General features: G+C 40.9%; 1 protein-coding gene across 1 annotated transcript; it reads right to left on the bottom strand.

Moving 5' to 3' along the window:
• Positions 1-320: 320 nt before the first annotated feature.
• On the bottom strand, positions 321-108,469 carry LOC140479360 (uncharacterized). Its single transcript, XM_072573270.1, has 23 exons — positions 108,377-108,469; positions 104,378-104,451; positions 98,030-98,148; positions 93,983-94,163; positions 93,088-93,216; positions 90,203-90,270; positions 84,088-84,170; positions 75,320-75,415; positions 72,478-72,592; positions 69,120-69,175; positions 65,337-65,416; positions 54,327-54,409; positions 44,552-44,643; positions 43,175-43,407; positions 39,224-39,300; positions 30,197-30,280; positions 29,043-29,157; positions 28,679-28,761; positions 21,124-21,218; positions 15,231-15,448; positions 12,609-12,731; positions 1,754-1,885; positions 321-566 (listed from the first exon to the last, which is right to left on the bottom strand). Exons 2-23 carry the CDS (start codon positions 104,399-104,401, stop codon positions 321-323), a joined length of 2,532 nt encoding a protein of 843 aa, XP_072429371.1. The 5' UTR covers positions 104,402-104,451; positions 108,377-108,469.
• Between the last annotated feature and the right edge of the window lie 35,710 nt (positions 108,470-144,179).

Consider the following 144,179-nt stretch of genomic DNA (forward strand, 5'->3'; position numbering starts at 1 on the left):
CTCAGACACTTTGGGCAGTAGATATTACTGGTGTGTATTCTCTCCCCCACCCACCTTAAACTAATTATCTCTGTTATGTGTAAATTTTGTGCTAGGATCCTCTTGGACTCAGGCAGTATCTGTGTATGCTTCACTGTACCTTTCTATGTAATAACTCAGCAGCCATCTTGTGTCTGTGTACCCCATGACAGCATGCCCCATGTCAACTTCCACTTCACTCCCCACTTTGTGGTCAAGGAGGTGACTTTGGAGATCTCCCGCAGACCACCCAACTCACATATAGAGGGAAGCCTTTTCTAAGGTCTCCCATCCTGAGGGGTTCAAGGAGTGCGAGCTTCTTTGGGGCTCTTCTGTGGTGACACTGCTCCTGGCACAGACTGCATCAGTAGCACCTTACAGCAAAGCTTTACACAGCCGAGGCCTAGGCAGAATACCAGTGTGAGTGAAATAAGGAGCACAATCCCATGTGCCAAATAGGATTTGCCTATCAGCCATCCTAGCCGGCTCTCTCCTCCTGTGGCTCCTTGTCTGATGTCATCTAGCTGGTCCTGAATGTTTTTGATCTCCTGTGTAATATTGTAAGAATCAACAATGACAGGGGTTATACACTTGTCACCGATGATTGTACATACTCCCCCTTGCTGGGCTAACCGATAATCCACTGTGTTTCATGTCCTCTGTGCATAATGTCTGAGTTCAGACAATTCACCGTTGATTGCTTTCAAAGCCTTTGATGTATCGTTCCCTAAGATTGTTAATCCACACACAATATAGTTTCAGTTTTTAGCACAGACAACCCCTGCTGCCCCCTCCGAAAGATAGAAATCCCAAAAACCCAAACCGCAAAGATGATCCCAGCATGGTGGGATCTGCCAGTTGGCGCAGAATCCTGGCTGTTGGAGCGGGTCACTATCCTTCTCCGAACATGTCGCCCACTGGGGCATCGTATAGTGAGGGGTCCTATCATTCCTACTGTGAAATGGTTCGGGAGATTTGGTGTGTCAGTAACATAAATCCCCTTAAATAAGCAAATGAACCCCTTTGCTGCCCGATAACATACAGTGTCCTGTTCCTGGGCCTGTTTTTCTACCCATCGCACCTCTGACTCCCTGTTTGTTCCCCCCCAACGGGTATGTCCGTGTGGCAGAGCTGACATGAGTGCCATTGCACTGTCTGCATATAAACTGCCTTCCCGCGGTCATGTACAAGCATGCCTGCTCACTGCAGGTGCAGGTAAATTGTCCCCGGGAGATCTTACAGTGCCGGGGAGTATATTATGTCTGCACGCATGAACTGTTTCTGGATACCAGGGCATAAACACATCCCCATCCCTGCCCCGTGAAACAGAGTGGGTAATCAGTGATGTTGAAATAGGTCTTTCCCTCCCTCTGTTGGGGCGCCCGACCCCATGGGCCTGTTGGCTTGACCAATTTCACACACCTACCCTGGGGTCCCCTTTTGTATTTTCCTAGCTGTCCCTTCCATGGCGCGCCCAAGGTATGTATTGTGTATAAATGACAAGGGGTCCACACAGGGGTGGCCACAAATAGGGATTCGACCGATCACACCAGTGGGTAACACTCCGTTTGGTTCCCATGTAAATTTAAGTGGGTTTTGTAAAATAGGTTATCCTTAAATCCCGACAGGCTTTCGGCTATCACAATGTTTAGAAACAGTAGTATGTACTCGAGTATGTACATGATTAAAGTTAAATGAGGTTAATAGTCAGTGTCCCTTTTTTTTACAATGGTACCCGGAAGTCAGCAACAGTAGGTGTTTTCTGTGTCTTGTCAGCAGTTTTATCCCTGTCTCTGGGTGCTTTGCTCGGTTGTGGTATCGGTGCTCTCCCCTTGGTCACTGTCTTGCTCACAGTTCCTGTCTGTGCCTGGGGGATGGTCAATCATATTAGTTTGTTCATAGGAGTCCTTATACGGTTTGAGTTGGGTGCAGTACTTCCACGGGCCTTTTCCCCTAATGTCTATATAGGCGCAGGTGTTCACCACTGATTATAACTTCGTACGGCCCATTCCATTTTGGGGCAAAGCCTGGTTTGTCAGGCAGAGTTCACACGAGCCCATGGTTCCCAGCTGCTGGGACATCAGGGAAGGTTTCGAATTCCCCTGCTTTGTCCTTTTGCTCTTGTCTCTCAGTTACCAATTTACATATCCCTTTTAGGTGGGTGCTTAATTCCACTCGATCTCTCCAAATTTTATCTTTTAGTGCTCCTACATCGGTCCCACTTGTTATAATGGTCTCTGGTAATTGCGTTTCTCTCCCAATTATTAATTTGTCGGGTGTTAGATCGATTGCCTGATTCGTGATGGCTCTTAATTTTATTAATATGGCTGGCAGCACTTCACCTATGTCCTCCCTGATGTCTGTATGACCTTGGCTAAAGAACTTTTAAGGGTTCTGTTCATTCTCTCAACCATCCCTGAGCTCTGGGGGTGATAGGGGATATGAAAGTTTTGTTTTATCCCAAGTAGCTGGCATACTGTTTCCATACATTTGCCTGTGCAATGTCTATAGGGATACCCCCACCTTGGGGTTACCTCCTCTGCTAAAATCCTGGCTACAGTGGTAGCGATGAGGTAAAAACAATGACTGCAGATGCTGGAAAGCAAATACTGGATTAGTAGTGCTGGAAGAGCACAGCAGTTCAGGCAGCATCCAACGAGCAGCGAAATCGACGTTTCGGGCAAAAGCCCTTCATCCGAAACGTCGATTTCGCTGCTCGTTGGATGCTGCCTGAACTGCTGTGCTCTTCCAGCACCACTTATCCAGTACAGTGGTAGCGATTACAGTTCTTGGTGGGGAATACCTCTACCCACCAGGTGAACTGGTCTGTGATGACCAGGCAATACGTTTTCCCACAGGAAGGTGATAGTGGCCCTTTGAATTCCATTTGGAGGTGTTCCTAGGATCCCCATGGCCTTGGCTGGGGTCCCATCCTAATTTTTATGGGTCTGTCTGGGTTGTGCTGTCTGCAAATCACACATCTGCAGCAGTATTTGACTATATCTCTTCCCATTCTCTTCCACCACCACACTCTCCCTAGACTTGCTATCATAGCTTCCCTGCCTGTATGTGAGAGCCCGTGGTGCAGCTCAAGCAAGGTGTTTTGTAAGCACACTGGTGCTACCACCTTGTCTGTTTGCCTTCAGACACTGTCCTCCCCTTTAAGTGTTCCCTGTATTTCCTACTCTCTCTGTCTTCCTATGGGGTGTCCTCCTGTAACTGCTGTGTGTGAATGGCATCTTCCGCTAGTTCAATTGTTGCTATTGGAACCTCATCAACAGTTTCCTGCTCTAAGGCTTGCTGGACTGCTTGGTCTGCGGCTTGGTTCCCTTTAAATTTCAGCCAGCCTGGACTATCTTTCCCTGGCTACTTTTGGTGTGTTTTGATTTTTATTACTGCAGCCTCTTTTGGCTGTTCACTGGCGCTCAGCAGTGCTTGGATTCTTAACTGATGTTTGATGGGGGTTCCTCCAGCAGTGGTGAACTCTCTTATCCCCATGTAACCATATAGTCTTGTCCAACTCTGAAGTTGGCTGTCTGTATAAATGTTCACAATTCTCCCCTTTGACAGTTCAAATGCTTTAGTTAGCGCTACTATCTCTGCTACTTGTGCGGACTGACCTCCGTCAATCCTTCCTGACATAATGGTCTCTAGTTTATTGTTTATCACAGCGGGGTGACCCCGCTATATATTTCCGTGACCCATCCATGAAGAAGGTCTCCTTGGCTGTGTCTAGGGGGATATTCTTTACCCTACACCTATCTTCATCCCCATCTATATCTCCGCAATTGTGTGGTTCCCCTGTGTCCAGAATTCCCTCGGCTGGATTTTCTCCCATATCCCTAACTATTACCACGGACTGACTTGGTGGGAGGAGAACTGTCTCCCACTTTGCCCATCTCATATTGGAGACGGCCCTCAGCTTCCCGGTGTTTAACATTTCTACTAGAGTGTGTTTGGTGTGGAGGGTGACATTCCCTGCCATTACTGACCCTCACGGCCCAAGCAGCACAGTCTAAGGCCACTATGCATCTGGGCAGCCCGGTGACTACTGACCCTTCCGTGGTAGAGTTATATCCCACGGGTCTTCTCCTGCCACCGTGCTCCTGTGTGACCACTGCGGAGTAAAATCCTCCCTCATTATTACAATGTATGTGGAAGTCTTTACAGGGATCTGGCAGCCTAGCCTGAGGGCCGATAGTAACCGAGTTTTTAGCTCACTGTAAGCCTCTTCCTGTTCTGGAGTCCAGGTCACAGGTTCCAAGGTGGGTTTGCCCTTTTTGATTAGTTTTTGAATTGGTTCAGCCAATTTTACAAACTCTGGTATAAAGCTCTAGTTATAATTAAATAGCCCCAAGACCTTTCTGACTTCCCTTACAATAACAGGTCGTGACATTCACTGAATTGCTTTCTTTCGGTCGCTTGTCATTTCCTTGAGTCCCTGAGATATAAGTTGTCCCAGGTATAGGACTGGTGATTGTCCAGTTTGTGCTTTTGTAGGGCTGACTTTTAACCCTGTGGCTGTCAGCTCATGCAACATGAGGTATAAAGCTTCCTGGTGTCCTGATTCGGATTCTGAAGCAATCAGGATATTGTCCCTGTACTGTAGGGCAGTGCTTCCTTCTGGTAAATATTTTGTTGAGTATGTCGCTCATCACTCAGTGAAAAATAGTGGGGCTGTTGTGGAGCCTCTGTGGCAGGCGAGTCCACATGTACTGCCTGTCCCTTACTGTGAAGGCGCATTTTTTCTGGGATCCAGGATGTAGTGGGATGGACCAGAATCTGTTGTCTATGTCTAATACTGTGAAAATCTTGTGTTCAGGGGTCAATCCGTTGAGAATTATGGAGGGGTCTGCTACAATGGGTTGCAATTTGGGGGTGACCTTGTTTAGCCCCATATAGTCAATGGTGAGTCTGTAGCTCTCATTAGGCTTTATACTGGGCCTGTTGGGAAACTGGTTGTTCTTGTGGTTTCTTTCAGGATTCCCTATTTTACTAGTCTTTAACTATCTCCATGACTGCTTTCTCTGCTTCAGGCTTGATTGGGTACTGCCAGTTGGGCTTATGCTCCCGTCCAGGCATCGTTATAGGGTCTATCTGTTATAGGGTAAATCTGTGTCCAACTTTGTCTTTGCCCATGCCTCGGGGATGGAGGCGCAGATGGCTCTGAATCCCCCTTTTTTGAGGTTCCAGTCCCTACTGATGGCTGTAACTACTTTAATAGCCTTGAGGTGACTTGCAAATTTCCCAATCTCTGTCTTTCCACCGTCCTGTTTTGGCCAGATCAATTTTCCTTTTGCACAGTCAATCAAGACTTTGTATTCCTTCATGAGATCATTACCCATTATGGTGCCTTCATTATTTTGGCACTCATAAAATATATAGGGATATATATGTTATTCATTTCCACGAGGGTAGTCTTGCTTAAGTAAGTGGGTGTCTCATCCCCTCCTACCCGATAAGGTGGATCATTTTATTTGTGTGGGGTAAAGGTAAGTTGGTGATAGATACAGCTGCTCCTGTGCCTACCAACATCTCACACTTTCTACCTCCAGCTACTGCGGGCATATAAATTCTCCCCGCTCCCTTACTCTTACGAATGGGGATAGCTGGTTGTCAGCTCTGCTGGCCTCTGGAGTCCTGCGGTTCCGCTGTGTTCTGGGTGTTGTTTGAGGGTTCCTCATGCTTTTCCCAGCACCCTGCCTTTGTATGCCATGCTCTATTGCAGCGGCTGCAGTATACTTTACACTGTTCCTTGTCCTATTCTCTGCCTGTGGGGCCCAACAGTCTCTGGCAAAGTGTCCCCGTCGGCCACAGTTGTGGCAGGATATATTGGTTCTGCCTTCACCTCTGTTCCGGTAGGCTGTTCTGTTGAGTTTTATTTTTATTGCGGGAGCTTCTGCCTCCTGCACCCCGCTAGCCTGCTCTACCAGGTTGTCATAATTTTGGGACATTATCACTCCCATTTTCAGGATGGATTGATGGGCACTAGAGGGCCTGTCTCTAAAAGCCTAAATGAATGCCCGGCCCTCACAATCTGGGTTTGCTTGTCCTGAGCACTCCTGGTATACCCTAAATAATCGTTCCCCATACTCAGAGGCTCCTTCCCCTTTAAGCTGTTTAGTGGTCGTGATTTTGCTTCAGTTCGTGGGAGCATTTCCTAATATCTGCTGGATCTCTTCTTTAAAATGGACGAAGGGAGCCTACTGAGCATCTATCTCAGCTGTGAGGGCAACGGGCACGTGTCCACCGTCCACCCGTATAGTGTCAGGCTGTTGTGGCTTCGGGTCCACCATCCACCTGTCTCCATTTGTCCGTTGGGCACGCTGTCTGGACTAGCTGGTGTATATCCCTCAAATGTCAGTCAGTGCCCTACTCATGTACTGTCCAACTTTTACCAGAACCTCGTGTTTGCACTTCTGGCTGTAATTTGCCCAGGGAAGCCATGATCTGTTGCCTTTCCCCCGGGGAAAAGGGTTTATTGTTTGCTTTTGGCTGCAATTCTGTCCCCCTTCTAGTGACTGGCGCTAGATTATATTCTTGCACCTCCTGCTCTGCTGAGGGAGCAGTTGGTGCCTATTGTACAGTTTCATAGGAGGGGAGAGAATCAGTCTCCCTTTCCTCCTGTTCTTTTTCTAATCTTTGCTCTAGCTCCTTTATCCTATCCTCGAGTTCCTTAATTCGTTCTTAGTCTTTTCTCCACCTGCTAGTGGAGGCACCTACTTGTTCAATTAGGCCTGCTAATTGGTACTAATATTACCCCTATCTTTTTAGTTTTATTTTGTTTTTCTTTGTCAATCTAATTTCCCTGCTGTACTAATGTCTCGGATGGATTCCAGCCACCTTTCTTCATCTGTTCTGTCAGTGCTAGTCTTGTATTTCTCAATAAGGCAACCTGCAGTATCCCCTTTAAAATCTTGATCTGCCATCTCACAGATTGTGTACCCCCCAGATACCACCAATAGTAAAGTGCCCTTAACCAGTGGAACTTCTCTACCCCCTGGCCACTAATACTGTCCCAACACCGTACGGCGTAGCAGTCTCCTAGCAAAGTATGCTCTCTACCGGTGGGACTTCTCTACCCTCCCGGCCAGCACCACTAGTTAGTACCTATCGGTCGGCTGGGAACGTTGGCTCAATAGGGTGTGCTCTCTCCCGGGATTCCTCTGCTCTCCTGGCCACCTCTACTGTTCCAACACTGCCCAATAAGCCCAGAACTTACCTCTAGCCCAGTGTGCTCTCTACTGGACAGACCTTTTACTCTCCTGGCCACTGCCACTATTTAAGCTCTGTCATTCTATTACAGACTGACAGAGTATCATGGTTACAGTGTCCACGCTTCCCACCTTGGCAACATGCTGCTTCACTGGAGTTTGGCTCTTGGTCAGAGTGATCAGCTCCTTTTCCTCACCGCTTCAATTTAAAACACAATAACAGACAGCACCCAACCTTTAACCAGGCTCTAACTAGACTCTGTGTTGTTCACCCCGACAGAGTCCAACATTAACTGACTTTGCCACTTGTGCTTCACAACTCCTAGTGCCCTAGGCACCTCAATTCCCACTTCAATTCTCAACCATCGCGGTGAGGGGGGTTACCCCTCTTAACAACCTGTTTTGTCAGGGTTTTTGAGGCTGGCACTGCCTTGTCCTCTGGTCGTTTCAGCACAAGCAGCTAGTTATCACACCAGTTAGTACACTTTCCCACTTACACTCCACAGGCACGCACTTATACTTAACCCAATACTATCGCACAAGTTACACTTTACAATGGTATGCCCTTTTAAATTATGTCTTTGGGCCAGTTTGATTCTTCCCATTTGCAGATTCTTACCCTGGCTCCCCAATCATGGCCTTTGACCAGAGCACCAGGAATAAGAGATCCTGCTGACTAAATCGATTGTTGTGGGGAAAATCACCAGTCTCAGAGTCAGAATTGAAATTCAACAACAGAGTTTACTGCACAAAGAGCTCCGGGGAGAAAGAGATGTCCAGCAGCACGGGTGTCAGCTGCCAGCCTTCTCTGACCCTCAGAGCACATGGCACAATATTTTATACATTTCATGGTATAATGGTCCAGATATTGAGTCTTTCTTGTGCAACATGGTTTGTTTACAGAAAACACTACAGAGTAATTGTCAGTTTCAGAGGAATGTTAGAGTCATTGTCAGTTTCAGCAGCTACACAGAAGTCCCTCGCTGCAGTAATTGGTCATGATCGTTCTTCCTGAGAAGGAAGAACATTTTCCTTTACTGCAAATCTAAGGTAACACTTGTATTCAAGCAGTTTCAGGTAGTTAACATATCTATTGAAGGTGGTGGCTGGACTCAGACACTTCAGTAGGCGTATTCCCTCCCCGACCCACCTTAAACTAATTATCTCTTCTGTATCTATTGTGCAGGTATCCTGTTGGTCTCAGGCAGTATCTGTGTATGCTTCACTGTACCTTTCTATGTAAGGGCTCAGCGGCCATCTTGTGTGCTAAGTGACCAGCTTATGGCTCAGCGGCCCTTGTGTGTCTCTGTGCCCTGTGTCAGCATGTCCCGTGTCAACTCCACTTCACTACACATCAGATTGCAGCATCATTCCCTGCAATGCAAAATATACTTGCCATTTTGGACACTCTCAATGTCACTAATATATACAGTCTCACATTGCAGCATTCATACTCATATTTCTATGATAATCCTATACTGTCACTAAATGTGCTACCACCAATACACCTTCAAAAGAAACTGTGTTCTATTTTCAGACAAAAACAGCTCATAATTTGAAACAGAATAGAAACAGGCTCGAAGGATTGATAAGCCAGGTTCGTGGATAAGGTTTGTTTATGTGCATTATTCTATAATTGTAGATAAATTGGATCTTTAAAGGTGGAACTCTTTGCAATTAATATAAGGCTGTATATGCAGAAATGTTGGGAATATGGTCACGTGAGTTCAATCAGTGACCCTCATGTTAGATTTCCTTTAGTTTTCCAATTGTTAACAGATGAGATGCTTCTTTCTTTCATTTGCTTAATAGTTTCAAGTTGTTAATTGCAGCTTTCTTGAATCGGAATTCAACGACAGAGTTTATTGTACAAAGAAACCGGAGATCCGGGGAGAGAGAGATGTCTGGCAGAATGGCTGTCAGCTGTGAGCCTTCTCTCACCCTCAGCGGATCATTTCAGATTTATTTTAGCATTTATAGACCAGAAAATACAGGAATAACATTCATAGTAAAAATGTATATGAGAACCATAAACACCTGGTGGAAATGAAAGCTAACCTGATGCAAAGTCTCTTATTACAACACAAGACACAAATGAGCAGGACACAGAGAGCAGCAACTTAGAGTCTCTTTAAAGTAGAAATATTAAAGATTTTAATCCACTGATTCTCAGGGTTCTGAGGATTAAGTGAACTCCAAAAGTAAGCAATATGTGACTAAGATATATCTTCAATACCTAGAAAGTACTTTTTTTTGCTCTTTCTAGGCTGACTCTTCAGTAATTAAAAATAAACAATAAGTTGGAAATACTCAAGTCAAAAGGTATCTGCGGAGTAAGGAACAAAATAGAAGTAGAGGAGGGTGAGTTGCAAACATTTTAAGTGAGTTCACAAGTAGGAAATTGTTGGAGTAAAGTAACCATAGTCTCACCAGACAATAGAGCTGCTTCTCTCTCAATACAGGAAGATGGCTGCTACTAGCGGTTATACCTCAGATGAGGGAAAGTTTGAGAAAAAGAAAATCAATCCCCTTGGTAAACTTAGCCAGTACAGGAATTGAACACACACTATTAGCATCAAATCTGCATTACAAACCAGTTATCCAACAAACTGAGCTAAACTGACACCTGCTGGAATAGTTAAGTACAAAAGTGAAAATCTGCAATAAGGTGAAAGGCATGTGAGGTCAAATAACAAAATAGATTACAGTGCTGGACAAGAGATGATGGCATTAGCACAAGAAAACAATCAAGTGAAAGAATCATGGTATATTTACTGCATAGAAAATGGCCACTTGACCCATCATGTCTGCACACTGAGAAAGGGTCACCCAGTCAAACTATAGCTATCCACCTCACGATTCATCATTCAGCCAACTTTTCTATCATCTACAAACTTCTTCATCATTTATATCCAAATCGTTAGTATGCATCATAAAGAACATTGGACACAGCACTGAGCATCTGACATGTTCAGAGGAGGTATAAATTGCTAAAGCATATCCAAATTCAACAATTGGGATTATCTTAGAAATGTGGGCAGTGGTTATTAGAAAAGTTGCTGAACTCTGCTGAGTCTGGAAGTTTGATGCAAATGTGAGATGTTGTTTCCTCAGCTTATAATGACCTTCTCTAGAACGGTGTAGGACAAAAGGTTCTTGAGAAAGTCGTGCGGTGAATTAAAATGAAAACTGTCCAAAAACTTGGAGTTACATATGCAAATTGAAACATGAGAGATTGTGAAATATCTCCACATCTGTGTTTTTCTCCACAATGTGCTAAATTTTAAAAACTACAATACCTTGATGTGCTTGCAGACCTGGGTGGTAAGATAGCAGGAGGTAAAAGATCAGGTGCTGCATCTCTCATGCTTGCATGACAAGGTGTCATGGAAATGGGAGGGAGTGTTTGAGGATTAATCCAAGGTGTCATGGGGAGTACAAACCCTTCAGTGTGCTGAAAGTTGAGAGTAAGGGAAGTTATATTTGGTGGAGACATCATGCTGGAAAAGGAAGAGGATTGCCGAGCGAATGTGAAGGCTAAGAGTAAGTCAGTTGGGGATATGCTGCTCCTGAAGAGAGAGAGAGAGAGATGAGTGTAGCTGCAAGCTATGATACCTGAGAATTCCTGGAGCTGGAGAAGTCTGGGAAGACTAATGAAGAGCTGGTCACCTGTGGATGTCACTTCTTGTGGGTCGCTTGGTGCATTGATTAGATTACTTACAGCATGGAAACAGGCCCTTCGGGCCAACAAGTCCACACCGACCCACCGAAGCTCACCCACCCACACATTTACCCTGCACCTAACACTATGGGCAATTTAGCATGGCCAATTCACCTAACCTGCACGTTTTTGGACTGTGGGAGGAAACCGGAGCAGCCGGAGGAAACCCACGCAGACACGGGGAGAATGTGCAAACTCCACACAGTCAGTCGCCTGAGGCGGGAATTGAACCCAGGTCTTTGGTGCTGTGAGGCAGCAGTGCTAACCACTGTGCCACCGTGCCGCCCACACTTCCTTATCTATTCCTTTCAGGCTTGCTCAGCTTGAAACATGGTAATTTTGCTCCCATTGTTAATACAGTTAGGAATACTCGCTGTACTAGAGCCATTCAATGATACTGAGAGACCCAGGGCACTGCCTTCCTGCTTGTTTTTTCCATTACTGTGGTTGCTGCAACCTCAAGAATCTCAATGATGTTAAGCCTTTCTAACTCATGTCATGATCTATTTAATTAGAAATCATTCTTTTGACAGCTTCAGTGCATCATCCCATCCACCCTTCCAAACTGGCAGGGAAATCTTGTGGTGAAATGCTTATGCCTTGACTCTGGGAGTGAATTGCTTTCATAGAATCACAGAATCCCTACAGTGTGAAAGCAAGCCATTCAGCCTATCCAACCCATTGCATCCCTCTGAGCATCCTATCCAGGGCAACCACCCTACCCTCTCCCTGCAACCCTGCATTTCCCGTAGCTAATCCACCTAGCCTGGACATAGCTGGACACTGTGGGCAATTTAGCATGGCCAATCCACCGAAAACCTTGAACTGCATACAGTTCTGCTGTTCAAGCAAGGACTATATTCAGAAGATTCTATCCTTTATTTCCCTCTTCACAAATACTTTCTGAAAATAGAGATTGATTATTTCTAGTAATTTCTGTTTTCGTTTCTTATTTCAAGAAAATGCAGTATTTTGCCTTTGTCTTCAACAGTTTGTAGATAAAAATGTAAATGTCAAACTTTAGGGAGGTGGGAGAATGAACCTTCAAGGTTGTCCAAATTATTAGCATTATCACTGTTAATAAACTATTAGCCTTTTGCTTAACCCAACTTCATCCAGATTAGTGTAGAGGCAAATATGAAAACAAGCGTGAATATGACCTTTATCCTCATCTCTCCTTCAGAAAATCTAGGCTTAAGCCCAAGTGTCACATCTGAACAAGTTGATTAGGATAACTACCTTTACCAGTTCTGTGGTGTAATGGTGTTTAATAATGTAAATGAATATATTTCACAAACATTATTTATGCTGAACACAATTGTAATGTTTCTGTAAATTCTTGGTGATTTCATTTTGCTTTGACAATATACAAACAAATACCAGCGAAATGTAAGTCACACAGGAACGTTTTGATGAAATCCTCATCATGACTCTGACTAATAATCAAAAGAGAAATATACTTTACATTTTTAGATAACATGCTAAAACAACAAGGTTCTATGTAGTGTAAAATTCTCAGTGAAGAATATATAATTGAAAAGAAGTTATTCACTGAACAGAAGGAAACATAAATTGAAATGCAAATAATTAAATACAACAGAAAATTAGATTGAATTAAACTTAATTATGTTCATTGCAGGTTGTTCACCCAATACTAAAAAGTGTCTTTTGGAGGATTCCAAACTTCTTTCATTGAGCTGCAGTGGATCCATTTTAAGATAAGCCAAAGCAATTCTCTTCTGACAAAGACAAGGCTTTTCTAATCTTCTAAACAACATCTGGGAAATAGACAAGAAAGTAGAGGTCAATGAAATTAAAATAAAATATAGATTTGCATCTATCTATCACATATCATAGCTTCAGGACTAGTCAAAGCAACCAATTAATTATTTTTTGAAATGTAATTATTATTGTAATGAAGGAAATACAGAAATTTGTATGCAGCCAAAATCCTATAAACAGCAATGAAATCATTGTCCAGATAATTTGTTCCATTGAAGTTAGCTGAGAGTAAATGTTGGCTAGGCCACTGATGATCTTCATTACAGTGTCATGGCATTGTTGATATTCATCTCCATGAACAGAGAGGACCTTGGTATAACAGATCATCTGAAAGATGTAAATAAGAATGAAAGCCCAATCCACTTATGGCTTTTGTTAATGTCATGAGTGGCAGAATCACAAATTTTGTTATAATTTATATTTATTTAGGCCTAATTTACAGTAAAGAACAAAACAGACTAGAAACTCATATGCTTTAGCTCTTGGGTGCAGGAGATGCGACTGTGTAACTGTTTAAATCCTGTTCTGAATTAGGTGGGTTGACATAAGTTTTATGCAGCCACCACATCTGCATGATTGTAGCATCTGGCCAAGCATGCCCTACATTGCTTTCTTTTCTTTTGCGCTGTTGTCTGCCTTTGTGCTCAGCATTGTGCAGAGAACCATGTGGTGCATTTAGCCAGCTCTTCTAAAAGACAGGTGCTCCCTCTTATAGGAAAGATGCAATGAATACCAATGACAGCATTTCAATTATGGAATTTTGAATGGGAGGGTAGGGAAGATATGCAGGGTGATGGATGGGAACATTGTTTAAGAATAAGAGATCGCCTATTAAAGTCAGAGATGATTTTTGTTTCCTGTCAGAGGGTCATTAGAATGTGGAATTCTCTTCACTAGAAGGCAGTGGAGGCTGCGTCTTTAGATTTATTCAAGGCTAAGTTAAAAAAAAATGTTGATGGGCAAGAGAGTATGCGTCAAGGTGAAGACAGGCAAATTAAGCTAATACCACAACCAATCAAACATGATTTTGATGAACAGTTAAACAGTCTTGAAAAGCCACATGGATGTACTCTTGCTCCAGAGTCCTATGTTCTTATGGATGTTCTTGGTGGAATAAAGTTGTTATCATTCTGTGGCATCATGGGGGTCAAGGACCACCCATAGAAAGGAATGAGAACAAGTTACCAGCAAAGTCACTTCCTACAGTCTTGAACTAAGAACCTGGCAATGGTTCCACAAGCATTCTAATTATCTCATATCTATGTTTATGATTAGTAAGTGCATTGTCACATAATATCTGCTCAACCAAAGTTGAGCAACCAGTCTTTTTGTACATTTATTTTCTCCAACCAATATCCAATTAACCTTTCCGAAAGCGCTAATAACTGTCTTAAAGTGGAGTGCAATAATGAGCACAGTATATTGAAGTATATAATTAAGGCTTTGTGTAGATTCAACAATCCTTCTTGGCATTCATATGTGTACCTCTCAGGATAAAGTTTAGGTGATTTGGCCATGCTAAATTGCCCATAGTGTTCAAGGATGCATAGGTTAGGTGTATTAGTCAGGGGTAAATATAAGATAATAGGGTAGGGTAATAGGTCTGGGTGGGTTACTCTTCAGTGGATCGGTATGGACTTGCTGGGCCGAAGGGTCTGTTTCAACACAGTTGGAATTCTAAATCTAAACATAAAAAAAACTAGAAATACTGTAGTTGTTCTTAAAAAAAAACAGATTTTCCAACTGTATCTCTAAATCCTTCTCCTCCTCCACAGCACCATACCTATTGGCATTCTAATTATTGCTTTTTTAAAAACCAAGTTGTACCTTGCATTTACTCATTTCATTTCACAACTCGTATTTAGACCTTTTTTTCCTATCTTTTGTTGAAACAAAAATATGCTTCTCAGATGTTTGAAATGACCAGCTAGTGGCTACATAGAAATAATGTACCAATTATAACAATTCACCTATTGATTCTTGAACACAGTAATTATTATTTGTGGTTTAATGAATGTTTAAAATGTAGTTGACCTAGAGTTAATGTGAATCATTGCATCATTGCACAGCAAAATATCAATGTAAAAAAAATGTTGAAGTTTTGATCTTTAAAAACAGCACAGACACTTCCAGTAACACTGCTCTGAGGAAGCAAGCCAAAATTGTCTAAAGTGTCCAGACACTGAATAATTGTCTCATGTCTTAACATCTACAAGGTAGCTCCAATTATACTATTGTTCAATATTTATTCTATTTTGCCCTTTCTGCCCTCACGTACCCTGAGAAAAAGGTGAGGCTGTGTTGCTCAGTTCTTCTGATATTCAAAATGGTGGCTACTGGTGGATGATCAGATTAATCAATGATGCAATAATTATTTTCAAAATGTTTAACTGATGGATTATTGGAGATAAAATTGTATTGTCAGTGATTCACAAAGAATTACTATGGTGATGTAATGTTCCTTAAAATAATTTTAGAGATTGAGTTAATTTCACCTCATTTTGCTTGCTGAGTGAATGAAGAGTAGAATTTCTCTTCCTGTCTTTTCTGTGCAGTTGAAGGTTTTGAGGGCCATAAATGTTGTCTGACTTGAATGGTAAAGACGTCTTTGATGCCACTGTGAAGCCATTAAGTGATATGATGGAAAGTGTTCTGCATGTCTCCCTTTTCAGTTGATTTTCCGGTATAAACTTCTCATGCAAGTCATTAGCACCTAAAAGCAAGTATTGGAATACATAATGTGCAAGTCAGTCTGCTTCACCTTCCCCAGCATCATTTAAACCTCTGTTATTTATTAATAGTATTTATCAAGTCATTATTATTTTTCTGAGAATCCTTCCACAGGCTATACAAGGGCAAGTTTGAACACTTCAATGTCCTGGAGTTGGACAAAGTACACTAAGGCACTGCTGGGCACTGCTGCCAGTTATGACATATCCACTGAATTTCTAAAGCACCTTAGCTCATGACTTCACTCCCAGTTGGCCTAAACATATACAGAAGTTATCTGAGAGAAGACTGTCAAAATCCTATGCATGTCTCATGTCATCAGCCATTCAGAGTCAGGCAAATTTTAAAGGAGATCCAAATCTATTTGTAAGAATGCACCTGAACTAGAACACTCTGGTGGAGACAACTGATTGTTTAACACAGTTTTAAACTTGAACCTTTTGGTCCACAAATCTGCCACAAGACTGTGCTGCTTGCAGTCTATCTGAAACAGAGATGTTGATATAGATTTCTAAAGAAAACCTGTTCTGAATTATTATGACACACTTCTAAAGAGGGTGGAACTCAAACTCAGGTCTCTTGGTTCAGAGTTAAAGACACTACCAGTGCACCACAACAGACCTCACAACATATTTTAGTAGATATTCTAATCATCTTGTTCAGATGTGTAATGACACATCCTTGGAACGGGGGGACATGAACCCAGGCTTCCTGGCTCAGACATAGGGATACGACCACTGCACCGTAAGAGCCCCAATGATGTATCTAAGTAGGGTTTTTTCTTGAAGATGACAGATGTGATTAAATATTCCCGAGTCTTTGTTTTCAGAGGTTAGTAAGAGCTGGTCTGACTTTGAATTCTGATATTTTCTAATCATCCTGTTCAGTGATGTTATGATGGTCCTCTGGAACAGATGGGTGTTAAAGTAGGGTTTCTCAATCAAAGTTAGGGGCACTATCAGTGTCACAAGAACCCCCAATGATGTGTCCAAGTAGATGTTTTTCTAACTGACCTGCTCAGACATGTTATTATACAGATCTAGAGCAGGTGAGGCTTGAACCCAGGCCTCCATACTCAGAACTAGGAACACTACCACTGCACCGCAAGACACCTTTGATGCATTTATGTATAATTAACTAATATATACAGACACCTTGTTACCCTATTACCTTCAGTCACTAGATATTTAACATTCATCATCGGAGCTTATTAGATACAACAGCAAAGATTCAAAATTACCATAAAACTTCCTAGCCAATATCCTTGTTATCAGTGTGCTTCAAAGTAGTAGAATGATTGGTCCTACAGCACATTAAGGCAGAAGTGGCAAAACATCCTGAGTACAGACTAGGCAGGCTTTTAACAAGGAAGAAGTGTATGTGAGCAAGTCGTCACATTTCTCACTTTCATTGAAAATATATTTCAAAGGAATCTCAAAACAGGATGATTTGCTGTGACCTTCCTACCATTTACTATAGTCTGACATATGGACATATTCATCAAAATATCAAGCGTTTCCCCTCCCTGGGTTAGTGAAACCGTTGAACTGCTAATCCAGGACAGACAGTTCAGGGTCAAGAGGCATATGGGTGACAACACTAGCGCCTGGAGGAAATAGATGAATGAGTTACCCCAGGAGACTGCCTTAGCCCCAACCTTATTCAACTCGTACATCAACAAACTGCCCCCCACCTGGTCCCGGTTTATCCATGCAGAAAACATCTGCTGTGTACTACAGGTTCAGACTTCATCTGAGCTGGAAGATGCATTACATAATGTTATGGCTGACTGATGACTGAAAGATGTGGAGCCTACAACCAAACACCAGTCAAACAGACTCTAGCACATTCCACCTTGTAATGACAGCAACGTGAGGGTCTTGTAAATCATCCCGGATGGTTAGTGACTGAAGCATGATCTCCACCTGTTTATCTAGGCATCACCCTTGACAGAACACTCACATAGAACAGCACTTTAACAGGAATCATAGAGTCATAGAGTCCTACAGCATGGACCCAAACTGGTCCAGGCCGAGCAAAAGGTCCATCAATGTTAACCCCATTTACCTGCACTTGGCCCATACGCTTCTAAACCTTTCCTATTCATGTATTTGTCTAAATGCCTTTTAAATGTTGTTAATGGACCTGCCTCAACCACTTCCACTGGCAGCTCATTCCATTTGAATACCACCCACTGTGTAAAAAAAAAGTTGTCCCTCAGGTTCTCTTTTATTCTTTTCCCTCTAATCTTAAACTGATGCCCTCTAGTTCTTGATTCCCCAACTGTGGGAAAAAGACCAATTGTATTCACCCTATCCATGCCTCTCATGATCTTATACACTTCTATAAGATCCTGCTTCAGTCTCCTACACTCTTAAGAAAAAAGTCCTAGTTTGTCCAACCTCTCCCTATAACTCAGACCCTATGAGCCCTGGCAACATTCTTGCAAGTTTCTACTGCACTCTTTCCAGTTTAATAACATCCTTCCTATAGTAAGAGAAAGTGAGGACTGCAGATGTTAGAGATCAGAGTCAAAAAAGAGTCAATGCCCTCACTGATGAAGGCCACTGTTTCAAAAGTGTTCTGCACTGCCCTATCTACCTGTAACTTCACTTTCAGAGAACTGTGCCCTGAACTCCAAGGTCCGTCTGTTTTACTACACTCCTTAAGGCTCTACCATTCACCATGAAACTCCTACCTTGATTTGACTTTCCAAAATGCAAGACCTCACACTTATCTATATTAAACTCCATTTGCTACTTCTTGGCCCACTTTCCCAGCTGATCAAAGTACTGCTGCAATTTTTGACAACCTTCCTCACTGTCCACGAAACCTCCTTTTTTAGTGTCACCTGTAAACTTACTAATCATGCCTTGCACATTCTCATCCAAATCATTGACACAAATGACAAACAGCAATGGGCCCAACACCGACTCCTAAGGCATTCCACGAGTCACAGACCTCAATCCGACAAGCATTCTTCCACTATTACCCTCTACTTCCTACCATCAAGCCAATTGTGTAACCAATTTGCCAGGTCCCCTTGAATTCCATGAGGTCTAACCTTTCAGAGCAGCCTACCATGTGGAACCTTATCAAAGGCCTTACTGAAATCAATACAGACCATGTCTACTGCCTTGCTCTTGTCAATCTTCCTGGTCACTTCATCAAAGAATTCCATCAAATTTGTGAGGCATGATCGCCCATGCACAAAGTCATGCTGATTATTCCTAATCAAACTCTGTCTTTCCAAATACATGTACATTTTATCTCTGAGAATCTTCTCAAGTAATTTACCTATCACTGATGTTAAGCTTCCTGGTCTTTAGCTCCCAGGTTTTTCTTTGCAGCCCTTTTTGAATAAGGGCACAACTTTTGCTATTCTCCAGTCCTCAGGACCTCCCCCATGGCTAACAATGGTGTAAAAGTCTCAGCCAGGGCCCCCACAATTTCTTTTCTAGCCTCTTGGATATATCTGGTCAGGACCAGGAAATGTATCCATCTTCATACATTCTAATACATCCAACACCTCCTCTACTGTGATCTGGACTATCCCCAAGGTATCACCACTAACTTCCCCAAATTCCCAAGTCTTCATGTCTTTCTCCATCGTAAACACAGGAGAAATATTCATTGAGGACCTCACTCATCTGCTGCAGTTCTACACATACGAGTCCACTTGAGGGGTCCTATTCGCTCTCTATTTATTCTTTTTCCTTTAATATACTTAAAGAACCTCTTTGGATTCATCATAATTTTCTCAGCCAAAGTTATCTTGTGCCCCTTTTTTGCCATCTTGATTTCCTTCTTCAGTAAACTCCTGTATCCCCTGTACAGTATACCTGTAAAAAAAAACCTTCAGCAACCTCCTCAATAAACTGACTGACATCTTAAGAGATCCTAAACCAAATCCTTAAGGACCTCTTTCCTTCACATTATGTTCTCATCTGCAGAATATTGCGTCCTAGCATAATACCAACCCAACTCAACTCAACACTGTGTATCATTACAGGTACTCTTTGATCAATGCACCCACCTATCTCCTCCCCATCTCCATCCCCATCCCCACAACTCCCAACTCCACACCCCCAGGTCCTTGTACAGAGAAACTACCCAACAGGCAAGCTACTGGAGAAGATCTACTCCAGTCCAAGCCTACTCTTATTCAATGACCTCCTCAATCTACTATCAGTCCCCCTTGCCTCACACCACTCTATATAGTTAAATGCACTATGACATGGAATTACGGATGAAGACCAATCTCAGGAGGATTAGATGGAAGATTGGCGTGAAAATCATCCACCAGAAATCACTCTTCCATAAAGCATTGATTTCAGAGCCAGGTTGAAGTGCAGTGATCTCCCATGAAACCATTGAATTCTTCGAAACCATTTTTGGTCTGACCATGGCTCCTGCAGCTGTCTAACATCTTTGGGATCGCCTGGACCAGCCAGGTTTCAGTTATGATACAATCCAAGCAACAAGTCACATTACTGAGGAGCGTCTGCTGATTAAAACTTGAATGTGGTCTTAGAGAACATCATTTAACCACAAACAGGACTATTGTCTGGCACTGTGACTATACATATGCTAAGGAAATAAGAAATTGGGGAACTGAGTTTGAGCTGCCAATCCACAACTCCGGAGCAACATCCAGACATAAACACTTTCCTTTGGTACTGAGTTATTTTCACGTTAAGAACAGAATTCCTTTATGTGTTATTTTTATGGTAAGTTCAAGGGCAATTAGGGATCAGCATTATGTGCTGGTCTTGGCAGCCACACCCACATTCCTTGAATGACATTTTTAAAATGTCACATTAGTGGCTTATTGTGTCTTGGATTTCTGCTCACAAGGCTCCTTTCCTATGCTTTTCTTTATTGATGAAAATGGACACTTCTTAGTGCACTGCTTTGGTTAAGGAATATTTTCCAGTTTGGGTGTATATGTGAGCTTATTTAAATTCAAAATCCGTTAGTTCTTACAAATGCACAGTTAGTACAATGTAAATCCCTGTTGTTGTAGGAGTGGGATTGAAGTGCCAGTGTGGGTTAGATATGGAACGTCATGTATAAAGTTGAAACATGCATTGAGCTATTGGTTAAAGTCTGGTTGGAGGAGTAGACTGTGAGGTGGTTTTCAAAGTGGCAGAAATATATGACAAGAAGAATAAAATTCGAAACTGAATTTCAGACTACATATTGGTGGGAGGCTCTGTTAATGTCTGTTATGCATCGTGATTGGAAAAGATAAGCAAGCTCGGATCAAAAGATCAAAACATGCAGATGGGGATGGTGAGAGACCGTGCAAGAAACTGCAGAAGTGTGCTTGCGTACGGTCATGGTGTGGTTTGTAAAGAAGAATGCAAATAAAAGTTTTTGAATCAAAGTGTTATGGTTACCAGAAGCTAGTCAACAAACAGTGGTGGGGAGGTAGGATATAGGATATAGGGATCGATGGATTGAAGGAGGGACAAAACTAAATCATATTTTTAACCTATAATGTGGGTTCAGACTCATAATAGGATCAAGGATGTGTTTTGACATGTTTACCTGAAGAAGCTGCGAGGAAGGGGAATGAATTGAGAGAATGGGTGCACACCTTTTTTGCAGAAGCATCAACAAAAAGAAATTCTTTAAAACCTTCTGATTTTGTACTTTTTACTGTATGTTCAGACGTCTCCGGGGAGGTGCTTTTCCATGCTTCGATACACTCCTCCTGATAGGACGACACACTGTCTGGCCGGTTGAAGCTAGTGTGGGAAGGCAAAGCATAATGGTCATTACACAGTTCTCTGTGATATACTTCAAAATGTTCCTATTCACAACACACACTAACCTATCAAAGAAATACCCTCCCCATTAGACCTTCCATATATAGCTCCAGTTTCAATGGGTGGAACCTTGCCAGGGTCTGACTGATGTGGACTATGGTAAAATGTGTGGCAGGATTGGATGAAATGTTCGGCAATGTCCATCTCAATTTCAAGATCAGCATGCCACATGTAGTTTGCTTTTCTCAAGCAGGGTGACAAGATTCTCATGAGGGAGTGTTAAGTTGTCAACTGACACTTATTATTGCTTGTTAAGTACCCTGTTAACAGAACAACTCACTACTTTAATTTTCCAGGGTGTTCTTACCAAAATCACCATGCTAACTAACCATTGGGATAACTCCATATGGAAACCAGAATAGCTTCTTGGAGACCTCCACTCACAGCTTGCTCCAAAGGACCTCTATATTGAACACCAGGCACCAACCTTTTTGGGGCACTCTTAGGGTACTCACTATATATCCACAATTATTGACATCTAACATGCGCAAACCTATAGGAGACCTCATGGTGTATCTCCAATCCACTTACTGGACTCTTCTGCACTTCAATGCTACACTTCTCAATGCACCACCAACTATCATTGTATGCTGCCGCAAGGATACTGTGCTCAGGGACATGCACCCAGCTCAAGGACAGGACCAGGCTGTATTTCCAGGCTCTTCATTCGCCCTCATTGCATTCACTCATTCTTGGTTTTTTTGGATGCTCACAACATATCTGCCTTGCATCCTCACAAACAGATGAGAAATACATGCATCTGAAAGCCGAGGACCATCAGGAACCTGCAGCAGGTGTGGAGTAGCCTGTTAATGTAAAGTCTTCAGCCATAAATGCCCTCACAATATAGTGAAGTAGCAGAACTGTGGCAGCTTGATTTCCATGGAATGCTATACAACTGAGCAAGGGACGGTACTGTTAGCCTTTGTTTAGAGATGTGCGATGGACCAGACCAACCTCCCTCAAAATATATTAGGAAGATAGTCTAGACTCTGACTTTTTCTTATTTTAAAGATAAGTGTAAGGCGTTGTGTTCCGGATGCAATTCAATTGGTCAAACTACTAAGCTTGAGACAAAACACTATTTATTCATATCCTTTAATTAAAACAAAGACAAAAATAAAAATGAAGGAAATTAATTGACTTAGAGTCATAGAGTCATAGAGATGTACAGCATGGAAACAGACCCTTTGGTCCAACCCGTCCATGCCGACCAGATATCCCAACCCAATCTAGTCCCACCTGCCAGCACCCGGCCCATATCCCTCCAAACCCTTCCTATCCATATACCCAACCAAATACCTCTTAAAAGTTGCAATTATATCAGCCTCCACCACATCCTCTGGCAGCTCATGCCATACACCATACACGTACCACCCTCTGCGTGAAAAAGTTGCCTCTTAGGTCTTTTTTATATCTTTCCCCTCTTACCCTAAACCTATGCCCTCTAGTTCTGGATTCCCCGACCCCAGGGAAAAGACTTTGTCTATTTACCCTATCCATGCCCCTCATAATTTTGTAAACCTCTACAAGGTCACCCCTCAGCCTCCGACGCTCCAGGGAAAACAGCCCCAGCCTGTTCAGCCTCTCCCTGTAGCTCAGATCCTCCAATCCTGGCAACATCCTTGTAAATCTTTTCTGAACCCTTTCAACTTTCACAACATCTTTGCGATAGGAAGGAGACCAGAATTGCACACAATATTCCAACAGTGGCCTAACCACACTTATCTGGAATTCTCTCAAAATACTTAACAAAGTAATATATATATATTAACTACTAATAATTAATTGTTCCAGAATAGTAATACTCCATAAATACAGCCTTGGCAAAGCAAAGTGTGTAAAATAGATTGTGTCACATGCTATTCTAGCAGCATGAAGAGAACTCTAGCTTTTACCTGTAACAGAGAGAGGAATAAGAGCTTCCAAATCCAGCTTCATGACCCAAGTAACTGCTACTGAAAGCAAAAGGTAGAATAAATCCTGGTTCTGTGGGAGTTTGATCCCAACCATTCAAGCTGCTTCTATTGTTTCAGGAAGGCACGGTGGCTCAATGGTTAGCACTGCTGCCTCACAGCACCAGGGCCCCAGATTTGATTCCAGCCTCGAGCGACTGTCTGTGTGGAGTTTGCACATTCTGCGTGGGTTTCCTTTGGGTGCTCCAATTTCTTCCCACAGTCCAAAGATGAGCTGGTCAGGTGAATTGGCCATGCTAAATTGCCCATAGTGTTAGGTGCATTAGTCAGAGGGAGATGGGTGGGTTGCTCTTCGAGAGTCAGTATGGACTTGTTGGGCCAAAGGGCCTGTTTCCACACTGTAAGGAATCTAATCTAATTTTTAAAAACCCAAGGCCTCACAAGCTGTTTACTTTATTGGCTTTGTAGCAGATCACATGGTACCTCTTTCTCAAACTTTCTTCATTTTAAAAAAAAAGGACAAAATACACCTCTTAAAGACATAGTATTGTCACCACTCCCCCCTTAAAAATGAGTCATCAATATACAAAGATGGCTTCATTTTAAAAACCTTAGGCTCTTAGAACATTACTATACATACATAACATTGACTCTAAGCATGCAAATATTCACTACTTCAGCCTGTTTTCCCTGGTACCAATTGCTTTTGAATTCCTTCATCAATTACATTCACTCGTCCTGCCACATGTGGGCGGCACGGTGGCACAGTGGTTAGCACTGCTGCCTCACAGCGCCGGAGACCCGGGTTCAATTCCCGCCTCAGGCGACTGACTGTGTGGAGTTTGCACATTCTCCCCGTGTCTGCGTGGGTTTCCTCCGGGTGCTCCGGTTTCCTCCCACAGTCCAAAGATGTGCAGGTCAGGTGAATTGGCCATGCTAAATTGCCCATAGTGTTAGGTCAGGGGTAGATGTAGATGTAGATGTAGGGGTATGGGTGGGTTACGCTTCGGCGGGGCGGTGTGGACTTGTTGGGCCGAAGGGCCTGTTTCCACACTGTAAGTAATCTAATCTATAATTTTCAAATTGAATGGCTGCAATAACATGCTCCATCTAAATTTTTCCAAAAGCTTTAAGGGGTTATGATCAGTATATACAATTGACTCTGACACATTACTGGCAACATAAATGTTGAAATGTTTCAACACCAACTCAAGGTCTTCTTCTCAATTGTGGATTGTTTCTGTTGATGCTCATTTAATTTTCTAAAAAAAAACCCCAATAGGTCTTTCTATCTTCTTGTCGTCTTGTTGCAAGAGTACAACACTGAAACCCACACTACTTGCATCGATAGCCATCTTGAATGTCTTTGAGTAATTATGTGTGGCTAACGCTGGGGCAATGGTTAACTCAGCTTCAGACAGTCTGCCATTCACTGAACTTTTCTGCACTACTTCAATGGAGCAACGCACTGCTAAAATTCCATATGAACTTCTGATAAAAATCACTTAGTCCCAGGAATCATAGTACTTCTCTCTTCACTGATATTCAAAACGCCCCAAAACCTTTGTTTTCACATCCCATGGTGCCATTTGTCCATGTCCAATGGCACGGCCGGGGAAACTGACTTGGGCTTTAAGCTACAGGAGCTCATTTCTTGGGCTGGTAAATTATTACAGAAGGTTCATACATAACCTGGCACCTTTGCATCAACACCTAAAAAAGGGGCAACATTGGAAATGGTCACATAGACAAGACCTAGCTTTCACTGAAGTAAAGACACAGCTATTATCCTCTAAGCCACTGGCATACTATGATCCTAAGCCAGATCTGGTATTGACTTGAAATGCCTCCCCATATGGCATTGGGTGGTATTAGCTCATAGGTGGCCCAGAAGCCCTGCATACAGGACTTTGGCTAATGCAGAGCATACAAATGCCCAGATAGAGAAGAAAGGTTTGGTGGTCATATTGGAGTCAGGAAGTTCCACCAATAACTTTATGGGCAATGGTGTATGCTGACAATGATACTGAATGTGAAAGCAGCATAGCAGTTACAATGGACTTTATCTGTGCTGGGTCATGGAGATCTTGGCATTACCGTCTCCTGCTAGGGTGAGAATTGGTCCCCTCATAGAGGAGGTGAATTTCAGGCACCTTGTCACTCATCTTGGCTCTCTCTGCCTTATTCTGGAATAATTTCTTGTGGAATGAGACAAAGGGAGGTATTGAGTGAGATGAAAGTGACTTGCACAGCTCTTAATGCTGGTGCAAATAGGAGCAAAATGGTGAGGTTGCAGAGTGAATAAGTATAAAACACAGAGGGCATGCAGGATAAGTAGTCTGAGTGGTTGGGTGGATCAGAGTGACTGAGGCTACATGCTGCATGCAATAGTGAACCAAGTAAGCTATAAGACTTGGTTGCACATGGCTGCAGTAGTAGAGATAGAGTGAAGTAGCAGAAAGAAGATGTTCTTCCTGCACTGCTGGGTGTTCTTCCAAATTGGGGACACCACACTGACTCTGAGAGTAGCTTTAGATTTGGCTGGCTGGGTCTCTTCACCAGGAATTCAAGGTCACCATTAGTAAAACCTGCCTCTGCTGGCCATCTCAGAAGCGATTCTTCCCTCATTGTAACTGGGAATGGCAGTTCCTGGTGAGCAGTGATTCACCTGGTGTACAGTTGGAGTTTAAATATGGCACCAACAGCAGAAATCCCACAAGATTCCAGCAGTGGCAAGTCCTTCAGCCACTCCTGACAGCAAGATAGCACAAGCATAGGGCCACTGAAACCTGGTGAGTTCATAAGGAGGTGAGCAATATAACATTGTGTGAGATAGCTTGTGAGAGCTCATGAGCGAAATCATGAAACTCCCTGAAACTGACACTTAGCTGACTTGGTAAACTCTGTCCATGGGTTTTCCTGTATTATTTTGTTTTTGGTCTTAAATATTACAGAATTATTCTCAGTGCTACACAGCACCTGACCCCATGTCCTTGAAAAACAAGACATATGTAGACATCTCAGGGCCCAAATTGTTGGGTAGAAAGCACGGTTACATCTTGTTCAAACATCACGCAAGTGAGCTATCTGTATTCCATTTTCTTGAAGATCTCTGGATTTATTAACAGCTAAACTAATATAGACATTGTAGAGTAATCTCCAGACACAGCCTGTGTCTTGAGTGCTACAGTGCAGAGAGTCTGTGGCCTATGATAACATTTGGGTATTTGGTTCTTAAACAGACACTAACCTGAAGGTGAAAACACAACACTCACCATATTTAGTAATGGTAACCATGTTCTTTACCCACATTTTGCAACTGGCGTTAAGTACTTGCATTTTCTACCAAGGTCTCCTTTCCAAAATTAGTTTGCTCTTTGACAGCCCACACCATTGCAGCAACACCAAAATGAGTGTGAGGAATTTCCTGCAACCAAGAACCAAACTAACTTCTGGAGTGGATTTGAGGAGGAATACTTCACATGGCTCCCACTTACTGGTCACCACTGTAACCCTCAGTCTCTTCATACCACACATGAATGCATGGGAAAAGGGTGAGACAAAGGTAACATTAAAAATAAACTTGCAAGTTAATGAATAACATTGAAAAATGCACCCTATTGTGATATTGACAACTTACTAGCCAGGAAATTTGCTGAATAAATGACATCTCATCAAATTGCATCATTAGACCTTTCTATCTCACACTTTAGCTGAACATAGGATTATGGGTGGCATGGTGGCACAATGGTTAGCACTGCTGCCTCACATCACCAGAGACCCGGGTTCAATTCCCACCTCAGGCATCTGTCTCTGTGGAGTTTGCACATTCTCCCCGTGTCTGCGTGGGTTTCCCCCACAGTCCAAAGATGTGCAGGTTAGGTGAATTGGCCATGCTAAATTGCCTGTAGTGTTAGGTGAAGGGGTAAATGTAGGGGAATGGGTCTGGGTGGGTTGCGCTTCGGTGGATCAGTGTGGACTTGTTGGGTCGAAGAGCATGTTTCCACACTGTAAGTAATCTAATCATAAATCATAGGGTTTGTGATTACACAGAAAACCATAGATTAGAATTAGTCAGCATGGTTTTGTGAGGAGCAGATCATGCTTCACAAACCTTATTGAATTCTTTGAGGATGTGACAAAACATGTTGACAAAGGTAGAGCAGTGCATGTGATGTACATGGAGTTTAGCAAGGTGTTTGATAAGGATCCCCATGGTAGACTCATTAGGAAAGTAAGGAGGCATGGGATACTTGGAAACCTGTCTGTCTGGATACAGAGTTGTCTGGTCCATAGAAGACAGAGGGTGGTGATAGATAGAAAGTATTCAGCCTGGAACTCTATGACCTGTGAGGCATAGAGAAAGTGGACAGCCAAAGACTTTTTCCCATGGCAGAAATGTGTATCACAAGAGAGCACAACTTTAAGATAATTGGAGGAAGGTTTAGGGGAGATGTTAGAGGTAGGTTCTTTACTCAGAGAATGGTGGGTGTGTGGAATGCACTGCCAGCAGTGGTAATAAACTCAGGTACATTAGGGACATTTGAGCAATTCAAAGATAGGCACATGGAAGTTAGTGCAATGAAGCATATGTAGATTAGTTTGATCTTAGAGTAGGATAAAAAGACTGGCACAACATTGAGGGCCAAGGGGCCTGTACTGTGCTGTACTGTTCCATGTTGCAAAAACTGCGCAAAGATTTCAGGAAGTGTGAGCTGTCAACAGTGAGATCAGTAAAATAACTTGGATGTTGGTGAATGGACGGACTCTTGGTCTGTTTCTTAATTCATGAAATTTAAGAATAGAACATTAAACAGCAGGACAAGTGGGAAGGAGTCAGAGTCAATTAGGTATAGTAAAAGGAAGGAAAAGAATAAACAGACTTGATTAAGAAAAAGACAAAATGTGGAAGAAATGAAAGCTAAATGCTTTTCAAAAAAACATTCTTTTTAATTTTTAATTGCCTTTAAGAATAACTGACAATCTGCAAGAATGATACTCCACAACTTCTATTTCCGTTTTTGTGCCAAGGAGATTGAATGATATCGCAGGAGTATACATCAGGCCATTAAGAGAATGTTTCAATACTAAGCACCAGTCTGTGGAGCAATGAATATGTTTCAATTTCATAAATGCAGTAATTCTATGAAACCTGTGGAGCAGTTGTCAATAAGCTCAGTTTTGTTTTGACAGGCTAAAGAGGTATCACAAATTATTCAGCATTTTGTGGTGATTTGCCATTAATAAGATGTCCGTTCCTCACCATAAATTGTTGACTTACTGACACACCAATAGCAGCGTGCACACTTAATTGTCTTTTCTTTTCCAGCAAATTTTGAGCCAATATTTTAATTCTCAATTCAGCTGATTCAAAGCTCAAGTCTAAACTTCCCACAGTATTGAACTGAGAACAGTTTTCATTCACACAATCAAGTCTATCATAAGGAGTAACTGTCATGTCACCTTTCTTTGTTCTTCACTTCTTCATTCTGTTTTTCAGAGGTTTGAGAATTTTCTATGCAGTCAGCAAATACAGTAGACATAACCTAAACAAGAAATATAACCTGATTAATTGCAATCATTGTTCTATTTACAAATATTTCCACAAGGCTTCTCTTGATTCCAGAATGGACACTAAAGGGACTCAGTGCCCTCTCCTGTGATGGGTTTGATGTGAGGGATTCAAGATGGATGGTGATGGCTGGGGACCAGGCTGCCTTTCCCCTGCTGGCCTGATTTAAACCGTGCTGAGAGTAACATCATGCCTCACGGATCCATTCAAATGGCATTTTATGTAGACCCAGGGCACATTGTGATTAACCCTTACCTTGGATTTACAATTAGCTTGTGATTCTGAACAGGCCTTCTCATTTTCATCCATTAGCTTTGTGCCGATATTTGGTGGAATCTTTTCTTTCTCCTCACATTGTAGTGATAAATAACTGAATGTAGAAAGATGGAAAATGTGTGAAGTTCTGTTTGAGAAAGCTGGTAAAATGTAACAGTTTGAGTACTTTTGGTATTCACACTTTCACCAGATCGGTACTGAACTTCTAAAATATGATTATCACTGTGGTCAGATGTGTTTTATCTTTTTAATTGTTTCTTCAGCTTCCTCCCTGGCTAGGAATTTCCATTTTCAAGGCTACGTGTGGGGCCGGGTGTCTTTCAGGTTGAGTAAGCCCTTGCCCATATTAGCATGGAAACCTGCCAGATCAAGTGGCTATCAGGTGCTTAAACATTGACTAGTGGGCATCTTGATCAACCAGGTCCCTAGACCAAAATTTTTTGCCCTGCTTGAAGTGGTCAATTGGTAATGAGCAGCCACTGTGAGCTGTAGCAATGCATCCAAGGCCTAGGCTAATGGGCAAACAACAGGACCAGGGTCAGTGAAAAGGCAAGTGATGTTTTTGAGACGGTGGGGTTATTGTGGGATAGAGGTCATGGGAGAGGGATTTCAGGGATGTTGGAGGCAAGAGGGTGATTTTCAGCAGCCAAATCCCTGCCTCATCTGCTCCCAGATTGAGGTAAATGGGGCTCTATCCCATCCAGCTGCCCAGTTTTCCCGGCCAAGAAAGCAGTAATTTTTTTTAAACCACCAGGAAGGTGGATAATCAAGTCAATGGTTGGTGAGGCTTTTAATTGGTTGTTCATTAACCACTTAAAGGCTTTAACTGGTGGTTTGTCAGAAAGGTTAACGATGTACTTCTCAGCTCAGAACTAAATTGTCAACTGGCGCCAATCCGACCAATTATTTTCACTTTCCTCCATCTTCCCTACTATATCTTGAGAGAGCAAAACTCCCCCCCATATGTCCTTTGTCAAACAATTAAGAGAAACCTGCTGCTCAGTCTCTTCTCTAATCACTAGGATATACTCAAGATCAGCCTTGTATTTTCCTGCCCACTGTTTTCCTGTTGAGAAGTTGTGCCAAATTGCATGCTAATACCGTACAGCACAATAGCATATCTATACACAAACCTCAACTTCCCCATTTCAGCAGATTGGAGGTTGTCCCGTTCGAGTGTTGACATGAGACTTTTTCCCTTAATCTGAATGGACTCCCTGGAAAACAGATCTCAGGGTCAGGCTGCATGTTGGCTGCATGTCAAAATGAAACATCTTCTTTAAAAGGAGTTGCTGCTGTCCATGATAATTACGCAAAGTAAAATGGCAGTAAGTGCACAGCACACGTTTTGAGATGGGAGCAACAACTGGCCATGGGAAAGACTCTGACTTTCACGTATGGTAAAAGAGAACAGTGCTGCATTTCGCAGTGGGTCATCCATCATGGTGCCTGGGAATAGTTTGAAGGGAGAATTAATACAATGTTCCAGATTTGCTGGCGATATTTTAAATCAACCTATTCAGACATATTACTACACATCTCTGCAGCAGGTGTCCTGGTTCTCATGAACCCAGGTACCCTGGCTCAGAATTGGGACACTACCACTGTGCCACAAGAGCACCCCGAGCTTTGGTGGACATGGGAGGAAGAAAAAAGGTTAAGGTGTCATCAAAGAAAGGATCCAATGAATGAAATTAATGGCATGTGCCCATTAAAGCTCTTTTTGAATCAAAAAATCAGCCCAGAGTATGGATTTTGACTGTAGCTGAGTCAGAAACTAAAAAGATGAAGCAGGGTCTATCATTTTGATTGACAGCTCTGTGGCAGGATATTTCTCCTGCAGATTTTTAATGTGTGGCTGGAGAATGTAAAAGTCAGTCAATATATGGCCAATTGAAACCAAGCTCATTTGGTTCTGGCAGTGATTCATCATGGAAGGACTGAACTTTTTGTTTCAGCAGACATTTATAGGGCATAGAAAAACACATTTTATTGTTTTGATATATGTTGTAGAAACCAATAAAATGGTAATTGCAGCAAGGAGTGACATTCAATACATTTTGTTTATTTGTAGGCTATGTCTTCTGATAAACTGTTGCTCACTGCCTTTATTCCTGATGAAGGGCTTTTGCCCGAAACGTCGATTTCGCTGCTCGTTGGATGCTGCCTGAACTGCTGTGCTCTTCCAGCACCACTAATCCAGAATCTGGTTTCCAGCATCTGCAGTCATTGTTTTTACCTTGTATACTAATCTGCCTATGGAATCATCTGGTGCATTCCAAAATGCTAACGTACATAGACGAGGGCCAGGATTGCATTATCATTATTGTTTAGCCAGGAATGGAGTAGCTGAGGGACTGCAGGAATGTGAAGTAAAATGAAGTTGCTACTGTGATGATACTGCTCCTTTATAAGGTTATGTTGTCCTTGGTTTTTGTTGCCTCCTCTGCTTTTAATCGTAATTCAAACTGTTTCATTTCTGTTGCCCTTTCCTTATCTTTTGCCTCGAACACAAGCTGCTTCATTTTCAATTGAATTGTAGCCATCTCCAAAGATTCTGATGGCATTTTCAGCAAATATAAATGCAGAGCTATTGCTGTAATTATCTCTCCTTTCCTTACGGAAGGAGGCAGCTCTAATGCCAACTTGTCTGCTAATTCCAGCATCTCGGCCTTAATCACCTTTTGTAAAACCATCAAAATCATTTCTTCCATCCCAAGAAATCTCTTAGAGACTGAAAGAGCCATTGATATCCCAAGCACGATTTAAACCAACCAAAATAAACACGCAGAACAAAATACACTAACACCTGATACTTGCTGCCTTTGAGTCCAACAACCCTAACCCCAATTTGGAACTGTAGAACAAAAGAAAAGAAAGGCTGGAAGGTGGAAGGAATGCTGGATGACTAAAGAAATTTAGGGTTTGGTTAAGAAAAAGAAGAAAGCATATGTTAGGTATAAGCAGGAGAGATAGAGTGAATTCTTAGATGAGTATAAAGGATTTTGGAGTATACTTAAGAAGGAAATCAGGATGAATAAAAGGGACATGAGATAGTTTTGGTGAATAGAATTAAGGAGAATCCAAAAGGTTTTTACAAATACATTAAGGACAAAAGGTAACTAGGTACAGAATAGGAACTCTCAAAGATCAGCAAGGTGGCCTTTCTGTGGAGCTGCAGGAGATGGGGGAGATACTAAATGAGTATTTTGCATCAATGTTTACTGTAGAAAAGGGCATGAAAGACTTAGAATGTAGAGAAATGCATGGTAACATCTAGAAAAATGTCCATACTACAGAGAAGGAAGTGCTGGATGTTTTGAAAATCATAAAAGTAGATAAATCCCCAGGATCTGATCAGGTGTACCCGAGAACTATGTGGGAAGCTAGCCAAGTGATTGCTGGGCCCCTTGCAGAGATATTTGTATCAGCGATAGTCACAGGTGAGGTGCCAGAAGACTGGGGGTTGGCTAACATGCTGCCACTATTTAGGAAAGATGTTAAGGACAAGCCAGGGAACTATAGACTGGTGAGTCTGATGTCGGTGGTGGGCAGGTTGTTGGAGGGAATCCTGAGGGACATGATGTACATGTATTTGGAAAGACAAGGATTGATTAGGGTTGGTCAGCATGGCTTTGTGCGTGGGGAATCATGTCTCACAAACTTGATTGAATTTTTTGAGGAAGTAACAAAGAGGATTGATGAGGGCAGAGTGGGTAGACATGATCTATATGGACTTCAGTAAGGCATTTGACAAGGTTCCCCATGGGAGACTGGTTAGCGAGGTTAGATCTCAGAGGTTAGCGAAGTTGGCTCAAAGGTAGAAGCAGTTCAGGCAGCATCCGAGGAGCAGTAAAATCAACGTTTCAGGCAATAGCCCTTCATTAGGAATCCTGATGAAGGGCTTTTGCCCGAAACGTCGATTTTACTGCTCCTCGGATGTTGCCTGAACTGCTGTGCTCTTCCAGCACAACTAATCCAGAATCTGGTTTCCAGCATCTGCAGTCATTGTTTTTACCTCAGAGGTCGAAGACAGAGGGTGCTGGTGGAGTGTTGTTTTTCAGACTGGAGGCTTGTGACCAGTGGAGTGCCACAAGGATTGTTGCTGGGTCCACTACTTTTCATCATTTATATAAATGATTTGGATATAAGCAGAGGAGGTGTAGTTAGTAATTTTGCAGATGACACCAAAATTGGACAGCGCAGTGGACAGCGAAGAAGGTTACCTCAGATTACAACAGGATCATGACCAGATGGGCCAATGGGCTGAGAAGTGGCAGATGGAGTTTAATTTTGATAAATGTGAAGTGTGCATTTTGGGAAAGCAAATCTTAGCAGGACTTATACACTTAATGGTAAGGTCCTAGGGAGTGTTGCTGAACAAAGAGACCTTGGAGTCCAGGTTCATAACTCCCTGAATGTAGAGTCACAGTTAAATAGGATAGTGAAGAAGGCCTTTGGTATGCTTTCCTTTATTGGTCAGAGTATTGTGTACAGGAGTTGGGAGGTCATTGCGTTACCCGAAACACTACTCGGGTAGTGTCTCCCACCCATCGTCCTCCCCGAACCAAAGAAAAGGTTCTGTGCGCCAGAATGGTAAGGTAATGAGTTTATTTTTTATTCCTTATTTTTCAACAATCTCTTTGAGAATTTAGAATAGTGGGAATGGAGGTTAGGGTTACCACTAGTGTCCCTGCTGACTACATCTGTGGGAAGTGCACCCAACTCCAGCTCCTCGAAAACCGCATTCGGGAACTAGAGCTGGGGTTGGATGAACTTCGGGTCATTTGGGAGGCAGGAGTGTTATTGAGAGGAGTTACAGGGAGGTAGTCACTCCTCAGGTACAAGAAGAAGGCAGATGGGTTATAGTCAGGGGCCGGAAAGGGAACCGGCAGGCAGTGCAGGGATCCCTTGTGGCCATTCCCCTGAACAATAAGTATACCGTTTTGCACACTGTTGGGTGGGGAATGACTTACCAGGGGAAAGCAGTGGGGCATAGGGCTCTGGCACACAGTCTGTCCCTGCTGCTCAGAAGGGAAGGGGGAAGAGGAGCAGAGCAGTAGTCATTGGGGACTCCATAGTTAGGAGGACAGATAGGAGGTTCTGTGGGGACCAGAGAGACTCACGGTTGGTGTGTTGCCTCCCAAGTGCCAGGTTCGTGATGTCTCTGATTGTATTTTTGGGATCCTTAAGGGAGAGGGGGAGCAGCCCCAAGTCGTGGTCCACATAGGCACCGATGACATAGGTAGGAAGAGAGATGGGGATTTAAGGCAGAAATTCAAGGAGCTAGGATGGAAGCTTAGAGCTAGGATGGAGTTGTTGTCTCTGGTTTGTTGCCCGTGCCACATGCTAGTGAGGCGAGGAATAGGAAGAGCGTGGAGTTGAACACATGGCTACAGGGATGGTGCAGGAGGGAGGGTTTTGGATTCTTGGATAATTGGGGCTCTTTCTGAGGTAGGTGGGACCTCTAAAAGCAAGATGGTCTTCATCTGAACCAGAGGGGTACCAATGTCCTGGAAGGGAAATTCACTAAGTCTATTGGCGTGGGTTTAAACTAATCCAGCAGGGGGATGGGAACCAAAATTGTAGATCAAGTATAGAAAAGGTTGAGAGGAGGAAGGTCCGAAATCAGGCTTCAGGGACGCAAGATGTCACCGGCAAGCAAGAAGTTGGTTTGAAGTGTGTCTACTTCAACGCCAGGAGCATCCGGAATAAGGTGGATGAACTTGCTGCATGGGTTGGTACCTGGGATTTCGATGTTGTGGCCATTTCGGAGACATGGGTAGAGCAGGGACAGGAATGGTTGTTGCAGGTTCCAGGATTTAGATGTTTCAGTAAAAACAGAGAAGATGGTAAAAGAGGGGGAGTTGTGGCATTGTTGGTCAAGGACGGTATTACAGTTGCAGAAAGGATGTTTGGGAACTTGTCAACTGAGGTAGTATGGCTGAGCTTAGAAACAGGAAAGGAGAGGTCACCCTGTTGGGAGTTTTCTATAGGCCTCTGAATAGTTCCAGAGATTTAGAGGAAAGGATAGCAAAAATGATTCTCAATAGGAGTGAGAGAGACAGGGTAGTTGTCATGAGGGACTTCAACTTTCCAAATATTGACTAGGATCACTATAGTGCGAGTACTATAGATGGGTCAGTTTTTGTCCAGTGTGTGCAGGAGGGCTTCCTGACACAGTATGTAGACAGGCCAACAAGGGGCGAAGCCACATTCGATTTGGTACTGGGTAATGAGCCCGGCCAGGTGTTAGACTTGAAAGTAGGTGAGCACTTTGGTGATAGCAATCACAATTCTGTTATGTTTTCTTTAGTGATAGAAAGGGATAGGTGTATACCACTGGGCAAGAGTTACAGCTGGGGGAAAGGCAATTACGATGCGATTAGGCAAGATTTAGGAAACATAGGATAGGGAAGGAAACTGCAGGGGATGGGCACATTAGAAATGTGGAGCTTATTCAAGGAAAAGCTCCTGTGTGTCCTAGATAAGTATGTATCTTTTGGGCAGGGAGGAAGCTGTAGAGCGCGGGAGCTGTGGTTTACGAAGGAAGTGGAATCTCTGGTCAAGAGGAAGAAGCAGGCTTATGTTAGGATGAGATGTGAAGGCTCACTTAGGGTGCTTGAGGATTACAAGGTAGCCAGGAAAGACCTAAAGAGAGAGCTCAGAAGAGCCAGGAGGAGACATGAGAAGTTGTTGGCGGATAGGATCAGGGTAAACCCTAAGGCTTTCTAAAGGTATTTAAGGAATAAAAGAATGACGAGAGTAAGATTAGGGCCAATCAAGGATGGTAGTGGGAAGTTGTGTGTGGAGCCAGAGGAGATACGGGAAGCACTAAATGAATATGTTTCGACAGTATTCACTCTAGAAAACGACAATGTTGTTGAGGAGAATACTGAGATACAGGCTACTAGACTAGGTGGGATTGAGGTTCACAAGGAAGAGGTATTAGAAATCCTGCAGAGTGTGAAAATAGATAAGTCCCCTGGGCTGGATGGGATTTACCTAGGATCCTCTGGGAAGCCAGGGAGGAGATTGCCGAGCCTTTGGAATTGATCTTTAAATCGTCATTGTCTACGGGAATATTGCCTGAAGACTGGAGGATAGCAAATATGGCTCCTCTGTTCAAGAAGGGGAGTAGAGACAACCATGGTATTTATAGAGCAGTGAGCTTTACTTCAGTTGTTGGTAAAGTGTTCGATAAAGTTATAAGAGATAGGATTTCTAATCATCTAGAAAAGAATAATTTGATTAGGGATAGTCAGCACGGTTTTATGAAGGATAATCGTGCCTCACAAACCTTATTGAGTTCTTTGAGAAGGTGACCAAACAGGTAGATGAGAATAAACTGGTTGATGTGGTGTATATGGATTTCAACAAGGTGTTCGATAAGGTTCCCCACAGTAAGCTATTGTACAAAATGCGGAGGAATGGGATTGTGGGAGATATAGCAGTTTGGATCAGTAATTGGCTTGCTGAAAGATGACAGAGGGTAGTGGTTGATGGGAAATGTTCATCCTGGAGTCCAGTTACTAGTGGTATACCGCAAGGGTCGGTGTTGGGTCCACTGCTGTTCATCATTTTTATAAACGACCTGGATGAGGGCGTAGAAGGGTGGGTTTGTAAATTTGCAGACGACACTAAGGTCGGTGGAGTTGTGGATAATGACGAAGGATGTTATAGGTTACAGAGAGACATAGGTAAGCTGCAGAGCTGGGCTGAGAGGTGGCAAATGGAGTTTAATGCGGACAAGTGTGAGGTAATTCACTTTGGTCGGAGTAACTGGAATGCAAAGTACTGGGCTAATGGTAAGATTCTTTGGAGTGTAGATGAGCAGAGAGATCTCGGTGTCCATGTACATAGATCCTTGAAAGTTGCCATCCAGGTTGACAGGGTTGTTAAGAAGGCATATAGTGTTTTAGCTTTTATTAATAGAGGGATCGAGTTCCAGAACCATGAGGTACAAGCTGTACAAAACTCTGGTGTGGCCGCACTTGGAGTATTGTGTACAGTTCTAGTCACCGCATTATAAGAAGGATGTGGAAGCTTTGGAAAGAGTGCAGAGGAGATTTACTAGGATGTTGCCTGGAATTGAGGGAAGATCTTAAGTGGAAAGGCTGAGGACCTTGAGGCTGTTTTCATTAGAGAGAAGAAGATTGAGAGGAGACTTAATAGAGACATATAAGATAATCTCAGAGGGTTAGATAGGGTGGACAGGGAGAGCCTTTTTCCAAGTATTGTGACGGCGACCACGAGGGGGCATAGCTTTAAATTGAGGAGTGATAGATATAGGAAAGATGTCAGAGGTAGTTTCTTTACTCAGAGAGTAGTAAGGGTATGGAATGCTTTGCCTGCAATGGTAGTAGATTTGCCAACTTTAAGGACATTTAAGTCATCCTTGGACAAGCATATGGATGTACATGGAATAGTGTAGGTTAGATGGGCTTCAGATTGGTAAGACAGGTCGGCGCAACATCTAGGGCTGAAGGGCCTGTACTGCGCAGTAATGTTCTATGTTCTATTTTGTGGCTGTACCCAACATTGGTTAGGCCACTGTTGGAATATTGCGTGCAATTCTGGTCTACGTCCTGTTGGAAGGATGTCGTGAAATGTGAAAGGGTTCAGAAAAGATTTACAAGCATGTTGCCAGGGTTGGAGGATTTGAGCTAAACAGCCTGAATGGGCGTCGCCAGCTCTCACAGATCCAGATTTCTGGGTTTTGTTTTTCCCAGTAGCATCAGAGGTTATTGGGATCTCAAAAGAGCTGGAAGCTTCAGTAATGTCTCCTGGCTGCTACACTATCTGAGTTTTCTCTTGATGTTTTTCCTCCTGGATTAGTTTGGAAAGATGTTGTGAAACTTGAAAGGGTTCAGAAAAGATTTACAAGGATGTTGCCAGGGTTGGAGGATTTGAGCTACAGGGAGAGGTTGAATAGGCTGGGGCTGTTTTCCCTGGAGTGTCGGAGGCTGAGGGGTGACCTTATAGAGGTTTACAAGTTCATGAGGGGCATGGATAGAATAAATAGACAAAGTCTTTTCCCTGAGGTGGGGGATGTCCAGAACTGGAGGGCATAGGTTTAGGGTCAGACAGTAGAGATATAAGAGCCCTAAAGGGCAACTTTTTCACGCAGAGAGTGGTACATGTATGGAATGAGCTGCCAGAGGAAGTGGTGGAGGCTGGTACAATTGCAACATTTAAAAGGCATCTTGATGGGTTTATGAATAAGAAGGGTTAAGACGGATATGGGCCGGGTGCTGGTAGGTGGAACTACATTAGGTTGGGATATCCGGTCAGCATGGACGAGTTGGACCCGAAGGGTCTCTTTCTCATATCTCTATGACTCTGACTCTAAATCCCGCAAAGTGCCCCAGTTATGGACCAGGCCAGACCCCCTCAAAACATTTCAAGAAAGTAGCGCAGACTCGAACTTTGCTAATTGCTTTAAGCAGGTGTATAGCAGATATTCCAGGAGTGATGCAGCTGGTCAAACCACTTAGTTTTAAACAAAACAGAATGTATTTACAAGAATACTGAATGAAGCCCAAACAAAAGAGTACAAAATATAGAATAACTTAACCTATCCCAAAACCCAATAGATTATCCCAACTTAATAATGCTGTTCCAAATACTGGCAACAATCCCCACAAACACCTCTTGACAAAACAAAGAAAAATCCAACACAGGTTCTTACAGGAGAGATGTCACAGAGAGGGAGGATCAAGATGGACCTGCTTCTTTGGGTCGACCTGCTTCTTTGGGTCGACCTGCTTCTTTGGGTCTAGCAGCTTCACAACGACTGACTGCTTTCAGTGAACAGCCAGACTGCTAAAACCAAACCAAACCAGAGTATAGCTGAGCTGGGAGAACTGGCCACTCCCCTTTCATTGTACAAGTGTTTTATTTTTATTTGAAAGCATTTTGTCTGAGGCAGTGTCTGTTAACTATAATCAAATTGGCCCTAAAACTCTTCAAACCTGGACCTCCCAGAGTCCCTGTATTAATGAACCTTCTGAAAAAAAAATCCAAGGACAACATAATCTTGTTAAAACAGCAGCATCATCACACCTACTAAACCACAACAGTTCACCATTTTTTAGAGTAATGAGATTGGAAGCCAACATGGGAGCAAGGAAAGGAAGAACAAGGAAAGGGTGTTTTACCATATTGCTGCCTTAGTTAGTTTATCTTTTTGTTCAGCATTGCAATTTGCATGTTGTACTTCCAGCTCTGTTTGTTCCTGTTGAACACAAACAGAAAGCTTGAAAAGCAAATGAAGACAATTCGAAGAATTCCAGTCATGTGCAGAATACGGCATGTGTTTACAAATAATGAGATGGTATTTAAAATGGATGATAGTTTCAAACAAAGGAACTTTCCAATTGATTTAGTTATTGCTCCATATCCTAAAAGAAAACAGGCCAAATATACTGGTTGCTACAAACCAAAACATCTTTTTCACCTTTTTTGCTTTTGCATTAGATCTCTGATTAAATTATAGAAGATTACTGTTAAAACGATCTATGAGAGAATTATACTATTGCTGACCATTGTCACATAGAGTCATAGAGATGAACAACATGGAAACAGACCCTTCAGTCCAACCCATCCATGCTGACCAAATATCCCAACCCAATCTAGTCCCATCATTAGTTTACATTGCATGATGCTGGGCACAAGACCTGCCAATGTTTCTAACTGGCTGCATGGTAGCCTACAAGGGTATGGGTGCATGCAGAACTGGTAGCATAACTAGCTAGTTTTATTTCTGGATATGTTTTGGTGACCTTTTTGATCTGTCAGAATTTTGCTGCATCAAATGACATAGGAAAAGGTGGCATATGTGACGAGAGGTTGCACAAAATCTGAGTGAGGACAGCAATAACAACTTCGCTGAGTATTCAGCATGGCAGAGAGTTAGAACAAAGGCTGGACAGGTGGCAAGCTCTCTATTAGCTTCTCTAATATATTGGAGTCAATCTCCTTGTTCCTTGACAGAAGAAGCTCTGGCCAGTCAGATACTGCACCCAGCATCTTGGTGTACATGCTTATTCAGTCCACTCCTGTATCCCACATCACTGAGGTCATTATCTGGGTCCACTACCGCAGTACAGCAGTGATGCTGGCAAAGCTTCATCCTTTTCAGGTACAGCCCACTCATCTCTAGTGACTCACTGTAAGGTCATACCAATTTGTTAAGAGTCTTTAAGGTATGTACATTGTCAGAGTTGATTGCAGTGAGTGTCAGATCAAGTGATAGGGTCTTTGCATTAGTATTGTAATGTCACTCTCTTTTCTACGCTTTGGATTATTGGGACTGGGCAAGTGACCGTTCTTAAGGTGTCTGAAAGCAGGAATTCAGAAGTTAAATGTTGAGATGAGGGACAGGGTGTGGGATGGCAACAAAGTCACACTGTAAGTAGTTCATCATTCCTTCTGACGATGGTGCTTGAATGTCTCTTGGCATTTCTCCTCCTGCTTCCCTCTCACCACTAATATCACTGCATTATTCACAATGGATCCTTCCTCTACTTTGGAACTAATTTTTTAAGAACTTACATTAAAATAATCCTGTTATGTAGCCTCCCTCTAAGATGCCACCTGCCTTGAAGAAGTGCACCCTGCTCTGGTGATTTAAATGGGTGCCATGCAGTCTCTGGCAGCAGCAGCACAATGCAAGGTAGTGTGCTCCAAAGTGAAGCATTGAAGTGGATAACTGTACTCTGAGTGAGTTGAAGATGAACCATAATGATGTGGTGAGGCTGGTTCATGTCCAATGCCATCTCGTATGGATGGGGGTGGGAGTGGGGTGTAGGGCAGAGTGGCAGGCAGTCTTTACCACATGGTGTGTGCCCTGAAAGGTTGGCAGAGATGGAGGCCTGGAGGAGCAAGTGGCGAGCTGGAAATGCCAGGTACCCAGTATAACTTCAAGTCAGGAGATGTTGACATTGAGTTTCTCTCCAGCACATGGGAGTACAGCAAGCTTCATATAAATGAGGTGGAACTAGGTAATAATGGGATGTTAAAGCATGCAAAATGGGCTTCTCACCACTCAGCAGCAAAGGTGCTCATCTTACTGTTCAAAGCTTGGGTGCAAAGTCAAATGTTTTTCATTGGCATCAAGAATTTTTTCAATCTCACCAAATTTTCCCAACTGAATTGTCATTGCCCATATTGTTCAGAGGCTGGAAAATTTCAGCCCCATGTCATCCTCAAGTAATATTGCCAAAGCACTTGATGTAAGCCAGGATTTACTACAGCTTTCAGGTGTAGAAAGCATTGGTGAAGGCATAACAGCAACTGCAGAAACCATTCTCAAAACTCGGTAAGGAACCATGTAGTTAAGGAAGGCACACAAATTCTATTTGTTATACCTTGACCTTCATTGACACGGGCAGGTTGTGAATAGTGATTCCTGTGCCCAATGATATCAAAATTCCTGCATGTTCTATTTAAACAACTTGTTAAAGGATTATTTATAGCTCAGTTGAGTAAGGCAGTGAATGACTGCAGGATCTTGAATAGCTAAGAACTCCATTGGTTTCCTGAGCCATATTGAGACAACTGAGCCAGTGTGGGGGCTGGAATGGAATAACTGTCCAGAGTACTTGCTGCTGGTGATGCACTTGGTTGAGCTGAGATGATGAGGTCAAAGAGCCACAGGTCAGCTTTAATCTGCTCAACAGAAACCAAGCAGACTTCCTGCGTAGGTCAAGCAAAACTCAGCCCGAGTGAGAAGCCCCCCCCCGACACACACACACACACACACGACGTTCTATATCAATTCCACTAATTTTGATTTTAACCTGCTCTGAGCAAAGGAGAGGAACCTATAAAACTAAACATTTGATGTTCTATACGTTTCATGTTTATAATCATAATTGTTTGCCATTGCAGTCATCTGTGTTTCATCTTCACTTTTCTCTCTGCTGTCATTTTATGATCACACTTTCCTGACAGACTTTGTTTAAATGGTGCTGACATGGGTCATACAAACGACTGAAAGGACTGGCAAAAACAAAAGGCTCACAGGTAATAGGATTTATGGCAGTAAAACACTTCACCTCTTCTGAAATCAAACATTCATAACTAAAGCAAAGTTATCAATATTCTTGCTAGAAAGTACAACATTCTGTGCCCACTCACTGTGAATGGTTGGTAAATGTTGCTTTACTATATATGGTATCATGAGGGGTGCATTAGTGTTAAGCTCTCCACTGGGGATAGTTTGGCAGACTGAGTACCACACACTCACAGAGTCAAACCTTTTAAAGAAAGCTATAGTTTATTTTGTCACCCTCTCATTTTCTCAATGCTATGTCCTGTATATTTGAAGTACATTTGAACTAAGATATTCTGATTGGTATTTCAAATGAATTGTGTTCTTTTAATTTATTCATGGGATGTAGACATTGATCACCAGGTTAAGCATGCAGTTAAGAATCAACCATATTGCTGACACTAAGAGTCACATGTGGATTAGATCAGGTAAGGAAGGGAACTTTTCTCACCTCTACATGATAGGTGAGTTTTCAAGACAACTGATACTGATTACACGATTGTTATTAGGCTAGTCTTTAATTCCAGATTTTTATCAAACTCAAGTTTCACCATCCGCCATAGTGGGGTTCAAATATATATCCCCAGACCTTTAGCCTGCAGTTCTGGATTACTAGTCCAGTGACATTAGTAGTACACCATCACCCATGACCACTGAAATATCTGACAAAGTTCAATGGCTCACTCATCCTGTATATGGTATCATTAACAACAGTACAACAGAATTGAGCTGGCAAACAGGAGAAATCAAGGTGATAAAACAACAATTTTTGAATCATTATCTCAAATAGTCCAATTACAAACAGCCAGAGATAAATAATCTTCCATCCGTGTCTGTACTTTGTGAAACATTGGAGGAGCCTGTACAGTCATTGTCTGATAAGCTCCGGCCATATTGAAAAAAGTTGTATTGTTGAACTTTTAGGTTAATTAGTAATATATCAATTTTAAAAACATTAACTGGTTATTGGAAGTACAATTGCACTATAAATGATTCTATTACTTTAAATATGACAATCCTTTGAAACCATTATGTAGATATGAATTAATTTCACCTGATTTTGGTTGCTGTGGGGCTGCACTGTGGAAAACCTCTTTCTGCCTACTCTATACTGTAGTGGATCCTGTGGAGCATAAATGTGGTGTGACTTGTAAGATGAAGAACTCTGTGAATCAACATTGCAAGTTCTTGTAATGCAATGTTGACCTGGCATGGTGGGAACTGATCTTCCAGTTTCTCTTCTTGGCTGTTTTTTAAGTGGAAGCTTCTCACGAGAGCCACAAACATCTGGAAGAAAGAATTGAAATACTTAAAGTTGAAGTTGGTGCCTTTTTCCACTCTCTCATAGCCTTTCTTCTACTGTTCCTCTTTAACTTTTCCTTTATCCTCGGAAGATTTTCACAACACCACTGAATCACAAAACACTTTTTCCCCCCCTAATTATATGGAGTACATTTTTGGTCAGAAGACCATTCTCTCCATACCAAGGTAAGACCAGAAACCTGCCTCATTATTGGCTTATTATGGTTGAGGTTGAAACTCATTAGAAACTGGGTTGAAACTACCCAAGCTCCTTTCATGTGGATTTCTTACCCTGGGGAAAGTGATGTTTCCTGGGTTGGAAAATGGTTTTCAACATTTTGGAATGTTCTTAATTCAAATTAAGCATGTTTGCAAATACTTAAGTATTCTAATTTCTCTATTTAACAAATAAAGTATTTAAAATATAGAAATAATTGCCACAATATGAAGTCATAGTGTTGGGAAGTTGTTTGGGATATTCACATACAAAGTGGGAAACTGGAAAATATGTTAGTGGAACTGGCTGAAATCGGAGAAGTACATTTTGAGATGATTTTGAAGATGGAAAGATGTAGAAAAAATGAGCAGCACAATTCCATCTGGAAAGCCCAGCCACCGTCAATGGAGAATATTGATAGGGGTTAAAATTGGCCACAGTCAAAAGACCAAAATGAGATTTGGGGAGAACTGAAAGATATTGTGGAGATTTTAAAGTGAAAATGAGAACAAAAATTATAAACTCTATCTGCTATGTGATGCAGAAGTGTACTAACCAATGCAAAGATGATAACCGATAAGCAATTGTGTTTGTCAAGTTTGAGCTTTTGAATCTAAACAAGCTAACAAGGAGGGCACAAAGAAAACAAACTCTAAAGGTAGCAAGATACAGTAAGAGTTTTAACACTGATATGGGTTAGAGTGGATTAACCTTAACTTAAATACTTAAGTTATCTTGATGATAGATCAGGTAATGGAGTTTATCTTACGATTAAGGGTGTGCATTGTCATATTTAACCTAAACAAGCAATTGGTAGGAGCATGGAATTGAAGGAAAAGATGTAAAATTTGAGGCATGAGACATCACCAAAACAATATAAATATTATATATATTGAACTTCTCTCTTCGTACTTTTCACCACCGCTCTTCTGTTCCTAAGTGTCTTTGGGGCACAGCGTTTCCATGCTTCAAAACAATTCTTTTCATAAGCACTATCTGGTTGACTGTTAGGGGAAAAATTACAGCAATTGTCAGTTCCCTATAGAATTATTATAAGACTGTTTATGACACACAGTGTACACAACAGAAATGTATGTTTGTCTTTTTTTGTATCATCTTTAGCCTTAAACATCATGTATTCTCCCGCCCACCTTCTCCATTTATAAAAAAAATTTCTAAAGTGACTGTCCCATGTTTAGCATCACAATTAGAGTCTTAACATTTATTAGAGTTTAGATCGTATCTTAAATATTATCAGCTGAAGTTGTTCTGTGTGCCACCTAACTTTACTCCATGTCTGAAGGTTACTGAAGTGGAGGCAATGTTGCACAAGAGGCATATAAGGAGGATATCCAATGTGCCACTCATTGAACCATAACTTGGTATTGGAGCCAAGGTTCATGTCACAGCTGACTGTTACTCTTAATGAAAATTTAGACCTATATCTATACCATTATTATGAGTATTTTTTTGGTAGACAGCACATGGTCCTCCATTTATCCGATAGAAAGAGTTCCACACGGGCATAATTAAGTAGGCTCACCAGGCCTGCAAGTTTCTTGGTGGCATTTTGGAAAGTGTAGTCATTCCAGGTAAGATTGAACAATGCAGCATGGCTTATTTTCTGGATTGTCGCTAAAAGCAACATTAACATCTTGTATTATATTATCCCAAGGCAATTCACAGGGAAATTATAGAACAAGTAGCTATTGTTGTTCCTCTGTCCAACAAGGGGAATAGGGGTAATCTAGGAAACTATAGACTGGTGAGTCTCACAATGGTGGTTGGAAAGCTATTGGAGAGAATTCTTAGGGATAGTATTTATGCACATTTGGAAAAATATGGCCTAATTAGGGACAGTTAGCCTGGCTTTGTACAGGGTAGGTCATGTATTACTAACTTGATTGAATTTTTTGAACAGGTGACAAGGTTGAGGTGGAGCAGTGGATGTTTAGATGGATTTTCGTGAGGCTTTTAACAAGGTCTGTCATGGTAGGCTCATTGAGAAGATTAAGATCCATGGGATCCATGGTGACATGGCCATATGGATTCAGAATTGGTTTGTCCATAGAAGACAGAGGGTAGTGGTGGAAGGGTGTTTTTCTGGCTGGAGGTCCATGATTAGTGGTGTTCTGCAGGGATCCATACTGGAATCTCTGCAGTTTGTGATCTATATAAGTGAATTAGATGAAAATATAGATGGATAGCTGAGTACGTTTGCAGCTGGTACAAAGATCAGTGGAGTTGTGGATAGTGTAGAAGGTTGTCAAAAAATGCAGCGGGATGTAGATCAATTGTAGATATAGGCGGAGAAATGGCAGATGGAGTTTAATCTAGTTAGGTGTGAGGTGCTGCACTTTGGGAGATCAAATATTAATTAAAAGTATACAGTTAATGACAAGCTTTGAACAGCATTGATGTACAGAAGGATTGTGGGGTTCAGGTTCATACTCCCTGAAAGTGACCATGCATGTAGCTAGGGCGGTAAGGAAGGTGTATGGCATGCTTGCCTTTTTTGGTCAGGGAATTGATTACAAGAGTCAGGTTATCATGTTGCAGCTTTGTAAGACATTGGTTAGGCCACACTTAAAGTATGACGGTCAATTCTGCTCGCCACATTACAGGAAGAATGTGGAGGCTTTGGAGAGGGTGCTGAAGGGGTTTACCAAAATGCTTACCAAGGGTATGAGGTATAAGAAGAGGTTAGAACAATCTGGGTGGTTTCTCTTGATCAATGGAAGCTGACGGGAGACCTGATAGAAGTTTATAAAGTTATGAGATGCATAGATAGGGTTGACAGTCAGAATCTTTTTTCCAGAGTTGGAATGTCTAATACTAGGGAGTATGCATTTAAGGTGAGAGGGAAAAAGTTCAAAGGAGATGTGAGGGGCAATTATTTTACACAGAGAGTGGTAGAAGTCTGGAACGCATTGTTCGGGGTGGGGTTGGAGACAGATACAATAGGGGCATTTAAGGGACTTTTAGATAAGCACATGAATATGCAAGAAATGGAGGAATATGGACCAAGGGCAGGAAGAAGAGATTAATTTCATTTGGCATCATGCATGGCATTCATACAGGCAAGGCAGTACAAATGGCCTGTTCTTGTACTCTACTATTCCATGTTCTAAAACATGATACTGAACTTCAAAATAAGATATGAGAGCATACAGCCACAGGTTGGTCAAACAGGTAAATTTGAAGAGTATATTAAAGAAAGAAAATGTAACATATAAGTAGGGATACAGGTGGCTAAAGGGTTGACACCGGTGGTGAAGCAATTAAAATTTGGGATGTTTGAGAGACTAGATTTGGAGATATCTCAGAGGATTGTAGGACTGGAACAGATGACAAGGATCTGGATGGACCAAAATGGAGCGATTTGAAAGCAAGGATGAGAACTGTAAAATCAAGCATTGTATGGTTATTTGTGATTAAGGTTCTTCCAAGGAAGGATCGAATATTATGCTCAAAGTGGCATCAAATTTTACATCCAGTTTGAAAGCGGAGAGAATGGGTATGAGAACTGGAGAAATTTACAAGAAGATAGATCAACAGAGAAGCAATGGCAGTTATTTAAATGGATATTCCAGACTACTCAGAATAAGTGTATTCCTACTATAAATAAGAATTCCAAGGAAAGCACGCAGCATTCATGGTCAGTGAATGAAGTTCAGGTAAATATCAAACTTAAGAAAATTTAATGTAATTGCACAAAGATCCTTGATCAGAATATAAAGAATAGCAAAGAGTGACTGAAAGGTTAATCAGGTGGAAAAATTAGAGTGAGAGAGAAAGCTATTTAGAATATTGGAACAGATAGCAAGAATATCTAAAAATATCTAAAAATGCAAAGAATAGACAGAGGGAGTGTTGGTCCTCTAGAAAATAAGAATAGGGAGTGAACATTTACTCATAAAAAAAGAGTGATGAAATATTTTGCTTCTATCTTCATTACAGAGGATACAAAATTTCTCAGTAACACCTGTAATTCAGGAATTGGAAGGAAAGGAAGAGTTTGGGGAAATTACAGTCAATGAGGAAGTGATATTGAGCAAACTAGGTGTGCTGCAGGTTATCAGATGTCTGAGTTTAATGGAAATCATTCTAGGGTTTTAAAAAAGATACCTAATTTTGTTGTAGATACATTGACATTAATTTTCCAAAATTCACAAGATTCTGGAAAGGTCCCTCTGGCCTAGAGGTAGAAAATATTAATCCTCTATTTAGGAAGAGAAGGAGGCACAAATAGAAAACTATAGGCCAGCAAGCTTGACATCTGTCATGGATAAGGTGTTAACATCAACCATTCAGAAGGGTATAGCTGGCCATTTCAAAAACTTCTATGTAATCAGGAACGCCAGAAGGTTTTGCAAAAAGGTAATTATGTCTAACCAATTCATTAGTATTCCTTGAAAAAATGACATGTGTTGTAGATAATGGGAGTCCAATGACATACAGTACTTAGATTTCCAAAAGGCATTCGACAAGATTCCAGGTAAAGGTTTATCTTACAATATAGAAGCTCATGCATCAGGCCAACATACTGGCACAATAGAAGATGGGTTAGTTGACAAAAAACAGAGTATGCCAATTTTTTTTCTGATTGCCAAGATGTGATGACTGGCACCCGCAGGGATCTGTGCTGGGCCTTCCACTTTTTCCAATTTGTATCAATAACTTAGATGAAGGAAGTGAAAAGATGGTAACTAAATTTACAAATGACACGATGATAGGTGGTACGATGTCAAGTAGACAGGAGGCTGCAGACCTGCATAGAGCAGTTTAACAAGTGGAGAAAAATATGGCAGATAGAATGTAATGTGGAAATTGTAAAATTGTTTTTCTTACTCTGTTCACTTTTGCAGAAAGAATGTTATCTAAATGGAGAACAACTGCAGAATTCTGAGATGCAGAAGGATAAGACTATAGGAGCAGAAGTAGATCCTTCAGACCACTAAGTCTGCTCAGTAAATCATGGCTGATCTCATAAAGCTCAACTCCACTTTCATGCCTTTTCCCTAGAACCCTGATTAAAAATCTGTCTATCTCAGCCTTGAATGTACTTAACAACCCAGCCTCAATAGCCCTTTGTGGTAAAGAATTACACAGATTCACTACCTTCTAAAATAATTCATAGTAATGGAGTCATAGAATCATACAGCATTGAAGCAGACCTTTCGGTCCAACCAGTCCATGCCAAACATAACATCAAACCAAACTAGTCCCATCTGCCCGTTTCTGGCCCATACCCTTCCAAATCTTTTTTATTCATGCACTTATCCAAACATATTTTAAGTGTTGTAATTGTACTCACATCCACCACTTCCTCAGGAAGTTCATTTCACATGTGAACCACCACCTATGTAAAAAAAATTGTCCCTCGTGTCTTTTTAAATCTCTCTCCTCTCACTTTAAAAATGTGCCCCCAGCCTTGTAATTCCCCATCCTAAGGAAAAAAAAAGAACTACCATTAACCCTATTTATGCCCCTCATTATTTTATGAACTTCTCTGTCTTAAATAGGTGAATGCATATTCAGAGGTCATGCTGCCTGGTCCTAACTGTGCAATTCTGGTCTCCTTCCTATCGGAAGAATGTTGTTAAACTTGAAAGGGTTCAGAAAAGATTTTCAAAGATATTGCCAGGGTTGGAGGATTGGAGCTATAAGGAGAGATTGAACAGGCTGGGACTGTTTTCCCTGGAGCGTCAAAGGCGGAGGGGTGACGTTACAGAGGCTTATAAAATCATGAGGGGAATGGATAGGATAGATAGACAAAGTGGTAAAAACAATGACTGCAGATGCTGGAAACCAGACTCTGGAGTAGAGTGATGCTGGAAAAGCACAGCAGTTCAGGCAGCATCCGAGGAGCAGGAAAATCCGATGGACTTTCGGGAAAAAGTCCTTCATCATAGACAAAGTCTTTTCCCTGGGGTGTGGGAGTTCAGAACAAGAGGGTATAAGTTTAGGGTGTGAGGGGAAAGATATAAAAGGGATCTCAGGGGCAACATTTTCACACAGAGAGTGGTGCATTTTTGGAATGAGCTGCCAGAGGAAGTGGTGGAAGCTGGTACAATTGCAGCATTTAAAAGCCATCTGGATGGGTATATGAATAGGAAGGGTATAGAGGGATATGGGCCAAGTGCTGACAAATGGGATGAGATTAGGTTAGGACATCTGGTTGGCATGGACGATCAAAGGATCAGTTTTTGTGCTGTACATCTCTATGACTCTATGATTCTATGACTTTCCCACAAGGGGAAACAACCATTTTCCAAGACCCCGAAGAATTTTGTATGTTTTAATAAGGTTGCATCTCTCTATTCTAAATTGCAACCAGTTCAGGCCTAATATACTCAACCTCTCTTCACTAAACAATTGCTCCATAAATGGTAACAGCACATTGAACCTTCTCTGGGTTGCCTCCAATGCTAGTGTATTATTCCTTGAGACTCATAACTATTCACAGTATTCCAGCTGTGGTCTAATTAGTGCCTTATATAGTTTTAGTAAGACCTCCCTATTTTCATACTTCATTCTTTTGAAATAAAAACCAAATTCTACATGCTTTCCCAATTATCTGCTGAACTTACTTGAAGATTTAAGATGTAAGTTTACATTAAATGTTGTTGGATATTTTAGTTCTAGATATTCTTGAATGGTTATGCATAAGATCAATCTGAATTCCATTACATTTGTATGACATTTTTGATAGGTTTTAGCATAGCAGTTTACTTATTCTTTAAAGTTTATTGCTTGATAATTTCAATCAACACAATTGTAACATTAGTAAGTTGTCTAGTTTCATATTTCCTATATAACACTTGAAATGAATCCCTACTCTCATATATTCCTTGAGTGGGCTGTATAACCCAGAGAAAGAAATCCCAGACCCTTCAAATATCTGCAATCTCTACAATATGATTCATGGATGTTTTGTAGCTTCCTGCAGTCTTTGCCAATTTAAATAATATTCAGCTTTTGTATTCTTCAAACCAAAGTGCATATTTCCCCATATTATATTCTGACTGTCAAGTTTTGTCCACACAAATAATCTACTTAAATCCTTCAGCAGACTCTTTGAGTCATACTTGCCTACCCATCAATTTTTGTGTCATCTGCAAATCTGACTTTAGTATATTCACTTTCCTCAAATTGTTAACACAGAAAATAATTGTGGTCCCAGCACTGATCCCTGCAGCACTCCACTAGTTACAGGTTGCCATCTTGAAAACTCCCTCCTTATTCTAAATCTCTGTTTTGTATTGGTTAGCCAATCTTCTAGCCAGATCAATATACTATTTTCAATATCATGAGCTCCTATCTTATTAAGCAGCCTAATGTAATGTACCTCATGAAATGCCTTTGGGTTGTCCTTCTAGAACAGAGATGACAATATTTTTGTTTTTCAGACTTTGGAACCCTCCGCTACAAAAAGTGGTTACGGTGAGGTCATTGTCTATATATAAGGTGGAGGTAGATAAATTTTCAATAGGAATTAAGGGTTATCGGAAGTAGATGGGAATGTTGAAGTGAAGCAGAACTAGATGAACCATGATCCTACTGAATGGCAAAAAGAAACTTAAGGGGCTGAATGGTCTACTTTTGCCTCTAATTCATATGCTGCAATGCTCATATGGTATTTTGATCTTTGGGGAATATAAAAATCTATATGAAGTAATCTATCAAAGTGTGGGCTAATGTGATTATGCAGATCCTAGTGGAAGAGGACAGAGAAACTTTTGTGCAGCTTGATCAGCTAAAAGTCCTCTTAATTTTTTAAACACTATGAATTCTGTTAGAAACTGGTGCCGGTAATAGTGCGAAGGGGCAGTATCTGCTCAAAGAATTGCTACAGGGGCTCACAAGAAGCTAAGTGCCAACCGGATTACAAAGAAATGAAATGAAAACAATCATGAATAATTTAAATATTATTAATACAAATTACTGATCTGGAACTTGAAATCAGCCACTATCATGGTTGACATTCTTTAAACTTGATGTTTTGTATGTCCATTTATTAGGAAATTAGAACAAGATGTTCATGTGTTAACAAAATGCCCAACTGTCTGGACACCACCCAACAGCAACAATGCTGTCAGACAAAGTAGGGAAAAGTTCTGATCATGGAATATCAGTTAGCTTTGTCATGTCAGCTGTCCTATTAACAACTCCACAACAAGGGGCCAGTGTATGTAGCAAATCAAAGGTTCATTTGTAACAAAATCTGGTTAGAAATATAACATTGATTGTGAAATAAGTATAAATAATTAGACATACAGATGTTTAAAACATAAAAACGATGAGTTATGTAAAATCAGAAATTAATCATTAAAGATTCCATCACAACTATCAGGAAAAACCCACAAAGGACCACTTGAAAATCTGGATATGCCGAGAGGGGAACATGGAGATGATATATATGCCTAAGATAATAGAATAACATTCAGCACAGACAACAAAGAGGTATAAGCAGTAATCTAGTCACTGGAAATAAGGCCTGGAAAGAAACATGGCACCATCACACCTAGGCATGCAAAATTAAGATACAAAAGCAGCAATTGCTGGAGAAACTCTTCAGGCCTGGCAGCATCAATGGAGAGAAAAACAGAGTTAATGTTTTGGGTCCAGTCGGATTTCCAGCATTTACACACAATTCTTTGTATTTTTTTCATGAAAATAAGACATTAATTACAGAAGAGAGAGAGATTGAAATACCTGAAGCATCTGACTGATGAGAGATGGCAAAGGTAATGAGATATCAAGATCCTAAAATACTCATAGACAGAGAAATGAAACATCCCTTTTTATTGATAAATATGTACCAGATTCCTTTAAGATTGAAAAGATATGGCAGAGTTGAAATAAATCTCATGAGAGTCAAAAATATCAGAAACAAATTAATTAGGTGGAAGCTCAAAACTTCATGAAGGAATCTTCATGATGGAATGGAGAATGGAGAAATAATATTAATTGATACGGTCGCGCATGAAAATAAGAGGACTATACATAGAGGATTAACACTAATTTGTGAGAAGCAGGAAGCATCTAAACAACATAGAAAACAAATCCTTTCACTGAAATTTCAGAAATATTATGATCCATTGGACAATCCTTCTGAAAAGACATTTTCTCCCATTAAGAGAAAATATCTTACTCACTTGAAGCTTTAAGATATAAGTTTATATTGAATGTTATTGGATATTTTAATTTTAGATATTCTTGAATAGTCATACATAAGATCAAACTGAATTCTATTACATTTTGTATGACATTTTTTGATAGATTTTGTCATAGCAATTTACTTATTCTTTTAAAGTTTATTGTCTGATAATTTCACTGGGCAGCTCCAGTGGCCGAATGCATGAGACTTTGCCTTCCAGAGCTAGGGATTGTGGATTTAGGTCCCACCCGTGACTTCAGGCTGTTGGGTTAGCATGCTGGCTCAGTGGTTAGCACTGTTGCCTCACGGTGCCAGGGACCTGGATTTGAGTCTTGCTTCAGGTGACTGTCTGGGTGGAATTTGCATATTCTCCCTGTGTCTGCATGGCTTTCCTCCCACAATCCAAAGATGTGCAGGTTAGGTGAACTGACCATGCTAAATTGCCTATAGTGTTAATTGCATTAGTCAGAGGGAATGGGTCTGGGTGAGTTACACTTCGGAGGCTCAGTGTAGACTTGTTGGGCCAAATGGCCTGTTTCCTCACTGTAGATGATCTAATCTAAAATTGTAACAGTAAGTTGTCGAATTACATTTTTTTTCTATAACAATTGAACCCCTACTTTCATATACTTCTTGAGTGGGCCGTATATCCTGGAGAAAGAAATCCCAGACCCTTGAAATATCTGCAATCTCTATAATGTAGCTAAAGCTTATTAAACTTAAGCAGGCTATTCGGAGAAAGGTAACATTCTCAGGCAGCTTCTTCCCCGTTGGAATGGTGATGTGAATTGTGTAGCCTCAAGACTCAGCACTTGACTGATTAGCTTGAACCCAATGGACAGAAGTTATCAGGGAAATATTTCTGCTCTAAATTAGTTCTAAATAAGGGTTAAAAGCAAAACGTCACATTACATTAATAAGACCCACATGTGTACAGTCATCAATTTGGTAAAATGTTGCTCATTGTGCAGCCAGAGCCAAGGACAGGAGGGAGGACAGGGCAATAACGGGGAGAAAATTGGCAACTAAGGAAACAGAAAATAAATTTTGCAATTTATTATTTATGAGAATATTATAATCCTGCTGTGAGGACCCTCCTGGCCTGGGAGTCCTGGGTTCATGCACCACCTGTTCCAAAGGTGTATAATAACATCGCTGAACAAGTTGATAAAGAAAATAGGTTAAATAAAAAATTATAACCCTGCTGTATTAGCAAATTAGTCTCAAAATTCTCTATTCTAGTTGATTCAAATCTTAGAAAATAATTCTGTTTTGAGCTGAGGACAGTTTTCATTCACATAGTCAAGCTTACCAGAAGAATTCCACAACTAAAATACAGATTGCTGGAAAAACTCAGCAGTTCTGGCTGCATCTGAGGAGAAAAATCAGAGTTAACGTTTCAGGTTCAGGGACCTTTCCTCAGAACCCTGACCTGCTGAGCTTTTCCAGCAATCCCTACTTTTGTTTCTGATTTACAGCATCTGCAGTTTTTTTGGTTTTTATAAGAAAACACCATCACTGTACCTTTCTTTATTTTTAGCCTGTTCTTTTTGTTCTTTAGATGTCCCAGAAATTTCTGTTAAATTCGAAGTTGCAGTCGGCACAATCTAAAAATAAAATTAAGCTGATTAAATGCACACATTCTCACACATACAAATATTCCTGTCTGTCTTCTCTCAGTCTGAGAATTGATTCTACATATGGTTTACACACAGGGAAAACAGTACGTTATTGAATTGATACACTTTTTAGAAATGCAAAAAGAATATGATACAATTTTGATTTTATGGCTTTTGCTGTGAAGTCATAGTGTCTCTACCTCTGAGCCTGGAGGTTTAGGTTCAAGTCCCAACTGCTCCAGATGACATCTCTGAACAAACTGATCAGAAAATATAACTTTGGTTTGTCCTCTGCTCATGCAAAATGCAGAAATGTTCAACCAGTTCAGGATTTTACACATATTATCACATTTCAACAAAAATAGTTCTTTCAAAATGAGCTATGTTTGTATTAACAAAAACAAGGATTAGATTCCCTACAGTATGGAAACAGGCCCTTGGCCCAGCAAGTCCACATCGACCCACCCCCCTACCCTATATTTATCCCTGATTAATGCACCTAACACAATGGGCAATTTAGCATGGCCAAGTTACCTGACCTGCACATCTTTGGATTGTGGGAGGAAACACATGCAGACACAAGGAGAATGTGCAAACTCCACACAGACAATCATCCAATGTGGGAATAGAACCCAGATCCCTGCCGCTGTGAGGCAGCAGTGCTAACCACTGAGCACCCTGCCACCCAGCTGTGTCACTGGACCCAAAACGTTAACTCTGATTTATTTTTATAGATGCTGGAGATCTGCTGAGCTTTTCCAGCAATTTCTATTTTATTTCTGATTTACAGCATCTGTAGTTCTTTTGGTTTTTATGTTTATATTAGACTGTATGGAAACAAGGAATAAAATAAGTTAATCAGTCCTTCTCTTCTACAAACCATATATAATCTAATTATGGTGGATTTTGTCTGTTGAATCTCCAGAAGTAAAATTCTTCATCAATATTCGTCAAACATCAATGGTACCCATGCAGAAAATAGTCAAAGAGCAAAGTGCTGGAAACGCACAGCAGGTTAGGCAGCATCCGAGGAGCGGGAGAATCAATGTTTCAGGCATAAGCCTTTCATCAGGAATGTCAGAAAATAGATCTGATTCACATAATACCTGTTCATGAAGAATCCTGAGTAGTAACAGAAGTGCTGAAAATGTGTTGCTGGAAAAGTGCAGCAGGTCAGGCAGCATCCAAGGAACAGGAGAATCGACATTTCGGGCATAAGCCCTTCTTCAGGACGAAACGTCGATTCTCCTGTTCCTTGGATGCTGCCTGACCTGCTGCGCTTTTCCAGCAACACATTTTCAGCTCTGATCTCCAGCATCTGCAGTCCTCACTTTCTCCTCGAAGATAGTAACAGAAGTGGTCTGTAATTGATCACTATCTAAGGTAAAGTGTGAATTCCTGCTGTAGCTAATTTACTTGAATAAGTCAAGATGAACTCCACCCAACTGGACTGTCAGTGAATAGAAACTTATTTATTGGGAATAGAATGGGAAGGTTTGTTATACCAAAATTTGCATTCGGTTGCGAGTTACATATTAGTGAAGTTAGTTACAAGTTAGTGAAGTGCCTATTCAATTGATGCTGGATGGGTTACTACAGAAGATCATTTTGGTACAGAGTGTTGCAGCATCCCAAGGAGTCTTGCTTAGCAGTTGTCAAAGGAAGAATCCAGTGCATTAACCAATGCAAATGCTCTGTGCATAACAACTCAATATCTGAAAAAGCTTAATAACCTTATTAGACTTGTCAAGGTATAACGACATATCTCATTAATGCATATCAATGGGGTTGTGGTGGGATAATGAATAATGAAAATCTGAAATAAAATGCCAATCTAAAGGCCAATATGGAACAGCTATCAATTGTTTTAAAAAGCCATCTGGTTTACTGATGTTTTTTAGGGAAGGGATTCTGGTGTCCTTACCTGGTCTGGCCTCCAGAACCACACATGTGGTTGATGCTCCACTGCTCTCTGGGCAATTAGAATTGGGTAATAATTACTGGCCTAGACAACAACACTTACATCCCATGAATGAATAAAAAATATTAAACGTGTATTACAATCATAGTCACTTGCTCTCATGCTTGCATTGCTATGCATCATTTACAACTTTCAGACTCCCCCGGGAGCATTCCTAAACTCAGCCTTTGTTTATGCAATCAGCAAACTGAAAAACACATTTTTGTTTATGTATGATTCTGTCAAGTCATGATCGGCTACATGCTAACAACTGGATTTTTACAAAGAGATGATAGCAGAGCCAAAACTGTAACAGATTTTACCAGGTCCTCAGTATGTTAATTCAACACCTGTCATTTAACATATGGGCTTTGTCACAGAATACTTTTTAGTGACTTCCTGTGTTTCCATTCCATCGATCCAAAGAGTGTCTTCTGGTAAATCCCACTCACGAAGGTTACTCCATATGGAGCGCAAAGATAGAAGGTGAGTAGTAGGTGGCTGGAACAGGTCAGCTTTGTGAATGAGGTGCAGCACAAGTAGTTTCAACTGGCTTGTGTGTCTTCATCAGTTGGTGAACATGTGGGGAACAACATTTGTGATGAAGTGGCGAGGTTCCAGGAAAAATGATCAGTTACTTTGTGAATATTTATATACTTCAATATCACCGCATGTACCCACTTACCATTGTGACTCACCCATAACCCTGAGGAAATTTGATGCTGCTGCCTCTGAGTCATGATCACATAATGCACTGCATTCATTCAGTGCATACCTGACCTTCAATCATTTACTGATCTGTTCTGTTACCTCCTGTTGGAGATAAAGCATAAAAGGGAAGAGAGAGAAAGAGAGGACTTGATGTGAACCACCACGTATGATTACTGGTGGGGAAGAGGAGACCTTGGAGAAAGTAAAACATCTGCTCCTCTTTCAGCCAGAGATGGAGAGATTAGGAGCTACCAGTTAGCTGTTGATAGAATTACAAAATACATTTTCTGCACTTCCATGTTTTTCATAAATTACAAATGCTGACTTCACTACATCAATACATAGCCAATGAGAGAATTGAGTAGTATGATGCCAAGATTGTGATTTTTCCCATGACGAAATCATATCTCTTTCCTTTGTCCCCCAGGTTTTTCACACATACAACAAATGTCTCAGGAATTTCATAAGGACAATTGCTCATTCATTCTGATGACTCACTGCCAAAGCACCTACAGCAACACACCAATGCAAACAATCATATTTTGATGGGTCCAACTGCAAAGTTAATTGGTTTTTCACTTATGGAGGCAGCCGTGGAGACTCTAGGATGGGAGAAAGGGGGAGTGGCAAGCTTTTCTGAGGAAGGGTCACTCGACCCAAAACGTTAAATCTGATTTCCCCACACAGATGGTGCTAGACCTGCTTTTCCAGCAATTTCTGTTTTTCTTTCAAAATGCTTCCCAGCTGGATATTGATACTGAACCTAGGGGACTATCATTAATAAGGAGAATGATAGAGATGAATCAATAACTTATCTAATAGACATATGTATTGAATGTTTCTTTTGCTATCTTTAGGATGTTGAGGTCAAACGATGAATTGGACTCGAAAATGAGAAGTATTGATTGTGAATTAACATTTTCTACTCCCCTTTGCTCATTGTATTGCTGTTGTATCTGGAGCAGACCTTTTTCTCGAGAGATATTCCACCTGTGCCAGCTTGTTTCATGTATGTAAGCTCTAATTGCTGTTTCTTCAAGCCATAGTGTTTGTCGGATAGGATAGTGACATTCATATCTGTACCAAGCTTAAAGTTAATAAAATTTACATTAATCTACAGCAGTTCTGTCAAATTTAAATCAGTTAGAGCACGGATGTACCCAAGGAATGCCATGGCTACTTTTTCTAACGTAGGTATATTGGCTAATTTTGGTGTTTTTATATTGGCCGATTGGCATATTTTCTATAGGAGAGAGTTCTACAACATTAATCTCTTTAAATGGTTAAGTATTAGGTTTTTGCTGCTCTGAAACCATCTTTTATGTCTGCCCATCTTTTGAAAGTGACTAACAGTTTCACTGATGTTGCATTATTTAGCTGAAGCACTGTTTGTGGCAATGAGACTTTTTTGTCGCACAGTGCTGACTCTTAGTATTTGCTATTGGGTCCATTGCTTGTGTTGGCTTGTAATTTGTTTCTGAAGAGTGTTTGCATCTGATAAAGTGGACAGATTCTGTTGGTCTCTGTTTTCTGCTCCTCTCAGGATTTGTCTGTGATTCTTCCTGGTTTCTCCATCCAGCACAATTTGAACAGCTTTCTTTAAAATCAAATTCTTTTTGGACTGTAAAAATTCTGACACTGACTCATCAACAATACCAACACTGTTTCTTCTGAATTCTGCTTTCAAAGCTCCACAGTTAAAGTTTGTTAAAGAGTTAAAGAGTCATCAATGAAATTATATAGATGCTAACCTCTTTTGGTAAATCTTGCTCTTTCAATGATTTATTTGATCTCAGATTGAAATTAATTATCAAACACTGTTTTCATTTCTTGAAAAGTAGCTATGCCTTCGTTTGTATTTACCAACTGCTGATGTCATCAGCTGTTGGACCTACTGAATACAAAAGTATATTTACTTAATCAGTTTGGTATTTAGCATTTAAGCTAAAGCAATTCTGTATCTGGGAACATTTTTCCTCAAAGATTTCTAATCCTGTGTGTTATTTGACCAGTCTCTAACATTCAATCTTGCTGACAATATTATTTCTCCTGCTATTACTTCTTCAAGTGACTATTCTTATTAACTTAAAGCTGTTTTAAATGTTGCAAAATCTAAATGTTCCTCTGTTCTGTTTGCTTCAAAGACTTGCCATGAATGGTGCTGGTCTTCCTCCACTGACATTTGGTTGAACACGTCTAATGTGCCACCCATCCTGATCTTGTCAGTTTCAAAGCCCTTATTGTTGAAAAAAATCTGCAAAACCTTCATCAGTGCATACTGAGGCAGCAGCTGCAATAAATAAGGCTTTATTCAATTAGCACAATGAAAAGTTTAAATGCCACTTAAACTGCTGCTCAAACTTGCCTTTGTTTTCCTGTCAATTTCTCAAAGTCCAGTAAACCTGTACTGCACATGTTACATTTTGAATGGAGTTAAATGCAATTTGAAAAGACCCCATTGATGATTTTAAGGATAGTAATTGCATTTATAACTACCTGCCTGCCTGTAGCAATTAAATCCCTTACTACATCACATAGGTTCCTTATTAATATTTAAATACGCTTCTACTAAAACTGAAAGTAAGTTGTTGGAACCACATTGTGATCCTGACTGAAAATTGAAAAATCTTCCTCACCCATCTATTCCCAACTGATCTCGTCTTATGGATTAAAATGTTCCAGTTAAGTGCTCTACATAGCTTCCATTCTTGTTGGAAATATTACTATTTCTGAATAGAAATATCTGACAGCATTAAAGTCCAGTTATTACAAATTCCTATAAAATATGTTAAATGTAATTCTACCACACAGTGTGATGCAGGTCTCTACTGTGTTTTGATTCCAGACAAGGCATTAAGCTAGGCTATTGGAAGATGTCATTTATTAGGCCAAATAATTGACACAAAGAAGGGAATAATGAAGTGTGAGAATGAATATGAAATACAAATAGAAATATGTAACATGTGCTTTCCCTGGTAAACATTAATAGTGAAAATGGAACACTTAATTTTCATTGGTACAAGTAGAAAGACTTAAGAGTAGAATAATAGAAGTGTGGATGCTACATAAGTAAATTTCCTTAGATTCAATGTTTTCATTTTAGAGCAGTTTCTGATGTAGCTCAGCGAGTTTCAAATTTGCTATGTTGGCAACTTTGAACGTTGTTTTGGAGCATATGTGACATGCACAGAAATAATTATTGAAGACACTTGTAAATTTCAGCAGTACCAGGAATAGATGTGATTGGAGATGTCGCTAATTTTACAGGACAATTGATTCTCTTCAAGAAGGAATAAAGATATTGCATTTGAGCTCCAAGTTGAAGAACTTTCAGATCAATTCAGTAGTTGCTCCATGTTCCACTCGGGCCTCCCAATTCAAAATGAATAAGTTAAACTTTAGAAGCACACAGGTCATGAAACAACCAGACAATAAACCTCACCATTTTTGGTTCTGTAAAATCATTTGTTACTATAGAGGTTCATGGTTCCATCTCTAACTTTTTCCTTCCTTTTGCCATAGAAACCCATTCTTTCAATAAAGTTTTCCTATAAGTTGTTGTGAATGGTTGTAGGTGTGACTGAGAAGATGGTGAAAAACAGAAAACGTACAGATAATGAAAGATGTAGCAATTACACATTTAACCTTTAATAAGTTCATTTCTAGTAAAGATTGCCATAAATCATACTTACCTACATACAGATACTAATAGATTAAATACCATAAGACATAGGAGTGGAAGTAAGGCCACTTGGCCCATCGAGTCCACTCTCCCATTTAATCATATGTGATGACATCCCAGAGCCTATTCACCATGAATGGATTGTGAGTGTTGCTCTAGTTTATATAGTATAGTGAAGTGTGCATTAGTGTGGAACTTACCATGGATGCAATGGACCCTTCCCGATGAAGGGGTCTTGCCCAAAACATCGATTATCCTGCTCCTCAGATGCTGCATGACCTGCTGTGCTTTTCCAGCAGCCCACTCTCAACTCTGATCTCCAGCAGTTGCAGTCCTCAATTTCTCCCTAACACAATAATTGACAAGACTGGACATCTGCTCCAGTCTGTTGTGGACCAGACCAGATCCCTTCAAAATATTTTAGGAAGGTAGCCTAGACCTAATTTTTAAAGGCAGACATAAAGTGCCCTATTCCAGATGTGATGTGACTGGTCAAACTACTCGATGTTAAGCAAAGCACAAATTATTTAAACACTACAGTTAAAATACAAAGAAAAGAAAGAGGAATGTAGAATAACTTTACTATTGGAAAACATAGCCAAATAATACATACTGGACCTATTACTAATTAACTGTTCCAATATAATGACAGACCACAAACAAACCCCTTGGCGAAAAGGAAAATTCAGACACAGATTCCCACAGATTCTCATAGAGTCTTAGAGTCATAGAGATGTACAACGCGGAAACAAACCCTTCGGTCCAACTTGTCCATGTCGACCAGATATCCCAACCCAATCTAGTCCCATCTGCCAGCACTGGCCCATATCCCTCCAAACCCTTCTTATTCATATACCTATCCACGTGCCTTTCAAATGTTGCATTTGTACCAGCCTCCACCACTTCCTCTGGCAGCTCATTCCATACACGTACCACCCTCTGCGTGAAAAAGTTGCCCCTTGTATATCTTTCCCCTCTCACCCCAAATCTATGCTCTCTAGTTCTGGACTCCCCCACCCCAGGGAAAAGACTTGTCTATTTATCCTATCCATACCTCTCATAATTTTGTAAACATCTATAAGGTCACCCCTCAGCCTCCGACACTCCAGGGAAAACAGCCCCAGCCTGTTCAGCCTCTCCCTGTAGCTCAAATCCTCCAATCCTGGCAACATCCTTGTAAATCTTTTCTGAACCCTTTCAAGTTTCACAACATCTTTCCAAACTAATCCAGGTGGAAAAGGATCAAGAGAAAACGCAGAGAGTGTAGCAGCAGGAGACATTACTGAAGCTTCCAAGTCTTTTGAGATCCCAATAACCTCTGATGCTACTGGGAAAAACAAAACCCAGAAATCTGGATCTGTGAGAGGTGTTGATGCCCATTCAGGCTGTTTAAAAAAAAGGTCTAGGTTGCTCACACAAATTGTCTCAGTAGCCAGTGTAACACTTCTGCCTTACAACTTCTCTTCAAATAAAAACAGGACAAAATAACCTTTTAAAGTGACAGCATCGTCACAAGTCCCATATTCACTACTTGGTCCACAGCCTTGTGTGCTATTATATTTCAAGTATTCATCTCAGTAATTCTTAAATATTGCAATGGTTCTCACCTCTAACAACATTTCAGGCAGTGAGTTCCAGATACCCACCACCCTCAAGGTGAAAGAAGTTCTTCTTAAACCTCCTATAAACCTCCTCCCTCTTATCTTAAATCTATGCTTCCTAGTAACTGACCCCTCCACTAAGAGGAGAGATTTATTCTTTTCAACAAATACAGAAATTTCTGGAGAAACTCAGTAGGTCTGGCAGCATCTGTGGAGAGAGAGAGAGAGAGAGCAGAGTTTACATTTTTGGTCCAGTGACTCTTCTTCACAACTGAAGAACTTGGATTCTGATGACGTGCCTCTGGTCACAAAAAGTTAACTCTGCTTACTCTTCACAGATGCTGCCAGACCTCCACCTATTTCTGGTTTTGTTTCAGATTTCCACATTCACAGTTTTTTCTGTTTTTTATTATTCCTACCTATGTCACCCATAATTTTGTACACGTCAGTTAGGCTCCCCCTCAACACCTCTGATCCAAAGAGAACAACACTAACTTATGTAGTCTTTCTTCATAGCTGAAATGCTCCATCTCAGGTAGCATCCTGGTGAATCTCCTCTGCACCTGCTTGACAGCAATCATGTCCTACCGAAAATGAAGTGGCCAAAACGGCACACATTACTGCAGCTGTGGTCAAATCAATGTCTTATGCAGCTCCATAATAACTTCCTAACTCATGTATTCTATACTGTGCCTAATAAAGACAAGTATCCCATTTGCCCTGTTAACCACCCTATCCATCTGTCCTGTTGCCTTCAAGGATCTATGTATATACTTACCAAGGTCAAGTTGATCTTCAGTACTATCTAGGGTCCTACCATTCATTGCACACTCTCTTGCTTTGTTAGCATTCCTAAATGCATCTCCTCTCACTTTTCAGGATTAAAATCCACCTGCCATTGTTCTGCCATCTGACCAGCCTGTCTATATCTTCCTGCTGTCTAAAGCTTTCCTCCTCACTATTTACCACACGGCCAATTTTTGTATCATCTGCCAACTTACTGATAAAACCTCCTATTTTTGTGTCTAAATCATTAATGCAAGGTAAAGGTAAATGCATCATAGTGCTCTTCTCTCATCAGAGAGATGACTGGTGGTGGTTTAAGCTGACAGTCACCATACCTCACGTGAGGGGAGAGGTTGAGAAAGAGGAATCCTTCATTGGTAACATCAGCCAGAGTGGGAATTGAACTCATGCTTTTGGTATTATTCTACATCACAAACTGACCATCCAGTTAACTGAGCTAACTCGTCCCTTAACAAAACAAACACCAAGGACAGCCTTGAACCCTGTAATCTGTCACTCAGCACAGATAAAAAGAACTTTCATCCAGCACCCTCACCCTCCTATCACTCAGCCAATTTTGGATTCAATTTGCCAATTTGTCCTGGATCTTACCTCTTGACTAGTCTCTCATGCAACACTTTGTAAAACACTTATCAAAGTCCATGTGGACCACATCAGCTGTGCTACCTTCATCCACACACCTAGTCACCCCTCAAGAAAACTCAATCAAATTTGACAGACATGATCTTCCTCTGAAGAAGCCATACTGATTATTCTCAAGTAATGTTGTCTCTCCAAGTGGAATAAATTCCGTTCCTCAGAATTTTTTTCCATAAGCTTCCTATTTCTGATGTTAGACTCACAGGCCTGTAGTTGCCTGGTTTATTACTACCACTCTTCTTGAACAATGGTACCACATTAGTTGTCTTCTAATCACTTAGCATATTTCTAGAGTCCAGAGAGGATTTGAACATTTATGTCAATCTCCTTCCTTGCCTTCTACAGTAACCTATAGGATGCATAGCATCTGGGCCTTGGATGCAACCAACCTGCTAAAATGACTAATACCTCCCTCTTCTCAATGCTAATTTGTTTAAGTTTATCACAATCGCCCTCCAGGATTACTAAATCTACTTCGTTCTTCTCAACGATGAAGACAGATACAAAGTAATCATTTAAAACCTCATCGATATCTTTGGACTCCACAGATACATTGCCTCTTTATCCCTAATGGAGCCCCATTCTTTCCCTGGTTATACTCTTTCCTTTAATATACTTAAAAATGACTTTAGATTTTCATTTATTTTACCCACTAGTGTTTTTGCCATGCCCCTTTTCATGCTCGTAATTGCATTTTTAAGTAACCCTGTACACATCTGACACTCCTGTAGGATTTCTATTGTTTCAAGCCCTTGATATCCACCATAAACTTCCTCTTTTGACTTCTGGTGATATCATTCACCAACCAGCTGTCAGAAGTTTAACATTCTTTACTTTTGTACACAAATTCTTTTGTCATGGAGGCTAACATAGAATTTGCTTTCCTAATAGTATTCAGCATCAGCACATTTTTTGCGAACTGAGTACAAGATCTACCTGATTCCGCTCACCTGTATTTCTCAGTCACTCAGCATTTAAAATATTCTACCTTTCTATTCTTTCTAGCAAAATGGATAGCTTCATGTTTCTTCACATTATATTCCTTTGGCCATGTTCTTGTTGATTTATTTAACTTGTCTAAATCCCTTACTTGTCTCTTTGCATTGTCATCAAAACTAACTTTCCAATCAAAGTTTGCATGATGAACAAAGTTGGAAACAATTCTCTCTGTCCCCTCAGCAATGTCATTGATCTAGAGTGCATACACCTGAGACTGATTAATAAACAGAGTCACTGATAGTATTACGCATCTTATTCTGCATGACAAATATTTGTGCTATTAAGTAATCAAAAATGAAGGGTTACGTAGTTCAATTTTGAACAATTGAGGAACTTGTCAGCTTTTATACTGTGGAAAGTATTTTTTTAAGTCAATATGACTTCAAGTAGATCAGGTTGAACGGCACAGTGGATGAACTGAATTAGATAATGGAAGTGAAGTAGTTTAATTCCATTTCTCATTCCACCACCTCAACACCGCTCAATGGTTTGGTTTATGTTCCTATTTTTACCAACCTTTGTCCCAGAGTTAACAGCTGCTGAATACTTTTTGAGCTTCTTTTTAACCTTGAACTTTTCACATGCTTCTTGTGTATCTGAAAAAATAAATATCTTAAAGTTAACCGGCACGTATTTATTTGGCAGCAGCGATGCCACATATTAAGATGGGGTAGAGTACCAAGAGTAACACATGAGGCAAAAAATAGTGAAATGGAGGCAAATTCACTAGAAAAGTGAGCAGGGTCCCTTACAGGTGGATGCTCCAACCTGGCTGAATTTCCTATATTCATAATGCTGAGGAGAACCAATACACCTGTTTGTAGTGAGAAACAACTTCCCTAAAGATATTACGACAAAACTTTTAAGTGGGGATCATGTTCACCAAGTATGAATGCTTATTTTGGCAGAGGCTACATGCTCTGCTCAACACTGAAATTTCTAAAAAAAACTGATCTTGACTGTTCTGCTAAACTAAATTGTTCACATCTCCTCCTCTCTTTGTTTTTAATCTGAGAACATTCAATTCTTCATGAATCCCTTACTTAGGACGTCTCTTGATGATAATTGGAAAGAATGAAAACATTGAGAAACTTCCAGTGGAAGCTGAAAGGGGAATGTTTCGCAAAATCCTATAGAGCAAAGGTTCTTGTTTTGTGTTTATTATTGAAAGGTTAAGTTTCATAACACACCAACTCTCCTGTCAATCAAAATTCTGCACCACTATTCATACTATGTTGGCATAATAATTCACTTGTAATAGTGATAATCTGATTATGTTAATTCTATTAATTAAGCAAGTCCCATTCTCTGCCAGGTAGAACATAAGAAACATCAAACCAATGTATACAGGCAAATCAATGTCCAGATTTATTTACAGGTTGAATAATATGCTGAAGCAGTAAGACAACAGAATATTAAAACAGCAAAACTTAAAAATAATAACATTAGCATAATTCTTTGTGATGCCAATATATAGAACATGTTTCAACCAGCCTGGTGAAAAACAGGGCTCTGGGACACAATCGGGTTTAGAAGAAACTACAACAGTATACATTTACTGTTGCAAATTCTAATACATTAATGGAGTTCACGTATCTTTCCAGAATGAAAAATTGTAGAAAAATCCCACAAAATTTGGGATTGCTTTGAAGACATAGAACATTTTTAGATTACTTACAGTATAGAAATAGGCCCTTCGGCCCAACAAGTCCACACCGACCCATTCCCCTACACCTAACACTACGGGCAATTTAGCATAGCCAATTCACCTAACCTGCACATTTTTGGACTGTGGGAGGAAACCGGAGCAAACCCACACAGACACAGGGAGAATGTGCAAACTCCACATAGACAGTCACCTGAAGCGGGAATTGAACCCGGGTCTCTGGCGCTGTGAGGCAGCAGTGCTAACCACTGTGCCACCGTGCCGCCACAACAAAGAACGATACAGCGCAGAACAGGCCCTTCGGCCCTCGATGTTGCGCCGACCTGTGAACTACTCTCAGCTCGTTCCCCCTACACTATCCCAAAATCTCCCATGTACTTATCTAAGGATTGTTTACATCTCCCTAATGTGGCTGAGACAGTGCTAACAATCTCTGTAATGAAGGATACAAACAGTAGAGCAACTGTAGTGAAGGTTAATGGCTCTTACCACATCTCATCTGAAGATGTTATGATGAAGCAGTCCTTGCAAGCTGAACTACCTTCACAATAACAATAACTTTGTAAGCACTGAAAAGATTTTCTGTTCATCTCAATAAATTTATTGTGGTTAATTACTCGATTTATAAAGACTCTTCTCATTCGTTTCATGATTTGTATTGCATTCTCCAGCACTTGTGAAGTACTTCATGTTTTGTATCCTTATTTATTTACAAATAAATGTGTTAGTTATTATGGTCAATGTAATATCTACCAATTAAAGGCACAATTCAAACACAAGGGACTTGATCTGATTCACTAAACTAATTACTAGAACTAAGGTTAGCCTTCAGGCCATGAAACCTCCTGAAAGGAAGATTACCATCAAAAATATAGCTTCCAGATCACAGGGGGCAGTTCTGCTTACAGAAACTGATGTGAGCCTGTTGAGAGGGAAAATAGTTCTCTGAAAAACAGAATTAGAACACTGGCTGAGTTGAAATAACACAACTCAAGTCAGCCTGAGTCGATTCACATCCTTAAGGATTTAAGAAATTACAGCAAAGCAAATCCATATGTGTCCATCCCACTAGAAGCACATATGTTGTTGCAGTGTTAGGACTACTGCAAATTGTGGCTAATTTCTAAATGTATTCCTTATACTGCACAGTAAGTGAAAGGTGATAATAGAAACTACAGCACTGAAATAGTTATTCAGTCCATCACTCCTGTAAAAATCATTGTTTCTTTCAACTGGAATTACCCGTCAAATCTCTTTTTTTTTGTCCCTTGCCTTTTTTTCTTTATTTTCTTATGGCATGTGTATGGTGTGTGGCAAGGCCAGCATATACTGCTGATTCCTAATCGACCTTGAACTGAACAGCTTGCTAGAACACTTGAGAAGGCAGACCACAATCAATCTAATTGTTGAGGTCTGCAGTTGTATGTAGGTCATATAGGTGGCATATTTCCATCTCCAAAAAACCAGTTATTGTGGTTTGGTAGTACAGAACCTGAGTACTGCTGAAGAAAGACACAGTTTGTCAAAGATTTGCATTCTTGTATTCAGGACAGTTCACAAGAAATACCAAAATAAAGAAAAATCCACATTTAAATATGAGACCTGATTGGTTGACCAGTGGACTCTGATTAGTAAAGCTATGGCCATAAAGAATCTGTCAGTTAATGGTGAATGACAGTTAACTGCCAAACTTTGGTTAAATTTAATATTAGACAGGTTGACTGTAATTAGTCAAAGCACTGCCCTGAGAAATGATCCAGTCCTCACCTATTTTGTTGTGTTGAAATAGATGTAGTGTGCACACATGTTCCATCCATCTGCAAAGAATGGGTTCCTGTGTATATGTACCTTGTAATACATACAAGTGCATCACAAAGTGAGCCCAAGTGAAAATCTTTAATTTATTGTCAGCATAGTTCTTCACAGACTTAGGATTATTTAACAAGTGCTGTCCAATCACAGAATCATATTGAATGTTGGGCATTGTTGTGAGGTTTGCAAGTGCAACCTGATTGGGGTCAGTCAGTATTTTGCTTAATGCATGATGCACGTGTTTCAAAACTGAACAAAATTGTTGGCAGCCATTTTTTAGTTTATTTCTCAGGGCAAAGATGAAACAGAGCAGACATAATATTCATTTAAAATTTAAACAAAACTTGGCTTTGGCTGACAGTTAACGCTCAATCTTCAGTAACTGTTATAGCTAGGTTTCAACGCTGAAAATGTGTTGCTGGAAAAGCGCAGCAGGTCAGGCAGCATCCAAGGAACAGGAGAATCGACGTTTCGGGCATCCTGAAGAAGGGCTGATGCCCGAAACGTCGATTCTCCCTTTCCTTGGATGCTGCCTGACCTGCTGCGCTTTTCCAGCAACACATTTTCAGCTCTGATCTCCAGCATCTGCAGTCCTCACTTTCTCCTCCTAGCTAGGTTTCAAGCCTAGCGCCTGCTACTATTCATATTTCTCAGTGAGAATGAGGACCTGCATTGCCAGGTTTTAAATATTACCAGTCAGCTCTTCAATGGACCATCGTATTGCTGCTGGGATCATTGGCGAGTGAAGCACTTGCTGCACGGCTGACTATGTTAAATTATTGACTAGTTGCATTTGCAGGTTATATTGTTATCAGTTGTACCTTCATTTGTGAATTTCAAGTCAACACCTTCTTCTCCAGGTGCCCATGATGTGAATCTGCATTAATAAGTATGATTATTGTCATTATTACACAGAATTTCAATGCATAAAATGTATGGTCATGAAACAATCGTCACATCTAAGAAACTGTATCCAACATTTAAGCAAGTATGGCAATAAGGAGTTCTAGCAAAATTGAGTTATATGAAGAAGCCCACAGCAGGATCTGAACAACTACAAGGCTTCAGATAACAAAGGACAGTGGTCACAGAGGTCGGATAATGGTCATTTAAATCGAAAGCTCAACCAGTTTTAGATTAGATTAGATTAGATTACTCATCTAATCTTGCTTTATCCTTTAATTGCACAACTCCCCAGGAAGAGTAACCAAAAGCGTGTCCAAATAAATAGGCGTTAAGAAGGGTCTTGCAGAGGGAGAATGAGGTGAAAAGATGGAGAAAGAGGGAATTCCATAACATAGAGCTGAGATGGTGGAAGGTATAGGAACCAAGAATTGGCAAAGGGGCTGAAACATTCAAGGAACTGTACTTCACATAGTGAGCTCAAGTGAAAATCTTTAATTTATTGTCAGCATAGTTCTTCACAGACTTAGGATTATTTAACAAATGTTGTCCAATCACAGAATCATATTGAATGTTGGGCATTGTTGTGAGGTTTGCAAGTGCAACCTGATTGGGGTCAGTCAGTATTTTGCTTAATGCATGATGCACGTGTTTCAAAACTGAACAAAATTGGTGGCAGCCATTTTTTAGTTTATTTCTCAGGGCAAAGATGAAACAGAGCAGACATATTCATTTAAAATTTAAACAAAACTTGGCTTTGGCTAACAGTTAACGCTCAATCTTCAGTAACTGTTATAGCGAGGTTTCAACGCTGAAAATGTGTTGCTGGAAAAGCGCAGCAGGTCAGGCAGCATCCAAGGAACAGGAGGGTGGATGGGTTGTAAAAGTGGAGAAGATGGTGAAGAATTTAGGTTATTCAGAGTCTTAAGCTCAAGCTTGGAAATATAAAGTCCAATGGTTTGGAGATTGGAAACTAATGTCAGTCAATAAGGGTGAACAGGATAGTAGCAGCAGAGTTTTAAACTTGCTACTTTTATGAATGGTGAAGAATAGCCAACTAGAAGATCTATTAAATAATTAAGGGTTTCATTGACTGGTGAATTGGGTTGGGACAGAAACCAGCAAATTACAGATGGAAATGGACAGTCTTCATTAAGAATATCATAGAAGTGTTATGGCACAGAAGGAGGCAATTTGGCCCATTGTGCCTGCATCAGGCTATGGAATTGAACATTTGGAATAGACTCGAAAGAAGGTGTTCAATTTTCAGAAAAGCTGATTCAACCTGAGGCAATTGGCAAGGAGGGAGATGGAGTCATTAGTAAGGGAAAGGGGACTATGGTTAAACTGAAGACAATTGCCTGAAAACTATCAATGTCCACTGAGTTAAGGTTAAAAATTATACAACACCAGGTTATAGTCCAATAGGTTTATTTGGAAGCACTAACTTTCAAAGCACTGCTCATCAGATGATTGTGGACACTGAAACTGACATCAACTTCGGGCTACACACATGTACAGTAATCTCGAAACTACGAATTAGCTAGCTGTGATTATATGCTTCTCTGGACGGTGAGCCCTAACTGCACAGCACATTTAAAGGAAATCAGTTGAATTGAAATTTGACTCATACACTGTTACACTTGTGGCAAAAACGTGCCTTGTTGAATGAAGTGTGAATGGGTTTTTAAATGGGATGCGAGTTTCGTAATTTCTGCTAAATATTCTCACTGGCCCTGAAAAACTAGTTTTGTAGTTGTGGAATGTCAATTTTTACCAAAATTATACAAAATTTCACAATTTAATTTGCTATCATTTTTAATAGCTTTTTCACTTTAGAAATTAATGCATAATCTTTATTTTAATTTACTTGCAGTGGATTATCTTATTACTGAAAATTTACATTGAATTTAGTGATACTTACTACTTATAAATTGATTGATTGGCTGGTTTGCTGAAATATTTCAGCATGTTTCGTTACCAATATACCTGCCTGCTGGATTCACTGCTGCTGTACACCAAGAGATCCCAGATCATAGCATCTGATTTAAACTAGCATCGGGTAAGGACAAAATCCATGCCAAAGCTATCACTCAATCTTTAAAGGCAACATTCTTTGAGGCCAGCTACAAACACTCTTGCTTCAATGCTGATTGCAAATGTTGGGTTAATAGCTTTAATTGTTCCAATATTCAGCTGGAGGAAAATGCGGCTCATCTATTACTGGATATCAGACAAGCAGTTTGATAGAGGCAATGCATGGGTCATGCTAGATGGTCCAAAGATATTTGTAGAAATCATTTGTGCATGTGTAGAAGCTGTGTATGCAGATAAGGTCATCTAGAAGCAGCATAAGGAAGAGGTTGGGTCAAAGGTCAACACTTAAATATGATTTGTACTCATTTTGTTTCTCAAAAGTATTTGAAGAAAAGTTAGAGATTAAATTTGGCCCTGATTTCTTCAAGGAAAGCTTATTCAGTCTTTTAATTCAGAACAGACCAAAGAGAGTAAAGATAACAGAGAAAGAGACAAAGAACTAGATAGAGAGGTCCAGACAAATAGATTTACAATCATCTAAATTTGCCGATATTTAAATGTTTAAGTTGAATTTTGAAAGCAAGTGATTCATCCTGGAAGTTAAACTCAATAGGTTGACAGTAATAATGAGGAGGCTGCATAAAAGGGAAGTCTTTGGAGGGTGAAGTTGTATAAATGACAGTGATAGAAGGACACAGGTATTGGGTACTGCATGTGGATCAGTGGGGAATAGCAATGAAACTTAAGTAGCGTCAGCAATGGTAATGAATGTTAGGAAGGGGTGAGGAAGTACAATGATAAGATCAAACAGAGAGAATCAGCATGACTGATGAGGAAAATGGTTTTTGAAGGAAACCCTTTTGGAAATGGAGAATTTCACTCTGCAACTCTTGACATCATCTTTGACCTAAACTGCTGACATGAAAGAAGTAGAAAGTGAAAATAAAGCAGCACAGGAAAGCTAAAGAAACAAAAAAAACACTGACAGAGAACGTGCAAAAGCAAAAATAACAAAAAAAAATTAGAGATACAGCAACATGAATGCAACAAAGATAAATAAGAGAGATCAAATTCTCTGATGTATCGCAGAATTGCAGTAATGTTAGAATAAATCACACATAAAAGCACAGAGGGCAAAATCTGCTTGGCTAGAAATTGTGAAAATGATTGAAGTACTTTCTTCTTGACATGTTTTTTATATTGCAAACATTATAAATAATAAGCTATGGTTAGATTTACCGGTGTTTCATTGCAATTTTTGGTTTCCAGTAGCTTTGTGTTTCATTCCATTCTAGCTGTCGTAGATCCATGTAGATATAATGTTTGTGATCGTTAAATTCGGAACTGGTGTTAGCTATTTCAATAAATGTTCCATAATAAAAATTTTGCCAAATGCAAAGAAAAATAATATGTATTTACATAGCACTTCTCACAACTTTAAGTAGTATGAAAATGCTTCATGGTCAATACTGTTTGAAGTATAATAATTCTTGTTTTTTGATCAAATTTGTTCTAATTATCAATGCAAGAATGATCCAATTAGTTAGTTTCAGCAATGTTAGTTTACACCCATATAAAATAAAGTATTTAACAACAAGGTGATTAGTTTAAACAGATGGAAAGATCACACTTTTTATAAATCTGAAGTTGTTGATGGAAGATGCAAGTGCCAGGGTAGACTCTTGGCTAGGAATCATGAAGACTCAACGTGTTTATTGAACATGGTCATAAAAATTTCCACATTTGCAATTAGAGTCATAGAGTCATAGAGATGTGGAGCATGGAAACAGACCCTTTGGTCCAACTCATCCATGTCGACCAGATATCACAACCCAGTCTAGTCTCATTTGCCAGCACTTGGCCCAAATCCCTCTGAACCCTTCCTATTCATATACCCATCCAGATGCCTTTTAAATTTAGTAATCATACTAGCCTCTACCACTTCCTCTGGCAGTGCATTCCATACAAGTATCAGCCTCTGCATGAAAAAGTTGCCCAAGGTTCATTTTAAATTTTTCCCCTCTCACCCTAAACCTAGGCCCTCTAGTTCTGGACTCGCCCACCTCAGGGAGAAGACCTTGTCTATTTATCCTATCCAAGCCCCTTGTGATTTTACAAACCTCTCTAAGGTCACTCCTCAGCCTCTGACGCTCCATGGAAAACAGCCCCAGTCCATTCACCCTCTCCCTGTAGCTCAAATCCTCCAACCCTGGAAACATCCTTGTAAATCTTTTCTGAACCCTTTCAAGTTTCATAACATCCTTTTAGCAGGTGGGAAACCAGAATTACACACAATATTCCAAAAGTTGTGAAGTTATATTGGCGGATGTGAGGACCATAATCACATATATATTAGGTTAGGCTCTAGTAATTCAAGGAAAGGAAGGGCGGATTTTAAAAATTTATAAACATTTACTCTTCCTTATTGTGGCCTTAACTAGCTTCATGCGTCTCTTTCCAAATAGCACTTAACTGATATCTTAGCAGGTGAACTATAAAATTCACAAGGCTGCCTTCAACCGTGACTAAATCAGCTGGTGAAAATATTTGTTTCTGACTATGGAAAGACAAAAAAGTAAATGAGAATGTGTTGCCAAAATGGATATTTGATATTTTGAAAATTGATGAAAAGTAACATGTCTTATGAATTGGAGCAACAAAATTTAAGGGGGGCTAAAATTTCAGGTTAGACATGGAGGCAGGCAAGGCATGGATGAAAATCTCAGTCCCAGACAGCGTGTCAGTTTCCTGACAGCTATGTCAGTGCGCTTTGAGGGAGGGAAGGTGGCCGGAGCACGGGTGAAGGCAACCCTGAGGGAATCCTACCTAATCCATTCAGAATTGGCCATGCTAAATTGCCCGTAGTGGTAGATGTAGATGTAGATGTAGGGGTATGGGTGGGTTACGCTTCGGCGGGGCGGTGTGGACTTGTTGGGCCGAAGGGCCTGTTTCCACACTGTAACTAATCTAATCTAATCTAATCTAAAGACAAATCTACGTTATTAAAGAGTTCAAAATGAACTTGTCTGGGGGAGCCTTCAGCTATTGATATTATTCACAGACTACATGTGCTGTTTAAGCAGATGACCATGAATACAAAGAAAAAGGAGGCAATCAGTGTTGCCCCAGGAAATTAGCTGGGCACCATTAACGGGTGAAAAATGGGCCTGCAGCCTTTGGAAAACCAGTGCCATTGAGTAAGTGCAAGTTGTGGGGTGTGTGGGCAAAACTACCAAACCAAATTGGCGGCTATCTTAGTATGAAAGGCTGCAGCTGGCAACTGGGAGACCTTGACATCAGCAACTGTGGGAAACAGAAAGAGTTCCTGAGAACTAGCCTTGGAGAGGAGCGAGAGAGAGAGAGAGAGAGAGAGAGACCTTTGCACTGCTGAGCTCAGTGTTCAATCAGTGATTTGAAAGTTCCAACTAAAATAATACAGTTAGTTGTGCCAAATTCAGTGAAAGTGAAATTTCCACGGGGATCAGTTGTTTCTGTGAGAATCTGTTTCATTGAAGCTTATAGTACAGGAGGAGGCCATTCAGCTCATTATGCCTGGCTGGGCTTTTTGAAGGACCGATTAATACCATTCTTCCCCCACAGTCCTGCAAATCCTGTTTCTTTCAATGCACAGTGAGAGTTATTGCGAATCTACTGCCAATGCATTTCAGGCACTGACTTCCAAATCATAGCTATTTGCTGTCCAAAAAATAAGTCATCTTTCCTCAGATTCTTTTGCTGATTATCTCAAACTAGTTTATCTTAATTTATGGAAGTAGAAATTATTTTTTTTCATCAATGGTGATGATTTAAAAGTTGCTGGCATAGATCTAAATAAGGCAGCTTAATGATGTGACCTAATGCTCATTAGGTCAAGGCTGTCCAAAGTCATTTCCTACAGCAACATGGACAGAAATCCTTTATCCCATCAGCATCAACTGATTCAAATCTGGATCCCAGAGGCTAATGTGTAAATAATACAACTCTATTCAGAATGCTAGGTCTTCAGTAATGATGAGATCGCTATATTCAATCCAATTCTATTTTTATACTGATCTTGGTAAAAGTCTAATCAGTTGCTTACCGACGACATCCATTCTGACCTCTGCAACAAATGGATCTGGGAGACTTACAATATAGCCCATCATGTGTGGCGTAGTGAGAATATAATCTCCTACAGCTTTGAGTTTGTTAAAAAGAAAATGAACAAATTAATGCCATTTCACCACAGACTGATGTCAATCAAACTGAAACAAATAAGTGCTTCGCAATCTTTTAAAAGTTTCTTGAAGATAAGTCTAGTTACCAACTGGATTGGGTTGAAGTGGGAGCAGAGATATGGGATTGAACTTGATGATTTCAATACAAAGAAACTTCAATACAAATAAGTACTTCTTGCAAACAAAAGATATTTACAGCTCGGTGATGCTAATCAGGGTCAGCGATATCACTGAGACCTCAGTCACTGGAGGCACTAGCAGAAGCATCCAAGGCACTGTCCTGACATTGAAGGAGCTGGTGTTGAATTGAAAGGTTAGGAATGGATGTTCGTAACAAACTAGGCAGCATGAATAGTCATGTTATTCAGAAGCTAAAATGATTTTGTGTGACATACTATAATAAATGAAGATGAAAATTGTCAGCTAAAGTGTGTATTTGTGCATTATGATGATGAATAAAGTGGTCCCTTGTTCTTTATGGTAATACAGTAAAGAGTACATTTATCTCTGAAAGGGTCAAAGATTTTTTTTCCATACAGCTCCTTCAATATCTCATGGTATGGTATGAAAGCCCTGATTGTTCTTCATTAAGAATAATTGTGGATTATTTCCTGCCATTTTGACTCTAACAATTGACAACAGATTTCTCAGAAACTCTGTTTCACTTTCCTGGTCAACATTTATATGATTTGGTGACAAAAAGTCTTTTTCTTCACCTACTTCCTCATTCGCTTCCTAAGCTATACAAAAGGTATACAGTTGTACATGATGCAACAGGTAAGGATCGTTTGTGAAATCCTTTCTACATTGTGCTACAAAGATCCACCAGATCTAGCAAAACAAGCAAAATGGGGTTTCAGCATTTTAATTGTTTTCGCTCTAGTGATTTCACTGGATCCTGGGGAATTCCACATACAGCAGTTTCAAGAGTCAGGGGGCAGATGTGAGTGCAGTGGCCATCACTAAGGAGAAGGTGCTGGGGAAGCTGGAAGGTTTGAAGGTGGATAATTGCCCAGACCAGGTGAACTGCACCCCAGAGGTCAGAAGGACATAGCTAAGGAGATTGTAAGAGTATTGGTGGTGATCTTTCAGGAATCATTGGAGTCAGGAAGGGTTCCAGAAGACTGGAAAGTGGCTAATGTAACACTTCTATTTAAGAAGGGAGAGATAAGAAACTATATGCCGGTTAGCCTGATCTTAGCCTTTGGTAAGATTTTAGAGTCCATTATTAAGGTGGTGTATTTGGAAGTGCATGCTAACACAGGTCTGAGTAGGCACAGTTTTATCAACGGAAAGTCAATCTGTTAATATTAAGAAATGAGGTGCTGGAAAAGCATAGCCAATCGGGCAGCATCCGAGGAGCAGGAGAGTTGACGTTTCGAGCGTAAGCTCTGACGAAAAGCTTGTGCTCAAAATGTTGACTCTCTTACTCCTCGGATGCTGCCTGACTGGCTGTGCTCTTCCAGTGCCACACATTTTGAATCTGATCGCCAGCATTTGCAGTCCTCACTTTCTCCAAATCTGTTAGAATTCTTTGTGGAGGTAATGAGCAAGTTGGACAATGGACGGCCATTGGACATGATCTATTTGGGTTTCCAGAAGGGCTATGACAAGTTGCCACACAGGAGGCAACAAAACAAGACAAGAACAAAGAACAATATAGCACAGCAACAGGCCCTTCAACCCTCCAATCCTGTGCCAACACATTTTGCCCTTCCATTCTAAAACTGTCCTCATTTACAGGATCCGTATCCGTCCTGTCCCTTCCTATTCATGTTTTTATCCAGGTGCTTCTTGAATGCTGCTATTGTGTCTGCTTCCACCATCCCCTCTGGCAGCACATTCCAGGCACTGACCACCCTTTGTGTGAAAAACCTGCCTTGCACACCTTATTCAAACTTGCCCCCTCACATCTTGAAACTGTGTCCCCTAGTAATTGACCCCTCCATCCTGGGAAAAAGCCTCATACTTTCCACTCTATCCATCACATTCACAATCTTATAAATTTCTATCAGGTCACCCCTCACTCTCCTACATTCCAGTGAAAACAAACCTAGTCTATCCAACCTTTATTTATTCTAAAATCCCCCATATCAGGAAAACCTTTTCTGTACCCCCTCCAAAGCATCCACATCCTTCTGGTAGTGTGGTGACCAGAACTGTATGCAATATTCCAAGTTTGGCCGAACTATAGTTCTGCAAAGCTGCAGCATAACTTGTCTATCCTTATACTCAATGCACCTTCCAATGAAGGCAAGCATGCCATAAGCCTTTTATCCCACCTTCTCTTTCTGCGCTTCCACATTCAGTGATCTGTGGCCCTACACATCCAAATCCCTCTGCATATCAATACTCCTAAGAGTTCTGCCATTCACTGTATAATTTCCCCCTGTACTTGACCTTCTAAAATGCACCACCTTATATTTGTCTGGATTACACTCCATGTGCCACTTTTCTGCCCATGTCTCCAACTGATTTATATCCTGCTACATCCTCTGACAATCCTCCTCATGATCTGCAACTCCACCAATCTTTGTATCATCTGCAAACGTACTAATTAGACCTGCTATTTTTTTTCTCCCAACACTTATGTAGATGATGAACAGCAGAGGTCCCAGCACTGATCCCTGTGGAACACCACTAGTCACAGCCCTCCATTCCGAAAAGCATCAGCTCACCGCTGATATCATGGAACTTCACCTTTTGTACCAGTTTGCCATGAGGGACCTTATCAAAGGCTTTACTGAAGTCCATGCAGACAACATCAACGTGTTTCCCTCATCAACCATCTTTGTTACTACTTCAATAAACTACGAAGTTAGTGAGCCATGACGTTCCCCGCACAAAACCATTTTGTCTATTGCTAATAAGTCCATTTGCTTCTAAATGCATATAGATCCTATCCCTGAGAATCTTTTCCAATAATTTCCCTACCATAAATGTGAGACATTTCTAGGATTATCTTTTTTACCTTTCTGAAACAATGGGACAACATCCTCTGGGACCTCACCTGTGGCCAAAGAGGAAACAAATATGTCTGTCATTGCTCCAGCAATTTGTTCTTTTGCCTCCCTCAATATTCCGGCAGAAATCCCATCAGAACCTGGGGATTTATCTATTTTATTACTTTTTGAGATGCACATCACCTATTCCTATTAATAGCAACTCAACACTCCCTTCCCTGAAATCTTCCTCACCAACCTCTTCTTTTTGTTGAATTCTGATGCAAAGCTTTGTTTAGGACCTCACCTATCACTTCTGGCTCCACATATAGGCTCCCTCCTTTGTTGTTGAGTGGGCCATCCTTTTCCCTGGCTACCCTCTTGCTTTTTATGTCTGTATAAAAAGCCTTGGGATTCTCCTTAATCAGTTTGCTAATGACTTTTCATGACCCTCTTTTAGCCCTTCTAATTCCTTGTTTAAGTTCTTTCCCACTTGCCTTATATACTTCAAGGGTTTCCTCAGTTCCCATTTTCCAAGAACACGTATGCTTCCTTTATCTTTTTGATCAAGATCATCCAAGTTTCACAAAGTTTGCCATATCTATCCTTCATTCCCACAGGAACTTGCCGCTCCTGAACTTGTATCAATTGCTATTTGAAATACTCCCACACATCTGACGTGGATTTGCCCTCAAATAGCCACCTTCAATCAGCAGTCTCCAGTCCCTTCCTAATATTGTTGTAGTTCACCTTCCTCCAATTTAACACCTTCACCAAAGGACTGCTTATTCCTATTGATGAGTATCTTAAAACTCATGGTATTATGGTCCTGAAATGCTCCCCCAGTGAAACTTCACTCACCTGGCCAGGCTCACTTTCCAAAACCAGGTCCAGTATAAACCCTTCCCTGGTTGAACTGTTTACATATTGTGTCAAGAAACCCTCCTAAATGGTCCTCACAAATTCTGCTCCATCCAGGCTCCTAGCAGGGAGTGAATCCCAGTCAATATAGGGAAGTTAAAATCACCCACCACAACAACCCTGCTGTTTTTTACATCTTTCCAATATCTGTCTACATTTTCTCTCCTCTATCTCCTGCCCATGGAATTAGGGACAAGGTACTGGCATGGATAGAAGATTAGATTAGATTACTTACAGTGTGGAAACAGGCCCTTCGGCCCAACAAGTCCACACCGCCCCGCCGAAGCACAATCCACCCATACCCCTACATTTACCCCTTACCTAACACTACGGGCAATTTAGCATGGCCAATTCACCTGACCTGCACATCTTTGGACTGTGAGAGGAAACCGGAGCACCCAGAGGAAACCCACGCAGACACGGGGAGAACATGCAAACTTCACACAGTCAGTCGCCTGAGGTGGGAATTGAACCCAGGTCTCTGGTACTGTGGGGCAGCAGTGCTAACCACTGTGCCACCGTGCTGCCCATTAGCTGACTGACAGAAGAGATAATGGGGTATTTTTTAAGATGGCAGCAGGTGACTAGTGGAGTTCCACAGTGGTCAGTGTTGGGGCCACAACTATTCACATTATATTAATGATCTGGACAAATGAGGTAAGGGCTAAGTTTGCAGATGACACAAAGAAAGGAGGAGGGACAAGTAATGCTGAGAAACAGGGAGACTGCAGAAAGACTTGGACAGACGCTAGGAGAGTGGACAAAGAAGTGGCAGATGGAGTACAATGTGGGAAGAGAGGCATGGACTATTTTCTAAATGGGGAAAGGCTTTGGAAATCTGATGTACGAAGGGACAGAAGATCTTGTTCAGGATTATCTTAACATTAACATGCAGGATCTATAGTTAGTTGGGAAGGCAAATGAGAGGGCTAAGATACAACAGCAGAGGTGTACTGCTGAGGCAATATAAGGCTCTAGTCAGATTGCATTTGGAATATTAGGAGCAGTTTTGGGCCCAATATCTAAGGAAGGATGTGCTGGCTTTGGAGGGAGCCCAGAGGAGGTTTATACAAGAAAGATTTCAGGAATGAAGGACCTGTCATATGAGAATCAGTTGAGGACTCTGGGTCTGTCCTTGATGGAGCTTAGAAGGATGCAGGGGGATCTCATTGAATCTTACAGGATATTGAGACACCCGAATAGAGTGGACATGGAGGAGCTGTTTCCATTCTTAGGAGAGACTAAGAACTGTGGGCATAGCCTCAGAGTGAAGGGACAATTTTTTGGAACTGATATGAGGAGAAATGTCTTTAGCCAGAAATGGTGAGTCTATGGAACTCATTGCTGAAAAGGCTGTGGAGGCCAACTTACTGAGTGTATTTAAGACAAGAGATAGATCGGTTCTTGATTAGTAAGAAGATCAAGGGTTTTGGGAAGATCGCAGAAGAATGGGGTTGAGAAACATATTTGCTATGATCAAATAGTGGAGCAGACTCGATGGGCCAAATGGCCGAGTTCTTTCCCTATATTTAATTGTCTTATGGTCTCATGTATTATGCTGATGGATGCAGGTTAGGTCAGTGTTCTTAAGCAAGGTTTCCTGCAAAAGGTTAAGGGGATTGCCCTGTTTCCACTGCACAGACAATTTACTGTAAATTTAATTCCAGTTTCCAAAGGTTACAGTACCCCGGGCAGAGGTTTTCCTTTCTCCCGACAGGCACTGGCCAACATCAGTACAATATCACTTTCATCCTGATTGGAACTACTACTTGACTCCAGAGACCCATAGTCATCTGCCCAGGGCTGTTAAGGAGATATTGTCCACCTTCAGGTTATGAGTCGAGTTTGATTAATTAGTAGACTAAAGGAGAAATGATAGCTGTTATGGACATCATCCAATATCTTCCACCAGCCTCAGTGTGACAGATTACCACACAATGGCAGTTTACTAATCTTAATATGACAATCTATCAACTCACACTGACTGTCTACTAATCACACAGTGACAGTCTATCAACCATACAGTAGGACAGGTTACCAACCTCACAGTTACAGTCTATGAATTCACAGTGACAGTCTATCGCCCACAAAATGACAACCTATTCCTCTTTACGTTTAGACTTGCATGGAATGTGGTGTGGCTAGCTCGGTCAGCATTTGTTGCCTATCCCTAAGCACCCTTGAATTAAATGGATTGTTAAACTCTTTCAGAGGCAGTTGCTGTGGGTCTGGAGTCATATGTAGGTCAGACCAGGTGAGGATGGCAGGTTCCTTTCCCTGAAGGACATTAGTCAACCAAATGGGTTTCTACTACTGCTGCTTATAGTTTCATGTTCATTATTACTCAGACTAGCTTTCAATTCCAGATTTTTAAAAACTAACTTATGTTTAATTGCACTGGCTGCCAGGGTGGAATTTGTACTTATTAGCCTCAACCTTTAGATTATGAATCTGTTGATATTATCATGACATCACCATCTTCCACACTAGGGCCCCTCCCCTGACCTGGACAAGACTCTACAATCCTTAGTAACAATGTAATACTGTAATGGGTGTAAACATAACCTAGTCTGGATGAACAGCAAGCATAAGTGATTGTACTTGTTAAAGATAAAGAACAAACCTACATCCAGAACCTCAACCTAAACTACAAATCTTCTCAAAACCTGTTAAAGATACTGTTGCTACAGTTAAAGATGCATCAACAGAGTTGTTGTTCTGCACCAGAAGCAAGATTCATATTAAATAAGTCAAACAAAATTTTAAAATGTATGTATATTTCATTGTATAACTAAACATTGTAAAGTAAAACTATTTGTGTCATGTTACAGGGATGTGTGGATTTTTGTTTTGTGTTATTGGACAGGGGGATGGAGCTCAGAGTGAAGAAACGGTGAACCCCTGGGAACGGTGACATCCAGCAAGACTGCATGGGTATTCCACTGTTCAATCAACCCGTGCAAGTCAATGATCTGCTTCATCAAGGTATGCACAATTGGTTCATGAATAGTATGACAGTTTCTTAGTTAATAGTATCCACTTACAAAATCTGATGGTTGGTGGCACAGACTGACTGTGCATTAACAGAATAATGTCATTTTCTCAAGAATATGAGAGATATAGACAGAGTAGACTGTGAGAATCTCTTCCCCATGGCAGATTTGTCTAAGACTGGAGGGCATAAGTTTAAGGTGAGACGTAACTCGTTTAGAGGAGATCTAAGAAAGAATGTTTTCACCCAGAGGGTGGTAGAAATATGGAACGTTCTGCTTGACAGAATGGTGGAGATAGATATTCTCCATTTAAGGATCATCTGGGTGAACACTTAAAATGCCAGGGTACAGCAGGCTATGGACCAAGTGCAGGTAAATGGGATTAGTGTAGTTTGATGTTTGTTGGTTGGTATTGACATGGTGGGCCAAAGGGCCTGTTTCTATGTTGTATGACCCTATAAATATGATAAGATTTGGTGGGAGCTCATTCAGGCATTCAACACAAGTCTCAGAACTTCCATTCTGTATCTGAGTAATCGCGCTCCTTGAGGAAAACTTACTCTTTGTTTTTGATGCTTGGCAGGCTCCATAAAGGAAAACACAGTGTGAGGTCCACCTAAGTAGAACACCTACCACTTGAATTTGTTGGTTGATTTCTGTGATTGCAGTTTCCACAGGACTACCTGGAATCACCCAGTGATATAAAATTTCAAAACAGTTAATCACTTTAACAGCTATTATCAAGACTTTGGTCCTTTTTAAGATGGGCTGCAAATCTGTAGACACAGATATAAGTCCCCAGGAGTGTATGTGGAAGGGAAGGGAAAGTGAGTGGGAAGGGAAGCATAATTTTAATACACTAGCTCATGAAACAACACAGTTAGGGCCACATGGAGAATTATATAGGATGGCATTAACCTTGCAGATCAACTGTCTTCTCATTTCCTCAATCTATATTCTTCCATTTCCTTGTTCACCTTATTTTTGTAGCATAGGAAGTGAAGAACTCATACCGAAAATTATTCATCCACTCTACAATTTACATTTTCTGAGATAAACTGGAGGACTATCCTTCAGTGAAGCACCTGACCACAAACAATCAGGAAACCAGTGTCAGAGAAATTCTCCAGTTCTTCAATCTCCTTTTTCAAATATCTGTGCTAGGGATGATATAGTATTGCTTTCATCAATGCAACTACAGTAGCATTGTCCGATTAAGCCCCGACTGTAATTTACAGCGTAATTGACAAGACATTTTGATTATTCTGACCTACTCCTGTTTAAATGTACCATGTGGGTTGAGGTCAACTAGCAGAAGGTGAGGACTGCAGATGCCAAAATCAAGTTCTCGACCATGTGGGTTCAGGACAGATAGTAATAATTAATGACAATTTATTGTATCAATAGCATACTATGCTAGTTTTCTCTTATTAACAGTTTTGAGAAAGAAAATCCAGGCATCACTATTTTGAATGCATTTTACAATCCTAAAGAACTTTTACTTATGTTCATTAAAATCTGAAAACAGATAAGATAATGTCTTCGAATTTTGTACTGGTGAATATACATAGAATATGAATTTGTGTCTCCTTCCATGTATTTCTTTCAGGGTGAAAGATACTTAATTTTTACACAAAAAGACATTCGCTTTAATGGAATTTGATGATTCCTTTTAAACCCATTGAAGTGATTCCAAACAAAAAGATAGTTTAGTCTAGTGAGACTCCATACATTACAAGCTTCCGTAAAACTGAATCCAAGTACTGTCTTCCGTACCTGGGATCCTACAAGTCACCTCTGGTTCATCAGGACATTTTATTGATGTTTTGTTTTCAGTTTTGTCTGGTAAATTCCGAATACTGCAGAGGAGATAGAGGATATGTGTGTGACATCAAAAACAAAATTGTTGACAAATGATGCAATTATTAAATAATTTTTAAAAGTTTAATTTAGCAAGTTCTCTTAGTGACACTGATTTCTAGTCTTCTTGTTTCCAACACTTTTTAATCACATGCTAAGAGATGAGCATGTCAGGATGCATTTTCTTTTGACTCCCTCCTATCCTTCTGTATGAAGAGATTATTAGTGCCTCACTTGACCATTGGCTAAAATCCACAATGAAATAATAATGTGTTCTTGAAAATACTATTATAAGGGATTCTGAACTACCACCATCTAGCTGGCTGAGACAGCATTGTAACAACTGGTTACCAGACAATTCAAAACAGCAAAGACAATGGTCTTTAGACTGTATTTGTTTATTGATAGTCAGTAATGTGGTCTGTATGATCTTGCCTAAAGCTATAGACTTTTACCACTCTGTACCCCCTTGATATCTCCCATTGTTCTAAAATTTTGAGCAATTTCACTAGCTTCATTCACTTTGGAATAGAAAATCTCACTGTTTGTCTTATTTTTCACTGTCGGCTTTAATCTCTCTTAGGTAGATTCCAAGTTCGTATCACATTTTTAGCATTGAACTTCTACATGAAATTTGGTAAAGCAACACTTCTCTCTATTTAGTTCACTGCAATCTCCCTCAAATTTCACATCAGGCAAAACTCAATTTTGTGCTAAAATATTTCTTTATTATTCCATGCAATGTAGGTGTTGCAGGCAAGATGAGAATTTGTTGCACATCTCTAACATCCTTGAAATGAGTTGCATTACCATGCCAATTCAGAAGCCAGTTAAGAATCAACTACATTGCCAAACAAAGTAAGGATGGCAGATTTCCTTAAAGGACATTAATGAATCAGATGAGTTATTAAGACAATCAATTGTTATTCCAATTAGTGAGGCTAGCTTTCAAAGTTCAGATATATTAGCTGAATTTGAAATTCAGCTGCTGCGGTGGGATTAAAGCCCATGTTCCCAGCGTATTAGCCTGAGACTCTGAATTACTACTCCTGTGACATTACCACAATGCCACTCCACCCTTGTGAGCTTCAGGTCATAAACTATATAAAAGGTGAGCTAGTTATGATCCATGTTGACGGCCACAAAAAAGCAAAATAAGGCAGATACTAGAAATCGTAAATAAAGACAGAAACTGCTTGAAATATTCAGCAGGTCAAGAAATATCGGTGGAAAAAGAAACAGGGTTAACATTTCAGGTCAGCAAACTGTCACCGGAACCTATTCCGGGAAAGGGTTACAAGCATGAAGTGTTGATTTTGTTTCTATTTTCACAGATGATGTTGAATACTTCCAGCATTTTGTGCTTTTATGTTAAACATTGTAAGTTTTTTCTTATCATGGTGGACTAGATTCAAAAATTAGGTTCAAGAGCACATCACTCAAGTATCCACATTTTCCAAAATTCTCTCGCTGTGCTATCAACATTAGAAATAGAAATAGGAATAGGTCATATGAGGTCTCAATTCTAGATTAGAGTAGTGCTGGAAAAGCACAGCAGTTCAGGCAGCATCCGCGGTCTCAAGTCTTGCTGCACTGCTCATGGCTGGTATTTGACCTCAACTTTGTTTTTTCACTTAATCCCAACAATTCTTTGTTCCCTGACGTACAAAATTCTATCAATCTCAGTCCTGAATATGTATATCTGTAAATGAATATCCACAGTCACCTGCTGCAAAGCATTCTAAAGATTCATAGCCATAGTGTGTAAGGAGTATATTGTGTACGGCAGATGAACTTAGGGCTTGGATTGGTGCCTGGGAGTATAGCGTTATTGCAATCACAGAGACTTGGTTGAAGGAAGGGCATGATGATTGGCAACTAAATGTTCCAGGATATAGACGCTTCAGACAGGACAGGACAGGGAGGGAAGTAAAATGGGGGGTGGAGTTGCTTTGCTGGTCAGGGATGATACCACAGTTGTGCTAAAGGAGGACACTATGGAGGTCTTGGGTAGTGAGGCATTATGGGTGGAGCTGAGAAATAAGAAGGGTGCAGTTACATTGTTGGGCTGTATTACAGGCCTCCCAATAGTGAGCGTGAGGTAGAAGAACAAATAGGTAAACAGATTATGGAAAGATGTAGAGGCAATAGGAAAGTGGTAATGGGAGATTTTAATTTTCCCAACATTGACTGGAATACACTTAGCGTCAGAGGTATGGATGTGGTAGAATTTGTAAGAAGCGTCTAGGAGAGTTTTCTAGAGCAGTATGTCAATTGTCCAACAAGGGAAGGGGCCATATTGGACCTGGTGTTGGGGAATGAGCCAGGAAGGTGATAGAAGTTGCGGTGTGGGATTTCTTTGGGAATTGTGACCACAATTCTGTAAGTTTTAGAATACTCATAGATAAAGATGAGAGTGGTCCTAAGGGAAGAGTACTAAACTGGGCTAAGGCCAATTATATCACAGTTAGGCAGGAGCTTGGAAATGTGGATTGGACACAGCTATTTGAAGGGAAGTCCACATTTGATATGTGTGAGGCTTTCCAAGATAGGTTAAAGATAGTGCAGGATAGGCATGTCCCGTTGAAGGCACTGGATAGGAAAGGCAAGATTTGTGAACCGTAGATGACAGGAGAAATTGTATGACCAGCCAAGAGGAAAAGGGAAGCGTACATAAGGTCCAGGCAGCAAAGAACAGAACAGGCCCTGGAGGAATATCGGAAGAGTAGGACAGGTCTTAAACAAGGAATCAAGTGGGCTAAAAGGGGTCTTGAAATAGCTTTAGCGAGCAGAATTAAGGAGAATCCCAAAGCATTTTATTCTTATATAAGAAACAAGCAGGTAACTAGGGAAAGAATTGGTCCACTAAAGGATAATGAAGGAAGGCTGTGTGTCGAACCTGAGAAAATGGGTGAGATTCTGAATGATTACTTTGCATCAGTGTTCACTGAGGAGAGGAACATGATGAATCTTGAGATTAGAGATAGAAGTTTGTTTAAAGTTTGTGAGAAGATTTGTAGCTCGTGTGCTCATTGTTGTGGTTCTGTTCGCCGAGCTGGGAATTTGTGTTGCAGACGTTTCGTCCCCTGTCTAGGTGATATCCTCAGTGCTTGGGACCCTCCTGTGAAGCGCTTCTGTGATCTTTCCTCCGCCATTTGTAGTGGTTTGAATCTGCTGCTTCCAGTTGGCAGTTCCAGCTGTCTGTTGCAGTGGTCGGTTATATTGGGTCCAGGTCGATGTGCTTAATGATTGAATCTGTGGATGAGTGCCATGCCTCTAGGAATTCCCTGGCTGTTCTCTGTTTGGCTTGTCCTATAATAGTAGTGTTGTCCCAGTTGAATTCATGTTGCTTGTCATCTGCGTGTATGGCTACTAAGGATAGCTGGTCGTGTTGTTTCGTGGCTAGTTGGTGTTCGTGTATACGGATCGTTAGCTGTCTTCCTGTTTGTCCTATGTAGTGGTTTGTGCAGTCCTTGCATGGGATTTTGTATACTACATTGGTTTCGCTCATGCTGGGTATCGGGTCCTTTGTTCTGGTGAGTTGTTGTCTGAGAGTGGCTGTTGGTTTGTGTGCTGTTATGAGTCCTAGTGGTCGCAGTAGTCTGGCTGTCAGTTCGGAAATGCTCCTGATGTATGGTAGTGTGGCAAGTCCTCTGGGTTGCGGCATGTCCTCGTTCCGTTGTCTTTCCCTTAGGCATCTGTTGATGAAATTGCGCGGGTATCCGTTTTTGGCGAATACATTGTATAGGTGTTCTTCGCAAACCAACAGCCGCTCTCAGACAACAACTCACCAGAATGACCCGATACCCAGCATGAGTAAAACCAATGTAATGTACAAAATCCCATGCAAGGACTGCACAAAACACTACATAGGACAAACAGGAAGACAGCTAACGATCCGCATCCATGTACACCAACTAGCCACAAAACGACACGACCAGCTATCCTTAGTAGCCACACACGCAGATGACAAGCAACATGAATTCGACTGGGACAACACTACTATTATAGAACAAGCCAAATAGAGAACAGCCAGGGAATTCCTAAAGACATGGCACTCATCCACAAATTCAATCAATAAGCACATCGACTTTGACCCAATATAACCGACCACTGCAACGGACAGCTGGAACTGACAACCGGAAGCGGCAGATACAAATCACTATAAATGCCGGAGGAAAGATCACAGAAGCGCTTCCCAGGAGGCTCCCAAGCACTGAGGATGTCACCTAGACAGGGGACAAAACGTCTGCAACACAAATTCCCAGCTCGGCGAACAGAACCACAACAACAGAAGTTTGTTTAGTCTGGATCACGTTGATATAAGTAGGGAAGACGTGTTGGGTAGGTTATTAAGGTGATCAAATCCCCATGACTGGGTGATATCTATCCCAGATTGCTGAGGGAGGCAGTGAGGAAATAGCTGGGACCCTGACAGATATCTTTGTGGCATCCTTAAATACAGGTGAGGTGCTGGAGGACTGGAAGGTTGCTCATGTTGTCCCTCTGTACAAGAAGGGTAGTAGGGATATTCCGGGTAACTACAGACCAGTGAGCCTGACGTTGGTGGTGGGAAAGTTGCTGGAGAGGGTACTGAGGGATAGGATTTATTTACACTTCGAAAGGAATGGGCTTATCAGTGATCATGGTTTTGTGTGGGGGAGATCATGCCTTACCAACTTAATAGGGTTGTTCAAGTGATCAAGTTGATAGATGAAGGAAGGACTGTTGATGTAATATACATGGACTTTAGTAAGGCGGTTGATAAGGTTCCCCATGGTAGACTAATGGAGAAGGTGAAGTCACATGGTGCGCAGGGTGTTCTAGCTAGGTGGATAAAGAATTGGTTGAGCAACAGGAGACAGAGAGTAGTGGTTGAAGGGTGTTTCTTGAAATGGAGAAAGGTGACCAGTGGTGTTCCACAGGGGTCAGTGTTGGGGCCACTGTTGTTTGTAATATACATAATCTGGAATTATACATGATCTGGAAGAGGGCACTGTTGGTATGATCAGCAAGTTTGCAGGTGACATGAAGATTGGTGGAGTAGCAGAAAGCATAAGGGACTGTCAAAGAATCCAGGAGAATATAGATAGACTGGAGAGTTGAGTGCAAAAGTGGCAGATGGATTTCAATCCAGACAAATGTGAGGTGATGCATTTAGCAAGACTAATTCTAGAGCGAACTATACAATGAACGGAAGAGCCTTGGGAAAACTTGATGGACAGAGAGATCTGGGAGTGCAGGTCCATTGTATCCTGAAGGCTGCTGCACAGGTGGATAGAGTGGTCAAGAAGGCATATAGTATGCTTGCCTTCATTGGATGGGGTATTGAGTATAAGAGCTGGCAAGTCATGTTAAAATTGTACAAGACATTGGTTCGGCCGCATTTAGAATACTGTGTACAGTTCTGGTCGCCACATTACCAAAAGGATGTGGACGCTTTGGAGAGGGTGCAGAGAAGGTTTACGAGGATGTTGCCTGATAATGGAAGGTGCTCGCTATGAAGAGAGGTTGACTAGGTTGGGTTTGTTTTCATTAGAAAAAAGGAGATTGAGGGGGGACCTGAAAGAGATTTACAAAGTCTTGAAGGGTATAGACAGGATGGATAGAGACAAGCTTTTTCCCAGGGTGAAGGATTCAATAACAAGAGATCATGCTTTCAAGGTGAGAGGTAGAAAGTTTAAGGGGGATACACACGGCAACTACTTCACACACAGGGTGGTGGGCGTCTGGAACGCATTGCCAGCAGAGGTGGTGGAGGCAGGCATGGTAGATTCATTTAAGTTGCGTCTGGACAGATGCATGAGTAGATGGGGAGCAGAGGGATACGACAGATTGACCGTCAGGTTTAGACAGTACATTTGGATCGGCTCAGGCTTGGAGGGCTGAAGGGCTTGTTCCTGGGCTGTAAATTTTCTTTTTTCTAGCTATATGACATTGCATGGGCATATACAAACCTGGGCAAATACAGTCAGTCATTAATCTCACAAAATATATTCTCAGCAAAAGATATTAATTATACTACACACACCCTTGATGCAGATTTTCACTTGTTTGAAAGAATTCCACAACTGACTTATTGGGCACGATCTTGTTGGCCTAGGGTAAAGGAAAAGATTATATTCTTGTGACAAATCACCTTTGAAAAGTGAATACTTTTAGAATCACTCCATTTGTAATCATAATGTCATCTACAGAGAAATTATTGAGAAAGTCAGTTTTATTTTTCCAGTTCTCCTCTTTAACGATACTACCTCCTGGAACAGGCAGATGAATGGTCGGATCTGTATGCATCTTCACATAAATATAACACTAATCTTTATCAGATCTGCTATCACTTAAAGAAAAGATCTCACCTTTGAAACTGAATAGAGAAGACTGTTGAGCTCAGTTGGTTTTTATAACATGAATTCCCATGTGAGATGTGAGACAAATTTGTTGAAGAGGTCAATGTGACAATGTCCGCAGGATAAAGCAAAATGATGCTCTCCTTTCTGGAGGGATGGATTTGCCTAAGGGAAAGTATTTATGAAGTATGATAATTTGGTTTCAAAGTGTATACCTTTTGGACTGCCTCTAGCTGGAGCAGAGATCCACTCACAGTTTCTCAGGAAGGAGTTTTGAAATTGATTTTCTTGGCTGTGACATCAGATCCATAAAGGATGAAGCTAGACATTTTATTGCCAAGAAAACAGAAGCTATTTGGGAAGGATAAACAGGGTAGGAAATTGGTCAGTCGTCAGAATAAGTGGGAAAAAGGTTAAGTTTTGCTTTTCAAGCAGAGACAGTAGAAAGAGTGTGGGTGTAACTTAGCCAAAGTGAAAGGTTATGGTAGAAATGAAGATGAAAAAGACTGCTTCCAGGAGAAACACTGATAAGGATCCAGAAAGATATGTCTTTTGAAAGATATTGTACCAATGATACTCAGGGGTGAGGTGGCAATGCTGGACAAGATCTGTCAAATGCTCAGGATGGTCAGAGTCAAGATTCTCTCCACATAACAAGCGCGGAGCCAAAAAATGAGCACCACCCACCTTGGCTCTTTCTGCAGCACTTGTGGCTATTTTTGACCTGGAAATTAAGTATTGGGTTTTAAGGGAGATTAAAGTGAATGTTATTTTTGGTGCAGGTGGGGAAGTGTCCCGAGCGAGTTTAATGGCAGCACAGCAAGTAAGCAGGGTTGGTGGTATTAGGGGTTGGGAGTGGTTATGGGTAAGTGCGAAAGATGTTGCAGGCATTAGTAAGAGCGATAGAGCTCGAGAGTTGCTGGGAGATTGGTTGAGTAGCGGAGAATGAGTAAGTGGAGGGTACCAGAGAGGCAATGCTGGCAGAGTGGAAAAGGACATTGACCTACTTCTTACATTGCTCCATTTTCTCCAGATGGCTGAGACTGCACTAACCTAGGTAGCAGACCAGAAGGCATTGTCTGGTGTCATGGGCTCCTCTGCTAGTCCTAGAGGATAAGAAGGCCTGCTTGTGCACCACTGTATTGAACTTCCAGGTCTCGGCCTGCAAAGTAGGGCAACAAAATTCCCTTTGTCTGCCATGTCCAGGGCCAATTCCCATGCATGGCAACTCTAACCCACAGTTAAAAATCACGCAACACCAGGTTATAGTTAATTGGAAGCACACTAGCTTTCGGAGCGACGCTCCTTCATCAGCTGATTGTGGAGGGCTCGATTGTAACACAGAATTTATAGCAAAAATTTGCAGTGTGATGTAACTGAAATTATACATTGAAAAGTTGATTGTCTGTTAAGCCTTTCATCTGTTAGAATACAGTGATAGTTTCACTTCTTTCATGTGTAAATCACAAAACCCTTTTTTTAAAAGTTGCATTCTTGGGTTAGCTGTTAACAATGGTGATAGCTAGACAATATGTTCTAACAGATGAAAGGCTTAACAGACAATCAATTTTTCAATGTATAATTTCAGTTACATCACACTGCAAATTGTTGCTATAAATTCTGTGTTACGATCGAGCCCTCCACAATCAGCTGATGAAGGAGCGTCGCTCTGAAAGCTAGTGTGCTTCCAATTAAACCTGTTGGACTATAACCTGGTGTTTTGTGATTTTTAACTTTGTACATCCCAGTCCAACACCGGCATCTCCAAATCCTAACCCACAGTGCTTGTCTAGGTGCACAACAGCCTTTTAAAGATGGCACTAATGCCAGGGGTGTTAGTAAATTACAGAATGTGCTTGACTTGGTGAGTTGTTCTAGGAGAAGCACATACTAATTTGAGGAAACAATCAGATGAAAGAGTGCAGGAGAGCCAGGGTAAGCCATTAATGAGGTATGTTTGGTAAGACTCACTAGGTCTCATGGCTAAAACTGTTTAAAAATCTCAATGCAACTCGCATTTAGGCAAAAATAATTGAGATTCAGCCCTGGATTCTTCTTTCTTTATTCTTTTCTGCAATATTTCATGTATTTTCAATATATTCTAAAAGTTTTTTTTTAACTAGTTATGTCAACATACACCATTGAAATTGCCATTCATTACATTTTAGCTTATTGCTTCAGTGTCTAACACTATTCCACAAAGACCAAACAAAGCAAGGGCACATTCTTTTAGATTAGATTACCTATAGTGTGGAAACAGGCCCTTCGGCCCAACAAGTCTACACTGACCCACCCAGACCCATTTCCCTAACACAATGGGCAATTTTTTGAACTATGGGAGGAAACCAGACCACCGGGAGGAAACCCACGCAGACGCGGGGAGAATGTGCAAACTCCACACAGACAGTCACCCAAGGCTGGAATCGAACCTGGGTCCCTGGCACTGTGAGGCAGAAGTGCTAACCACTCTGCCACTGTGCTGCCCCAGCGTTCCTTTCAAACAATCAGAATGCTGCTTTTCAATGGCATTTTTTAACTGCACCTGTGGCATTAACCCCTTCTTACTTACCTGCAGTGTAAAAGAAAGTTGGCGTACCCATTTGTGCTTGCAACACTGGGTCCTCTTGTGATAGTGGAATTCATGGACTTTCTGAATGACAAACTCTGAAGCCTGTTCTAAGACTTTTTTCACACCTGTCTTGAAAATTAAAGCAAACTGAGATAGTCCATCAATACTTAAAGGATTAAGGTTTCATGAAATGTAGCTAACTATTACAGAAAGAAAGAATTAATAAATCAGAGTTCACATTGATATAACAATACACTAATTGCAAGTTAGGTTATGCTGGATTAAAAAAAGCACTGCGACCTCTCTCTTGAAAGAAGTGCAATTTACTTTTTCTTGTTAACTTATTTGGGTATTTGAAAAGATCTTTCATAATGGCTTCAAACATCTTGCTTGTCTTGAGATAATTTGAGCATCAGGAGGCAATTGTAAATAAATTGTATGCCACTGTACGATGTGTTACTTAGCAAGAAGGACCAAGTGCAAATGGACTCCGTGTGGCAACACTTCGCTGAGTAAGACCACCTGCAAAGAGGAATCAGATCAAAGGATGCACAAAGGGATCTGTGAGTAACCTCTTTCCAATGCTATGTCAATAGGATGTTTGATTTGACTATTAAAAGGTAGATTAGTTAGTCTCAGAGGGATTTACCCTCTAATTTCCCTTCATCCACGTTTGTCATGTAAATGAAAGACTAATCTAGCATAAACATTCGACTGATAGAAAAATAATATAATAGAAAAGATGTTTAACACAGAACACTGTGAAATAGTGGTGTTTAATTTGGATTGAGAAAGAAGGGGAAAATGCCAACATCTACAAGTTTACAGCTTTCAAAAGTTATGTCATCTAAACATTGGTTAATATAGTAACAGCGCCACTTAAACCAGCACCTACCTCTTGGCTATTTTTGCCCTGGAGAATCTCCAAAATCTTAATGACAAAGTCAGACTCTCCTGTGGCCAAATATAGTATATTATTTACTCTTGCATTTTTGCCAATGTAGTTGTAGAAGTAAGGCACAACTGCAAACAGCAACACAGTCTCTGAGGCCAGAAAATTGCAGCACTGTTTGTAACTGAAATCATTGAAAAAAAATAACAGTATTGTTAGTCACTAATCATTTTATAAAAGAGTCTGGAATTAAAAATAAGGCTTTTTACTTAGGATAAATGAAAATTATAACAGTCTATATTATGGAACTTAATGTGAACCATTTTAAAAGATCAAGCATTGTCAAGCTGCAGAAAATTTTCCAGCATATTTGATTAGATTTTTCTTAAAATTCAATTTAAATAAACTGTTGCATGTACTGTACTATCAGATATAATTACCAAACCTACAAACATTGTCTGCTCACAAACTTGATTAAATAATCAAGGACACTTTTCCAGGGGACAGGATCCTCATACAATTTGTCCAAATATGTAAATAGCAACCAGGCAGTGGCATATATTCCAGTGGTATTCTAAATTGAAGCATCAAGGTTTTTTTCCAAAAATATATAATTGCAATAAAGGGAAAGCAATCAGGCACTCAATATTTTCCTCATTTTCTCAGCACTGTAGGAGAATTTTTGTAGCTCTTTAAGTAGAGAAAAAAATCCTTTGTTTTTTTCAAAGCAAAATTGATGCTTAACCAAAGGAAATGTTAAAACTTTGTCAAAGAGTTAGATTTTAAGCAGGATCTTAAAGGATAAGAGAGTGGAAGAGAGGTCAGGTTGGGCGTGGTGGGATACAAAGTGGTGTTGCTTCAAAGACAACATTTCAGAGCTTAGCACCTAGGCAGTCAAAGAGTGATCGGGCAATGGAAATAGCATGTGCAAGTGGCGCTTTTTTATTCATATGTGGGATGTGGGCATTGCTGGCTGGCCAGCATTTATTGACTGTTCCTAGTTGCCTTTGAGAAGGTGGTGGTGAGATGCCTCCTTGAATTACCACAGTCCACCTGCAATGGGTTGACCTATAATGTCGTTAGGAAGGGAATTCCAGGATTTTTACCTAACGACAGTGAAGGAACAGTGATATATTTCCAAGTCAGGATGGTGAGTGGCTTGGAGGGGAACTTGAAGATGGTAGTATTCCTATATATCTATTGCCCTTGTCCTTTTGGATAGAAGTGGTCGTGGGCTTGGAAGGTGCTGTCTAAGGATATTTGGTGAATTTCTGCAGCTATAGTTAGACAGATTGACATTTGGAGGATTGTAAGGCTGGAAGGCATTACAGAGCCAATTTCTTACTTTACACAATGTAACATTTATTGAAGCCAAGAAAAGCACTATTCAAATGTAACATAACTCTGAAAGAAAAGAGTCAATTTTAAATGTGATAAGAGGAAAGTTTTGGATGAGCACAAGTTTACGGAGAATGGAGGTTAAGAAGTTGGTCAGGAAAGGTTTGGAATAGTTCTGTTTGTGAATGAATGAGTGTTTCCATTTCAAACAGATTATATTAGAGATAAAGGTGAGAAAAGTCAACTAAAATGGAACAAGAAAGATGCTGTGATTGAGAGAATATGTGGTCAGAAGCTCAACTCAGGGATGAGTCATTGAACTGCTGAAAACCACAGTTTAACCTAAGAAACTGGTTGGAAAGTGAAATGGAATTGGTGGTAAGCAGACAGCATTTCTTGTGAAGCTAAAGATGATAGTTTTGGTTTTCCTCATGTTTATCTGGAACATTGTGGCTCATTCAACATTGGGAGAAGCAGTCTGACACTGGAGGAATTGAGGGGTGATGGGGTGCTAGAACTGAATGGTACGTTACTGGAGAAACAAACCCCATGACGGCATCAAGAGACAACATCTGGTAAGAAGGAGGACTAGGTGGATTCCGGAGGTAGCACTGGGGACAGGAACAGAAACTGTGCTGGTGATCAATAATCTCTTGAAATTGTTCTTGTTGTGCATTGCCTGTTTACTTCAAGGTGTGACAGATTTACATCTTTTGTGCAAAGTATCTTAAAGTATCTTTGTGGGTGGCACGGTTGCACAGTGGTTAGCACTGCTGCCTCACAGCGCCAGAGACCCGGGTTCAATTCCCACCTCAGGCGACTGTCTGTATGGAGTTTGCACATTCTCCCCGTGTCTGCGTGGGTTTCCTCCGGGTGCTCCGGTTTCCTCCCACACTCCAAAGATGTGCAGGTCAGGTGAATTGGCCAGGCTAAATTGCCCGTAGTGTTAGGTAAGGGATAGATGTAGGGGTATGGGTGGGTTGCGCTTCGGCGGGTCGGTGTGGATTTGTTGGGCCGAAGGGCCTGTTTCCACACTGTAAGTAATCTAATCTAATCTAAAAGGGGCAACTTGCTAGTGGCCTGCGGAGTTTCTCCACAATACCTGCTCAGCCATACACAGTTGAAGTTTTGAAAGTTTAAGGTCAGTTGTATAAATAATCAAGGAATGAGCTATCAAGCTCTCAGGAACAGGAACTGAAAGAAATGGTTAAGTTCAACATATGGATGTCATACAGATGAGAACACTTTGCTATTGTCAAGTGTTTTATAATCTTTTAAATTATATTATATGTAAATAGCTTAGGTTTATTTTCTTCATCTCTATTATTGTTAAAACTAAATCTTCAACATTAGGTGTTTATCTTCCAGTGAAAGGCCACCTTGTATATCAAGCATGGGATTGGACTTGTCCCGTAGTAACACCAACGAGGATCACAAAAGGAATATAGTTAATTCTTTTCTCCTTCTTTTGCTGAAATGTGTGATTACTATTTGCTATCTGTTCATTACTGATATTCCTGGAATCAAGAATTTCCAATAGAGTGGGTCATAAGCACAACCCTATGTCCTACGAGTCAACAACGAAACAGTGTGCTGTGCTGGTATGCCACTCATTGCCACATCATTATAAACAATGGGTTACTTGGCAGTGAGAAAATATGGGTCAAGATCAGAGTGGTGCTGGAAAAGCACAGCAGGTCAGGCAGCATCCGAAGAGCAGGAAAATTGATGTTTTGGGCAAAAGCCCTTCATCAGAAATGATCTCCAACATCTGCAGTCCTCACTTCCGCCTAGCGAGAGAATACAGCAAATGAAATCCCAAGGATTCAGAGAGATACTGCTGGTGAAAGCACTTGAATCATAATGAAAATCAACATTTAGGTATGTCTTAACAATGCCATCTTCAGAACATACTATGTCCTAAGTAGAACAAATACATTTTTTATAATCCAGAAACAACTTCACCAATAAACAGGTAAATTGAAAGTACCTTTTAAACTATTTATGAATTTTAAAAAAATTTTTGGGACTCAACAAGTTGAAGAACATCAGCATTGAGGAGTGAATCCTTTTGGATAAAGTCTTGTTCCTGAGAGCTTGATAGTTAATTCCTTAATTATTCATACAACTGAACTTAAACTTTCAAAGCTTAAAATAACCTCTCAGGGTTCTAACCAAAAACTTCAAGTCTGGAATTTTCAAAGTAAAACTCTGCCAGTGAGGGTACCTATTTCCTAACTGTTCTAAATGAATCCCTTCCTCAAGAAGGAACTATTCTCACATTTAGTCTCAGTCAAGACTTCTGCAAACTCAAGTCTTGATTCTTCTAATCCAAAAGCAAATTACTGCCTTTCACTATTCGCTCTCCTCAAATATAAAACTCTCATTATCCTGTCAGTATCATACACTCACAGATCAGGTATGTCGCACAAACCTTTTGGGAACAACCTGACCTTGGAGTAGTGAGACAGTCACTTTTAGGGATGACCCAAGTGAGGAAATTGCACTCTCCAATACTGACATCCATGATCTCAGAGACCGCAATATTTCTGAAAGTGTGTGAATTGCAAAATCATTACTAATTAGGATTCCAATCATGAAAATTCTTGTTAATTATGACAAGTTATGATTCAAAACCCCAGAACAGCAAACTCATTATCCACCTAAACTTACCACCCTTTTGTTTAAGAAGAGTGCAAAGAAGAAACCTACTGCATGTTCCATTTTGAGACCGATCTCATGGGAGTGTACTGTGGGCTTCCTCTCTGTCTAATCTCTAGTAGTAGGAAGTGCAAAGTCAGGTACAGCTCATTATATAGATTATTTCCACCCTGCATCAAGGAGAACATGTGTTTACTTAACATTTAAAGTAAGAATACAATAAACTTTAAAAAATTAGTTATGTGAAGTTAACATTTACTCCATTTTTCTGAAAAGGTGGTTGTACAATTCCTGTTTAGGCACCTTGTGCCATCCATCCACCAAGTCACATCGCTATGTCCCTCTCCATCCCAATGCGAACTGGCAAACTAATATGGGTTGCTTTACCTTCACACAGAACCTCATCAGACATGTCACTTTGTGTTTCATGGTTTTCAATCACAGCTTGTTAAACACACGAGGCAGATTTTAACAGCAGACATCTAAGATGTCTGAATTTGCTGTTATGTTTCTCTGGCCCTCTGTCCATTGATATCTTGGTAGAGTCTGTTGGATATTTTCCGAATTAACCTGCTTATAGATGTTACTATTCACATAGAAGCAGGTGGGATTTTTACCCAGTCCTCCTGGCTCAGTGGTAGAGACATTATCACTGTACCACAAGACTTCTAGAGTCTGGTAGATGGTCAGTCAATAATTTGTTGGAGAGGCCACTTTTCATCTGCAAATTATGATCTTATTGTATGCAGAGGATTCTTTCAAAACAGTTCTGAGAAACTGCAGGATGCTGTTTATTAATTTTGTCTTTTTTTAATATCCAGATTGCTCTTACACATAACCGACCATTTTTTCTTTTTCCATCACCAAATCACCCACGTATTTTTTTCATCTCTTAACCACTACCCATGTTGCCCAATTAGTTAACTTACATGCAAATCCTGTTAAGGGCAATATTGACCATCAAAGGTGATGGGGGAGTTTGGAGAGCAGGAAGTAGCTAAATTAAAATGGAATTGGAGGGGAAAGTAAAGAACGCTATCCCCTGTGGCAACCATCTCTTGCTAAAGACATCAAGAGTACTGGTGGACACTGCATGGTCCCTCCCGAAAGACACCCTGGAATGAACGTAGCCGGGAAGAGGACAGACAATCAGCAGAGATTACCTCCTCCACAGCCTGCTGCCTGGATCTATTAATGACCAACTTGACCAGGCCCAGGAGCAGACCCACAAGGAGATGCTCCAATCTGCCCAATTCCCTCTGCACCGGATGCCTAAAGATCAGGAGTGTAGGGTTGAAGTGTAACCAAAATCATGATGAAAGATTTTTCAAATAACTAAAAAGGGGCTGCAGTTGCCCACAACCAATATATACATAGTACATGGACTCCACAACACCGCAAAATAAAGACTTAATCTGGGATTCTGTGAACCACCACAACGACAATTACATGGCACTGCTGTGTGCAATGCCCATTCAGCCCAATTTCCTGATGAAGAGTGGGAGGACTCCAGTGTAGAGAGCCCTCCACTGGGGTTTCCCGTTGACCAATGATTAATAAGCACACCAAGGGGTGTCCAGCTGGCGAATGAAGGAATCAAAGTGGATGTTGTGTAGCAATAGCCCGTATGGAAAGTAGCTCCACACTGAATGGAAGAACATATTAGGCATTTCCATAAGATGGCTCCAGTTTTGAGGTATGGGCTCCTGAGGGAGGCTCAGAGCCCAAAGGCAAACATGAAATTCTGTCCAAGCAGAGGTATGCAGAGATGGGATTTCACCGCACACCGTGGAGTGGCATAGTAGTTCAGTGGTTAGCACTGCTGCCTCACAGTGCCAGGGACCTGGGTTCCATTCCACCCTTGGGCAACTGTCTGTGTGGAGTTTGCATATTGTCTGCTTGGATTTCTTCTGAGTGCTCCGGTTTCCTCCCACAGTCCAAAGATGTGTAGGTTAGGTGGTTTGGCCCTGCTAAATTGCCGTATAGTGTTCAGGCATGTACAGGCAAGGTAGGTGAGCCATGGGAAATGCGGGGTTACACAGAGTAAAGGCATGGGTCTGGGTGGGATGCTCTTCAATGGGTCGGTGAGGACTCAATGGGCCGAATGGCCTGTTTTCACACTGTAGGGATCCTATGATTTGATTCTACAACCTGAGCATTTTCTAAATGGTGCACAATGCCAGGTTAAGCACCACCATTTTCAGGCAACGGATGGCATCGGTCAGGAGTTGAACGTTCATCACCACCCTGCTTGCCAATCCCTGCAGCAACATCCAGGCCAGGCCTTAGCCACCCATCATGGCTCCGGCTCTGGTCGCCCCCGCAGCCACGGCTCTATTGTCCACCGGCCACTCGAACCCGCCGTGGTGGAGGTGCAGGTTCCTGAGCAGCGTCTCTCTGACATTAGCCTCTACTCCTGATGGTAGCAAGAACCTGCACCAGCAAACCGTGTTCCAGAAATTAATTGGCTCCTGAGGGAAAACTGAAGACCCTCGCCTTCCACAAGAGCTGCATGTCATGTTTGAAATAACTCACCCAAGTAGGAGAAATATGTCACCTGGGTGCACCACCTGGGAGGAAGCTCAATGTGAAGGCACTGTTGCAGGGACCAGAAATGGAAACTCACCACTTGGGTGCAGACGCACAGCAGTGACTGACCAGTCTCCTTGATGAGAATCTCTGCAGGGATGCAGCTTATCTCCCTATCCCAGGAGAAGTAAACCAGTATCTTCTGGATGTTTGTGACAAAACTAGGGGAAGAGGGTTAAAGGCACCAGCCATTACCAGTGCATGGAGACTGCCAACTAGTTTACAACCAACATTTGGCCACTGTGAGACTGGACACTGTTTAATAAATAGTCCAAAATAGTTTTCATCTATTATTTATGTGGGAGCAGAAGGAACCAAAATATCAACAGCCATCAATATTCTCTGTACTCCATTTGGCCACACAACAATTCCAATCTTCTTGTCCAGCCCACACGTAAGTCAGTCTTTAACTTATCGCACATGCATGATCATACAAAAAATTTAAAGCATTCACACACTTCAATGAGTTACCTACACATTCCAAAAAGGAAATAGAGGAACTATTTTCAGCCACATTCCTGCTCCAGGTTGCATCCATCATTCCTTCGAGGAGCAAGTGAGGACTGCAGATGCTGGAGATCAGAGCTGAAAATGTGTTGCTGGAAAAGCGCAGCAGGTCAGGCAGCATCCAAGGAACAGGAGAATTGATGTTTCGGGCATCAGCCTGAAGAAGGGCTGATGCCCGAAACGTCGATTCTCCTGTTCCTTGGATGCTGCCTGACCTGCTGCGCTTTTCCAGCAACACATTTTCAGCTCCATCATTCCTTTCCCATTTATCCAAACCACTCGATTTCTGGTTTTCTTCAATCACCAAGCAGCATCACAGCACCATGAACTTCCGGGTCAATGCAAATATGGTCGAAGTTTTCAAGTGACTTCGAGCTTATTAAAGCAGCAGTGGTTGACAAACACATGCACCCTACCAGTTTTACACCAAACAATAAAGTCAATCCCACTGAGTAATTTCTGAGACAGATGGGATTACTCAGAAGAAACATTATTTTGGAGTTGTTACTCCGGATAGGATATAGTTAATGTGCCTTTATCCCACAGGTGTATCTGATCTTCAAATTCAGTGTTGAGCTTTTGCCACGTTAGCACAACTTTAATTTCCTAATCAAACCATTCCTGTAAATATCATTGAACATAAAGGATAAATTAACTGAAGAATTATGGAAAGTTTTTCACAGTTATTTGTAGACACGATAAGACTGTTCACAATTCCCTAGAGGAATATTTCATCTTTTGAAATTGAAAAAGTGCACTGGAGATGAAAGGCAAGGTATTCGTTATGAATAGACAACTGGTAATCTTGTTCTGCTGTTTAATTAGTCCTAAAACTTTCAAGAACAGAAAGTTGATATTGGTAACATTTGATGCTTTAATTTTGCGCACACAGTTACCTGTCCAGTATCTTTATCCACTTTCACTGTACTCACTAAAAGACAGCAAATATTCACCAGTTCCGCAGAGTTCAATGAGAAGAAGTTACATATTGGAACCTTTCTAAAACAGGAAAAAACATAAAAAATGGCATCCTATTCTCTGTGAGCATAATACTAATCATTTGCTTATACACTCAATACAATCATATTGGAATTTGGAAGGTTTTTCCACTTTTTGAACTGAGTATCAGATTGCAAGCTTGCCTGCACAGACTTGAGTAGAAAAAGGTGTAGTCAGTGTAAAGTTTAATTTTGCCCGCAAAAATAATGCATTTTAATATCAATCTCTGGACAATATTCCTTGCTGCAGCAGTGAACATTTCTCATTCCAAAATCAGCTCTCCTTAATTATGTTGGATAATGGGGAGAGACAATGAACTTCCATCCACAAAGCTCCTTTCTCAGGACAAACCAGAGCATTTCACAATCATTTTATATGTGTACTTACTGTTGAAACTTAGGCAAATACAACAACCAATTTGTGCACTGCTATTTCCACCAAACAGTACATAAGATAAATTACTATATACAAAATACATTTACACCCATTATGAGGATGATTTGGTGCACGATGGTAATATGCCTATCTTTGGGCCAGAAAACTTGGATTTGTGTTTCATGCCAAGCATATTTACCATGGTAGGTGTGTTTGTAATGTAGCCACAGAGTAACAGAGTCATACAGTATGGAAATAGATCCTTTGGTTTAGTCAGTCCATGCTGAGCAGGTTATTTTGCTAATCTCTAAGTCTTTCCAATATGCCTCAAGGAGATTCTCTTTGTTAGCCATCTTACAATTATAGAGTTACAGAGTCATACAACATAGAAACAGGCCCTTTGGCCTACCATATCGACGGTGACCAGAAAAACACCAAACTACACTAATTCCAGCCTTGGGCAATTGTCAGCGTGGAGTTTGCACATTTTCCCCATGTCTGCGTGGGTTACCTCCAGGTGCTCTGGTTTCCTCCAATAGTGCACAGTTGCTAAATTGCCTGTAGTGTCCAGGGATGTGTAGATTAGGTGGATTCGCCATGGGGAATGCAGGTTTACAGCGATAGGGTACGGGGTGGGTCTGGGAGGGATGCTCTTCAGCAGGTCACTGTGGACTCAAGGGGCCGAATGGCCTGCCTTCACACTGTAAGGATTCTATGATTCTATGATGGGTAGTATTTGGATTCTGTTAAGACAAGAAAGCTCGAGAGGCTCCCCTGGTTCGCACTGGATCCCCAAATTGTTAAACTCATGGGTGAGGGAGGTGGCTCCCTAGCTCCCCCTGGTGATTGACCTCCTCCCACCCTGGATTACTCACAACATGGTTAATATCAAAAGGATCCCTTCCCTTGTGGGATATCTTTCTCCCAGACCCAAATGAAATTATATTCCAAAAATAGTCAATATAATCAGACCTTCTTGAAATAACAGAAAAGAGTGTTTATTGATGAGTAAAAGTGAATAATGCAACACACATAAACACAAAGAAATGGGGGTGAGTCCAAAGAGAAAGAGGCAAAATAAAAAGTGCAACTCTGATTCTGAATTGTTCATGAAGAACAGATAAGATGATACTGTTGCTATTATTGGATGGCACTGGTAGCAGTTGATTTTGAGATTCTTAGTTTTGCAGAATTTTGGAAATTCTGTTGTTGTATTTCCTTAGTGACTGAATTCTAGCAATCAGTGGGAGAGAGTATATCTCCTTTCCTTTTACTTGCAAGGCAGGTATATTTAATATTGCTAGAATATATTAGTAACTTTGTGAAAAATGGGAATCTTTTGTGATTTCCCAATGGAAAAGAGGCCAGTATCCCATCACCAAGTCACCCTTTATTTACACAAGAACAGTCTTAGACTTTAATATTGCCACAAAGAGAGTCAGGTACCAGAAGGTCATATCTCTGACACTCCTTTTTTATCAGTCAGCCAGGTTGGACCAGACTAAGAGGCCCAATCATCCATGATGTCCAGCCAGTTGACTCCATTACAATCACTACATCCCTCCCCTCCCTGAGTCCACAAACATAGGCCTTCATCTTGGAGAGCCTCCTGGGCGGTTTAGCATCAGGTCAGGTTCCTCTGACTCAGTGTCTGATAATCTGGCCCTTGGTCTCCAATTTGTAGAACTGCGCAGAAAGGTTTTGAGCTTAAATTAGCTCCCTCTGACAATTAGAGGGGAGAAGGTAAGAACAGAGTTCTCTAAAGGGCCAACAGAATTAATCTGCAACCTACTAAATTGCAATATCATTCCAATAAACAGTGAATCAAGTTAAATAGCTTCACTGACAAAGTTAATTTACCGCAAAGGAAGTGATCACTTCTGACAATAAGAATCACATGTACCATTAAATAAACTATTTCAATATTACCCTATAGTTGTAAGGTTGATACATTCCAGTGTCTCGATGATTAACTGCAGAGGGAGGCTGAATTCCAAAAAAGCCTAAATTCATAAAATAAAAATATGCACATATTAGCCAACAAAATCCAAATTATAATTCACTGCATCCTCGGAATTAATCAGAAACAACATAATTTGGTGAGAAATCCTACTTTGATTATCAGCTTTAACATGAGCTGCACAGTTTATCTAATGATATAAACGACAACCTTGAACATGTATGGGAGATTAAATGTGCTGAATTTAAATGCAAGCAGATGTTTCCCTTCATCGGCACGCTAAAGAAATAAATTACTGAAATGTTGTGGATCATCCTAGCTCCACAGTGCCATCGCTGAAGATATAAAAGATTTAAATACTGAATAGACTAAGAACAATCCTTGTGGTAACAACAGCAATACTCCTATTGCCACAACAGAATGTCTTAAGATGCTTCAAGGGAACATCCTTAAACAACATGTGGTACTGAGGTACATAAGGTGATGTCCAAATGCTCTGGTGTACCACTGAGTTATAAAGAAAGGAAGTGATAAAGCTAAGGGATTTGTAAACAAGATAGAGAATTTTAACATAGAAGTGTTGCTTAACTGGGAACTAATGTAGATTAGCAAACAAGGACTGCAACTTGATCTCATCCTCTAAAAGAAGTCAATGCATGCTCTGTCGTTTTCTTTTGACTTGTGCCCTTTTAATGATACAAGCTCTTTTTAATATCAAAGAAAAATTGCATTTGTATCTATATTAAGTGCATACTTAATATATTGAGGAAGAGGATCCCTCACACCTAAGATCTCTGTCTTATTCCATTCTCCTTATTCTACTCTCCCCCAGTCATAACTCAGAAAGCAGATGGCTGAATTGCTCCAATCTGGATGTTGCTCGGAAATTGTGACTAAGATACCGATGAAATTAAGCAAATTTTTAAAAGTTGGGCAGAGCATAATATTTTATCCTGGCCACATTGAAAAAAATTACTTCCATTGGCTTTTCAGCTTTAACCACACACAAGGTAAAAGTTGAGTCACTATATCCTTACCAGACCACAGGACTCCTCTCTCATTAGAGAGAAAGAACTGGTGGTTTAACCTGAGGGTCACCACACCCCAGGCAAAGGGCAGCTGATGTTGGAATTGAACCAACCCTGTTGGTGTCACTCTCCATCACAAACCAGCTGTCCAGCTAACTGAGTAAATGAACCCCAACTTTACTCATATTCACTGATTTAGAGCAAAACATAGGACTACTTTCTCATTAGAAAGAGATGATTGGTGGTGGTTTAATCTAATGGTCACCATACCTCAGGTGAGGGGAGAGGTTGAGAAAGAGAGTCTTTTATGCTAATCTCAGCTGCTGCAGGAATTGGACGCATGCTGTTGGCATCACATTGCACTGTGTCACTCTCCATCACAAACCAGTGATCCAGCCAACTGAGCTAACCAATCCCCCTTAAAACAGCAAATAAAAACCGAAAAACTGAAGATGCTATAAATCAGAAACAAAAACAGAAATTGCTTGAAAAGCTCAACAGGTCCGGCAGCATCTGTTTTTTGCACCGAAAACAGCAGTATGGCAATCAAGAGAAAGAATGCCATTCAGTGACAGATTGTCTGTAGATTGCAGATGAAGGAGAAACATTTACTTGCATTTACTTAACAAACAAACCCTTGGCCCACAGACCCATTATACAACATCAAGCTGCTGCATCAATTTTTATAACTATTTAAAAGTGTTTATCCTCCACAACCATTGGGGATATTGGGAATATACAAATAATAAACATTTTAGAGGTGATTAAAGATCCTTTCTGGCTCCTCTGTATTATTCATTTAGAATAACTTACTGGATGATCATCAGGCTAAAAGAAATATATAATATGAGAAACAAAATGAGAAGTTACTGGAAAAGCTCAGCGGATCTGGCAGCATCTGTGCAGAGAAATCAGAGCTAATGTTTCAGGTCTGGAGACCCTTCCTCAGAATTGAAAGTTCTGACTTCTCTTCACAGATGCTGCCAGACCTGTTGAGCTTCTCCAGCAATTTCTGCTTTTGCTTCTGATTTACAGTATCCACAGTTAGAACACAGCCAACTGAGCTAACCAATCTCCCTTAAAACAGCAAATAAAAACCGAAAAACTGAAGATGCTATAAATCAGAAACAAAAACAGAAATTGCTTGAAAAGCTCAACAGGTCCGGCAGCATCTGTTTTTTGCACCAAAAACAGCAGTATGGCAATCAAGAGAAAGAATGCCATGCAACCTGTCCCCCTGCAACCTGTAACATTCTTCCACACTGTCCACTACCCCACCAACTTTAGTGTCATCTGCAAATTTACTAATCCATCCACCTATGCCTGCATCTAAGACATTTATAAAAATGACAAACACAGAACATAGAACATTGAACAATACAGCGCAGAACAGGCTCTTCGGCCCTTGATGTTGCGCCGACCTGTGAACTATTCTCAGCTCGTCCCTCTACACTATCCCAAAATCATCCATGTGCTTATCTAAGGATTGTTTAAATCTCCCTAACGTGGCTGAGTTGACTACATTAGCAGGGAGGGCATTCCACAACCTTACCACTCTCTGCGTAAAGAACTCTGCCTCTGACATCTGTCTTAAATCTATCACCCCTCAATTTGTAGTTATGCCCCCTCATACACACTGACGTCATCATCCTAGGAAAAAGACTTTCACTGTCTACCCTATCTAATCCTCTGATCATCTTGTATGTCTCTATCAAATCCCCTCTTAGCCTTCTTCCTGCAAATGAGAACAGGTTCAAGTCTCTCAGCCTTTCCTCATAAGACCTTCCCTCCAGATCAGGCAACATCCTGGTTAATCTCCTCTGCAACTTTTCCAATGCTTCCACGTCCTTCCCAAAATATGGGGACCAGAACTGTACACAATATTCCAAGTGTGGCCGCACCAGCGTTTTGTATGATTGCAACATGATATTGCGGCTCTGGAACTCAATCCCTCTACGAATGAAGCCTAATACATCGTATGCCCTCTTAACAGCACTATCCACCTGGGTGGCAACTTTCAAGGATCTATGTACATGGACTCCAAGATTCCTCTGCACATCCACACTACCAAGAATCTTTCCATTGACCCAGTACTCTACCTTCCTGTCATTCTTCTCAAAGTGCATCACCTCACATTTAGCTGCATTGAGCTCCATTTGCCACCTCTCAGCCCAATTCTGCAGTTTATCCAAGTCCCCCTGCAACCTGTAACATTCTTCCACACTGTCCACTACCCCACCAACTTTAGTATCATCTGCAAATTTACTAATCCATCCACCTATGCCTGCGTCTAAGACATTTATAAAAATGACAAACAGCAGTGGTCCCAAAACAGATCCTTGTGACACACCACTAGTAACCAGACTCCAGGCTGAATATTTTCCATCAACCACCACTAGCTGCCATCTTTCAGAAAGCCAGTTTTTAATCCAAACTGCTAAATCACCCTCAATCCCATGCCTCTGCATTTTCTACAACAGCCTACCATGTTGAACCTTATCAAAGACTTTACTGAAGTCCATGTATACCACGTCAACTGCCCTACCCTCATCTACATGTTGGTCACCTTCTCAAAAAACTCAATGAGGTTTGTGAGACATGACCTGCCCTTGACGAAATCATGTTGACTATCTGAAATCACATTGTTGCTTGCTAGATGATTGTAAATCTTATTTCTTATAATCCTTTCCAAAACCTTTCCTGGTTTATAAGTTCTTTCAGTTTTCAGTTTTTGTGAAATATATAATAAGTTCGTGCAGTACATTCAGGAGACAATAACATTAATAAGCTAAAGATGTAAAATGCATTTCGAATAAGTTGCTATTACAACAGATTGTGGTGTCATTAGAGTTTCTGGGCAGGTATTCTTTCCTATAACCGTTCATTTAACTAACTGGTGTGACATTGTGCAATAAGACAACAGAACAACAGTTACGTTACCATTACAATCAACAGCATTATGTTACACTTGTCAGGTTCTTTATCTCTGATAGTGATCAGTTCAACCAGGCCATTTGACAATTCATCAGCAAGGGATATTCTGTGTGTGCAAAAAAAGGTTAAATTTTAGTCCTCACTAAACTGAGGCAGGAACAGATTTTATGTAAAACACAATTCCAAAGGGCACTAAAAACAAAATGAAACATTTAGTTTTCTTCCCACCAATGAACAGCAGTATTTTATCTTTGCACTCAATTTTTAATTCCAAGTAAAAGCAATATGATTTCCACTATCTCCCCTTCTCATGGATACATTGTATTTTGCTTTCAACAATGCAGTAAAAAGCACAACAGAGCACTCGACTCGCATCAGTTTTGGTAGATTTAAAACATTTTTGGAATCAACAGGAGGCTCACAACAGGACTGTGAATAAAACAGTGGGCTTAGATAAACATAAGATACAGTGGCCTCTGCGCCCAGTCAATATTACTGAAGGGAAGGTTAAAGCAGGATTCATATGCTTAAGATCATTGGCACCCTTACATGGTTCTGTGCAACATATTCTGGAAATGAAACCAGAAGCATATGTTATCCCCTGTGAGGAGTCACTCTGGAACATCAAGCTGAAGTAACTGAAGTGGAGACTGTTATGTCATGCTGCCACTTCATTTTCACTTGACACCCATTTCCTGGCATCTTGATCAGGCAAATGTACATAAATTCTGGTGGTACCGTGAGAGTGGCATCATTACCTGGACTCAGGCCTGACAGTGGAAGCCTGTGAAACAAACTCACCATAGTTACATAATATTAGAGATTGCTCTTCAGATAGAAGAATCTGAAAGGAGCTACCAGCAGTTGCTTCAGATCTTCAGTAATCTGTCAGGAAAAGGGAAAGATATTTCTGGACAGCAAAAAAAAATTGGCCATTTTCTGAATTAAGTTTTTACTGTGGGTAGAATTTTTGATCAGAAAATCCATTTAGAGAAAATCAGAAGCTGAATAATCCACTACAAAATAATATTTTATCCCACCATTTTAGATCTTTTGAAGCATAGACGGATTCCCAAACCAAATACAAAGCTCATCCCAAAAGTAAAGCAAGGTCAAGGTTAGGAAGCTGACCTGACTGAGACAGCTGAGTTTAAACAGGAGGATATCTTAAGATATGAAATCAAAAATCCCCTCTCCCAAAGTGGATGAGTTTGAGTGGAAGGCCACCTGATTAATACTATTATTCATCATTGGCTAAATTAAAATTTACTTTAATACTATAAATAGCAACATATCAATCTCACCCTCTACATATTAACCACCACTGGATACTACACCAAGTACCAACAATCACTTCTGACTTACAGCACCAAAACAGATTTTTTGTATCCTATATTCTGCTTCACCATTAAAGTTCCTATCAAATAAAGTTCCATCAAATTATTTGTTGATAACATTGCAGTATTTTAATTACAATAACTATCCATGATTGTCAACCACATGGATTACATGGACACATGTTATTGGTCTGCAGTGTCAGCCCATAAAAAGGAATCAGAAATGAGTTTATTAAACTTATTTGGCTCACAGTATATCTTGTGATAACCATAGTCCCAACATTACTTGCAAGACAGTGATTTAATCGCTGGGTTCAGATGACAGTTATTTACTATTGAAACTCTGCTCCGTGGCTTCTAATACCATCTAAATCCCTCAATGTGGAGCTTTAATAGCCATCCCAATTGTCCATAACGCTATATGCAACTTTTTATTCACTGTTTAAATTGAAGGAAAGGCTGCAGCAGATTCTGAAATAAGTGGCGGCGGTGGCAAGTTTTATTTTAACGCACGATTACCCAAGTAGAACCTATCAGAAGTTTAGATTAATTCCCTTCTTTTACTTGAGGATATGTCAAATCTCCTGGGAACACAGTTACAACAAATTAGCCTCCTTTCATGGGAGAGCGGATGGCCGACAGCTCAACTGCACGAGCGTGTCAGCGTGGGTTCCCATGAACCTGTTCCTAACCTCCCTTTCACTGCAGAAGGAAGCGGTTATTGTGTCAGCACCTGTGTCTGTGAAAATTGGGAAAATGATGGCTTTGTTTGCTGGTTGCCTAGGGAATGGGGAGATCAGGGCACCCTAGAAAAGGGTCCTGATTGATGGTGTGATGTCCACCACTGCCTGCCTTACTTTATAATACAAAAACAAAACTATGTGCATGTAAATGTGCATTTGAACTTCAGTGAGCTAGGAGCACAGCGTACCCCCACTAAACAATCAGCTTCTAGTAACTGTTGTTAAGTGCTCTCGCAAACCTACAGCGAATGGAAATGGATTATTTCTGTTCTAATAAACCTCATTATTACAAAACCTTCTTACTACAATCCTTGTATCATTGGCAAGATTCTTTACTGGAATGAATTTAACAAACTTCATGTCTACAAACCTCACTTCATGTCAAACAATTTTACGGAAAAGGTTTACATCTCTATTAACTTCAGAATACAACAAAGTAACTTTTTTTGTCCTGAAGAAATCTAAAAGACTTGAGGGATTTGTTTTTATTATCAAAATTCTAGAATTCAGCGCATTTATGGTAACATTTTAAAGATTTAATTCATAAACAGGTGTCTCCTATTTTTTTTGTTCAGGTTATGGTGGCATGAAATCTGACCAAACAGCCGATTGGTAAGAGATGTATTAGTTACCTTCAGCCCGAATGGAGTAACAGATTGCAAATTTTTGTAATGTGACCTCCTTACATGGCATCCATCACATGAATTGCATTGAGGATAAGACAATTTTATTTTGCATTTGGATAAGGTACAGTGTCATGTACATAGGATACAACTATAATCCAATTAAAGGGCTTCAGATTACAGGGGAACCTCGATCCCATTATCCGCACTCAATTATCCACTCGGTTTCTGTGGGAGTTGGGACATCCACGACATTCATGAGAGTTTGGGAGTCGGGTCAGAAAATCACCGGAGGTCCGGGCAGCAAGATTTTTTTTAAACCTTTCAGTTAAAGTAAAACATAGAAGTTCACAAAGTTCATTTAATGCTTGTTGAAAGGAGATTTGAAGACCCTCAATTGTCCATCAATTTCCATTCTCCACAGGGGGTAGGCAGAGGACGTGGCAGATAATCAACGTTACAAGCCACAAGCGTAAGAAACTGTTTTGCTCCCCGCTGGCTGCCTTTTTTGTCAATAATGAATAGTTTAATGGAAAGTTTTTAACATATTGCGTTTTTCATGTTTACTGTTTTCACTGATCATGATACTTTGCGTAAATGCACATAAAAATAACCACTGGTGGGATAGTATTAACCCTGTCTTGACGTTAATCTAACAATCTTTCTGCGGTACGTGAATGCAGGCTGAAATACTGCAGAGGGACAACAACAAGAACTTGCATTTATACTGCATCTTTAACTAAGTAAAATGTCCCAAAATGCCTCACGGGAGTGCCAGTGAGTAAAACCTGACACTGAATGACACACAGAGAAGTTAGGAGGTGACCAGAAGCTTGATTAAAGAAGTATGTTTTATGAACTAAAAGGTAGAAAGGAGGGGAGGTTTAGTTAGGGAATTATGATGCTTAGGACCTAGGCAGATGAAGCCACAGCCACCCATGGTGATCAATTAAAATCCAGGGTGTGCAAGAAGTATGTAGCATGACCATAATTTTTATCCTCATGTGTTAATATGCATATACAAATGTGTATGAAGTAAATCCTAGTTGCTTGACATTAGTTTGATATCTTTTCTTTATTGGAGAAAGTGAGGACTGCAGATGCTGGAGATCAGAGCTGAAAATGTGTTGCTGGAAAAGCGCAGCCGGTCAGGCAGCATCCAAAGAGCAGGAGAATCGACGTTTCAGGCATCCGTCGATTCTCCTGCTCCTTGGATGCTGCCTGACCTGCTGCGCTTTTCCAGCAACACATTTTCAGATCTTTTCTTTATTCCCCGTCTTGGCGTCCTTTTCCACAGATTGCCTGGTCGAGGTGAAAACATGCTGCCTATATTTTGCATTTTACAATCAGCTATAGGGAATTCAAGGCAACAGCCTTGATCACTGCCTCTTTCAGAAATGCTTCTTGATCTATTTATAAAATAGATCAGAAACTCTTCAGATGGGGAATCAGAGACTTGCAACATTTGTACTGTTTTCTCCTTTAATGTGTAAATCTTCAATGTCAGAGAGGTAGTCCTTGCCACTATCATCTTAACAAATGGGTGCTTACTATTAAGTACGAATCTTAAATGTCTGTGACACCATTTCTTTGCATTTCCAAGATAACTACACAACTTCATGACATTCACTGGATGTCAATGGTGAGGAAGAGGATGAGCTGTCATCTTCGCAAAGCTAATGGAGGAGCAATGCAAATCTTGGATATTTGAATTTAATAGTGTATCTACTCATCTCAAACCAATATAATAATTATGCATATTTTATGGATAATATCACCAGCCTGATCCTTATTTTGGCAGCAACCTCAGCCCAATATGTGTTCCCATTTCAACATTGCATATGTCAAAGTCTGTTGAAGTGAAATTCCCAAATTACCGCAACCATAAGAATTCCTACAGCATGAAAACAGGCTATTCAGCCCAGTAAGTCTACCCTGACCCTCCAAAGAGCATCCCACCCAATCCCTGTGACCTTGCATTTCCCATGACCAATCCACCGAGCCTGCACATCCCCAGACACTATGTGCAGTTGAGCATGGCCAATCCACTTAACCCTATACTTCTCTGGACTGTGGGAGGAAACCAGAGCACCCATAGGAAACATGTAGACACGAGGAGAACATGCACACTCCACACAGACATTCGCCTGAGGGAGGAATCGAACCTATCCCTGGCACTATGAGGCAGCAGGGCTAACCACTGAGCCATTGTGACACCCTATTGTACGCTGTTTTCTGTTTTCAGACCTCTCCAAAATGAATTGAGAATAGTCCATGCACATTTTGCTGTAGCCAGTAAAGTACCAGACTTGCATTGCATCGCTTTGGGCTAACATCAAATCCAGCTTCTAGAGGGGAATGATCAGAAGGTTTTTTTTGAAAGGTGCTGCCACCAGGCCCCAATATTATATCTTTCTCGAACTAAATTTACAACTGGTTTCAGTTCTTACTTATATAGAAATCATTTTGTTTCAAATTAACAGAAGCAAGCAAAGATATGTTAAAGTTAGTGATTTATGATTTTCTTTTAAGGTAGGGATCCAGATGTAGATATCTCTTTCAGTAATATACTGGCCTGTCATAATTGTTTTAGTAATTTTCCATGCTAACAGTCACTCCAGCAATTAACAGATTGTGCTGGAGAATTAAAACATGGTACAAAAATGAACACAATGCTTTTATTCTTTTGGGCCCTGGAAATCAGTTTTTTTTTGTCATTCCATGTATCTTCAATAGCAGACTGACAATATCCTCTCTGCCACCACCAAGCCCCCTCCCCTCTACCTCAGCAAAAAAAAACCTGTGACAATTTTCAGCTGTTTATGCTATTAATTTGGACACTTCATCATCTCTGGAGAAGTTACAGCAGGAGACCAGGAGATTCCAGGTGGGAACTTCATGCGCCAGTGTTTTATTTTATGATTTTTGTGTTTGTCAAAGTACGGCCCATCAGTTATTATCTCTTTGTCAGCTATAATAAGAGTTAGATACAGAGTGATTACTTTCTCTTCGTCTGCTTCAACCAGACTTGGCATCATTCTTGTGCATCCTGCATCAATACGATGTTTCCAAACACCATACTCGGGAGTCAAGAAGCTTCTGCAAGTGAGACTTCCAATTTAGTGCTAACTAGTACCAAAAATGATGCTTAATGTGCATTGGTTGTAAATCTAACTATCCAAAAACAAATAGCATCTTTAACAGCTAAAAAAAGACTTTCACCCCATCAGTCTGGATAAGATTGAAATCAAATACTGAGGATGGAAGAGTATTGTGCTGACATGCTATATCACCAACCTCCTGTACATACTTAATTTTGAGGAGAGATATTGATGGTAATAACTCCCTATGTAATCTTTGGAATAGAGAATACAGCAGCTCAACAGGGTTGCAAATGTGAAATTTGAATCTTGGAGTCTGTAGGTAAAAGTTTCCAAGAAATTAGTGCCCCCTCCTTAACAACATACATTTGATTTAAGTTGCGACTGAGATCCCCAAAAAAACCCTGTAATCTTCCTTCTGACTGAATCTCAGTCAAGAAAACATTGACAATGAAAGAAAATAAAGCCATTTATGGAGAGGGCTTAAACACAGTGTGGGGAGGGGTGAAAGAGAAAAAAATTCAACAAGCTTGCAAAACTTTCTGTAAATATTCTTTCAGGCAGAATAAAAGGTCTACCAGACCGTGTGCTAGTCATCCCCCTGTATAAACTCTGTCACTCATCTAGGCTGGGATTCAGAGGGATCCAAAGACTCACTCCTTTTGAAAACATGTCTGTCTTCAAGCCATACTATTAAAATTCAGTGGCTGCACATTGTGTGCTGCAGAATAGAAGGCTTTACAAAACACGCTCCTGGCTCCAGAAATAAATCATGTCCCTGACAAAGGACCAGGGCCTGCTTTTGTTGCTGCTGTGACAGAGCTCTGGGCCACGAGTGAAACTTTAGCCACAATCAGAAGCAGAGATTTTCCTCAGACTTTAAAGGCTTAACAATGTTTGAGTGCTACAGCAGAGATGACTGTTCATAGCTCTGTGTAAATTCAAAAGTTAAGAAACCAAATTATTGCTTTACTATCGTTTTAATTAAAGCATTTGATTAATAAATGTAGTGTTCTTCATGGTCTTCGAACTCTCTGGCCATCTAGTCTTCTACCTTCATTTGTATTTTTCATTTTTTTTATTTCTAATGTTAGCTGCTTAAATAATCACTGAAATTCAAACTTTGTATTTGCATTTTACTTCGTATGTACTGTTACAATGAATTCTTATTGCTAGCCTTGAAAGAATTAACATCTTACTTTGTATGAAGTTGCAACATGTATTTGAAAAGGGGTGGGTTTCTTTATACTTAAGAGGACATGATGCTTAGACACATACTGATTAACGTGGTTGTGCTAAATATTGAAACAAGTTCTAAATGGAACTTGATGGGTTTAAGATTCAAAACTTCCATTTAACTCATATTCAAGAGGGCAATTTTGTGTTCAGGGAATCAAGCAGGTGAACTAATTATGTTTTCACTCTCCAGATTTGTAGCTATAACATGACCACGTATTATGTTTACTAAGTGGATAAGCGACGTCTAGAGGTACAATATTAGTACTGCACAAATTTTTATTTTTAATACTTTAACACCCATTCTAACCTGGATGGCTGAGATTTCTTTTCTGCAATGTTGGATTGGAATACCAACTATAGGTTAGATTATTGAATAGTTTCTCAAGTCTAAGATTTCTGGGCCTAGTTAGATGCTCAACTTTCTTCTTTCTGTTACAATGTTGAACAGTGTTACCATCTTTTAAAGGGAAACCTCTGCTCACTCAAATATTTTTACTATGAATGGTAAATCTTTACCCAGGGCATGCCAATATATTTAGTTGTGCAATAAATATATCTCAGCTTCAAGAGGTTTCAAAAATCCTCAAATTTCAACAAAATACATCTGCTGCTCAGGACTAATTTTGGTGGTCCCTCTGTACAAGACTGTCAAGTTAATGTGATTGACATCAAATAGTGGGCAGATTTATACTAACCTCAACAGGAACAGGGATGAGGTTACCCTCAAATTCATATCAAATTTGGTATCTTCCTTCTGGCTGGTTGAAATTTTTCACCAATTATCTTTAGAGTGCACTTAAATTCAAGTCCAAAATTAAAAGGTGATAGTTAAATCAAATAGACTGCAACACGGGGTGGCACAGTGGTTACCACTGTTGCCTCAGTGCCAGGGACCTGAGTTCGATTCCTACTTTGGGTGACTGCCTATGTGGAGTTTACACATACTCCCTGTGGCTGCGTGGGTTTTCTCTGGGTGCTCTGGTTTCTTCCTACAATCCAAAGCAGGTTAGGTGAATTGGCCATGTTAAATTGCCCATAGTGATGTGTGCGTTAGGTGTATTGGTCTGGGATAAATGTAGGGGAATGGTTCTGGGTGGGTTACTCTTCGGAGGGTCAATATGGACTTGTTGGGCGAAAGGGCTGTTTCCACACTGTAGGGATTCTATATCATTTTATCTATCTCATTGCAAATATCTAATTTCAACCATACATAACCTGCTAGTATACTTCATTCCTATTGTAAGATCTGTCTGAAGGTTGTAGGCGAGGTATTTTATTCTCCGATGATCAGAGTCTGTGATAAGAATAAAAATGGTTAATTTATCCGGATCTATTTCTTGAACTTTGTGGCAATGCCTTGTTGTCCAATATTAGCTCCAGATCCATGACTGATATTGTGCATCAATTTAAATGGTGGAGCAAAACAAAATACTGCAGACAATGGAAATCTGAAAGAACATCAGAAAGTGCTGGGGAAACTCCACATCTGTTGGAACAGAAATAGAGTTAGTGTTTCAAGTACAATATGATTCTCCTTTGGAACACCAAAATACGTTTGATGAAACACTAACCCTTTCTCCACAGATGATCTCACTTCTGCTGAGTTTCTGCAGCACTTCATTTTAATTGCAATGCTGGAGCCTTAATTTGCATTTTGTAACAACAAGCAATAGTTGCAATAACTGTATTTACTCATGTGAAAAAAAATCACACAATATCTAGCAACATGCAAATTTTTACAACAAGCTTTATCCAACTGTTGATAGATTGCCTGACAATAACAGCATGTTATAATTGTACGTTGCAAACCAATTTCTAGCAGACTGACTGAAGTTAATTCAATAAGTGTGAAAAATTTCTGAAGCATCAATAGTACTATTTAAAATGAAGAATGTTCCACTCCATAGTCACAAAATTCCAAACAAAAGTTGTGAATTGAACAATTTTAGTCAAACTCAAACTACAATTCCCTTATAGAAGTCATTCCTAAATTTAGATTTAGATTTAGAGTTTATTGTCACATGCATTCAAGTACAAGAGTATAGTTAAAAGTGTCTAATGTCGCTACACACAGCATCATGTTATGTATGAAAGTAGCTAGGTACAGAAAATTCAGGTCCAAATTTAAAAAGTTGAGCGTTACAGACCTTCATAGAAACAGCAGAAAATAAAGGAAGAAGGTAATAGTTAACATTAAAGCTTAATATAAGCTAAAAAAAAGGAATAAAGTTAGAAGTTCAACAGTCCTCTGATGAGTGATTGCTGCTGGGGCCCCAAGCTCCTCCAGTCGGCTTGCTCTCCAGGAGACCTCAGCTGCCTGTTCTCACTGCCACTGCAGATACCAGGGGGACCTCCCTCATTCTTGCTCTTCCTGCATCGTACCACAATGCCATTGCTGCTGCTGCTGCTGAAGCTGCTGCTTCTGATCTCCCCCCTGCTGTTTTTTTCACTATGATATTTGTGGATCAAATATTTCATAAGTAGGCTGTGGGCCACTCATCATGCACATGACCCCATTTTGAAAACTGATGTGTGAAGCACCATGTCCTGCCAGTCAATAATGCAAGTTGTTGTGGAGAAATTGGCTGTTGATTTTCGAGACTGATAGGAGTGTGACAGGAGCTGGTACACTATTGAGAGTGGCAGAACTAAGAGGGAAATATTTTGGGAGAACGGCCTACTTGGATTGAGAGTGTGCTGCTGAGATCAACATCTCTGAAATTTTAAAGAGAAAAACAGACTGAATCAATTCTTGGCAAATGTTGTCCTGTACTCTGAAAGAGAGTGTTTAGACACTGTTTGGAGGCAAGGGAGCTCCCTTTGGACTGAGAGGATTTTTGTAGAGATCTTTTCAGAGTCTGTCTGTACTGAAATAGATGGGCACAAGCTATTTTTTGGAGAACAGGGGAAAAGAAATAAAGCAAGATACAGAGCATTTTTAACCTCTCAAATATGGAAGTTCAAGAGTTAAAAGTATGCCCTACCTGAATTTAACTGTTCATTCAAAGGAAACTGTTTCATTAAGTGAAGAGTCTGTTAAAAAGAGGCATACACATTAGCAAATATCTTTCATGGTTACAAGGAGCAGCACATGGTCACTAAAACATGAATAATTATAACCTGAGCTCAAACAGCCATTATCACCCAGCGATATGATAGTCTTCTTACAAGTAAAAGCAGGCCAGTGAAAAGCATTTTCTTCCACAAGTAAATTATCCTACCTTTTCAATGGAAAAGAAGAATCTTTTGGATCTTAAAGCAAGTCAAAGTGCCTTCAAGTAGAGGATGGTTCCTTCACATCTAAGGGACCTCAAAACCCCAATGACAGTCCTTTACTTCTGACACACTGATAAAAACCCTTGCTACCTCACTTAAGTTGGCCAACAGCATTCTTTCATGTTGCTTCCCAGCCTTGCTCATCTATTGCCTTCTGTTCTGTATCTAATATGCAATAAAATAATACAGGGTAAAAACAATGACTGCAGATGCTGGAAACCAGATTCTGGATTAATGGTGCTGGAAGAGCACAGCAGTTCAGGCAGCATCCGAGGAGCAGGGAAATCGACGTTTCAGGCAAAAGCCCTTCATCAGGAATACAGTATTCTACCTTTTCAATACAGTATTCCTGATGAAGGGCTTTTGCCCGAAACATCGATTTTACTGCTCCTCGGATGCTGCCTGAACTGCTGTGCTCTTCCAGCACCACTAATCCAGAATAAAATAATACAGTTATTCCATTTCAAGTCCATGAAAAGTTCTTATGGCAACTGCCTCGATACTAAGACATTTTATAATGGTGCAATTTTTTAAACTGCGTTACAAGTTATGCCTGTATGGGATGCACTGAAAGTCACCACTCTTCCTTTGCTCCAACCTAACTCCCCATAAGCCCTAACACATGCCACCCACCTGCAGTCCCAAGATCTTGGTGATCTTGGGCTTCGATTTTGTGTGTTACCAGTAGCACCCAAAGCTTGTTTGATAGTACTTCCAATCCATGAAGAGCTGCCAGTGCAGGGAGTTTTGCCCTCTCCCCTACCTCCCCACTCCTGTGATGCCCTTGATTGCAGGATAAGGCCCACTGCTACCTGGTTGAGTGCTTATTGCAGCAGACTTTTCAGAAAAGAGGTGACATGGAGCTCTTGCTAGTTCTCCAGCCAGTAAGACGCCCATCAAGTTCTGCCTTATTGTTATCTATCTCTGTCAAAAACAGTTAAAGTAGTAAAAAAAGTCCTCAGTCATTTCAAGAAACATGAACCTCTATAAGCATTTCATTATTTTTATTACCACAATCACTCTGACATAGCCCAGCTTTCTTCTGCTTGCATCTAAAAATGAATAACTGAATGAAAGCCACATACATTTTCAGCCTCTGCTGTGAAACTACTGTGAAACCACTCCACAGGATCTCCACTCCCCACCTACCAAAGTGAAATCTTGCCGACCACTTACCGGAAAATCAGAGCACTCAGACACAGCAACAACACCAGCCCGCAATAAAATCATATGCCAGGAAATACAGTCATGCACCCTGCTTCACCCACTTCTGACTTCCCATCCCCCAAACCAACAAAAGAGCAGCTCAATGAACCTGGTAAACCCCTCACACAGCATAAAGTCAATGCCTATCCAGGTTGGTGAGCATTACGTATCCAAATGTGGCAGGGTTCTCAATGAACAAGCAGATCAACCACCAGCTACTTTTTGACGGCTGTCAGTTTTCTGTAACAGTTCTTAAAAGAGTCAAATAATATGTTGAATCAATTATAAAACATATCTGGAGAAGCAAAGGGTGCCTTGAGTCATCAGCAGAAAAGTTTATGCATTAATATTCTACAGAGAGACCTCAGTGTACACTGTGCATTCCATATTTTGGCAGTTTTTTTAAACAACGTTTATTACATTCACTTATTTCATTTTCTATGTAACAATGCATTTACCCTTTTGCCATAAGGACATGTCTGGAAAAGATTCTTCTGGGTGGTTGGAGTGAACAGATTTGGACTCATCTTGTTGCGCTGTATAATGTATAAAAACACAATTTAAAATGGGGAAATGCCACATGGCATTTGCTTACAGCCACTTGGTCTGAAATTACAATGGAAATGATGTGTGCTTCTTCACTAAATCCATGGCTTGAGCCTCATGTGCTTAGCTTTTGCTGCATTAATTATATTACTACATCACTCATACAGTCTGGTTGAAACAACTGTAGCAGCTGTGCAAAGTTCTTATCTGCCAAACTTCTGCTTGAAATTGCTGTTTCATTAAGTTTCTGATGACAAGAGTTTTGCCACAATGACAATGACTTTAAGTGCATTCCTACCACTTGGCATAGAACAACAAGAAGCTGCAGAGAGAGAGGCTATTGGAGATTTTACGAGGAATCATGTTTGGATCAGCTCATATACCACCAGACCAAGGGATAGCTGCCTGGCAATATCTGAAGACTCTTGAAGTCATTCTTGACTTGAAACCTTGTCTCTCCATAGAGACTGGTATTTCCAGCAGTTTCTGTTTTTTATTTCACATTTTCAAGTATCTACAGTATTTTGGATTTATTGTAATATCTGAGGAAGGTTACCTTGGAAGCTGAGACTCCTTGGGAGGGAGTGGGGGCCAAGAGGCAGGTAATGCTGGAGAGCTTGAAGGTAACTCTACATATAAGAATGGTATGGGTTACTATGGTTACTAGTGCCTTTTTTTTAAAATGCCTTAGGCTCCTTCTAGATTAACAAAGGGGCATGACCAGTATCAGATATATTATTGTTCATAAATAATTAGAAGCGGTGACTGAGGTTTTATTCTGTAGGGTTAACCCTTTTCCCCTTTTCTATTTTCCAGAGCTTCCCAATTCCACTGATTAAGACAGTGGCTTTGGACCCCTATATATAACACAATGACCTTCATTTCCTGAAAAAGGTTCAACCTCAACTAAAGTATAGTTTTTCTCTGTCCATCAGGACTGTAAAATACAAACCAACACCTCGTAATCTGGTAGCAGCAATTTTTTTCACACAGTCATCCCTCTGATTAGGTCATTTGATTTGAAGGTGATGGTTAAACTAGATTTACTGAATTCATCCCTGCTTATAAGTACTCTTACACCTGAAAGGGTACCATTTGCACCTAAACGATCTTAGGAAGGTGCTCTTCAAATACTATGCATAACTACATACCTATCCTTGCTTCTTGAATAAAATTGTCAAGCTCAAGCACCCTCAGTGTGCAGCAAAATCAGTGAGTATACTCCGAGACTGCCAGCCCCTGATGGGTTTAAAGGCCACCTGCCTAACCATGTTACCATCTACCATTTGACTTCTAGCACTACAACATGCAGAATCAGAGGTTAATTAGGAATGAGCTCTTTCCGAAATTTTGATCTACATTCAACCTATGAATAGCAGTCTCTGCAATTTCTAAACTTATGAAATGGATTCCTCATAAATATGTTTGGTGAACAGGAAATTAATTTTCAGTTATAAAATAACCATGAGGAAAATTGTTTTGATTTTTGGTTTATTTGAATTTCATCTGTTTTACAATAAAAGTATTTTGCCCAACTCCAGTGAAGTAGGATTCAACTCACTCAAGCGAATTTTGGTATATAGTATTTGGATTTTATTCATCAGGAGTTTACATTGTGCTTTTTGGAAAATCACATCTCCCTGATAATAGATTTACCTTTACGTTCTTAGAATACTTGCAGTACCCAATTTGACCCAACTCACAACAAATACATCTTTCAAAGCTTTAACTGAAAGCTGAGCAGAGTGAAGCAATGTCATCATGCTGATTAATTCATGCAAATTAAAATTCAAATTATGTTTATTGATCTACATTAATCTTTCAGTCTTCCTGAGGCTTGGGAGGTGTCAGAAGCCTGCAGAATTGTACACATTGTGGCAATGTTCAAGAAAGGTTGTAAGGATAATTCCAGCGATTGCAGACCACTCAGTTTCAGTTTGGTAGTGGGAAAATTTCTAGAAATAATTATTCAGGATAGAATTAGCAGTCAATTGGAAAAAAAGTGGACCAATTAGGAAGAATCAGCATGGATTTCTAAAAGGGAAGTCATGTTTGACTCATTTGCTCGAGTGTTTTGAAAACATAACAGGCTTGATGAGTGTAATGCTCCTGATATGGTATCCATGAATTTCCAGAAAGCATTTGACACTGTGTCATACTTTTGAGGAAAGTTCTGGGTCATGGTATAAAAGGGAGGATCAACATGGATACACAATTGTGGAGTGATAGGAAACAGAGACTACTGGTCAATGTATATTTTGTGGGCTGCACAAAGGTTTGTAATGGAGTTCTCTGGGAGTTAAGCCCTTGCTTTTTCTGTATATATTAATATATATTCTGGATTTTGGTGTGCAGGGGACACTTTCAAAGGTTTCAGAAGACATGAAACTTGGAACAGTTATGGGCTGTGAGGAAGATAGTGTGGAATTCCAAAAGGACATTGACAATTGGTTGAGTAGGAGGATAGATTTCTGAGGGAGGTGGCTGAGGAAATAGCAGAGGCATTGGTTGTGATCTTTCAAAACTCACTGGAGTCAAGGAAAGTCCCAGATGATTGGAAAATCGCTGTTGTAACGCCCTTGTTCAAGAAAGGATCCAGACAAAAGATGGAAAATTATAGGCCAATTAGCATAACCTTGGTTGTTGGTAAAATTCTAGAATCTATCATTAAGGATGAGATTTCTAAATTCTTGGAAGCGTCAGATTAGAACAAGTCAGCATGGATTTAGTAAGGGGAGTTCATGCCTGACAAACCTGTTAGAATTCTTTGAAGAGGTAACAAGTAGGTTAGACCAGGAAAACCCAGTTGATGTTATCTATCTAGACTTCCAAAAGGCTTTTGATAAGGTGCTGAGTAAGACGATAGTCCATGGTGTTCAAGGTGAGTGACTGGCATGGATTGAGGATTGGCTGTGTGACAGAAGGCAGAGAGTTCGGATAAAGATTCTTTTTCAGAACAGCAGCTGGTGGTAAGCGGCATCCCATGGGGCCACAGCTGTTCACTTTATATATTAATGATCTGGATGAAGGTACAGGGGGCATTCTGGTGAAGTTTGCCAATGATACGAAGTTAGGTAATCAGGCAGGTAGTACTGAGGAGGTGGTATGGCTACAGAAAAATTTAGAACAGTTTAGGAGAGTGGTCCAGGAAATGGCTGATGAAATTCAACGTGAGTAAATGCATGACCTTGCACTTTGGAAAAAGGAATGCAGGCATGGGCTATTTTCTAAATGGTGAGAAAATTCATAAAGCCAAAGTACAAAGGGATCTGGGAGTGCTAGTACAGGATTCTGTAAAGGTTAACTTACCAGTTGAGTCTGTGATTAAGAAAGCAAATGTAATGTTGTTATTTATCTCAAAAGGGTTGGAATTTAAAAGCAGTGATGTGCTTCTGAGACTTTATAATGCTCTAGTTAGGCCCCATTTAGAATACTGTGTCCAATTTTGGGCCCCACACCTCAGGAAGGACATACTGGAGATTCATACAGAAGATCCCTGGAATGGTAGACCTAACATACGATGGACAGCTGAAGATCCAGGGATTATATTCATTAGAGTTTAGAAGGTTGAGGGGAAATCTAACAGAAACTTACAAGATAATACATGACTTAGAAAAGGTGGAATGGTGGGAATTTGCTTCTGTTAGGCAGGGAGACTAGGACCCATAGACACAGCCTTAGAATTATAGGGGGTCAATTTAGAATGGAAATGAGGAGACATTTCTTCAGCCAGATGGTGATGGGTCTGTGGAATTCAATGCCACGGAGCACAGTGGAAGCCGGGACATTAAAAGTCTTTTCCCTGGGGTCGGGGAGTCAAGAACTAGAGGGCATAGGTTTAGGGTGAGAGGGGAAAGATATAAAAGAGACCTAAGGGGCAACGTTTTCACGCAGAGGGTGGTATGTGTATGGAATGAGCTGCCAAAGGATGTGGTGGAGGCTGCTACAATTGCAACATTTAAGAGGCATTTGGATGGGTATATGAATAGGAAGGGTTTGGAGGGATATGGGCCGGGTGCTGGCAGGTGGGACTAGATTGGGTTGGGATATCTGGTCGGCATGGACGGGTTGGACCGAAGGGTCTGTTTCCATGCTGTACATTTCTATGACTCTATGACTCTAAGTCAAAAACTGATAAATTCTTGATCTCACAAGGAATTAAGGGCTATGGGAAGAGTGTGGGTAAGTGGAGTTGAAATGCCCATCAGCCATGATTAAATGGGCCGAATGGCCTTACTTCTACTCCTACGTCTTATGGTCTTATTGTCTAAATGACAGATGAAAATCAATGTAAAGAAGTGCGAGGTACTACATGATAGGAATAACACTAAAAGTCAATATAAAATAGGGATTGTAATTCTAAAGGGGGGAACTATTCCTGTGCTGTATTGTTCTTTGTCCTTTTTTCATTTTTTTTTTAAAAGGACAACATTCATGCTCATAGAATCACAGAAATGTGATGGCACAGAGGAGATCATTCAGTCTATTGTACTGGCTCTTCAAGAGAGCACTGTCAGCACCAGCCTCCTAAACTCCCCACAACATCCCCCACCACCACCACCATCACCACTGCACACGTGCGCACTATTTTTTATCCAAATAATTATTCAATAACCTTTTGACCGCCTCAATGGAACCTGTCTCCACCTTACTGAAGTCCATGTAGACACCATCTACTGCCTTCCCTCATCAATTATTCTTGTCACCTTCTCAAAAAACACAACCAAGTTGTTGAGACATAACCTTCCCTGCACAAACCATTGCTGCCTATCACTAACAAGTTCATTTGCTTCCAAATGTGAATGAATCCTGTCTCTTATTATCTTTTCCAACAGTTTCCACACCACTGACGCAGGCTCACTGATACCTGAATTATCTCTGTTTCCTTTCTTAAACAAAGAAGCAACATTTGCCTTGCCTGAGGCCAAAGAAGATGCAAAGGTGTCTGTTAAGGCCTCAGCTGGTTCCTCCCTTGCCTCTCACAGTATCCTGGCCCTGGGGACTTACCTGCCTTAATGCATTTCAAGACACCCAACACTCCTCCTTCATTATGTTGACAGGTCCGAGAGTATTCACACACCTTTCCTTGATCTCAGCATCCCTCATGTCCCTCTCTTTGGTGTATACTGACGTAAAGTACTCATTAAGGATCTCACCCATTTCCTCTAGCTCCACACACAACCTCCCTCCTTTATCCTTGTGTTGGTTTACTCTTTCCCTAGCTACCCTCTTGCTCCTAGTATATGTATGAAATGCAATGGAATTCTCATTAACTCTGCCAGTCAGGAACATTTCATAGCTTGTTTTAGCCCTCCTCACTTCCTAATCGAGCTCCTTCATACTTTCTCTATATTCCTCAAGGACTTTGTCTGTTTTTAGTTGCCTTAACCATAGGTACGCTTCCTTTGTTTTTGACCAAGCTGATAACTTCCTCTGTCATCCAAGGTTCCCAAATCCTGCCATTCCTGTCCTTCATTTTCTCAGGAACATGCCTAACCTGCACTCTAATCAACTGGTGTTTAAAAGACTCCCACATGTCATATGTGGATTTATCCTCAAATAGCCACTCCCAATCCACATTCTTCATGCATGGAATGCACGGAATTGATCCTGCTGTTGCATGGAAACCGTTTAAAATTAGAAAGATCCCGAAGGGTCTTCTAAGGAATCTCTCACCTTCAATTTTCCATTTCCAGGACTTTGTGGATAATGAAGCCCATTGTGATTAAATTTGATCTAAATCCTGCAAAGCAAGTGTCTAAAACATTTAAATCAACTTTGTTTAAATTAAGTGGATCAACTAAATACAAAGAGTAGCTGGAAACATTCCAAAATACATACGACTGGATGGCCTGATAAAGCAGAATCCAGGAAGAATTGGGTCACCAGGTTTCTCTCTTTAGAAGTGACAAAATTTCCATCTACCATCCAGGCATGGGGCAGACAACTTACCACATGGACACGATCTAAAAAGAAAGATGTGACTAAAATGGCAACTTTCTGTATTTTTAGTTTCCTATTTCTGGTATTATAAAACGTTGCACAAATTATATGTCGCAAAAGTGGTGATTTCTTATAAATGGTAGATAGACACAATTTAAATTGACTGTCCCTTATTTTCAAACAAAAATTACAGTTCAAGCAAAAATTATTAAACAGTTTGAGCAAATCTTGAGAGCTTTAGATAGTTATGCTGTTGTTTGTGGAGATCATTATTACATGTCACTTGTGTTGGTCAAACATTATTTGCCGCTTAGCCCAAGCCTGGATGTTGTCCTGGTCTTACTGCATGTGGGCATGGACTGATTCATTTTTTGCAGAGTTGCAAATGGAACTGAGTACAAAGAGAGAACATGCTCACTTCTAAGTTTATGTAGAGAGAAAGTTATTGATAAATCAGTTGAAGATGATTTGTTCTAAAACACTGAGGTGCATAGTATTGGCCTGTGGCTGTGATTAGATTACTTACAGTGTGGAAACATGCCCTTCGGCCCAACAAGTCCACACTGACCCTCCGAAGAGCAACCCACCCAGACCCATTCCCCTACATTTACCCCTTCACCTAACACTACAGGCAATTTAGCATGGCCAATTCACCTAATCTGCATATTTTTGGACTGTGGGAGGAAACTGGCGCAGACACGGGGAGAATGTGCAAACTCCACACAGACAGTTGCCTGAGGCGGGAATTGAACCCGGCTCTCTATCGCTGTGAGGTAGCAGTGCTAACTACTGTGCCACTGTGCCACCCATGATATCCTGTTTTCCAAGAATTGTAATTATTTTCCTTTGTGAACTAATGAGTTGTCACCTCTTAGTAGCACCATTCTTCCCAAGCATGGATTGATGTGGGCATTAGCAAAAAAGTTCAGAAAATCGCATGAGATAGCCAACAATGAGCTTCTTGATGTTGAGAGCAAGAAGTCCCATTTTCCAAACAATTGCCACTAGCATGTACTAATATCAAATCATTACCTAATCACACTCCATTGTTATGCAGTTTCCCATTCTCCAACCCACTGGTTAGAAACTCAACAGCAACATGAAGGTCAGAGTAGTAACTTAGCGACTCCAGCTTGCTCCTCTGGACCTCTCTCTAGGACATTGCACACCAACACTGGGCATACTCTGTGTACATGGACCTTGGAATCCGATATGTGCCAGTCTCAGCACAATCTCATAGCATATATCAATCCACTTTCAAGATGTTTCTGCACTTCAAAGCTGCACTTTGGAGCACACTGGCACCTTTCAATGCAATGCTTTTGCCAAGACAGTTTGAATATAAAACAATGCAGCACAAGAACAGGCCATTCTACTCACCATGTCTGTGCCAACCATGATGCCATTCTAAAGTAATTTCACCTGCCTACACATGGTATGTATCTTTCTTTTCCCTGCCTGTTACTGCATCTGAATGAACGCCTCTTAAACATTGTTATCATATCTATTTCTACCACCTCCTCAGCAGCATGTTCCAGGTGCTTACCACTCTTTGCATAAAAAACGTTCCTCACACATCTCCTGGGGCTGTCTAGGTACCTGGTCTTCAGCAATCTCCAAGTAGCAGTGGCCCCGTGTGCTCCTTCCTTGACCAGCTGCAGAGAGGTGGCAGAGACATGCTCACCGGGCAAGTACTTCCGAATCTAATCTCATTAATGCACCGCTGAGGTGGTCAGTATTGGAGCTGTTGGAGGCTACAGGAGGCAGACTTGCCAATGCATCCTCTGAGGGATGTGTCGCTTCTTCCTCAGAGGTGGAGGAGGAGGAGATGTCATGTGGGACCATCCTCTTGACTAGCAAGACCATATAAATGCCACATGTATTTGGTGGAATAAAAGAGAGAATGAACCACCAACAGGGATAGAAGTTCAGGTGTATGAAGAGTACATTCATATTGGTGATAATGAATGATTAACTGAGCAGTCTCTAACTTGATTTCTGGGACATGGACATTTCAGCATCACCATGTGAGCAGTCTTGGTCCTCAACAGCTAGGACCAGGACCCTCTCTTCATGGGGGGCAGTGGGGGAGCCAAATGTGAGACGTCTCATTATCCATCTTAGTTCTTTCTGTTTTCTCCTTTGAGATTTTCCACTGCAGAAACGTGGAATCCTGTCATCACCATTCAAGTTAGATTGATATTAGTTTGGAAATCAAGGAAATTAAAGGATTCAATTAGCATGATTACTCCAACAAAGTTTGTGCGTGCTGTGGTTTTACTGTGGGTGAGGGTGAGGCCTCACCCTCCTTTCAGCTGGGCTGTGAGTAAGCCAACTCCAAGCTCATGCCAGGCTTGGCACTCAGTAGAGGTGCCAACTCCAACTGGGAAGATCCATGTGATGTCTTCAATAAGCTACAAATGAGCAATTCATTGTTAACTACTTTCTGCTGCTGGGAAGGTTGCCTTGAGATTGGAATTTATTGGTTCGCTTACCTAATGCATCTGAATTTCCTGCCTTTAAATCTGTTCCTATGGAACTGGGAACATTTCTTCGCTTTTATGTGTTTCTTTTTTCACAGATATTGCTAAACCTGCTGAATATTTCTGGTGTTTTCTGTTATTATTTCAGATTTCTAGCATCTGTAGTATTTTGTCTTTTAGATTAATATGTTGATTTCTGCTCTGAGTTGCGTGAATGTATTAAGTGTCAGGACTATCATGAATTCTACATTTATTTAATTTCAATCTGAGCTCTTCCAATACCTTTTGCTGAATACAAATGTCATTTTTTGTCAGAAATAATTGAGATCAATCTATTAAACTTAACTTTTCTGTTAATAAACATAAACATATTCAATCTAATGTATTTAGTTAATGCGATGCTACCTTTTTTGGTTCCTGGTTTGTAATTTGTAAGTCATACCAGTTTGCTTTGATTTCTGGTCAATTTCTACTCATTTATGTAAATTAGAAATGGCAGAAACTTAGCAATGTGGCACACCACATAGCGTTCTATTCCAGAAAATTAACTGGTGGAGGTTAGAACTGGAACCAGCCTTTGTACACCATTATGTTTATGTATAGAATTATACAATACACGTGTATACCTTCTAGCCCAACAACCAACTCTCTATTGATTTGAGGTCAAGTAAAACTTCAGTTAATGCCCACCATCACATGATGAAATCAGAATGTAGAAAGTAAAAAATCAGATTTATTTTTAAGGTTTGTTAGTTTTCATTCTTGGGACCAATATATACACCACAACTAAGTTGGCCAGGAAGGACTTAAAGTTGAAATTCCCATGGTATTTCTGAAACTTGCTTGACGCACAGCCAGAACACTCTTATTTTGTCTACCTATATTTACACCACCCCAATTACAATCATGAATTTGGGCTACATATGGGTTTGGGTGAAATTCTGGTAGGTCTGGGTCCTGCATCAAATTGTGATTCTCTTACAATTGTACCTTGGCAACATTTCATTCCCATAATCACGTACTGATCATCAGAAGGTCTCATCCGCCTGGGTTATAATATTTTTCTTTCACAATCATATATATGTGTCACCCACATTTGCCACTGTGTGATATCATTCAATACTCTACATACAGTGTATATCATTTTGCAGCTCAGGGTTCCCATACAGTTGTAGGTCCAGTATCTGTATGTGTCGAATTTTCTGAAGTTCCTTCCATGTTAAAAGATTTCCAGAGAGGTCTAATGTTCCTAGTGCAATAAATCGTTTCAATCCATCCAAACCCTTAATCTGAAAATATGATTAAAAAAAAGATTTTAAATTGCTTTATGTTAGAAAATGCTAAATGTATGCAGATAAGTGAATATCTGTAAATAGAAAAAATAACTTCATGCTTCAAGTGTCATTGAAATAGATTGTTCCATTGGTCAGTATTTACAAATGTTTTTGATTAAATTTAAAAATAGTCCTGACCAGCCCTTTGAGTATGCTGGGGTTGGATTACAAGGAGATCTTGATCAATTGGGTCAATGGGCTAAAGAGTAGCAGATAGAGTTTAATTTGGTTAAATCAAGGTATTACATTTTGGTAAAACAATCAAGGGCAGGACTTATACAGTTAATGGTAGGTTTCTGGGTAGTGTTGTCGAGACATAGGAGTTCAGGGGCAGAATTCTTTGAAATTTGCATCACAGGTAGCAAGGTGGTTAAGAAGGCATTTAGCACGCTTGCTTTCATTGCTCAGACTTATGAATATAAGAGTTAGGATGTCACGTTGAGGCTGTACAGGACATTGGCGAAGCCTCTTCTGGAATCCTGGTTGTCCTGTTAGAGGGACGATAAGATTTAACTGGAGAGGGTTCAGAATAGATTTACCGGGATGTTGCTGAGAATGAGGGTTTAAGTTAAAAAAGAGGCTGGAAAAGCTGAGACTTTTTAAACTTGAGCATAGGAAGTTGAGGGGTGAGGTATAGAAGTTTATAAAATCGTGAGGGGCATGGATAAGGTGAATAGCAAAGGTCTTCTCCCTAAGGTGGGGGAGTTTAAAACTAGGGGGCATACTTTTAAGATGAGAGGAAAAAGATCTAAAAAGAACGTGAGGAGCAACTTTTTTACACAGAGTGTGGTTAATGTGTGCAATGAACTGCCAGAGGAAGTGGTGGATGCAGGTACAGTTACAACATTTAAAAGACATTTGGAAGAGTACATGAATAGGAAAGGTTGGGAGGGAATTGGACTAAATGTAGGCAGGTGGGATTAGTTTGGGAAAAGGGTCGGTGTGGACTAATTGGCCGAAGGGTCTGTTTCCATGTTGTATGACTTTATGATTCTATGACTATTATCTCTGCTGACTAACCTGGTTCAAATCCTACACTCAGCTAATTTACCCACCCTGTTAGTTAGATGATGCAATATTGAACAAGCAAGAAGGTAGACAGTGCAACTTACGCTGATGCTGGGGCTACAGCATCCTTAAGATTGTAAGCGTGAGACTGGGCAGTCACATTTTGCACTGCTGATGGAAAGATACCACCTATGCAATATGGGGGAGGAGAATATAATGGCATGTTTCGGGTGGATTCCCGCATTTCATTCTGCAAAAAGTAAAAGGCAGCCTATGCTACTTTTCTCGTGATAGTGCAATGGAACTAGATCGAGAGTGTGTTGCTGGAAAAGCACACCCGGTCAGGCAGCATCCGAGGAGCAGAAGAATCGATGTTTTGGACGTAAGCCTTTCATCACCTTCCTTGGATGCTGCCTGACCTGCTGTGCTTTTCTAGCAACACAGTCTCAACTCTGATATCCAGTATCTGCAGTCCTCACTTTCTCCCAGTGGAACAAGATGGCTTAATCAGACAATATTAGGCAAATCCTACCTACTCCCATGAATGCACTGTTCTAATATGCAAGCAGTCCCTTTTTCCTTACCTTCATTACTCCAAAGGAGTGTTTAGTGCATTAGCAGGCCCTATTTTTATATGTGACTCATTGAAGTTTCTATCTGCTTGCCAACTTCATACAGCAAAAGCTGACGCATAATGCCTGGAGGTTTCGAGGCACACCCTGCCCCCCACCTTGTCCGTTCACCCCTGACCTTTCATTTATCACTCCCAAACTGCTCCAGCTTCTGAAAATCCAAATACTCAGGAGACGGTGTTGGAGACAGAGATATAGGAGGGCCACTAGCAAGTGCAGAAACATATCCACCATCTGACATGGCCGGATTTGAACCCAGGTCCCAAGAACAATTAAAGTCAGCAGCATTAGAGCTCTAAATGAAGACTGTCAAAGTCCAAATTGCGAACTAGCTCTGTAAAATGCTGTCTTGCCTCTAACCTTATTATTGCTGAGATCAACTTTCCAAAGTTGGGGGCAACACTCCAAGTTTTCCACCTCCATAATCCCATTGTCTGCTAGTATCAGTATCTGGAGATGGGCACAGAAGTTCAGTCCATCAATTAAACCTGGAAATGAACAGTTTTCAATCAGAATATTGCAAATAAATTAAATTCATTTAAGAGAAATAATTGCAAAGTAATAAATGGATTGTTTTATTCATCTTAAGCAAATGTTATTTCTCCCCTTTGCACATAAGAATTCAGAAGTTTACACTGAGTTAAAAATTGGCACCCCTTATGATATTATTCACCAGATTCATTTCCTGAACTACATCAAACAATATGTATTTCCTCGTTAGACATAAAGTCTGCAATTTAGAACTCTTACCTTTATTTCTTACTTACTACTTTCAGTACTACTTATTACAAGAACTGTAATGTTGAACTTTTAACTTATTTCTTTACTTTCTACTTTTTACCTAAGATTTTATACTTAGGTACCTTGTAGACATTGTAAACTTTCACTGCATTCCAGTATCCCCGAGTACACGTGACAATAAAACCTAATCCTAATTTTTTGTCTAATTATCTGGGAAGCTGGGTACATATTCCACGATGAAAATGTTTGGGAATATTAGCCCAGTGTCTCATACACTGTTAAAAGTCATTATTGCACTGTTGCTATTAGACTTGTCCTGCAAGATTGTGTAGGTCTCTGCCGCTTAACATATCCATTATTTCATTGCCAGTAATGCACATAAAGAGCTGAATTCAATGAAAGTCAGACAGTAAACGTCCAAATTGTGAACCATCACTGTAATACTCTGCCCTCAGCAGGGGATGGTGCGGGTGGGCATTGGAAGATGGGTGCAGTTAAGTTGCTGGAGAATCAGGAAGCAAGGTAGAGCAATGGAGTGCAAATCAATTTCTCATCTCGCTTGATTTAATTAGGGATGGGGAAGATTGGGTTTGACACATTCCCAATGGCATTGGCCATTGCTCACAAAGGGCATCACTCCAGGTGGGCAGTGTCCAGCACTCTGATAGATCAGCAGTTCTCAAAGGTGGGACTTCTGGCCTTAAAGGGACAGAAGCCCTGATGCAAGGCAGTGAATTCTCTGATAGTCAATGTCAGTATTGCTCTAAGATAAACTCACCTTGTAAATTCAGAGCATGCATGCATATTTCAAACAGAATTTACATCCCCACAATAGAAAGGGCAGCAGGATACAAACTACAACAAAAGCTCACCTATCACAAAATACTACATTCCTTCCCCTTTTTTAATATTATATTTTTATTAAGAAAAAATAGATTTTTAAATATTACAACAAATACAAAACAATGCAATTCAAAACAGTACAAAAATAGTACAAAACTAAACCCAAATAATAAAAAGAATTCCCCAACCCACCTTCCTGTACGAATGTATAAACATATATAGAGAAATATAAAATTAAAAAAACCTAAACTAGCTATTTAACTGAATAAATAAATACCTAACAACAAACAAATAAACAGTAATAACTCAGCCTAGCCAAACAAAACACTCATACATTCACAGTTCCTCCTCCCTAGATATTGGACTCATGAAACACAATCGTTACAGCTATATGAAAGCCCTTGTTAGTGTGGCAGATAAATCTGTGTCCAGGTATTTCAAAAAGGGTTGCCATGTCTTGTAAAAATTCTCAGATTTGTGGTGTACCATATTTGTGAGAAAATCCAGGGGAATATGGTCCATAACAATCTTCTGCCAACCCGACAGGCCTGGGGTTTTTCGGATATCCAACCTAGCAAGATGTTCTTCCTTGCACAGAATGTAAGAATATTGAAAAGTTTTTCCTTATGCGCGTCTGCAGGAAATACAATGGTTAGGCCCAAAAGGAGAGAAATAGGATCCTTCTCCACCCCACACCCAAAATCCTCTCCATTGCACCCACCACAGCATTCCAATATGTTTGAAGCCTATCAGAAGACCAAAGACAGTGGGTAAGAGTGCCCGTGAAGACCTTGCACTTGGGACATGCTGAAGATACCCCTGGTTTAAATTTTGACAAACGGTCTGGGGCTAAGTGGACCCTGTGGAGAATCTTCAATTGTAAAACGTGGGTCCTATTGCAAATTAATATCTTCCTGGCATTCTCCCAAATATCCTCCCATGGCTCTGAAGGAACTTCAACACCCAGCTCTCTTTCCCACATCTTGCAGAGTCGATCAGACTCATCTGAGGTGGCACCCCCCAATTGGCGATATAGAGTACTGACAGAAAGTGTACTCTTAGCCCTTAGTACCCCTCTTTCTATGTCAGATTTGTAGGGATCAGTCAAAAGTGTGGTATTTTTTTGAATAAAATCCCTAACTTAAAAAAAACGAAAGAGGTCTCTATTAGGTAAGTCGTACTTCCATACTAACTGATTGAAGGACATCATTACATCTCCCCCAAATAAATCAACCATGCACGATACACCCCTAGCTGCCCAACGTTTAAATCCTGAATCTATCATACCCAGTTGAAAACCCGGCATACCCACTAAAGGTGTAAACAAAGATGTTTTGCCAACATTACCTTCCCTCTGCCGAATTGCCCTCCATGCTTTAACAGTATTGATGACTATTGGGTTACGGCAATATTCCCTAACTGTCCTCACCTTGTCCAAGAACAGCAAACTGGTAAGGGGGCACCTTGCCTGGGAGGCTTTGATGTCTAGCCATATTGAAAGAGGGTCCCCACAAACCCAATCACTCACGTAGGTCAAGAGTGAGCTTAATTGGTCATTTTTAATGTCCAGAAGGTCTACTCCCCCCAGTCTGTGAGGCAACTGCAGTTTGGCTAATTTAATGAGGGGCCGTTTACGGTGCCAGATAAAGGAGCTGAACCAACTGTTCAGTCTCCTGAGTGTTTGTTTATTGAAAATCAGGGGGAGCATCCGTATAGGGTATAGCACACGAGGGAGAATATTCATCTTAATAAGCGCTATCCGACCCAACCAACAGACTGGAAGTGCCTCCCATCTTTGGCGATATTGTTTAATTTTCCCAAATAATTGAGTAAAATTGGCTTTGACCACCCAGAACTGGAGTAATGAATATGCCCAAATACACAAAACCCCCCTGTGACAACCTAAATGGGAATCTTTTGTCAGTCTCAAGAGCCAACTCTTTTGTAAGACCACCCATAGGCATAGCCTCTGATTTAGCAAAATTAATCTTATTCCCTGAAAAAGCACCAAACGTGTGGATGCATTGTATCAGGCAAGGCACTGAAACTGCTGGATTTGTCAAGAAAATTAGAACATCATCTGCATACAGTGAGATCTTATGTAATTTTGACCCCACTTCTGGAGCTGATATATTGAGATCCGTGAGCGGCACGGTGGCACAGTGGTTCACACTGCTGCCTCACAGCGCCAGAGACCCGGGTTCAATTCCCGCCTCAGGCGACTGACTGTGTGAAGTTTGCACGTTCTCCCCGTGTCTGCGTGGGTTTCCTCAGGGTGCTCCGGTTTCCTCCCACAGTCCAAAGATGTGCAGGTCAGGTGAATTGGCCATGCTAAATTGCCCATAGTGTTAGGTAAGGGGTAAATGTAGGGGTATGGGTGGGTTGCGCTTCGGTGGGTCGTTGTGGACTTGTTGGGCCGATGGGCCTGTTTCCACATTGTAAGTAATCTAATCTAATCCCCACGAATGGACTCTGCCAACGGTTCAATCACCAACGTAAAAAGTAATGGTGAAAGGGGACAGCCCTGCTGGCTGCCCCGAGAAATATTAAAATTGCTTGATCGTACCCAGTTGGTAATAACCGCAGCGAGAGGTACACTGTGGAGAACCTTTACCCATTTTATGAAAATTTCGCTCAGACCAAACCGGTCTAGAGTATAGAAAAGGTACGGCCACTCAACTCGGTCAAATGCCTTCTTTGCATCTAAAGAAATCACCGATCCCTGTATTGACTGCTGTTGGCATGCTTGAAGTACATTAAGTAGCCTCCTAACATCATTGGAGAATCTGCGACCCTTTATGAAGCCCGTCTGATCCTCTTTAATAATAAAGGGTAACACAGTCTCCAGCCTTAACGCCAGGGCCTTAGAGAGGATCTTAAAGTCCACATTTAAGAGTGAGATGGACCTGTATGAAGCACAGTCTTCCGGATCCTTCCCTTTTTTAAGGATAAGTGAAATATTGGCCTCTCTCACGGATGGTGGGAAACAATCATAACTGTATGAATCATTAAACATATTCAGCATCGGACCTGACAGTATACTTATAAATTCCTTATAAAATTCACTGGGAAGTCCATCAGGACTGGGCGCCTTTCCACTCTGAAGCTGCCTCACAGCTTCCTGCACTTCCTGCTCTGATAACGGGGCATTGAGAAAGGACTGTTGTTTGGGAGTCACACCCAGGAGCTTCAGATTTCTAAAAAAAGGATTCCATTTTGGCCTGCCTCTCCTCACAATTCTCAGACTGACATAACTTAGAGTAGAATTTCTGGAACGCCACATTTTTTGAGTCACATGTTAGGTTCCCAGACCCTTCCCTAATTGCTGTAATGGTTTGTGGGGCACTTCTCTTTCTGGCAAGGTATGCTAAGTATTTGCCTGGCTTGTCATCATGCTCGTATAACCTTTGCTTTGCAAAAGCCAGCTCCTTCTTTGCCGTCTGTGTGAGCATGGAATTTAGTGCAGACCGCAGTGCCGTAATCCTCTGTAGTTTCACCAACGAGGGTCTGTCAAAATAGGCCTTCTCTGCTGCTTTCAACTGTGCTTCAAGGAGACGTTGCTGCTCACCCTTCTGCTGCTTCCTACTTGTGGAATATGAAATAACTAACCCCTGGCATAAGCTTTGGCAATTTCCCAGAGAACACATGAGCTATCAACCGAGCCTATGTTGATGTCTAGGAATGTCCGAAATTCCCTAGAGAAATACTCGAAAAACTTACTGTCCATGAAAATAAAGGGGTCCATTCATCAGTACCTTGAATCCACTGTAACATCCTTAATCTTAACCATGAGGTACACTGCAGCATGATCAGAGATGGCAATATTACCAATCATACAAGATGCCATCAGATCCAGGGTCACCGCAGGAGTCAGAAAAAAAATCAATTCTCGTGTGACATCTTTGCTGATTGGAGAAAAACGTGAAATCCCTACCTGTAGAGTGGAGACACCTCCAGGCGTCCACCAACCTTAATTCCCTACACAAACCCAATAACTGTTTAGTTTGTGCAGAGGGTATTGAGGGACCTTTAGGCAACCTGTCTACTGTGGAGTCCATGAGGCAGTTAAAATCTCCCCCTATAATGATGTGCCGAAACTTGAGACTTATAACGTTAGAAAAAACATCTACCAAGAATTTAAGAGGATGAGCTGAGGGACAATAAACATTTAAAACACCATATTCTTCCCCATCTATCAAGGCTTTAAGAATTATAAACCTCCTGTATGTGCCTTTAACACATTCCAACAATTTAAATGAGAGATTTTTCCAATATAGCCACTCCCCTACTTCTGGTATTAAATGATGGAAAATAAACTCGGTCAAAGCCATTCTGCTGTAATTTCAGATGCTCCTTGTCATCCAAATGTGTCTCCTGTAACAAAGCAATATCCACCTCCTCCTTTCTAAGACTCAAGAGTACCTTCTTCCTCTTAATTGGTGAGTGACTTCCCTTGATATTCCAGGTACACCATTTAATCAAATCATTAGCCATAATCTTCTGCAATTACATTTAAATTCCAGAGAGGAGGAACCTGAACTACAAATTGCTGAGCCTTAGTGTCGTATGGTCCACCAAATATAAAAACTACATAAACTAAAACCACTATATTTAACAAACATACAAAATTATTAAAAATAAAAAACAACAAAAAACAAGAAAACAAACCAACATATAAAGTGCCAATAGCGCTGAGTGGGGGAACTCACACCCTACCCAGAGGGGGCAATTACCCATTCCGAACTGCCCATAAATAGGCATCTAACCATCTCAACCACCTTCACTTCTCCCAGCTAGAGCTGCATCACAAGCACAAGCTAAAAAGAATAAACACCCCATAGAATATCAATATGAATAAAAAAAATTCTTTTATTAAAAAAAGGGGGAATAAATACCCCACCCATCCTTTGGTATGTCCTAACTTAGAAATTTAAAATGTACATCTTAACCACCGCCAGAAATAGTTTGAACCAAATCATAATCGATAGAGGAAAAAAAAGGGAAAAATAAAGCTCCAACCGGATTTCCTCCATTTCTTTTACAGAATGATAAACACATACCCAAGCAACAATATTTATACATACTACAATTATTTAGATTAGGTTAGTTTGTCCACAAAGTCTCTTGCCTTCTCCGATGTGTCAAAGAGATGCATGGATCCATCTAAGGTGATCCGAAGCACTGCCGGATATCTCAGGGTGTACTGAATCCCAAGCTCCCTCAGTCTTCTCTTGACACCATCATACGATTTTCGTTTCTGGGTCACCGCCGCTGAAAAGTCCTGAAAAAACATGATCTTAGACTCCTCATAAATTAGGGCCTTTGGATCCTTCCCCTGGAGTCTGGAAGCCTCCATGATTCTCTCCTTATCCCGGTAATGACGGAGCCGCACCAGGAAAGAATGAGGGCGTTGACACAGACCCGACTTCCGCGCTACGACCCGGTGAGCCCTCTCTATCTTCAATCCTCTCATGCCAGCCTCCAAGTCAAGGAATTTCGGAAGCCAATCTTCTACAAATTCCGCAGGCCGCTCACCTTCCTTACCCTCAGGCAGACCGATGATCCGAATGTTTTTTCTCCTGCCACTGTTTTCAAGATCATCCACTTGGTCATGCAAATTACGAACCTGCGTCTTCAGGGCTTGGATCTCTTCCTTGAATGAACTGGCATCAGCTTCCACCACTGTGACCCTGTGCTCCACCTCATCCGTCCTCTTCTCCAGGTCTCCCAGCTGCTGCTCATGCTTCTGCAGTGTGAGAGAGACTGGAGCCAGCTTTTCTTCAATCTGTTTCCCCAACATCTCGCGAGATTTCGAGAGCTGGTTCACCAGGTCCTGGAGAGTAATCGGCTCCGAGGCTGCTGCAGGCTGAGCTGTAGGCCTGGCCTCGGATGCTCCTCCTCCCTTTTTAGGCATTTCTGGACAGCTGAAAATACAGGTAAGTTAATTTTTAAATGTTTCTTGGGGCTCCACAATCTTTCCAATGCCCCAAGAAATCCTGATGACCTGGGTTGGGCGGGTTAGAGGACTGTCCTGCTCCTGCTGCGATGCAAAGCTCTGCAGTGTGATCTTCTCAGATCGCCGCCATCTTAGATCCCCCCCTTCCCCTTTTTAAAAAAGTTGTTTTTACCTCCTCCAACCAATTTGTTAATTATTTTCTAACATATAAGTGTAAATGGATCAGATGGTTGTACAGACTGAGTTCAATCTACAAATTTATATTGCCTACTTCAGTTCCAAGTTTATTTAATGGTTCAAAATTATCATTGAACATCGTAACTTCTACATTCATTCATCTTTTCCCATTCTCTTAAAGATCTGGAATATCCTATCCCATGCAGATTTGCAATTGTTCTATAATTCTGAGGCATTTAAACTTAAAGTTAACATTTTACTGTCAGCATTTTGGTTCACCTTGTCATCTAACCTACATTTTCATGTAGGTTTTGGGAAGAGGCAAATTGAGTCATGAATGTACATACTGACTAACTACATTTCAAAGCAAATCAACAAATCTATGCAGTTGATAGTGTCTTGGAAAATAATTCTAGGTAGTTTTTCATTAACCTGCTCAGACAGATGGGACTTGAGATAGGGACACAACTGCACCACAAGACCCTCACTAAACACAATCAGTGGGACAGAGTCGAGAGTGTGGTGCTGGAAAAGCACAGCAGGTCAGGCAGCATCCAAGGAGCAGGGGAATCAACATTTCAGGCATAAGCCCTTCATCAGGAATGGATCAGGAAGAAACATTGTTTTGTTATGTTAATTGGTATTCTAAGTGAAGATCATTTCCATCCTGACTATTTGGTCACCAAAATCTGACAGTGAAAACTTTGACAAAGTTGTGAAGTAAAATGTTAAAATGACACAAACTAAACTTCATCAGGAAAGAAAAAAAAGTCAACTTACTGATGTCATTTCCCGATAAATCAAGGTACTGCGCAGAATTCAAAGATTTCTGAGATGATGTTTTCAGTAGCTGTCAGAGAAAATGTAAACTGGTAGATATGGCAAATCAGCACGTTTCAGAAATAGTCAACAAGAGTGGAACTGGAAACTTACAGCAGGTCAGGCAGCATCCAAGGAGCAAGAGACATCTCAGCAATAGACTGTTTCAATTGTTTCGCACTGGTATCAGAATGCTTCCGAGCTAGTATTTCACTTCGAGACCATTGTAACATCACAATTCTAGACCAGGGGATGAGTGGCAACAAAAGGAATGCACTCCTTGCTGTCAATGGAGTTGATCACTATTGAAACCAGCTGAAACCAAGAAACCCGTAGCCCTTCTAAGCAATGTGAACTATTAAGTAAGATCGGACAAGAGCAAAATGATTGAACATTAATTTCTTCTTTCAGGTGAGAGGATTTATTTTTAAAAGATATGTGAAACATTAACTGTACAAAGACATATTACCACCGAGCTCAGAATGAGGATTGAGAATGGGGCCTTCCTTGTCTGTACTTCTCAGCTCCCCATTGGAGCTATTCCTCCAGAAAAGGTGGACTGTACATGTTTATGAAGAATAAAAAAGAAGATGGAATGACTCTGCATATACATGGTTACAGACTTGAAAATAAACAGTCACTTCTGGACCCAGAATGGTTAAATATTTTGAAATATTTAGTAAAGAAGCAGAATTGAAGATAGGTGGGGCTATGATTTGACAAAGATAATATTTACTCCTGATAAAATATAGCAGAGTAGGATGCTCCAGCTGGAGCTCATCCGTTCTGCCTATCTTTTTCTTCTTTTCCTCCACCCTTTCCTCCCTGCTGTGGTTTTCTTCTCCTCCCCTGTCTTCTGTCTTCTCGGACTCTTGGTCTCCAACTCCCAGCCCCTGAATCAGGGTCTCAGTTGGCGGCCCAAATCAGGGGCACCAGTGACCAGGGTAAGGAATGGGGGCACCAGTGATCAGGGTAAGGAGTGGGGGCACCAGTGACCAGAGTACAGAGTGGGGGGCACCAGTGACCAGAATAAGGAGTGGGGGCACCAATGACCAGAGTAAGGAGTGGGGACACAGCGACCAGGATCCAGAATGAGGACACCAGTGACCAGAATAAGGAGTGGGGGCACCAATGACCAGAGAAAGGAGTGGGGGCACCAGCGACCAGGATCCAGAATGAGGACACAAGTGACCGGAGTAAGGAGTAAGGGCACCAGTGACCAGTGTAAGGAGTGAGGTCACCAGTGATCAGAGTAAGGAGCGGGGGCACCAGTGACCAGGGTAAGGAGTGGGGGCACCAGTGACCAGGGTAAGGAGTGGGGGCACCAGTGACCAGGGTAAGGAGCAGGGACACCAGTGACCAAGGTCTGCAGCGGGGGCACCAGTGACCAGTGTTTAGAGTGGGGTCACCAGTGACCAGGGTCTGGAGTGGGGTCACCAGTGACCAGGGTCTGGATCGGGGGCACCAGTGACCAGGGTAAGGAGTGGGGTCACCAGTGACCAGGGTTTGGAGTGGGGGTAGCAGTGACCAGGGTATGGAGAGGGGGCACCAGTGACCAGGGTTTGGAGTGGGGGTAGCAGTGACCAGGGTATGGAGAGGGGGCACCAGTGACCAGGGTTTGGAGTGGGGGTAGCAGTGACCAGGGTATGGAGAGGGGGCACCAGTGACCAGGGTTTGGAGTGGGGGTAGCAGTGACCAGGGTATGGAGAGGGGGCACCAGTGACCAGGGTTTGGAGCGGGGGTAGCAGTGACCAGGGTATGGAGAGGGGGCACCAGTGACCAGGGTTTGGAGCGGGGGTAGCAGTGACCAGGGTCTGGAGCAGGGGTAGCAGTGACCATGGTCCAGAGCCGGGGCACCAGCAACCATTGGCCCAGTGTGGAGCAGGGGGAGCAGTTCAGTACAGAATGTGACAACAGCCAGTGGTCAAACCATGTGGAGGCCCCCTGCACTGGTCTGGTGCAGACAGCCCTTAGAAAGAGACTCGATGTTGTCTTTTTAACTTTGCTTCTTGTTTTCTGACCTATGGCTATACTGTGTTAGAGTGGTGCTGGAAAAGCACAGCAGTTCAGGCAGTATCCAAGGAGCAGGAAAATCGCATTTCGGGCAAAAGCCCTTCATCAGGAATAGATACTGCGTATAGCTGTAATGTAATTTTTTTTCATTTCTGTATTCTGTAACTAAGGGTTGTATCTTGGTACAGTTCATTCTGCTATAATGCATGTTTTGTTAATGAGAATTTGCTGTAATGCGATTGACAAATGGGGACACTGTTTCTAAAGCGTGAACTTTTAAAGCGTGTGTTGGCTGTAACCCAATTACATCGCCAATACTTTAAGCTCTGTTTCTAAAGTATGAGTTTTCAATAATGTGGACTTGCACAAAAGCACAACCATCGCGTTATACAAGAACAACCTGTACTCTGTACCTAAGATGTTGCTGTGTGATGGTGCAGAAGGAGGACACTCAGCCCTCATGACTGGGCTGACTCTCTGCTAGAGCCAAATGATCAGTTACTTTTGGAGACTTTAACTGAGGTAAAGCTTATGGCCAGGACTGTGGGAAAGCTAGCTTACTTTGATTTTAATAGCGCCAACAGACTTTCAACTGAGATGGAAATTGAAGTCTTTATATAATGCTTGACCTGAAATGTGCACCTCTAACAACATAATATACCAACAATACTGTTTTGAAATGCCAGTCAATATTGATTTAGACCAGCCGATCGGGATTGAAGTGCCTATTTCTAACCATGATCAGACAAAAAAAATTAAACACTTACATTGCAATGATTTTTCTGAGGGACCGTCCAGTGGAGTATCACTGAGAATCCACAGAACAGATATCCTTGGAGGAATCAGCACAGAGAATGCGTGGATGAAGCCACTCTCCACTTTTATGACATTAGTTGCTCAATGCCAGTACTCAAAGAATTCAAACAGCCCAAAGCTTCTTTGCAAAACTTGTGTTTGTGCAAGATAAGTGAGTAAGGGGGTAAGGTGAGTATGTGAACATGTTTGGTAGGTAAGTGGGTAAGGGGTCGCGTTGACAACTGGCTGGAAGGATAGTAGGTAGGTTGCATAGCTGATGGTTGTTGTATATGGATCTGAAAGACGCTGAAATGTTTTAACATTGAGGAATGCTATAAGCACTGCCCACTACAATGATGTCAATAGTCCACATGGACAGAACGGCTTAGGGTCTTGAAGAAGGGTGAACTAACTAACATCTGCTCCTCCCCAAGCCTCAATGTGACTTGGGTTGCTAACTTGCAAGAGACTCTTCCAGTTAAAGAGGAAGTGGGTTTTCTCTGCCACAACAGACCAACCAGGACCTCTAAGGTCGTGATTACAACCTTCATCATGAGTGGCAACTCATACAGCGCATGAGTTGGCATGCCCACACAACATGGCAGGCAGCAGTGGGAATTTAATGTGTAGCTCACAGCACATGGTGAGCAGCAATCTAGGATTTTCCAACTCTACTTTAAATCCCCAGCTCATACAGTCAGCAGCTTGGAAAAGCTGAAAATATAAGAATTCCACAGAAGTAAGCCCCCTCACCCAGCAGCAATCCTCAGCGAGGAAGAATACTCCAGTGAATGGTGAAAGTATTTCAGACATGATAAAAGAATAAGTAACTCCAAAATAATCTGTCTGCATTGTGAGGTGGTGGGACTGGTACCATGTGGAGTTCAACAGCAAACAAACTGACATCGAAGGCTTCACAGTTAAAGTTTGAAATCCCCAGAGGGTTAGGGAAAAGTTTAAATCCAGGCTGGAAAAGTGCAAAGTTACAGATTTC

This window comes from Chiloscyllium punctatum, chromosome 7 (genome assembly GCF_047496795.1).
Source record: "Chiloscyllium punctatum isolate Juve2018m chromosome 7, sChiPun1.3, whole genome shotgun sequence".
Taxonomy (NCBI): Eukaryota; Metazoa; Chordata; class Chondrichthyes; order Orectolobiformes; family Hemiscylliidae; genus Chiloscyllium; species Chiloscyllium punctatum.

Excerpts from the sequence above, each read along its gene's own strand:
- LOC140479360 (XM_072573270.1), bottom strand. The coding sequence starts at position 104,401 with ATGTATCAACCTTACAACTATAGG. Across the intron at positions 93,217-93,982 it reads AGGGCAAAAATAGCCAAGAG|ACAGGTGTGAAAAAAGTCTT; the intron begins GTAGGTGCTGGT and ends TTAATTTTCAAG. Across the intron at positions 30,281-39,223 it reads CTAACTAAGGCAGCAATATG|GGAGTCCATTCAGATTAAGG; the intron begins GTAAAACACCCT and ends TCTGTTTTCCAG.